General features: G+C 51.8%; 1 protein-coding gene across 5 annotated transcripts; it reads left to right on the top strand.

Annotated features, from left to right (window-relative positions):
• Nucleotides 1-65,019: 65,019 nt before the first annotated feature.
• RASGEF1A (RasGEF domain family member 1A) lies at nucleotides 65,020-135,334 on the top strand. 5 transcript variants are annotated; one of them, XM_030798462.1, is made up of 13 exons: nucleotides 65,020-65,236; nucleotides 123,761-123,964; nucleotides 126,459-126,581; nucleotides 127,931-128,068; nucleotides 128,976-129,197; nucleotides 129,612-129,686; nucleotides 130,098-130,190; nucleotides 130,672-130,774; nucleotides 130,853-130,932; nucleotides 131,678-131,869; nucleotides 132,773-132,896; nucleotides 133,324-133,396; nucleotides 133,605-135,334. In XM_030798462.1, exons 2-13 carry the CDS (start codon nucleotides 123,767-123,769, stop codon nucleotides 133,627-133,629), a joined length of 1,446 nt encoding a protein of 481 aa, XP_030654322.1. In that variant the 5' UTR covers nucleotides 65,020-65,236; nucleotides 123,761-123,766; the 3' UTR covers nucleotides 133,630-135,334. The 5 variants fall into 5 exon arrangements, with proteins under 5 accessions (XP_030654322.1, XP_030654323.1, XP_030654326.1 ...); XM_030798463.1 differs by lacking the exon at nucleotides 65,020-65,236 and adding an exon at nucleotides 94,395-94,469; XM_030798466.1 differs by lacking the exon at nucleotides 65,020-65,236 and adding an exon at nucleotides 99,328-99,594.
• The last annotated feature ends 6,786 nt before the right edge of the window (nucleotides 135,335-142,120 follow it).

The raw sequence follows: 142,120 nt of genomic DNA, 5'->3' as shown, positions 1-142,120 counted from the left end.
AACCTCCACCTCCTGGGCTCAAGAAATGCTCCCATGTCAGCCTCCAGAGTAGCTGGGACTACAGGTGTGCACCACCACGCCTGGCTACTTTAAACAATTTTTTCCACAGATGGGGATCTTACTGTATTGCCCAGTCTTACTGTATTGCCCAGGCTGGTCTCGAATTCCTGGGTCCTCTTGCCTCAGGCTACCAAAATGCTGGATTATAGGTGACAGCCACCGCACTCGGCCAAAATTGGAAGAACACATATATATATATATATACACACACACACACATATATATACACACACACATATATATACACACACATATATATATACACACATATATATACACACACATATATATACATATATATACACACATATATATACATATATATATATACACCCGTGAAATAATCACCACAATAAAAAAAATGACTACATCCATCACTAAAAACTTTCCTTATGCCCTTCTGTGATCCATTTCTCCCTCCCCCAAGGCCCCCTTGGAGAGGCAAGGCAATGCCACAGGCAAGCACCGATCTGCTTTCATTTGCAATTTCTAGAATTTTATATAGATGGAATCATACAATGCGTATTCTTTTGTCTGGCTTCTTCCATTAGCATAATTATTTTGAGATTTATCTGTAGTGATGTGACTATCAATAGTTTATTATTATTATTATTATTTCTTTTTTTAGACAGGGTCTTGCTCTGTCACTCAGGTTGGAGTGCAGTTCATTCTTTTAAAATTGCTAAACAGTATTCCATAGTATGGATGTGCCATCATTTGTGCATTCTTCTATTTTTTCGGTTTTTTTTTTTTGCCCCCGAGACGGAGTCTTGCTTTGTTGCCCAGGCTGGAGTGCATTGTCACGATCTCAGCTCACTGCAACCTCTGCCTCCCGGGTTCAAGCAATTCTCCTGCCTCAGCTTCCCAAGTAGCTGGGATCACAGGTGTGTGCCACCACACCCGGCTAATTTTTGTATTTTTAGTAGAGATGGGGTTTCACCATGTTGGTCAGGCTGGTCTCGAACTCCTGACCTTGTGATAGGCCTGCCTTGGCCTCCCAAAGTGCTGGGATTACAGGCATGAGCCACTGTGCCCGGCCTACACATTTAAAAAAAAAAAAAAGAAACAAAAATACTACAGCGCAAGTGGCTGTTCACAGCCTTCCCTTTCCTTTGTGTCCTGAGGAGGTACGAGTGTTTGGCTGCTCCTTATGGGGCCTTTGCTGTGGGAGTGGGCAGAAACGGGAAGAGCCCAGGCTGATCCACGTTAGAACAGACCTGGGAGTTTTTGCGGGAAATCCAGCAGTCCTGTTGGAGGGAATGGGAGGGGAGAGGAAGAGAAGGCTCGGAAGCTTTGGGGAGAGAAGCAGATGGGGAGAGGGGAGGAGATACTGGAGGATCTGCTTCAAGGCGCAGCTTTGGTCGGGGGTGGGGAGGACGACATCAGGAAGTTTTGCTTTGCATCATGAGATGGGAGCCTCCTCTCCACAGTCCTCCCAAGAAAACCTGAAGCAAAGCTCTCCATGACTGCTCAGAGTTTTGGACCTGCGTTACTTTTGGCTATGTCACTACACTGAGATGACATGGAGAAGGGTGGGGGTGGTTTTTTCTGGGTGTTACATAAACACTGAGCAGTTGTAGCTTTATTCATGGTGCTGGCCTTCATGGACCACTGCCTGAGATAGCAACAGAAGTGCAGCGGTGGATAGGAGTGGGTGGAGAAGCACTTTAAAAATAATATATGTTAAGAATTTTAAAATTTGGGCCAGGTGTAGTGGCTCATGCCTGTAATCCCAGCACTTTGGTAGGCCAAGGCTGGCGGATCACTTGAGGTCAGGAGTTCAAGACCAGCCTGGCCAACACGGTGAAACCCCATCTCTACTAAAAATACAAAAATTAGCCGGGTGTGGTGGTGTGTGCCTGTAATCCCAGCTACGTGGGAGGCTGAGACAGAAGAATTGCTTGAACCTGGGAGGGAGAGGTTGCAGTAAGCCGAGATCAGGCTATCGCACTCCAACCTGGGCAACAGAGTGAGACTCTGTCTCAAAAAAAAAAAAAAAAAAAGTTAAATTTTGAAATGATTATAGACCCACAGGAAGTTGCAAACAAAAAAAAAGTTCAAGGAAGTTTCGTGTACCTTTCACCCAGTTTCCCTCAATGATAACCTCTTCTCTAACTATGGTTTAACATCAAAGCCAGGACGTTGATGTTGATACAGTCCTCAGAGCTTGTTTGTACTTCATCAGTGTCACATGCACTCACTTGTGTGTGTTGTATGTATGCGTGTGAATAGTTCAATGCAATTTTATCACATGTGTAGTTTCGTGTAACCAGCACCACAATCAAGATACAGAACAATTATCACCATAGAAGTCCCTCATGCTAACCCTTTACGTATGTCCGCTCCCTCCTCCTCTGCCCCGAAACCCTGGCAACTGCTAATCTGATTTTCATCTGTCTATTTTGTCATTTCAAAAATGTTATATAAATGGAATCACACAGTATATGGCCTTTTGAACTGGCTCTTTTTCACTAAGCATAATTTGCTTGAGATCCATCCAAGTTGTTGAATGTATCAATTGTCGGTTCCTTTTTATTGCTGAGTAGTATTCCATGGTATGGGGGTATCAAAGTTTCTTTGACCATTCACCCACTGAAGAGCATTTGTGTTTTTTCCAGTTTTTGGCAATTATGAATAATGCTGCCATGGACATTTGTGGCCAGGTGTTGGTGTGAACAGTTTTCATTTCTCTGTGATAAATGTGAGTGTGGTTTCTGGGTTTTATGGCCAGTATATATTTAGTTTTATAAGAGACTACCGGCCAGGCGTGATGGCTCACACCTGTAATCCCAGCACTTTGGGAGGCCAAAGCGGGAGGATTACCTGAGTTCAGGAGTTCAAGACCAGCCTGGCTAACATGGTAAAACCCCATTTCTACTAAAAATATGAAAAATTAGCCAGGCATGATGGCGCGCACCTGTAATCCCAGCTACTCAGGAGGCTGAGGCAGGAGAATTGCTTGAACCCAGGAAGGGGAGGTTGCAGTGAGCCGAGATCTCGCCATTGCACTCCAGCCTGGGCAACAAGAGCAAAACTCCATCTTAAAAAAAAAAAGAAAGAAGAAAAGAAAGAAACTACTAAGCTATTTTCCAGGGTGGCTGTACCATTTTACATTACTTTTTTTGTGAGATGGAGTCTTGCTCTGTTGCTCAGGATGGAGTGCAGTGGCCTGATCTCGGCTCACTGCAACCGCCACCTCCCAGGTTCAAGCCATTCTCCTGCCTCAGACTCCTGAGTAGCTGGGATCACAGGTGCCCGTCACCACTCCTGGCCAATTTTTAAATATTTTTAGTAGAGATAGGGTTTCATCATGTTGGCCAGGCGGGTCTCAAACTCCTGACCTCAAGTAATCCACCTGCCTCTGTCTCCCAAAATGCTAGGATTACAGGCGTGAGCCACCGTGCCTGGCCACATTCCTAACAGTAATGTGTGGTCTAGTTTTTCTGCATCCTCACTATCATTTGGTGTTATCATTATTTTTTTTCTTTTTCTTTTTTTTTTTTGAGGCAGGGTTTTGCTGTGTCACCCAAGCCGGAGTGCAGTGGCACAATCTCGGCTCAATGTAGCCTCGATCTCCTGGGCTCCAGCGATCCTCCCACCTCAGTCTCGCAGATAGCTGGGACTACAGGTGTGAGCCATCATGCCCAGCTAATTATTATTTTTCGTAGAGATTGAGTCTCACTATGTTGCCCAGGCTGGTCTTGAACTCCTGGGCTCAGGCAGTCTTTCCCCCTCAGCCTTCCAAAGTGCTGAAACTGCAGGTGTGGGACACTACACCAAGCAACTGTTCTTTATTTTAGTCACTGTGATAGGTGTATAGTGATTGTGGGTTTATTTGAGTTTCTCTAATAGCTAATCATGTTGAGCATCATTTAATGAGCTTACTTGCCAATGTTTACCCTTTTTGGTGAAATATATATGTAAGTCTTTTGCTCACATACGAATTGGATTTTTAAAAATTGGGTTGTTTGTCTTCTTATTATTGAGTTATAGGAGTTCTTTATGTATTCCAGATTCATGTTTTTTGTTGGATATATATTTTGCAAATATTTTTCACAGTATATAGCTCCCCTTTTCTTTCTAACAGAGTCTTTTGTAGAGCCAAAGTTTTAATTTTGAGAAAGTTCAATTTATTGATTTGTTGCCTTCATGGATTATGCTGTTTGTGTCTTATCTAAGTAATCTTTGCCAACCAAAGGTTGTTAAGATGTTCTCCTATGCCTTCTTTAAGGAATTTGTGTTAATTACACATTAATCACCCTAAGTGTTCAGCTGCTGAAAGGACCTGCAGGACTCAGTTTATACTTGTGCTTTTTTATAGGCACAGTAGCAAAAGCAGAAGGCTATGCACTAAAGGTACCTTGAGATCTAGGTATTTTTAACACTGGGACACATAGGATGCACTTTGATTTCAGATCTTGCCCTTGAACACTGTGTGTGGAAGCACCTCGGTCCCAAGAAGCCTGAAGTCTGCTCTTGGTGGGAGTGGAGGGTCTTAGAGTGAGCTGATCACATAAGTACGTTCCGACTTTGTGACCAGCTTTAGCTTTCAAAATTTTCCAGACCCCTCTAAAACCAGGTACAAATAATGAGTTCAATTATTATTGAACAATGCTGACAGGCTGGTAGTCCTGCCCTGAAACAACTCACAGACTCATAGCTATAGAACATCTTTATCTTTAGTTAATCCATTGCACAGCATTGGCCAAGGGTCAATACCTTGTAATAAGCATGTGTGTATTGGTCAGGGTTCTACAGAGAGACAGATCAATAGGAGCTATCGATATATATAGACATATGAGAGGGGATTTATTAGGGGAATTAGCTCACTTGATTACAGAGGTTGAGAAGTCCCACGACAGGCTGTCTACAAGCTGGAGACTCTGAGATGCTGGTAGCATGGCCCAGTCCAAGTCCAAAGGCCTTAGAACCAGGGAAGCCAATTATGTAAGTCTGTCTGAGGCTGAAGTCCTGAGAACCGGGGGGGCAGGAAAAGGAGAGTGTCCCAGCTCCAGGAGAGAGAGGGGAAATCCTTTTCCTTCTTTTTTTGTTCTCTCTGGACCCCCAGCCAATTGAATGGTGGCTGCCCACATTGAGGAACATCTTCCTGACTCAGTGCAGCAACTCACACATCAGTCTCCTTGAAACACCCTCACAGACACATCCAGAAGTACTGTTTTGCCAGTTTTGTAGGTATTTCTTAATCCAGTCACGTCAACACCTAAAATTAACCATCACAATGTGGTTAATCCAGATCAGCTGAGATTAACCCATGCTATGTAAGTCTTATAGTTTTAGCTAACACTAAAACTATGTTTAGGTGTATGATCCATTTTGAGTTAATTTTTTTTTTTAAGAGATAGGGTCTTTCTCTGTCACCCAGGTTGGAGTGCAGTGGCATGATCATAGCTCACTGTAACCTTCAACTCCTGGGCTCAAGGGATTTTCCTGCCTCAACCTCTCAAGTAGCTAAAACTACAGGTTTCTCAGGAGGTTGAGCTGGGAGGAGCCACCACACATGGCTAATTTTAAAACTTTTTGTAGAGATGGGATCTCACTATGTTGCCCAAGCTGGTCTTGAACCCTTGGTCTCAAGAAATTCTCCTTGCTTGGCCTCTGAATGCAATTTGAGTTTATTTTTGTATACCTAATTAATTGATATATATATTGACCTTGTATCTTCCAACCTGCTAAACACATTTGTAGAGACTTCAGGGATCCAGTGGTTTGGGACATGCTTGGACATTCCTTCCAAAGTAAAAGACAAATGATTGCATCTCATACCTCCCACCAACAAGAATAAAGCACAAGGCTTAGTAGGCTCCCTTGGGTTTAAAGGTAGCAAACCCCATGGGTGGGCATGCTGCTCTGGCCCCCTTATTGAGCTGTATGAAGGCTTTGGGCCCAGAGCTGGAAAGGGCTCTGTAGCAAGTGCCGGATGTGGGTCAGCAGCCCTGCTCCTTGCATCATAAGATCCAGCAGACCTTATTGTATATGAGGTATCTACGGTAGAAAAAGAGGGCATTTGGAGTTTACCACAGGTTCCCATGGGAGAATCACAATACAGACACTTAGGGTTCTGGATCAAGACCACACCATCTGTAACTGATAATTATACATCTACCACCCAAAAAAACAAACCCAACCAGAATAGCTCCCAGCATGCCACCGGGCCCTGATGGAGACAGAGCACCCAGCAAGAGACATCAAGCGACTCTGCAGCCAGAACTGCCCATCCTGAGCTGGGTTCGGCTAGAACCCAAGTTATAAAGTCAGTGATGGGCCCAACAGCCCCATACACAGTACGATGGTGATGGTGCATTCCATTCTGGGCCAGAGCAGGGCCACGTGGCAGCCAGGAGCTGCACAAGCAGGTGGCCCAAGCCCCATATTGTCTGCAAAGGTTGCATTGGGCCCCTGTCTCACTCAGCTCAGAACTGGGGTAGAGGTGGGAGTAAAGGGGCCAGACTTGGGTCATGGCTTGATAGGTGGATGTAAGCCCCAAATGCTGCTGTGCCATAGCCTGCCATGGGAAAGCCCTGAAAAACAGTGGTGGGGGAAAGTCCTCCCAATGGGCAGAAATTCTGACAGAGCAACCGTCATTCACTATGTGGAAAGAAGCGGACTGAGGTTAGAGTAAACATGAAACTGATGGGCAGTGGCTGATGGCTGGGCTGGTGGGCAGTGGCTGATGGCTGGGCAGTGATCAGGGGCCTAGAAGGAGAAAGACTGGGAGGTGTGGTGGGCTGAAAAATGTCCCCCCAGCAAAGTGTGTCCATGTTCTCTTCCTGAAATCTGTGAATGTGACCTTATTTGGAAAAAGGGTCTTTGCACGTGTGATTCATTTAAGCATCCTCAGGTGAGGGTCATCCTGGATTATCTGGGTGGGCCCTGAATGCCATCATAAGTGTCCTTGTGAGAGAGAGGTAGTGCGAGATTAGACACACACAGTTGGAAGGCCATGTGATGGTGGGAGCAGACATTGGGGTGTACAGCCACAAGCCCAGGAACACCAGCAGCCACCATAGGCAAGGCATGGGTTCTACCCTAGAGGCTCTGGAGAAAGTGCAGCTTTGCTGACACCTTAATTTCAGAGTTCTGGACTCCAAGACCTGTGAGAAAAAACTAGGCTATTCTTTTAAGTCACTAAGTTCATGGTAATTTGTTACAGCAGCCCGGGAAACTAATAAGAGAAGGTGGGGCAAGAGGAGGTCTTTGCAGAGGCCTGTGATGGAGCTGTGGAGTGGGCATGTGAGGGTCCATGCAGCCCATGCAGACACCACACGTCCATGTGCAGTCTGCCTCTGTTGTAGTGCCCCGGCCTGTGGCTGATGGGGTCACGGAGGCTCCCGGCAAGGACTTGCATTCATTCTCACATCTCGCCTCTGCCTTGTGCAGTGTGCTGTGATCTTGCCCACCACCCATGGCTCACACTGCATGGGAACTAACCGCCTCCTTTTTCAACCCTTGTTAAGAAAGAATTTGTCTGGGTGACATCTGTCCTCTCTCTCTTCTGATGTTTTATCTTCTCTCTCTGGTGTTGGGCCAAGTTTCTGCTGCCTACAGCTGAAACTGCTCACAATTTCACATCATCCACTCTGTAAGGCAGGGCTTCTAGAACAGACGCTCCAGGGAGTTCTCACTCAGGGGGCTGCTCCCACTGGCATGGAGCTTCCTGTTGTAACTGCTCTGGCATCTTCTGCCGGGCACTGTTTTCTCTGAGCTGATAGAGTTCAGCTTTGTACCTGTCTGCACTTTGTTTAGCTTCCTTAGGAGGGTCTTTTAACCTCCACGTTTTTGACCTATAAAAATTTTAATAAAATCTTGCAACTGGGGCCAGGCATGGTGGCTTATACCTGTAATCCCAGCACTTTGGGAGGCCAAGATGGGAGGATCGCTTGAACCCAGGAGCTCCAGACCAGCCTGGGCAACGTAGTGAGACCCCCATTTCTACAAAAATAAAAATAAAAAATAAAATTAGCCAGGTGTAGTGGTGTGCGCCTGTGGTCCCAGCTACTCAGGAGGCTAAGGTGGAAGGATTGCTTAAGTCTGGGAGGTTGAGACTTCAGTGAGCTATGATTGTACCACTGCACTCCATCCTGGGCGACAGAGTGACACTCTGCCTTTAAAAAAAAAAATCTTGCCATCAGCTCATAGATAACCAGCTTTCAAGTATATTTTAAAAATTCGGCTGGGCGCAGTGGCTCACGCCTGTAATCCCATCACTTTGGGAGGCTGAGGCAGATGGATCACTTGAGGCCAGGAGTTCAAGACCAACTTGGTCAACATGGAGAAACCTCGTCTCTACTAAAAATACAAAAATTAGCTGGGCACAGTGGCACATGCCTGTAATCCCATCTACTTGGGAGGCTGAGGCACTAGAATTACTTGAACCTGGGAGCTGGAGATTGCAGTGAGCCAGAATCGAGCCACTACACTCCAGCCTGGGCGATAGAGCAAGACTCTATTAAGAAAAAAAAGGCTGGGTGCAGTGGCTCACACCTGTAATCCCAGGGAGGCCGAGGCGGGTGGATCACGAGGTCAGGAGATCAAGACCGTCCTGGCTAACATGGTGAAACCCCACCTCTACTAAAAATACAAAAAATTAGCTGGGCGTGGTGGCGAGCACCTGTAGTTCCAGCTACTGGGGAGGCTGAGGCAGGACAATGGCTTGAACTCGGGAGGCGGAGCTTGCAGTGAGCCGAGATTGCGCCACTGCACTCCAGCCTGGGAGACAGAGCGAGACTCCGTCTCAAAAAAAAAAAAAAAATCTGTTCTCTTTTGGTCCCCAAAAAGCAAGCCGATTTTCCACTCATCTTTAAGCCCTGATGCTTCTTCCAAGAGATTTTTTATTGTGTACCTTACTTCCTTGAAAAGGTTTTATTGTTTTGGGTTTCTCTTCATTGTCTGATTAAACACTTAAACAATTTTCTTTTACAATTTATCTTCATCTGTCGTTCAGTTATGTGTTGTCTTCCTCCCCCGCCCCGCACAGGAAAGTGAACTCCCTAGAAGAAAATTGCTTCCCAAAATTATAACCTCCGAACAGACAGGTTTTCAGGCAGAGGGACCACTAGACCTCCGTGAAGGCTCAGGAAGCGCGGGGCCCTGCCGCTCTGCCCGGAGGGAACCTGGTGGGCGGCCTGCACCACGCCCCCATCCCACTCCAGCCCCTTGGGGGCTTCCCATTCTAGACACCCTAGTGCCAGAGCGTTATAGTCGTCAGGTCCTGCTGGGCCTTGATCCTCTCTGTCGTCTGTTATCCTGGCTGTCTTTTGGGCTCCATTTCTAGCTGTTTCGTGGGTTTCACAGAGAAAGTTTCTTGGTAGGAAGGATGGGAGCCCAGGAGTGTCCAGTGGGAGGCATGACTTTGGCATTAGTGACATTGCCCGGAAACAGTGCGTTTGAGGCCTCTGTCCCTGTTCTCTGCAGGCTCCCCGCTCTCTGTGGTGCCCCCGGGGAGTGGCAAGAAGCGGCATCCAACATCTCCCTCGGCCCAGCCCAGGCCTAGGGCCTTCACCGGAGCTTCAGCCCCGCCCCCTCCGACTGACTCAGCCCGCCCCGCGCCCAGATGGCCAATCACTGGCTTAGCTCCGAATGCACCACGAAGGCGCTGGCAGTCCGGCCCCGCCCCAGCCCAGGACGCGCTGTTGCCATGGTGACGGTAAACTGGCTCGGTCTGAGTAGCAGAGCTCGCGTGTGAGACCCCTGCACAGGCACTCAAGGGGCAAGTGAGGGGCGGAGGGGCCACGGTTGCGACAAAAGAGGCCCTCCAAAGCCCCCGCAGCCCTCCTTGTTGGTTAGTGAAGATTTTGGCCCCACCTCGCGTCTCTTCACCGCTTCTGTCATCTTCCCGGGTCTCTTGGGGCCTTCACTCCTTGACCGCGAAAACAAAGTCACTTCTTCCCTAAAAGTCTTCCTTTCTTCCTCAAAGTAATCACTCTTCAGGCATCTTGAGCAAAGTGCACAGAGAGCGGAGCCTCCCGAAGGCCGTTGCCTTTGTCAGGGATTGGAGTAGAGTTGGGCCAACTTGGCAGTTCCGCCCAATTCTGACTGGCAGGACCAGAAACCAAGGACTCTCTGTGTGTAGTATGGGAAAGTGGCCTTGGTAAATGACTTGTGGAGCTGCGGAGCCATCCGTGACTTTCTTCCTTTCTTTCCTTCCTTTCCTTTCCTTCCTTTCCTCCCTCTCTCCCTCCCTCCCTCCCTTCCTTCCTTCCTTCCTTCCTCCCTTCCTTCCTTCCTCTCTCTCTTTCTTTCTTTCTTTTCTTCATTTCTTTCTTTTTTCTTTTTTGATAATGGAGTTTTGCTCTGTCGCCCAGGCTGGAGTGCAATGGTGCGATCTCGGCTCACTGCAACCTTTGCCTCCCGGGTTCAAATTATTGCCCTTTCTCAGCCTCCTAAGTAGCTGGGATTATAGATGCATGCCACCATGCCCAGCTAATTTTTGTATTTTTTTAGTAGAGACGGGGTTTTGCCATGTTGGCCAGACTGGTCTTGAACTCCTGACCTCAGGTGATCTGCCCGCCTTGGCCTCCCAAAGTGCTGGAATTACAGGCATGAGCCACCATGCCTGGCCAACACCCTGTTGTTTAAGCCACTTTGGCCAGGATTTCCTGTACTTGAACCTGGAAGCATCCTTTATAATATGCCATCCTTATGATAACACCTCTGTCCCACTGTGAACACCCACGAGACTCGAGACCTCAGTATTACCAGTCACTGCACCGTCTCCAGGTCAGCCATCTCCCTCCCATACCCTGCCTAGCTTTCCAGTGGACCTCACTATCTCTTTGAAGCCCTTTCCTCACTTGGCTTGAGACAGCATTCCCTGGTCTTCAGCCTTTCTCAGGGGGCCTCCCTGGGTCTCACTTTCTCACCTTTGTGGTGGCAGTGGTGCAGGCTCCATCCAGCCCTGGACCCTTCTTTTGATCTCTTCACCCTCCTTAAATGAAGGTATCGAGCCGTGATTTTTAAGTTCCATCTGCATGCTGACTCCCCAAGCCACTGTCTCCAGCCTGTTTTTGTAGACACAGGCTCAAGCAGCCAACTGCCTCACACACATCATGCTTGGATGCTGTATTAGTCTGTTCTTACACTGCTGAAGAAAGGCCTGAGACTGGGTAATTTATAAACAAAAGAGGTTTTAATTGGCTCACAGTTCTGCAGGCTGTACAGGAAGCCTGGCAGCATCTGCTTCTGGGGAGGCCTCAGGGAGCTTTCACTCATGGCAGAAGGCAGAGCGGGAGCAGGCATCTCACATGGCAGGACCAGGAGCAAGACAGGGAATGGGGAGGTGCCGCACACTTTCAGTCAGATCCCTCCAGAATTCACTCACTAACAGGAAAACAGCGCCAAGGGGATGCTAACCCATTCATGAGAACTCCACCCCCATGATCAAATCACCTCCCGCCAGGCCCCTCCTCCAACACTGGGGATTACAATTGAACAGGAGATTTGGGTGAGGACACAGATCCAAACCATATCAGATGTCTAATGCCCATTTCAAACTGAGCATGTTTGAAATAGAATTACTGATGTCTCATGCGTCCATGTGAAGAGACCACCAAACAGGCTTTGTGTGAGCAACAAGTCTATTTATTTCACCTGGGTGCAGGTGGGCTGAGTCCGAAAAGTGTCAGCAAAGGGTGGTGGGATTATCATTAGTTCTTATAGGTTTGGGGATAGGCAGTGGAGCTAGAAGCAATGTTTTGTGGGCAGGGGGTGGATCTCACAAAGTACATTCTCAAGGGTGGGGAGAATTACAAAGAACCTTCTTAAGGGTGGGGGAGATTATAAAGAACCTTCTTAAGGGTGGGGGAGATTACAAAGTACATTGATCAGTTAGGGTGGGGCAGAAACAAATCACAATGGTGGAATGTCATCAGTTAAGGCTATTTTCACTTCTTTTGTGGATCTTCAGTTGCTTCAGGCCGTCTGGATGTATACGTGCAGGTCACAGGGGATATGATGGCTTAGCTTGGGCTCAGAGGCCTGACAACTGATACGCACCCAACCCCCCGCCAAAAAAAAAAAAAAAAAAAAAAACCACCCTGCTCCTGGGAGCAGAGATTCTATGTTGAAGAACTGGAGGCAAAAACGGAGGCAGGAATGTTAGGTTCTCCAGTGGGGGTGGCGGGGAGGTGTCCAGACAGGCACCGGCTCCAGCAGGAGCTTGGAACTGCACTGCGGCAGTAAAAGGATGTTGTTCCAGAGACACATTGTAGCGAGTGGTCTTGGCAAAGCACTTACCCATGATCTTGGCTGACCTCCAGGACAGAGCTGAGATGGATGGATGTTGGTCACCAAATTTCAAAGGGACCCTCTTCCTCAAGGTCTCTAGTGGCACTAAATGAAAATGAGGGGCCAGAGCATGAGCTCACTCATGACGCTGCACTGTTTGATGCTCTTTGCAATTTTTTTTTTTGAGACGGAGTCTCGCTCTGTCGCCCAGGCTGGAGTGCAGTGGCGTGATCTCGGCTTACTGCAACCTCCGTCTCCCAGGTTCAAGTGATTCTCCTGCCTCAGCCTCCTGAGTAGCTGGGACTACAAGCGCGTGCCACCACACCAAGCTAATTTTTGTATTTTCAGTAGAGACGGGTTTTCACCATGTTGGTCAGGCTGGTCTTGAAGTCCTGACCTCCGCGCCTGTCCCTTTGCACATATTAACTCATTGAAAATACACGACCCACCAGTGGGGAGGCTCTCTTATTCTATAGAAAGGCAAACTGGAAATGCAGAGAAGCCACAGCCAGCTTGCGACTCTGTGTCCACCCCCTTGGCCAAGATCCCAGCTGGCTCCTGCATCCACCTCACTGTTTTCAGCCTGGCTCTCAAACTCCTCCTCAGCATCCTGCCTTGCGGTGGGCAAAGAAGCAGCCTTGTCTTGGCTGACCACCGCAGGGACTTCTTAAAAACATGAAGTTTCTCCTTGGCGATGATGATCAGGCCTGAAGCAGAGGATGAGCACGCAGGGGTGTCCCTAGAGAAGCTGGACTGCGGTGTGTCCCGAGCCAGACCCCAGGCATCTCCCCTGTGGGGTAGGAGGCTAGGGCAGCAGGCACGCTCAGACATTACCCACTCAGTGCATTCTCTTCACCATGCACATACCATGAGCGGGGGAAGCCCCACCACTGTTTATCTGTGGAGTTTGTCAGTCAGTGTAAGGGCCTATTGCTAGAAAAGGTGTGATTTTGCTCACCCCACACTGAGGGCACCACAGTGCTAAGGCACAAAGTGACAAGACGCTCCCCTCTGTAGCTTCCCAAATGTGAGCTTGTGCCCCAGCCAGCCATGGAGTCATGGGGAGTTGCTTCCTTCTGCTCCCTCCTAAGGGTCCTAGAAACCCTCACTCAGCTCCTGGGCGCAGTCTCACAGGTAATCTTGTCTGGTGCGAAGATGCCTGCACCACCAGCCATGTCCTCATGGTGTCATTTGCTGAGTGTCCAATCCGGCTCTTTCCACCCTGGCTTTGAGACAGTCCTCTGTTGGAGATACAGTTTCTAGCTTTTAGCTTAAACTGAGTCTCCAGGCAAGCATGGCAGAAAAGCAGAAACCATCTATCCCGAGGTGACCTGACAGCCTGGTTAAATGGTGACAGTAGCTGGCAACGGAAGAGTCGAGAGGAGAAGTAACCCCTCATGAGGTATGACCCAGAGTGATTTGGTAGGGATTTCCCCAGGGGCACGCAGCACAGCACAGCCAGGACATGGACGCGGCCCCAGGCCTTCCCATTCCCTCTGGAAAGAGTACCAATTCTAGGGCATTTTATTAATATAACACTTTATTCATATCTTGTACATTTTGCATATACAAAATTAGCCTCTGAGCTTCACTTTTAGATTTTAGAACTTTTTCCACCCTGTGGGCTGCATAAACAGGCCAGCAGGTCAGCTCTTCAGTGAGTAGCAAATAGAAAATGTGGAGCTAATTCAAGGTCAAGGACACCACGGTACCTGTTATTTCCAGGGCCTGTCTCATGTGGCTGCCATCTCGGGCAGTGAGGTGAGGGATCTGGCTGTCCATGAAGCACCAAGATGGTTTGGGTGTAAAGCCATGCCACCAGTCTTGGTGTCTTCCTGAGTTTAGTGTCTGATCATAGGGAAGATGACATCACAAAGGTAGGTCTGCAGAGGCTGGCCCCTTGGCCGAGGGTGAGGCAGGGACAAGACCAGGCACAGAGGAAGGGGAGGGCACATGAAACCCTCTGGTGTGTTCTTTCAGGGCACAACACAAAATAAAACCACAATAAGCAGCAAGGAAACAATTCACACCAAGGACAAGAGTGGAGCCTAGGGGTGGGTCAGGGGATGCACTCACCTCCAAGGCCAGCGGTTGTACCCTTGAGAGGCTGACTCAGGCTCAGGCACACAGAGGCCACCTGAGGACATGGCATGTCCTGCTTTCTATGCGGAGTCTTTCTATTTATTATTTATACCTTACCTTTATAACCTCTCTCACACACGATATCTTGTTTATTCTTTTTTTGTTTTTTCCTTTTTGAGACAGGGTCTCACTCTGTTGTCCAGGCTGGAGTGCAGTGGTACCATCCCAACTCTCTGCAGCCTTGACTTCTTGAGCCCAAGTGATCCTCCCACCTCAGCCTCCAAAAGTGCTGGGATTATAGGCTTGAGCCACTATACCCAGCCTCATTTATTCCTTTAAAATGAGGAAAATGACCACACACCAAACTGGAATTGTAACAAACCCTGCACAAGCCTAGAACACAGCCCTTGATCCCCCCAGCACAAACGTCCTGCAAAAACCAAAAACCTGGTTTGGGAAAAACTCACCTTTGGAGATAACTTAGGGACAAGGAACCAGCAAAGGATCATCCTGAAGACCCGGCCCACAGAAGAATGACTGACAGGCAGGTGAGTCAGAGCACTGACCAGAAGGTGCAGCCACGTGCTGCATGAACAGCAGGTGATATTGGCGGAGGGAGCAGCCACCACTGCAAACGAGAGGCATGCATGAGAGTGTAGGGAGGTGTCAGGGCCTCTGGGGAGAGGGGATGCGGCCTGGCCAAGCTCGAGGTTGGAAAAGCCCAGCTTGGAAATGATTTCCTTGGGAGTAGGCTGCAGGGAACCTAGTGCCAGATACCTACTGAAAGATATCTTCCAAGCTCCTTACATGCAGAACCAGAACTGGAAGTCCTCACTTATTACCATTTTATTCTTGGAGCTCCGTGCTCCTTAAGACATCAAACGAATCAGCAACGAACTGAACCAAAGTTTAAAACTATCTGCACAGAAATGCCACATTGCTGAATACTGCCACATTACGGCCTTCTGGCCAAAGCCGCAAAGTTACCTTCTGAAAACCTGCAAGGCTAGGAATGGGCCTCACCCAGGCAATCACCCAAGGCCTCTGGAAGCCAGGCCAGGTGCACAGCTACAATCTGGCAGGAAGTTCCAGCCACAGGGAAGGAAGGCAGTTCAGGTGTACAGCCACAAGGCGCACTCACTGGGGCTCTGGCCTGCAGAGGCTCCCAGGGCAGGGAAGGCAGGAAGCACAGTGCTGCGGTGAGTGGCAGAGAAGGCCTTCGATCCACAGAAAGGAAGAAAGAAAAGAAAAGGATTAGCCAGGCCAGGCACAGTGGCTCACGCCTGTAATCCCAGCACTTTGGGAGGCTGAGGCTGGAGGATCGCTTGAGCCCAGCAGTTCCAGACCAACCTGGGCAACACGGTGAGACCCCGTCGCTACCAAAAAAACTCAAACAAACAAAAATTAGACAGGTGTGGTGGTGTGCACCTGTGGTCCCAGCTACGCAGGAGGCTGAGGTGGGAGGATCGCTTGAGCCAGGGAGGTGGGGGCTGCAGTGAGCTGATTGCTTCACTGCACTCCAGCCTGGGTGACAGAGCAAAACCCTACCTCAGAAAAAAAAAAAAAAAAAAAAGAAAAGAGAAAATGAGAACATGCAGAAATAGAAAGGAATAAGCAAAAAATCATCTAAACAAGAAGAGGAGACAAGAAGTGCAGGGAAAAATGACAGAAAACTGTCCACTCGTCTGAAACCCAGGTGGTGTCCCTGTACCAAGACAGACTGTGACCTCCATGCCTCAGGGCCGGCTGTAGGCAGGCTCTGAATGAGGAGGAGTTTTCAGAGAACATCTCAAAATGGAAATATTTCGAAGACCAAGCAGTGTAAAAGCATCTCCAGGAAGACCTGGGCTTCAGACCCCTACTGAAGGGGTCCCAGGCCCAGGCTTCCTTCCCCTGGCTGGGGGTGGGTCTCTGAGGCAGCACTTCGTCTCCTTTTCATGGAAATATCATGGTCCTAGAATAGAATCTGGGCCTGAAAAGGGGCCTCCCCTGGCCTCCAGTGGATGGAGCACTTTAGTGTAAATGTAATTTTTTCAAGAATAGTTTTGTTTTATGTTATTTTAGCACTCCCCAGGGCAATCTGCTGCACACTCCAGTGTGGGCAGCACTCATCCTAGCAGTTCTACCAAAGGGATCCGGGTCTGAGGACTCTAGTTCATTATGGCGCTCCGGCTGGGGCCTGACAAAGGTGCAGCACTGGCATCCCAGGCGGCCTCAGGATGGAGCTGTGAGGACGTGGGATCCCCAAAGGTTAATGAAGTTCTCTCACAACCTCTGCAGTGAGGACATTATCAGGAGAACCAGCCCTGAATAACTCCTTGTGCTTGTCCTATTTCTGAGCATTTGGTACTTTAACTCATTCAATGCCTACAACCACCAGTTTTGAAAAAGTGAGAGAAAGCCCAGGGACGTGCAGTCACTTGTCCAAGATTGCACAGCTAGCGTGTGACCAACCCAGCGTCTGAAATCAGGTGCTGTGAGTCAAAGTCCAGCTCCATCCTCTGGCTCCCAGGACTTCTGTCACTTGTGCTCTCTGGGGTCCACTTCCTCATGCTGCCACCTCCGCTGGTCTCCCCAGGTGACGGGCAGGGTCAGCGTAGCCCGTGCTCCGCCTGAACCCAGGCTCTTCTCTACCAAAGCAGATTGAGGGCGGGTGGGGGCAGCGAGCGAGTTGATGCCAGATGTTTGTTCATGGTGGCGCAGGGGGTTCAGCTCAGGCGCTGCTGGGTGGGCAGCAGACGCAGGCTCATCCCTATCTGCCTCGCAGAAGGCAGCCCTGCCCCCGAGGTCACAGAGGTGGTCCTGCCTTCTGACACTGTGCGGTTCTTGCTGTTTCCATGAACTCTCGGCTTTCTCCGGCTGGCTCTGCTTTCACTCTGTTCTTTCCAGAACACTTGGCTGACGATCGGCAGGGCAGGAGGTGGGGAGTGCTCAGGGCCAGTGCAGCTGCCAGTGAAGCCCAGCTTCTTCTGTCCTGAGATACCTCCAGCCCCAGGTCATCCCCTGCCTCCCTGGCCCAGAGCCCCCAGCCCCTCCTAGGCTCCCTCCTGCCTGCTCCCGGAGGTGCGCACGCCTGTCCTCGTGTTGTCTCAATGCCCTGGGATGCCCTGGCTAAGGCAGGTTTTCTGTCCTCCTTCCAGAGCACTTCCAGGCTAGCAAAATGGCAGGGACATCCTTTCCCCAGGCTGAGCCTGTCCTGTGCACCATCGGCTTAACCCCTGCTGAACGCTGAGCTGTCCAGCACGTGGCCCAGCTGCCCTGAGTGTTGTCATCATGATGAGGAGACATCTTCATCGCCGGGACCTGGGCTGTCTGGCAGTGAATTGATTCCGTGTCCAAGCCCCTGACTGTCTCCCCATTGGACCTGGCCAGCAGCTCGTGGCTGAGTAAAAACCTCCTTCCCACCAGTTGCCAGGCCGCCGGCCACTGGTCTGATCGTGGGAGGCACCAGGTCTGATCTGTGCTGCCTCCTCTAGGGTCTGAGGGGCCCATTAACAGTCCTCAGAAGCAAGTCTACCTCGAGGACCAGTCTGTACTTGAGGCCCATGGAGCCTGGTTTGTGAAATCGCGTTCTTGCTGGTGTGCAGCGTAGGTGTATTCAGAATTGTGTGTGTAGGTGACAAAGTGCATTTTCTGAGACAGCCAATTTGTTCAGCTCTCCAAGGGTCCATGACCCCTGGGGGGTTAAGAGGCACCTATCGGAGGAGACCCATCCTGCTCTGGAAGGCCTGAGACAGACTCTTTCTGGGTCCCATTTTGTTCCCATTCCCAAAGGGGCAGCGTCTGTGGGGAGCCTCAGGCCTGGGCTGGGGATGAGGGTGTGGGAGGCAGGCCAGGGCCCCATGGTCTTCTGGGGCTCATTTAGGGACCTGCATGAATCACTGAATGCCCCCTACCATAGCTTCAGGGCTCCGTGAGGGGCATTGCTGTGGGTCGGGGTGGGGGCGCTGTCAGTGAAGGGCCAGGTCTGTGCCCACTGTGGTCCTGGGATAGCTAAGACAGCGTGGTCTGGGGCTGGACCTGCGTGTGATTTACCCTCAAAGTGGCTGAAGCAGGGAAGCATGCTGGCCAGAGCGCCTGTCCCTTGCTCAGTTTTCTTTGGAACTCACCCAGGTTCGCTTGGTTGCAATCTGGGTTGCAATCTCTTGGTTTGTGTGTCTGGGCAAATGGACTCAACTGGACTCGACCATTAGGTGATTTTTTTAAAGCAGAAACCGCAACAGGCCAGGCATCTGAAATGGAAGCCTCTCTGTCTTGATGTTCCTAAGCAGTGCCGGGGCTCTGGCAGGAGCTGCTCTTTGCACTGGGCCGTCACTGAGCTAGAGCCTGGAAGGTGGCAGGGAGCCGGTGGAGCCCAGGTGGAGGCAGCCTCACTCTCACAGGCCTTACAGGACCCTACCGCTTTCTTTTGCTTTAGACCTACCAGATGACTGGGATGCTGCAGATGAGCTGGGGTGGTGGCACCCCTGTAGTCCGACCTACTCAGGAGGCTGAGGTGGGAGAGTCACTTGAATCCAGGAATTTGAGGTTGCAGTGAGCTAGAGTTGTGCATAAGTTTTTTGTAGAGACAGGTTCTTGCTGTGTTGCCCAGGCTGATCTGGAACTTCTGGCCTCAAGCTCAGCCTCCCAAAGCACTGGGATTATAGGCGTGAGCCACCATGCCCAGCCCAGTGTTTGATTTTTTTTTTTTTTGAGACAGAGTCTCGCTGTGTCATCCAGGCTGGAGTGCCGTGACTCAATGTCGGCTCACTGCAACCTCCACCTCCCAGGTTCAAGTGATTTTCGTCTCGTGCCTCAGCCTCCCAACTAGCTGGGAGTATAGGTGCGCGTCACCACGTGTGGCTAATGTTTGTATTTTAGTAGAGGTGGACTTTCACCATGTTGGCCAGGCTGGTCTCGAACTCCTGACCTCAAGTGATCTGCCTGCCTCGGCCTCCCAAAGTTCTGGCATTACAGGCGTGAGCCACCGCGCCTGGCCCAGTGTTTGATTTAAAATGCTGTTGTGCAGGTGCTGCCCTGCAAATGATCCCAAAATGATCATCCAGCAAGGGAAGCAGGGGAACTGCATGGGGGCTGAGACGCCCACCCTGGATGGCACTCAGCTGTGGGTAACTGCATGAATCATCCCCTCACTGGCGCTGTCCTCTGACCACGGGGGGCGCCAAGGCGGAGCCCACGGATCAGCGTCTGCACCAGTGGCCATAGCTTTAGGGCCGCCTTCCCAGCACAGCCCTGCTTTCTAGGAGACAACTTCATTGTTCATTCCAGCAACTTCCAGAAAGGCCCATCAACTCTTCGGTAGAAAGCAGAAACAAGTTTACCCCTAGGGCTCTCTGAACCCTTGCCTTGCTGTGTTTGCCACTTCTAAATTGCTGTGTTGTGACCCTTACCCTAATGCTAACCAGCCCCACATTGAAAGACCCTAAACCAGACTTCATAGTCTCCCAGACATCTCGGCCCTGCCCTTCTGCCACCATGCAGTGGAGCAGCGTCTGCCTTCTCAGGTCTGTCCTACAGAGAAAGAAGGAGAGCAGGGGAGAGAGGGAGGGAGAGCTCAGCTCAGAGCTAGAAATGTGCATTTAGGCCTGGCAAGGGCTCAGCCTGTGATTCCAGCACCTTGGGAGGCTGAGGCGAGAGGATTGCTTGAGTCCAGGAGTTCAAGATCAGCCTGGGCAATACAGTGAGACTCCATCTCTACAAAAAAGGAGAAAGAAAGAAGAAAAAGGGAATAAAAGGAAGAGAAAGAAGGAAACAAAAATGAACAGCAATAGATATTTCTTTCTTTCTTTTTGAGACAGAATCTCGCTCTATCATCCAGGCTGGAGTGCAGTGGCGCAATCTTGGCTCCCTGCAACCTCCGCCTCTCAGGTTCAAGCAATTCTTCTGCCTCAGCCTCCCCAGTAGCTAGGATTACAGGTGCCCACCACCATGCCCAGCTAATTTTTTTTTTTTTTTTGAGACGGAGTCTTGCTTTGTCTCCCAGGCTGGAGTGCAGTGGCGCGATCTCGGCTCACTGCAAGCTCCGCCTCCCAGGTTCACGCCATTCTCCTGAGTAGCTGGGACTACAGGCGCCTACCACCACGCCCGGCTAATTTTTTTTTTTTTTTTTTTTTTTTTTTTGTATTTTTAGTAGAGACAGGGTTTCACTGTGTTAGCCAGGATGGTCTCAATCTCCTGACCTCATGATCCGCCCACCTCGGCCTCCCAGAGTACTGGGATTACAGGTGTAAGCCACTGCTCCGGGCCCATGCCCAGCTAATTTTTGTATTTTTATTAGAAACTTGGTTTCACCATGTTGGCCAGGCTGGTCTTGAATTCCTGAACTCAGGTGATTCACCCACCTCGGCCTCCCAAAGTACTGGGATTACAGGCTTGAGCCACCGCGCCCAGCCAATAGCGATAGTTCCTTTTCCCTTTTAGAGACAGAGTCTTGCTCTTCACTCAGGCAGAAGTGCAGTGGCGGGATCATAGCTCACTGCAGCCTCAAACTCAAATGATTCTCCCACCTCAGCTCCCAAGCAGGAGTAGCTAGGACCACAGGTGCAAGCCACCACACCTAGCAAATTTTTGTATTATTTGTAGAGACCAGGTCTCACTATGTTGCCCAGGCTGGTCTCAAACTCCTAGCTTCAAGTGATCCTCCCATCTCTGCCTCTCAAAGTGCTGGGATTACAGGTATGAGCCACCATGCCCCGTCGACAGTAGGTATTTCAGATGAGTTCTATGATTGTTTTTCTATGTATGATGTAAGCAAATTAAAGAAGTAAAAAATAATCGCCTAATATAAAACCATTTGGAGGAATTAAAATTTATTTTTTCTTATCCTTTCCAGTGTCTGTTAACACAACAAATAATTTTAAATAATCTAAGAGCTCATAAGCAAATCTTTATGTTTCTCAAACTTTAAAAAGAAATAAAGATGGGAAAATCCTGAAGCTACATCCAGCAGAGGAGAATGGACTGTAGTCGTGTCTGTGCTGGTTTGGAAGGGATCATGTCATCCCTAAGGTTAATTTGAGAACAAAATCAATATTTCAATGAAAGTTGTTCCTCTACTCTGAATGTCTCCTTTCCATGTCAACATTGGAGCATTGGGGTTTATGTAAGGAGCATTTCCTAAAGTTAATACCTGAAGGAAATTTACGAGGTCATCTCAATGTCTGAACATGTAGCATCACCATTTACAGTGTGGCAATTTTCACATCAGGTCTATGTGGTGAACATCTGAGAGAAACCTGAAAGGCCACAGAGTGAAACATGTAATGTGGCTCTATGTTGGGAATTTAGGCGACTGCCACTTTTTTCTACCTTCTAGTTTCTTTGTTTTTTCTAATTTCTACAATCAACAAGTATTACGTAGCAGACACTAAAAAGGAAAATGAGAAGGAAATGGCAAAGGCCATCAACAGACAGCTCAGAGCTAGAAATGTGCATTTAGGCCTGGCAAGGGCTCAGCCTGTGATTCCAGCACCTTGGGAGGCTGAGGCGAGAGGATTGCTTGAGTCCAGGAGTTCAAGATCAGCCTGGGCAATACAGTGAGACTCCATCTCTACAAAAATATTGAAAAATTAGCCAAGCATGGTGGTGCATGCCTCTGGTCCCAGTTACAGTGAGTTGAGATCGCACCACTGGACTCCAGCCTGGGCATCAGAGCAAGACCCATTCTCAAAAAAAAAAAAGGGCCAGGCGCGGTGGCAGGTGCCTATAATTCCAGCTACTCAGGAGGCTGAGGCAGGAGAATTGCTTGAACTTGGGAGATGGAGGTTGCGGTGAGCCAAGATCACGCCACTGCACTCCAGCGTGGGTGACAGAGCAAGACTCTGTCTCAAAAAAAAAAAAAAAGAAAACCAAAATACTGAAATTCTCTTTTTTCATTCTCAGAGGAATGGGTGTCTCTTTACATAATACCCAGGCTAAGAGACAGTGCTGTGAGCCTGCTCATCATAAGTATACATGAAACCTTCCCAGTGAGGCAGAGCACATACATGGGTGAGAGACAAAGGGAGGGGCTTGAGAATTTGTAAAATTCTTTTTGTGGCAGAAAAGAAATAGACAACTGTTAAATTTATGAAACAAATACAAGTAAATAAATGTAAGTGTGGATCTTAAGGACAACCACCATAAAAATAAACAGAGTGTGTTGCTGCTGGGTGCAGTGGCTCATGCCTGTAATCCCAGCACTTTGGGAGGCTGACGCAGGCAGATCACTTGAGGTCAAGAGTTCGAGACCAGCCCGGCCAACATGGCAAAACTCTGTCTCTACTGAAAATATAAAAATTAGTGGGGTATGATGGCGCATGCCTGTAATCCCAGCTACTCAGGAGGCCGAGGCACGAGAATCGCTTGAACCCAGGAGGTGGAGGTGGCAGTGAGACAAGATCGTGCCACTGCACTCCAGCCTGGGTGACAGAGCAAGGCTCTGTCTCGAAAAAACCTAAAAAAACCAAAATACCAGAGTACAGTGCTTTTAAAGCACCACAAAAAAAGCCCTCAAAGCATGATCTATCTGGCGGATGCATGAAAGAAAAACAAAGAGACAAAACCTCTTTGCAAACTACATTTATAAGGGAACTTCCTTTTCTTGTTAAAGGTTATCTACCAAGACCTGCAACTGCCACATTTAAGACTTTAGGAGCATCCCCTTTAAAATCAAGCACGGGATCAGATGTGCACATCACTGTGCCATAGTTAGCTGCAGTTTGCAGGGGTTGTAATCCTGTATGGAGAACACCTACCAAATGAAACAGCTGTCTCCTGCGTTTTGCTCTGGCATACCATGAGGCTCCCCCTTCATCGGGGCCCCCTGCCCCTGTGGGCATGCCCAAGCTGGCTTTAGGAAAGGAGGTGGGACACACTCAACACCGTGGTTGTTCCCAGAGCAGGAAAGTGTTTGTTTCCACCTCCGCACCCTAGGGGAATCCTAGAGGCAGCATGAGAGGCAGAAAGAAGAGCTCCAAACATCAGCTTTTCTATAGTTAATATGTGTTTAATACCCTTGGGGTCAGTACATAAATAGCATATGTGTGTGTATCACATATTCTCCCACTCTCTATGCATGTGCAAACACACTCCTTGACCAAAAAAGTGCAAAACGGAATTGGAAAAGTGTCCACTCAGGACACTGCATGTTGTGGGCCTTTCCTTCTCTCAGGTTTTGCGTCACAGAGATTACTGGGAAACCACATGCTCTGCTTGGGTCGGGAGGACAGGACCTTTGGATTCCACCCCATCCATGCAGTGAGCACACAGCCATGTGAAAGAGGCCTATTGTCAGTGAGCATATTGCTAAGAAAGAAGTGTTAACAGGCTAATTTATCATCCAAACACAATTATTTGAGTAAACAAAATGTTAATCCATCAGGCCAATTGTGAGACTGAGATGTACAATTGCTAAAGAATTATTAAATAAGCCACATGTGACACATAAACACGAAAAAAGGATTGGAGTAGAACTTGGGAATGTCATAATTTCTAACTCAAAGATTAGTTCTCAATTGAAAAAATAAGAGGGAATGTAAGAGTTAAGCAGAAAGCAGAGTTTCCATTGTCAACTCTGTCCACCATGAGCAAACAAGCAGATGCCCAGGGCCACACCTGGAGACGTCAGTGCAGGACAACGGACTGGGCTGGGGAGCAGATGTCTCACAGTCTTTCCATTGAAAATAGTGACACAAAGCTGACATTTCCTTTCCTCTCCAGAATCAGATCTGACGAGTGTGACGATCTCCACGTGCACAAGGGGAGGTGTGCTGACCAGAGCAGGGGAGGGCAGGTTCAGAATGGGCTGCAGGAAGAGGGGCATCCTGCCCCCCAAATTAAAACACCTCTTTTGTAAGTTCAGGAATGGGTGCAGCTGCCTTCTCTGAGAGGAAGAAATCAGTTGCAATTAAAAAAATATGTCACAGCATGGACACCCCTTTAAAAGATCATGCTAAGTGAGAGAAGCCAAACGCAAAAGGCCACATATGATCTGATTCCATTTGCCTCAAGTGCTGAGAGAAGGACATCCACAGTGACGGAAAGTGGTGTCGCGATGGGGTCGGGGGCTGATGGAAGTGCCTGAAAACTGGACTGTGGTGAGCGTTGCTCAACTGCATACATTAGCTAAAAATTATTGATTTACACCTAAAATGGATGAATTTTTTTTTTTTGAGACAGAGTTTCACTCTTGTTGCCCAGGCTGGAGTGCAATGGCGCTATCTCAGCTCACTGCAACCTCCGCCTCCCGGGTTCAAGCAATTCTCCTGCCTCAGCCTCCCAAGTAGCTGGGATTACAGGCACGTGCCACCACGCCCGGCTAATTTTGTATTTTTAGTAGAGATGAGGTTTCTCCATGTTGGTCAGGCTGGTCTCAAACTCCCAACCTCAGGTGATCCACCTGCCTTGGCTTCCCAAAGTGGTGGGATTACAGGCATGAGCCACTGTGCCCGGCCCAGTTTCTTTTCTTTTCTTTTTTTTTTTTTTTTTGAGAAGGAGTTTCACTCTCATTGCCCAGGCTGGAGTGCAATGGCACGATTATTTGCTCACTGCAACCTCCACCTCCCAGGTTCAAGCGATCCTCCTGCCTCAGCCTCCCAAGTGGCTGGGATTACAGGCATGCGCCACCACACCCAGCTAATTTTTAGTAGAGATGGGGTAAATTTTAGTATTTTTAGTAGAGATGGGGTTTCACCATGTTGGTCACGCTAGTCTCGAACTCTTAACCTCAGGTAGTCCACCCGCCTCGGTCTCCCAAAGTACTGGGATTACAGGCGTGAGCCACCATGCCTGGCCAAAAATGGAGGAATTTTATGCGGGAGAGAGGTGAAGAAGCCCCCTCCCAGGAGCAGGTCAGGTGCAGGTGAGAGGTCCCAGCATGGCTGGCAGGGCTAGTGGGGAGGCTCCGTGGCCCAGCAGCTGGGTCTGCACAGGGTTCTGCTGCCCCTTGACAGACCTTTCAGGAGCCTCAGCCTCGTCATCACCATAAGCTAGGGTGATGGCACTGCAGGCTGGCAGGCTACACTAGAGATGCAGCTCTCCAGGTGGGAAATGGGGTGACACCCCGCCCTCAACCAGGAGCAGAGGGCCCTGTCTGGGGGCTCCTAGTGTGGCCCCAGAGTGCCCAGGGGCCACAGAGTCCAGCAGCGTGTGGAGCCCATATGCACACTCAGCTTTCCTAGTGACAGGTGAAGCCAGCTGGACTTTCTGGGTCCAGCAGGTACTTGGATAACTTTTCTGTCTAGCTAGAGGATTGCAAATGCACCAATCAGCGCTCTGTAAAAACGCACCAATCAGTGCTCTGTGTCTAGCTAAAGGATTGTAAATGCACCAATCAGCACTCTGTAAAATGGACCATCAGCAGGATGTGGGCAGGGACAAATAAGGGAATAAAAGCTGGCCACCCCTCCCCACCCTCTGCCTCAGCCTCCAGAGTAGCTGGGATCACAGGCATGTGCCACCACACCTGGCTAATATTTTTGTTGCTGTTGTAGAAATGGACTCTCCCTTTGTTGCCCAGACTGGTCTCAAACCCCTGGTCTCAAGTGATCCTCCCACCTCAGCCTCCCAAAGTGCTGAGATTACAGGTGTAAGCCACTGCACCCAGCCATATAACAGTTATTAACCAGACATTTCACATCCTTTTTTTTCTTACAAAGCATTCAAAATGCAGTGTGTATTTTACCCTCACAGCACATTTCCATTTGGGCCAGCCACGTTTCAAATGTCCATCAGCTGCCTGTGGCTCCTGGTCATGGTAGTGGACAGTTGTGGTGGTTCAGTCAGGCTGGTGGGAAAAATTTTAGTTATAATAGCTACAAACCCTCTTGCAAGGCCTGAGAGTTTGCATAACTTCAGTAATAAATCTGACTGAAGGCAGCCTCGTCCCCTTACCTTTAAATAGCGTAGAAACAAAGGAGTGTAGGGAGTTTATCTAACTAACTTGTTTAATCAGGTGGTCTTAAGACTAACGTTTGTTATGCTGAGGGTGCTTAATTGCTTTCTACTTGGGAGGTCCGCAATGTCAATTACCCTCTGGTAGTATTGACTCAAGCCTTTGTCAATTAATCTTTACTGAATAAATGCGAGTCTCACTAGCTGTTCTGGCTGCAGCGGCAACTGTTTACAGCACTCTGCATGGAGTCTGTAAGCTGCCCAGACGCTCAGCTAGACTGGCAAAGCAGAATATCTGTGTATCAGTGTACTTTATTCATCCTCCTTGGGTCAGGGCCTGTGGGACAGACCCCAGCAGCCTGTGCCCCCATGTGAACACCGGGAAGGAAGCGGAACGGACCCGGAGAAAGGAAGGTGAAAAAGGAACCACGTGGTCAGTAAGTAATCAGTAAGTCATTGGTGCCCACTTGGGATTTCCAAGTTCGGAGGAGATTGTTCATGCTGAGATTTCATCACGGGACAACAGTTATCAGCTCAACAGAAACAGTATATAAAACTGTTGCAACAGTTGCTAAAGGCTAGCAGACCATCAGTTTCACAGGCTCAATTAAGGGACTTAATGCAAACTGTTGAATCTCAAAGCCCATGGTTCCCTGAAAAAGGCACACTAAACATGACGCTCTGGGAACAAGTGGGGAGAAATATTTATTTATTTATTTATTTGAGATGGAGTTTCACTCTTGTTGCCCAGGCTGGAGTGCAGTGGCACAATCTTGGCTCACCACAACCTCCGCCTCCCAGGTTCAAGTGATTCTCCTGCCTCAGCCTCCAGAGTAGCTGAGATTACAGGCATGTGCCACCACGCCCGGCTAATTTTGTATTTTTAGTAGAGACAGGGTTTCTCCATATTGGTCAGGCTGGTCTCGAACTCCCAACCTCAGATGATCCGCCCACCTCAGCCTCCAAAGGTGCTGGGATTATACGCGTGAGCCACCGCTCCTGGCCTGTGGGGAGAAATCTTAAACAACATTATGCACAAGGGCAACAGGTCCCAGTAACAGCTTTAACGCTATGGGCTTTAATTAGAGCAGCCCTGGTTCCATTATACATGCAAGAGCCTAAAAAGAGGAAGGAGGAGGAACCGTCACCGGCCTTATCGCCTCGTGTTCCCTCAGCCCCAGTATCACCGGGGTAAAATAACAAAGAGGAAAGGGAGGTTTTCACCTGAGCCCCCTCCTCCAATAAGTAGGAAAAAAGACAAGAAACGTGCTCCAGCAATGGGACCTTGTCTTAGGCAAGCGGCATTAGAAGGGGAGCCCTTAGCCTGACCGTAATGCAAGATCGGCAAGGCAATCAGGTACATAAGGGGTTAAGAAAAGGCATTAGAGGCCCGAGCGGGTGGGGGGTCGGCCAAGCAAGCAAGCATTAAGTAGAAGGGAAAGCTCTGCGGCCAGGAAGTTCGCGAAACCGAAGCCAGCAAGTCCTCCGGGGAACTCTGCACCGACAACTGCAACTGCAACAAAGAGCCAGGCCCAACGCGCAAGAGTTAGCCTGTTAGGGCGGGGCAGGAGGCACGCGGGAAAGTCCGCCTAGCCAGCTGCGGCCGGGGGAGGAAGTCTCACAGGCGAAAATCAGCACAGAGAAAAAGGGGCGTCTTTGCAAGCGCAACGCTGCCGCTGCCCCAGGACCCGCCTGCTCAACTCTCCAGCTCCGCAGGCGGCCCAGGGCAAAATTTCGAGCGCTCCTTGTAGAGGAGCGACATACCAAAGTATAATTCTATGCTAAGATTTAAGTAAAATTTAAGAATTTGAAAAACCTCTTTCTGATAATGGCCAATGTTCTCTTTCTCTTACCCCTAGCGTGACTCTCCAAATCCAATTTAAGCAAAACAGTAACCTCTAAAGGGAGAGAAATTACAAAAGTCCCATGAGTTAGTTAAGGAGCAATTAAAATCAAGCTCTGCTCCCTAGTGAAAAAAAATTTTCCTGATTGCAAGATTATCCATTTTATGGATAATCTTTTTTTTTTTTTTTTTTTTGAGACAGAGTCTCTGTCGCCAGGTTGGAGTGCAGTGGCACGATCTCCGCTCACTGCAAGCTTCGCCTCCCGGATTCACGCCGTTCACCTGCCTCAGCCTCCCAAGTAGCTGGGACTACAGGCGCCCGCCATCACGCCCGGCTAATTTTTTTGTATTTTTAGTAGAGACGGGGTTTCGCCGGGGTTTCGCCGTGTTAGCCAGGATGGTCTCGATCTCCTGACCTTGTGATCCGCCCGCCTCAGCCTCCCAAAGTGCTGGGATTACAGGCGTCAGCCACCGCGCCCGGCTTTATGGATAATATTCTAACAGCCCTTAAAATTCACCCATTTTCGTCATTCCCAAAAAGTCTAGTAAATATTTTACCTACAAAAATAGTTCATTGCCCCCTACCTGATGCTTTAACACTGTTTACTGATGGGTCTAGTAAACAGAGAAAAGTGGCAGTCTAGTAGAGACCAAATTCAATGACTCAATCTGTTTACTAGCAGAGAGCTGAGATTAGGGTTCTGATACCGGCCTTAGAAACTTTTTCAACTTAGCGCATCAATATAGTTAGTAATTCTGCTTACTCTGTGTATTTACTACAGAACCTTGAGACAGCACTAATTAAGTCTACTCTGGAGCCAGCCCTCTGTGCTCTTTTTCTTTGACTTCAGCAATTGCTAGATCAATGTATACATACTATTTTTATTACACACATTCAAGCTCACAGCTCACTGCCTGGCCCGTTGGGTTATGGCAATGAACAAGCAGACCTTCAGGTTATGACATCACTGCTTGACCAAGTCACCCAATCACATCAATTTTTCCACCAAAATTGGACAAACTTATCTAAACAATTTCAACTTACACAGAGACTGGCTAAACAAATTATCCTACAATGCCCAGATGGCCAGCTCACAGGAACGTCCCCTCCTTCAACAGGTGTTAACCCTAGAGAACTACAACCTAATCAGTTATAGAAAACAGATGTTACATACATCCCTAAATTAAAAAAACTAAGATATGTGCATGTATCCATTGATACCAACACTCATTTAATTAGCGCACATGCTCTGCTTAGAGACTCCACTCAATATGTCATTAAACATCTTTTAACTGTTACATTTATAAGTCAACCCGCAAAAATTAAGACTGATAATGGTCCGGCTTATGCCAACTCACAATTTCAACAATTTTGTCACACGTGGAACATCCAACATTCCACAGGCATCCCATATAACCCCCAAAGAAAAGCAATAGTAGAATGTGCCCACTCCACTGTTAAAAATATGCTCAAAAAACAAAAAAGGGGGAGTATGGGTAAAGACCCTGGAACACTATTGGCACAAGCCTTATTTACCCTTAATTTTAAAAGTTTAGATGACAAATTTCAATCAGCTATATGAAAGCACTTTGATAAAACCTCTCAAGGCATAAAACCTGCGGTTTTATGGAAAGATGTGAACAGTAATGAATGGTGTGGTCCAAATGAATTATTAACGTGGGGAAGAGGGTATGCTTGTGTCCACACCTCCTCAGGTCCTCTTTGGATTCCAGCATGACGCATCAAACCATACCATGGTGTAACTAGGACCGAATCTGGTACCAGAAATAAAGAAGTTAACCTTGCAAGACCCACAGCCCTGGACAATGTGGCTTCCGTGGATGACGTGAGTCCTGGATGTTACCTGGGGGATGCTGAAGAGGACAACTCAGGAGGCTGAATGAATCCTGCTCCAGACACAAACACCATTTACTCCAGATAATTTGTTTCTTGCTATGCTTTCTGTTGTACATTGCATCTCATATAGGGTATTAATCCTTTTTATGCTCTCGCTTTGTCTGCAACCTGTACCTGCTACTACACTGTATTGGGCTCATATCTTAGACCCACCTTTCTTTTGCCCTGTCACCTGGGCAGACACTCCCTTCCCAGCCTATAATAACGTGACTGCTTGGTTAGGAGGAATAGATTTACCCCCAGTGAGGTCCCGCAATAATGGCACACATTGGACTAAGATGCCAGATAAAACTACATATCACTCCACTATCCTCCCACTGTGTGTAAGTTATAAAGGCTCTAACTCTTACTGTGTACCTGCCCCAAAACAAGTATGGCTACATCACGGTAAAGGAAATGCCTTAGCATTCTTAGCTGCAGGAAGCCTCAAACTAGGCAATGCAATCAACACCGCTTTCCCAAACATTCCTTCCTGTGCTAAAGAACAAAGTCAGGAAAGTAATGGATTCCACTTTAGCTGGGAGGTCTGTCACAGGAGACAAGCCCATAGCCTCCAGTTAGGCAATTATAATATCTTAGACTGGTGCCCCCATGGCCGATTGTAGGGCAGCCTTACTAATGTCTTCATCCATCACAGCATCAATCACAGTTTCATAGCCACACCTCGTTCCCCTATAATTTGGGCCGATGGGGGGATGGGATATCCCAGACCGTAAGTAAAGTCCATGCCAACCCAGTGAAACTTATGGCACCTGGGCCATCTTAGCACCTCCCTTAACACCTGGCATGGGACATGTCATAAATCCAGTCGCAACTATACCATAACCTTTATTCATAATCACACTGATCAGTGCCTGATTTGCTCTACCCATCCATATGTTTTCCTTATGGGAACTAACATTTCCATTACACCTCAAAACTCCACGTTTGTCACCCAGGTTCAGGGACAGGCTTGGTTTGCCTCATGTATCACCACAATATATCTAATTTAAAAATTACTAGTGTCATGATATTAAGGAGACAATCTGAGGCATTCCTTTCAGTCAATCTGACGCACGATTGGCAAGTTTCCTCTGTCCTTGCCACCTTAGAACGTAGAACATACCGTATCCCAAGTCAGACACAAAAGATTCATAGTTACACTTATGGCTTTTTTAGTCTCACCCGTAGTCATCCTGGCAACTGCTCGCGTTACTCTTGCATCTATTACTGAGTCAGTACAAACAGCTGCCTTTGTAGATAATCTGGCCAAAAATGTGTCTAATGAACTTCTCTTACAGCAAGGTATAGATCAAAAAATTCTTGCACGTCTGCAAGCCCACGAGGCTGCTTTAGAATATGTGGGGGAGCAACAAGATGCACTGGCATTCCGTTAAACTAAACTTTGACTGGGAGCATAAACATATCCGTGTCACTTCTCTACCATGGAATCAATCTATACATAGTTGAGATGAGGTGAAACAACATCTCTGGGGAACCTTTCATGACAATTTAACAGCAGACGGAAAGCAACTTAAAACAGAAATTTTAGAATCCCTTCACACCATAGATCTACACACTCAACAAACAGCCATATGGAAAGGTGTGCAAAATCATCTCTCCTGGTTAGACCCCCACTCCTGGAGGTCACTCTGACTGGAAATGAATGTTGCAAATTGTACTCATGATTGTTTTATGTTATTTGTTAATTCTAGGATGTAAAGCTGGAATAACAGCAATGACTGCCATGCCTGACAAACCTGTTGCTGCACACATCTGCGTTCTCCAGTGCAAAAGACCTGATGCAGAAAACATAAAAGGGGGAGATGTGGGGGTTCAGTCAGGCTGGTGGGAAAAATTTTAGTTATAATAGCCACAAACCCTCTTGGAAGACCTGAGAGTTTGCATAACTTCGGCAATAAATCTGGCTGAAGGCAGCCTAGTCCCCTTACCTTTAGTTAAATAAATTAGAGTAGAAACAAAGGAGTGTAGGGAGTTTATCTAACTAACTTGTTTAATCACGTGGTCTTAAGACTAACCTTTGTTCTACTGCTGATGCTTAATTGCTTTCTACTTGGGAGGTCCGCAATGTCAATTACACAATGTCAAGTGTAGAAAAATTGGATGTTTCAAAAAAGAACACCATCAGACCTCTGGGCGGAAGGGATCTTATAACACGGTTCCCCTCTCAACAGAAAAAACACCAGGACTTTGCCCTCGTTGCAATAAAGGAAATCACTGGGCTAATCAATGCCACTCAAAATTTCATCAAAATGGCACGGGAAGCGAAAAGGGGACTTGGACCCAGGCACTTCAAACTATGAGGGCATTCCCCGTCCAGCCCACAACTCTGTTTCAGGGGTGGGTTTCCAGAGGCACATTGATTCCCTCTCCTCAGGAACACCTGGAAATGCAGGATTAGCTCTCCTAGAGAAAAAAATTATGTTAATTGAAAGAAACAAACTCGCTAAGATTCCTGTTGGTATTTGGGGACCTTTGACAACAATATACATGGGACTGATTTTGGTAAAAGCTGTCTTAACTTACAGGTCCAGGAGTTGTTGATTTTGATTGTGAAGGAGAAATTCAGGTAGTGGTAATGTCACAAGATCTTTGGGTTTTTGAACCAGGAGAGTGTATTGCTCAGTTGTTGCTTATTTCCTGTAAATTGTACCCTTCTCTAAGAAGTGAGGAGGTCAGGGATTGGGGAGGTATAATTAGGAGATAAATTTATCTATCACAACCCATAGCATCTCATAGACCCAATTGTGCAGTGTACATTGAAGAAAATAAGTTTTGTGGGCTTATGGATACAGGAGCAAGAGACTGGTCTCTTGTGGTAATAGATCTTGAGGATTGTTTATCAGAAGGATAAGCCTCGATTTGCTTTTTCTGTGTCTTCTGTTAATCAGAAAGAGCCTGTCTTTCATTATCAGTAGAAAGTTTTACCCCATGGCAATTGACTAAAGAGGCAGAAGTTGAGTTACAGTTGTTTCAGCAATGGCATGCCTCCTGGCTACAGCCACAAAAACCTTTGCTTTTATAGATTTACTAATGGGGGGTTGAGGGTATGCTTGTGTTTTTGCAGGAGATGAACAAACCATGTGGGTGCCCTCAAGATGTGTGTGACCATGGAAAGGGAGACGGGAGGGGCCCATGGATTCCAACTACAGGCCTGGTTCCCCCAGTATGAGCAATGAGCCAGTTGAATCTGAATGCGAAAACAGAACGAGGACCGACCAGAGTCATGCTGACACCAACCCCCGTGACATGGGGACAGATCAAGAAAACCACACAGGAAGCTGAGAAACTGCTGGAGTGCCAGGGTTTTACCTTGTGCTGGAACTCAGAGGTACAATCGATGCTTAATGGACCAATGCTTTCTGACTGAGCTCCTCTCTACCCTGAATACAAGAGAACCTAATAGGCAAGAATATCTTCGCCCCTGTTCAGCATGAAGAAGTTGCAGAAGACAGACCTTCATCTTTCTGCAACCCTTAGGATTAAGGGTCCTCTTGTAAAAGGGAAGGGGGAGATATGTAAGAAGCATTCAAACCAGAGCAACTCCATTTTGAATAAGGGCTAAGAAAAATGAAGCTGGATCACCAACTTGCAATTAAGGGCTGTACAGCCTGCAATTGCCTTGCTCAATTAATTTAAAAACAAAAAGGAGGAGATGTTGGAGGCCACACAAATGTTTCTGATGATTAGACATAATTGAAGCCTGTTAGTAACAATATGAACCTGTGATCAATTAAGCATCTGACCAGTCGTTACCTCCTCCTCCTTGCTGTTGTTACCCAATAAATACAAAGGGCTGTAGAAGCTCAGGCGGCTGCCTTTGCCTACTACAAGCAGAGAGCCCTTTTCTTCTCTTCTCTCTTCTTCTTCCCCATGCTAGCCTTTCCTTAAAATAGTTACTTTTGTCTTTTATCATTTCTATGTTCGTCTTGTAATGACAGTCTCAGGCAGTAATAGTAGTAACTGTTGTAGTGACAGTCTCAGGCAGTAATAGTAGTAACTGTTGTAGTGACAGTCTGAAGTAGTAGCAGTGGCAGTCGGCCACAGATCATCACCCAAAGGTGGCTGGTTCCAGCCAGCGAGGCCCAGGTTGGACGTGTGAGTCTGGACCTGATAGCACCCACACTGTGTCTGCAGTGCAGAGAGGGACAGATCGAAGAGCAGGTGGATGCAGAGGGAGGCACGGAGCCGAGGACTGAGCCTCGGGCATGCCAGTGTGAGGTGGGAGGTGGGGGAACCAGGAAAGGGGGTTGAGGGAGGGAACAGGGCAGGGGTGTCCTGGGACAGGTTAGGAGGCCGAGGAGGAGGGGCTGTGGAGGAGGAGGACATAGGGGAAGGAGGGGCTTAGGAAGGCAGGGGTGAGCCCATACAGATAGGTCATGATAGGCTATGTCATCACAGGGAATTAAGGATTAGTTTCTAGAATTGGCTGCTGTGGGCCGGGTGTGGTGGCTCACGCCTGTAATCCCAGCACTTTGGGAGGCCAAGGTGGGTGGATCACCTGAGGTCAGAAGTTCGAGACCAGCCCGGCCAACATGGCGAAACCCTGTCTCTACTAAAAATACAAAAATTAGCTGGGTGTAGTGGCGCATGCCTGTAGCCCCAGCTACTCGGGAGGCTGAGGCAAGAGAATCACTCGAATATGGGAGGCAGAGGTTTCAGTGAGGCAAGATTGCAACACTGCACTCCAGCCTAGGTGAAAACAGCAGAACTCCATCTCAAAAAAAAAAAAAAAAAAAATGAATTGGCTGTTGTGGGGGCCACTGAAGCCTTACAAGACCAGTTTTGGTTGAGGAAACGATTTGAAATCGATTCAAGAGTGATGGGATGGGAGTGAGTATAGACCATGAAAGTAGATGAATTTTTGAGCATATTTTGCTGGAAATGGGAGCAAAAAGAGGCACAAGAAAAAGAGTCGAGAGAGTATTTAAAGGATATTTCTTTTTTTGTTTGTTTTTAGAGACAGGGTCTTGATCATGGCACACTGCAGCCTCCATCTCTCGGGCTCAAGCGATCCTCCCACCTCAGCCTCCCCAGTAGCTGGGACTACAGGTGCACACCACCATGCCCAACTAATTTATTATTAGCAGAGATGAGGTTTCTCTATGTTACCCAGGCTGGTCTTGAACTTCTGGGCTTAAGTGATCCTCCTGCCTCAAAGGGTGTGTGCATCACTATCTCTGGCAGAGTCTCCATGTGGCCTCCCCAGCATGGTGGCCTCAAGGCAGCCAGGCTTCACACCTGCAGTTGATCCCAAGGCGCCTGCCCCAAGAGAGGCCCAGGACAAAGCTGTGTGGCCTTGTGTCTCAGAAGCCACACGCTATGAGTTAAGGCAGTTATTGAGGGCCACCCAGGTCAAGGGGTGGGGACTTGGACTGCACCTCTCGATGGAGGTGTGTCCAGGTCATACCATGGAAAGAGCATGTGTGACCACCTTTAGAAATGCAATCAAGAGCTCCTAGATCAATGTGCAGCCTAAATCACAGTCTATTCAAAACCATGTAGCCCATCCTGCTGACAAGTTCTTACTTATGTCCTCCCCAAATTCCTCTTTCCCTAACTCCCATCTTCAGTCCAATGTGGCTGTTGAGGAGGGGTGGAATTATTCCCACCCGCAAAGGCAGATTTCAACCTTTGGGGTCTGAGGGATCTGAATTCCCGCTCCTGTTCTGCCACCTATGCGCTGAATGGCCTTGGGCAAATGTCCTACTCTCCCAAGCCTCAATTTCATCATTCTCAAAGTGTGGATGATCATGATACTCCTTTTTAAAACATAAACATTTATTGAGCACCTACTATTATAGGTTTTTTGTTTGTTTGTTTGTTTGTTTTTGTTTGTTTGTTTTTGAGACAGGATTGCATTCTGTCGCCCAGGCTGGAGTGCGGTGGCGTGATCACAGCTCACTGTATGTAGCCTCAACCTCCTTGGCTTAAGTAATCCTCCTGCCTCAGCCTCCCAGGTGGCTGGGATTACAGGTGCATGCCACCCCACTCGACTAATTTTTTATATTTTTTGTAGAAATAGGGTTTCACCATGTTGCCCAGGCTGGTCTTCTCCTGGGCTCAAGCCATCTACCCACCTCAGCCTCCCAAATGCTGGAATTACAGGTGTGAGCCACTGCACCCAGCCAGGAGAGGCAAAATAAACATGTTCCCACAACGATGCCCATGAATCCCTAAGACAGGGAACTTGAGTTAAAAGCAAGAGTTCAAATCTTTGGGACAAAGAAAGAGAAGGTTTGGCTGGGGAAGAAGAGTAAGGAGTGTTTCCAGTGCACTGTCACCAGTGCCACAATCACGTAAGGACGGTTAAGTCAAGCATGAAATTAACGGGGGCAGAAATCTGTGTTCCTTCCACTCAAATCTCTGTGGCTGGGCTTCACGTTTGCTGAGATAAATGTCCCCCATGAGATTACCCTGTGCCTCCAAGGAGACACTATTCTCATTAACGCTAGATGGAGTGCAGGCTTCCCCAGCAGTCCCAGCCCGACAGTCTCTCACCAGGTGGTGGTCTCCCTCCTCCAGGGTAAGACCACAAAGATGTCTCTACCTCTCCTCGTACAAAGCCCAGCCTGCCTCTTACCAACCTGCCCATTGCTGGGACACATGTGGAGGAGCCTGGGGCAGGAGTGGGGACACAGGACTTCTCTATGTGGCTGCGCCCTCCCCCCAGTAGGCTCCACCTACTTCACCCACTCCTGACCAGTGCACCCAGCCTATGATCCCTCGGCCATGCCATCCACCTCTGCATGCCTTAGGCCTGTACTAGCTGGCATGGCCTCTGCCTGCACATCTAAGATGGGATCCTTGACCTCATCAAATGAGGCACCTGCAAAATTTCATCATTCTCAAGAGATTTGAAAGATATGTAATGATATTATTTTGCATTGAAACACAGGCCTGGCATGGTGGCTCACACCTATAATCTTAGCACTTCGGGAGGCTGAGGTGGGAGGATTGTTTGATGCCAGGAGTTCTAGACCAGCCTGGGCAACACAGTGAGACCCGGCTCTACACAAAATACAAGTTAGCTGGGTGTATTGATGTGCTCCTGTAGTCCTAGCTATTTGAGAGGCTGAGGGCAAGAGCATTGCTTGAGGCCAGGGTTCAAGATTGCAGTGAGCCATGTCCATGTCACTGCACTCCAGCCTGGGTAACAGAGCGAGATCCTGTCTCAAAAAAACTCAAAAAACAAAACCCCCAAAATAGAAAATAGGAACACAGCCAGGAATGCAACGTCACTTGGTCTCTCTGGGTCTCCAGATGTATGCATTAACACCCTCCTGTGAGGGGTGAGAGGAGGCGGAGGGGTGCGGCCTGCTGGATGCTGGCACAGCTCCCAGCCTCGTGACCGCCCCTACCACTGCCCGCCCTGTCCATTCGGTGGCTCCCAGCCACTGCCCTCGGCCCGGCCATCCCTTGCCCTTCCCTGCTCTCCTCTTGAGGGACTGCTCTTTCTTATTCACTTTGCTGGCACAAGGCCCTCTTCATCCCTGAAGGGGAAATGGTGAGGGGCCCACACTTACCGCCACTCACTGTGTCTGACACCAGCCCACTCAGGCTAAGACATGTTGCTGTGACGTAGGGGCCCAGATCTCAGAGACTGGTGACCCAGAGGACTATTTCTTACCCACATGGACTATCTACTGCAAGTCCCCTCAGCCGGGGCCTTAGGATACAGAGGCCACAAATGGGACCTGCAGGCTTGTGGGAGGCGAGGAGCGAAGGGAGCCCAAAATCTGGCCCCTCAGCTCTACCTGGGGGTGCCCAGGCCATGGCCGCTCAGACCTCCTTGCCGAAGCCCATCCTATCCCCCAGCCTGCTGTCAACAGGAGAGGCAGGCCCCCAACAGCTGGGAGGGATGGCAGGGACTCCCAGCAAGTGGCACCCTCCACGCCTGGCTGTCCACTTGCCTTTTAGGCCCCTCCTCAGAGCCCTGTGAGGAGGAGAGGAGCGGCTGCACAGAGCTCTGGGGCCAGGTGAGCAGCGACTCAGTGGTGCTGCAGTCCTCTGGGGGGATCTCAGTCCAGCAGGGGATGAAGCCAGAGTGCCCTGGAGTCCAGCTCTAGCTATAGGTACAGGGACTCGGGGTGCTCAGGGGACCACACAGAGGCTGCGGGCTAAGAGAAGTCAGTGAAAGTGGCAAGGAGGGCCAAAGGAGGGGGTGAGGTGTTCAGAGGTGTCCCCAGGAGGGGTTGGGTGACCACAATGGGGTGAGATGTTTCCAGGAGGGGGTGAGATGACCCTAGGAGGGGGTGGGGAGACCGTGACCCCAGGAGGGTGTGGGTGACCACAGGTGGGTGGATGTCCCCAGGAGGGGGTGAGATGACCCCAGGAGGGGGTGAGAGGATCCCAGGAGGGGGTGAGATGTCCCCAGGAGCGGATGAGATGTCCCCAGGAGGATGTGGGGTGTCCACAGGAGGAGCTGGGCGGATGCAGGAAGGGGTGGAGTCACCACAGGAGGTAGGGGGACCACAGGTGGGGTGGGTGGGGTAAGCACAGGACCTCAGGTGATCTATCCATTCTCGCCCCACCGGAAGCAGTTTCTTGACCCTGGGAAGTCCCCTCTGTGCTCGCCCCCTGAGCCTGTCTCCAGGATCAAGAAGGAGGTGCCTATCCTGGTTGCCGGACAGACCCAGACCTCCCCATTTCTGTCTCTCCCTCTAGGATCGGGGACTTTGTGGGAGTGGGCCAGCTGTCAACACGAGGGGCAGGATCAGTTGTCCAAGCCCAGAGGCTGTTGCTCACAGGTGTTCCCTGGATCCAGAGGACTGTAGGGCATGTCCCTGAATCGGGCAGTGTTATTTCAGGAAACTTCAGTGGCACAGCCTTTTGCCAGGCATGAAGTCCAGGGTCCTCAGGCTGGACGAGGCCCATCCTGAGTCCAGATGCAGAGAAGTGAAGCCGCACTTCACAATTTTCTTTCTGGAGTTTCTTAGTCATGCAGCTGTGGTGCTCAGGGGCTCTCAGAGACCCTAGAGTACAGCATGATCTTTTCATAGATGGGGCTGCTCTGGTCCAGGGAGGGGAAGGCCCAGAGCAAAACCCTGGGGGGTCTCAGCTGTGGCAGGCCTTTTGCTCCTGGTCACCCTGCGATTCACAGGGGTTGACACACGCAGCCTCAAGCCCTCCAGAAATGCCCTCTTGGTCATGTAGTGTAGACAGGGCACTATTCAGAACCACAGTCTCGAGTTCAAGTCCTGTCTTTGCCGTTTATGGCTATGTGCCCTGGGGAATTGATTTAACCTCTCGGAGCATCTAAAATTGGGTTGCAGCTGCCCCATCACATCGAAGGGTGACTGGAAGACTGCACTGCCCTTTTCTGTCATCACTGGGTGTGTGGAGTTGATGGGAGAGAAGCAGTGCCTTTCATCTGTTCTGAAGCTGTGTTCACTCTCAGCATTTCAGAGTCAGGAGCTGGGCGGGCGGCAGGTGATTCTGCACACTTTCACCTGGGAGCTGACTGGACGACCCCAGCCCTCAGTGTTTCCAACAAACCACTGAAGGACCATGAGGAAGAAGCCAGTGTCTGGGATGGTGTCCAGAACATTCTGCTGACACCTGCTGGTATGATCAAGGAAGCACCAGCCTCGACCTCACAGAAGGGCACAGAATGGAATCTGGAGAAAGACAGCAGATGTTCTGTCAGAATTGCCACGCCACCCAGTCCTGCTGGCAAAGTGGACGGCATGGTGTGCAAAACCTGGGCATTACTGTCTCAGAATCAGAAAGGGACTCCGGCGCCTCCCTCTTGCTCAGTCTCTCTCTCCCTGCTCCCCTCCACTCCATGATATTAGTAAGGAGGAGAAACATGTTTTTAGGGACAGAAGAGGCAGCTCTTTCTTCTGCCCTAGGGACAAGTTACCCCCAATGATTGGCAGAGCATTTGAGTTCTCGCCTCTTCCTTATGTCTCCCTGGGATTCTGTGACCTGAGAAGACAGCCCAGGAATCCATTGTATGCACAATACACAAACCTGTTCTGTCAATTAAAGCAGGGAGATCATTCAAATGCAGTAGCAGTCCTCGTGAGGCCACCTGCTCTCTAATACCAAGCCTGGGGCCCTCCCTGGAGATGACAGGGCAACCCTCCAGTGTACATCCCTCCTGAGGACTTCTGCTTAATTCACTTTTGTGTAATTTGAGCTTCATCTGTGAGTTAACACAAATGGATAACATGAAAAGTGTCCCGTGGATTCAAGCTTCTGTGACATGCTTTTTCCGCTTAGCAATGTAATCCATATTAATGCATATAGGACAACCTCATTTCTAAATTGCTGAATAGGGATCATTTATTTACACTTTTCCATGTTACTAGACACTGGGGACATTAGTAGCTATGGATGAATTGCCCTCCAGAAATGCTGCACCTATTTACACCCCACCAATCCTAAACATTTTCATAATTCACAGTTTTTGCCAAACTGACGAGTGAAAAATGTGTCTTGTGTCTTGAGATTACGCGTGTTTTCGTGGATCCCAGTTGCCTGTGCTTCCTCTTCTTTGATTTGCTTGTTTATGTCCTCTCCCTAGTTAGTTGTTGAATTTTCCTTAATCGTGTATCAGGGATTGTTTTTCCTGGTATAGCTGTGGCCAATGTTTCCTCTACACTGTAACTTGCCTTTTAGGTTTGCAATTAGTGTCTTTGATTGTCTGTTTGTTTTTGAGACAGGGACTGTCTCTGTCATCCAGGCTGGAGTGCAGTGGTGCCATCATAGTTCACTGCTGCCTCAACCTCCTGGGCTCAATCTATCTTCTCACCTTAGCCTCCTGAGTAGCTGGGAATATAGTCACATGCCACTATGCCCAGCTATTTTTTGCTAGTTTTTGTAGAGATGGTATATTGCCCAGGCTGATCTTGAACTCCTGGACTCAAACAATCTGCCTGCCTCAACCTTCCTAAATGCTGGGATTACAGGTGTGAGCTACCCTGCTTTGACTTTTTCTTTTATTCTATAGAACATTTTTGTTTTAAATTTGATGTGGTCAAATGTATTAATCTTTCATTTTTAGCTTTTGTAATTCATATCCTAAGAATGACTTTTCTACCGGCTGGGTGTGGTGGTTCACACCTGTAATTCCAGCAGTTTGGGAGACAAAGGTGGGCGGATCACTTGAGGTCAGGAGTTCGAGACCAGCCTGGCCAACGTAGTGAAACCCCGTCTCTACTAAAAATGCAAAAATTAGCCGAGTGTGGTGGCATACACCTGTAGTCCCAGCTACTCGAAAGGCTGAGGCAGGAGAATCGCTTGCACCTGGGAGGGGGAGGTTTCAGTGAGCCGAGATTGCGCCACTGGACTCCAGCTTGGGCGACAGAGCAAGACTCCATCTCAAAAATGGAATGACTTTTCTACCTCAATATACATCCTTTTATATTTTCTTCACTTATATTTTTGCATATTTTCTTTAAGTTTTATAATTTTCTTTTTTTAACTTTCATTCATTATCAAATGAGTTGAAGGTTTTATAATTTTCTTACAATGGTTTAGATTAATACATCATCTGGATTGTTTGAGTGTTGTGAGATAGCTCTCTATCTTATGTTACAAATATAGTGAGTCAAACCAGAACCATTTTTTGAATAGCCTATATTTTCACATTCTTTTAGTTTATAGGAAGTTACTAAATGCCTGGGCTTATTTCAGGACACTGTTCTTTTTTAAAGTGAGTATTTTATATATTTATTCTTTTTAAAAATTTTATTTATTATTATTTTTTATTTTTTTAGAGGTGGTCTCACTCTGTTGCCCAGGCTGGAGTGTGGTGGCGTGATCATAGCTTACTGTAGCCTCAAACTCCTGGGCTCAAACAATCCACCTGTCTCAGCCTCCTGAGTAGCTGGGACTACAGGTGTGCACATCGCCACACCTAGATGATTTCTATTATTATTATTATTTTAGGCCGAGACAGGGTCTTCCAATGTTGTCCAGGCTGGCTATATGTTTACTTTTATATATTGTTTCAATTGAAATCATTTATTGCATATTTTGTGTATCACAGAGAATCTCTACTGCATTCTCTTTTTCACACTTGTCTTTTTTTTGTACATTTTCTGTTTCTAATTGGCTTGTCAGTTTTATAGGAGAAATCCTGTTAGATTGTAATTGATGCCAAATTTAAATTCTACACTAATTTAGGGGAAAACTGACATTCGTACCATGTTCAGTCTTCCATTGAGGAACACAGTATATCTCTATTTGTGCAATACCATGCTACACTTTATAGTCTTCTCCATGTTGGTACTACTCATTTTTTGTTGGGTTTCCCCTCTATGTGCTGTAACAGTGTTGCTATCATGAATGACATTTTTCTTTTCTATGTTATAATTCATCACTGCTGATAGCTAGGAGGGCTTTGTGTAGATAGATCTTGCCACATAGTTGAATTTGTCCTAATTTTCTTATAGTTTGTTAGTTCAATTTTCTAGACAGTGTAGAAAGTCACATTGTCTGAAAAAATGACACTGCATTTTACAATAAACCTTGTATTCTCTTGTCCATTTCCTTCCCTGTAGTTCTTAAGTCTACTGGGGTTTTCTCACTCATTTTGATAATTTGTATTTTTCCATACACTTCTCCATGATGCCTATGATTTCAAAGCTTTCCTCATACATATTGGGCCATGATGACTAATTTCCTTCACCCACTTCATCTTTCCCCACATCATCTGTCTGTGTTTTCTCTCTTCTCCTGACCGTCTGCCCAGGTTGCACTACCCAGGTTGGGAACGCTCATGCAAAGCCCTGAGCCTCACCTGCTTCCATCCCAACTCACAGCATCACTCCATTCTGAGGGTGAGTTTTTTTCCTATTGAATTTCTATTTTCCCATTTATTTCTATTTCATGACTTTCTACTTTTTTCTGTTTTTTGTTTTTGTTTTTGTTTTTTTTGTTTGTTTGTTTTTTGAGGTAGGGTCTTGGTCTGTTGCCCAAGCTGGAGTGCGGTGGCACGATCTTGGCTCACTGCAGCTTCTGCTTCCTAGGTTCAAGCCATTCTCCCACCACAGCATCCCAAGTAGCGGGTATTAGAGGTGCCCGCCACCATGCCTGGCTAATTTTTGTATTTTAGTAGAGACAGGGCTTCACCATGTTGTCCAGGTTGGTCTCAAACTCCTGGGCTCAAGTGATCCATCCACCTCTGCCTCTCACAGGTGAGGGGTAGGGAGATTCCAGGCATGAGCCACAGCACCCAGCCTTGCTTTTTTCTCTATCAATCACTTTATTCAACTTTATTTGGCTTATTTTGATGTTGGTGTTCCTGTTTTTGAACTAAGATACTAGTTCTTTTATTTTTAATCTTCCTTTTCTCTAATAAATGTATTAAGACTTCTACATTTTCTGTGGATATTGCTTTGAAACATTTCACAAGTTTAAAAAGTGGAATATTCTGTTCTGTCACCCATTTCTAAGTGGTTGGTAATTTCTGTTTGGGTTTTGTTTGTTTGTTTGTTTTAGACAAGGTCTCTCTGTGTTGCCTAGGCTGGAGTGCAGTGGCTATTGTCACACGTATGATCATTGCATACAACTCCTCCAACTCCTGGGCTCAAGTGATCTTCCTGCCTCAGCCTGCTGTGTAGCTGGGACTATGGTCATGTACTACCAAGCCTGGCTTGTTTTGGTGTTCTTTTAAAAGTTCTTTAATTTAATTTAATTTATTTTTTTGAGACAGGGTCTTGCTCTGTCACTCAGGCTGGAGTGCAGTGGCACTGGATTACAGCTCACTGCAGCTTCAACCTCCCTGGCTGAGGTGATCCTCCTTCTTCAGCCTACCAAGTAGTGGGACCACAGGTGCACACCACCACACTTGGCTACTTTTTAAATTAGTTTTAGTGACAGGGTCTCCCTATGTTGACCAGGCTGGTCTTGAACTCCTGGACTCAAGTGATCCTCCTGCCTCGGCCTCCCAAAATGCTGGGATTATAGCTGTGAGCCACCGCACCTGGTGATTATTGTAGCTTTGTAGTAAGTTTTCAAATCAGGAATTGTGAGTCGTCCAACTTTGTTCTTCTTTTTGAAGATTGTTTTAACTATCCTGGGTTCCTTGAATTTTCATTTGAATTTTCAGAACAACTTGTCACTTTCTGCAGAGAATTCACCTGGGATTCTGATATGGATTCTGTGAACCCAGAGATCTTTAAGAAGTATTGCCATCTTAACAACATTAAGTCTCCCAGTCCATGAATGTGGTTGTCTTTCCATTTATTTGTTCTTTAATTTCTTCCAACTGTGTTTATAGTTTTCAGTGTACAAGTTTTGCACTTCTTTTGTTAAATTTATTCATAAATGTTTCATTCTTTTAATTTTTTTGAGACAGGGTCTTTCTGTGTTGCCCAGACTGGAGTGCAGTGGTGCCAACACGGATCACTGCAGCCTTAACCTCGTGGGCTTAAGCGATCCTCCTGCTTCAGCCTCCTGAGAAGCTAATTATGTATATATTTTTTGTACAGATGGAGTCTTGCTATATTGCCCAGGCTGGTCTCAAACTCCTGGCCTCCAGCCATCCTCCTGCCTTGGCCTCCCAAAGTGCTGGGAGTCACAGTGCCCGGTCAATATTTTATTCTTTTTGATGCCCTTGTAAACAGAATTTGTTATGGGTTGAACTATATCTCCCCAAAATTCATATGTTGAAGTCTTACCTCCTAGTACTTTAGAATGTGACCTTATTTGGAAATAGGGTAACTACAGATACAAATAATTGACTTAGAATGAGGTCACACTGTAACAAGGTGGGCCCTAATCCAATGCAACTGGTGTCCTTATTAAAAGGGAAATTTGGACACAGACACAGGCGCAGGCACACAGGGAGAACTGCATGTGGAGACTGGGGTTTTGCTGTCGCAAGCCAAGGAACTATCAGAAATAAGGATAGAGGCCTGAGACAGAGCTTTCCCCCACGGCCTTCTGTGAGGGAGCAAACTTACATCACCTTGGTTTTGGACCTCTGGCCTCCAGAGCTATGAGACAATATATTTGTAAGCTACCCGTAAGCTACCCAATTGGTAGCACTTTGTTATGGTGTCCCTCCAAATTAATAGTTTTCTTAATTTGATTTTCAGTTTGTTCATTGCTAGTGTATAGAATATGACTGATTTTTGCATATTCACCTTGCACCTTACAGCCTTGCTGAACTTGCTATTAGCTGTGTGTGTGTGTGTGTGTGTGTGTGTGTGTGTGTGTGTGTGTGTGTGTTCCTTAGTACTTTTTGTATTCAAGACTTCATCATCTGCAAACAGAGTTTTACCTCTTCCTTTCCAATCCGGACGCTGTCAAGATTTGCAGTGGGATATGTTCTGGCTTCCTATTTACGCACATCTCTCTGTGGATATTAATTATACTTATTCTAAAGTCTTATTCTGTTTGTTGCATTAGCTCTGGGTCCCCGAATGTGTTTTCCATGAGATGTGTTGGTTTCCTCTTTTGTGCTACTTGTCTGCCTCGGGTGTTTAAATCGCAGTGACTCACGACTGGGCTCCTCCTCGCCCTTCCACTTCCTGTTTACCAGTGTGACTGTTCTGTTTCTTCTGCCCAAGGCACATGGGGGCAGGGCAAGCCTTGTGGCCAGTTGTGGGCTCACCTGGAGGAGTTTCCTGGAGTGGGGCCACTCTGCTGCCTGGGGTTGCTCCAGACTCTGCCTGGCCTCTGAAGCCCAAATACCTACACTTCCACCCTGTCCTGGAGCAAGTGAAGGAGGAGGACAGGGGTTGACTCCCAGCTCCTGTCCAGGGTCTCAAAGCCCTCAGAGCCTAGGACCCTCTGCTGCTTCCTCCCAGAGCCTGCAGCACAGCCCAGGTGTCTCTTTTCGTTGTTGTTGTTTTTGTTTGGAGACAGGATCTCGCTCTGTCACCCAGGCTGAAGTGCAGTGGTGTGAACACAGCTCACTACAGCCTCGACTCCCTGAGCTCAAGTGATCCTCCTGTCTCAATTTCCTGTGTAGCTGGGACTACAGGTATGCACCACCACGCCAGGCTACTTTTTAATTTTTTGTAGAGACGGAGCCTCCCTATGTTGCCCAGGCTGGTTTCGAACCTCTGGGCTCAAGGGATCCTCCTGGCTCAGCCTCCCATTTGTGGCAATATGGGACTAGAAAACTGACCTCACTGGCTTCCCCCTGTCCTCTGTAAAATGGGTAGAACATTCCTCTCTGAAAGGCCAACATGGGAATGAACACAGGGCATGCTTCGGAGGCATCTGTGCACTGAGGTGCATTCAGGTGTCATGGGGTCTCACCAACTCCCTGTGGGCTAGTTGGGCAGTGCCTGCGCCACAGGCCTGTAGGGTCTGTGGGGACTCACCGGAGCAGAGAAGGCCAAGTGCCTCCCCACTCTGGGTTCCAGAGATTCCAACAAGCTCTGCTGTCTCGCGGGGGGTGCCCAAGTGTGCCTGAATATGCCACCTTTGCACTCTGGGTACACACACCAGACACCAACAGGTGCCCTCGCAAACATGTGCACACACATGCACCCTGTGGAGCAGCCCACAGCACCCCACAGTCCTCGGTGGGGCGGGATTATTCTTTCTCCACATCCGCTTCTGTTTCTTCTTTCCCTGTCCCGCTCCCATTCCCTCTCAAAGAATCCTTTTCTGTCTCCTGTGCCCTCTCCCCAGCTTGACCGGGCCTGTTTGTGCTCTTGGCTTCATCACGTGGTGTCAGCTGTGCTGCAAGTAGAGTTGGGAGGTCACTTCAGCATCCACGGCCCCTTGGTGTGGTTCCCTCCACCAAGTCAGCCCCAGAGCATGGGGGAGAGGCTCAGCTGCCCCACTGCCCTCAAGGAGGGCTGGCGAGGGTGGGGTCACACAAGGCGTGAAAATTAGGAGCAGTGGCCCAGTTGCAGGGAGCTCCCTGAGCAAAGCCACCCTCTGCCCTGGGATGCGGCAGAAGCTTACTTTCCCATCCCTTAGCCCAGGCAGTGGTTTAGGGGCCACCCCCAGGGCCAGCTGTGGTTCCTTTCCTGGGGTCACCATAGGAAGCCTCCCCCAACCCCAGTTCTCTTGGCAGAATGGCTGGGGGCCTGACAATGACCCGTCCAAGCCCAGGCAGAAGGCTGGGCTCTGGCCTGTCCCTGCCATTGGCTGCAGCCAGCCTCCCAACCCCTCAGGCTGTCTTCTCTGTGAAATGGCTGCCTGTCCTCCCCAGCGAGGAGGGTGTTCCGGGACCTGAGGGTTATCTTGCCAGGCTAAACTAATGTGAGTCTTCTCTGCATTTCCCATGTCCGCTCCTGCTTCCTCCCTCCATTCATTAATTCACCCCCCTCATTTGTTCAGCAAGTGTGCGCTGAGAGCCTGCCCTGTACTGCACACTGCATGTGCATGGGGTATGGTAGCACGGTCTGACCCGGCCCTGGAAACCCTCTTGCCGCTTCTCTAGGGGCCTTTGCTTTAAGCCTCCCCTGCAACCCAGTATCCACTGGCTGCTTCTGGGAGTCATTGGAAGTGTGGAGAACCCTTCCTGATCAGTTATGATCCGTTTAGTTGAAAAACAATGCCATTCACAGTGGCACCCACGCAGGAGCTTTCCATCCCAATTAGAAATGAGTGATTTAATCTGCTAGCAGGGACAGAAGTTGGATTCTGACAAACGCATCAAACTCTAGAAAGAAGAGAGTGCCCAAGCCTCCCCCTCCATTAGCAGGAAGGCAGTGCATCCTCTTCCCTCTGTCTTCTTTCTAGAAGAGAGAGGAGGAGGCAAAGAGGGGAGATGGGAAGGGAGTCCCCATAGACTCTCCTGACCAAGGCCAGCTTGGGCCCAGGAGATGAGGGAAGCAGATGGCAGGGTCCACAGGGCCCCATGTTCCTCTTCAAGGAACCACCATTCCCACTGTCTTAAGGAGGCTCAATGTGCCCCATACAAGAGGGACACAGACTGTACCTCCTGAGGAATGCTGTTAGCCTCCGGGGGCTCACCACTCTCAGACCACTATTTTTACCATTCAAAACCCAGTCTGTGAGGGCTCGCTCTGCTGGGCTAATTAAGAGTATTTTTTTGGGGGGGGGTGTGTGTGCATGCACGTGTGTGCATGTGTTCGTGTGCTCTGTTGGCATTGCCAGGCACTTTCCTGGTGTTCCCTCCTCCTTTATCCAAAGAGGTGCCCTCAGTTTACTCCCCTGTTACTGACGTGGAAACTGCTTCTCAGGCGCACAAGGGACTTGGCCCAGTTCACACAGACAGTTAAGTGGCAGTGCTGGGACTGGAGTTAGCTCACAGCACCCCCATCTCTTTCTGCCTTTGGTTCATGTGCCCCTGGACCCCCTCACCTTTTAGTTTGGGATGCCAGCCCCATGTGGCCAGGGAGGCCCCCATGCTCAACCTTCAGAGCCCCTGGCTGGAGACCTGCTGGTGACCCAGTCTCCAAAAAACCAGGCTGAGTTCTCGGGTCTCCAACATGTAGCTAGAAAGGAGGTCATGTTTCTGAAGTATGTACCTTGGACCAGATACTTCTCAGTGGGATCCTTGCTCAGTACCCTGGACAGGGCTATGGGAGAGGCACGACTGTCATGCCCTTCACAGACCAGGTGAGACACTGGAGGCTGGGAGGGGCTGGCCTTGTGCGAGTATGTGTGCATTAATATGGGCCTTCCTCCAGGGACTCTCAGCTTCAGGGCACAGGAACTTTGTAAGCCTGGCACCGAGCATGGCCATTTGGGTATGACCTCCAAATCCACTTTTTGTTTTGTTTTGCTTTTGAGATGGAGTCTCACTCTGTCACCCAGGCTGGAGTGCAGTGGTGTGATCTCGGCTCACTGCAACCTCCACCTCCTGGGTTCAAGTGATTGTCCTGCCTCAGCCTCCCAAGTAGCTGGGACTACAGTCGCGCGCCACCACGCCTAATTTTTGTATTTTCTGTAGAGACGGGGTTTCACCATATTGGCCAGGCTGGTCTCAAACTCCTGACCTCAGGTAACCCACCCGCCTCGGCCTCCCAAAGTGCTGGGATTACAGGCGTGAGCCACTGTGCCCAGCCCCAAATCTAAATGGTCTCTGGCTACTTAGAAAGGAAGGCCCTGGAGCTCAGCTGCAGTGTGAACTTTACCACAGAACCCTTGGGGCCATGAAGCACAACACAAGGATGCTGGCAGCAAACAGAGCTGGGTTAGAGTCCCAGCTCCACCAGTCACCGGCTGTCGCTTATCCTCTCTGTCTTTCCTGCCTGCAAAATGGGAACAACAGTAGCACCCACCCAACAGGGTGCTGTGAGGATCAGAGAGGATGCAGGGAAACGATTAGTGGGTGGGGGACAGGAAGTGGTCGGTAGAGGGCAGCCCCTCGAGGGGCAAAGAGGGAACAGTGTCCCACCACTCGATAACGCTGGGAACAGAGAGCTTCGCTTTGAATGGAGCTCTGCCTCAGCACAGCAGCCGTGCTGGCACCTGCGGCAGGACTGGGCAGCCTCATCCCAGTGGGGCCTTCTCTCTCTTGCATTGGCCCCTGCTGCTCTCATGATTTCTCCACATAAAGGTGGATGAGTAAAGGCATTTCCATTCCACACCAAGGGCCCTTGGAAAGCACAGCACCCCAAGGTCAAGAGTGTGAGCAGGCAGGCCAGAGAGAGAGGGTGTGTCCTGGGCTGGGAGGTACAGCCACAGAGCTGGTCTGTGCTGGTTGGGCAGGGCTTGCCATTCTGGGGAACACATCGCATCTCTCTGTCCAGGGAGGTCATCTGGCCCCCAACCCTCCCTTGGCTTCCACTCACGTCTTTGGCCTCTTAGCCCCTAGGGTGCAGTTAGATAATCCTAATCCTGGCTGATGACGAAAAGGGGCTCGTCAGCTGCCTGAGGCATTTGCAGGGTACCTGGGCACACTACTACCCTCAGCCTGATCCTTCCTGCTGCTGGGAAGGAGGTCCTTCTGTCCTGGTATTCATCATCCAGGAATTCCCCGGAGCACCGCCCCCAAGCGCTGTCTTCGGTGCTGATCAACAGCGCACGTCTTTGTGGCCGGCAGCCAAGGACCCTCAGACAGAGTGAGGTTCCAACTTTCGTAGAAAGCTGGATTAGGCTGCAGAGTTGCAGGATCCTGAGCCTTCACAACAGCAGATGTCTGACACTGCCTGGCTGTCCTCAGCCTCAGAAGCGGGTGCTGAGAGCCCTATGTGGACTCGTCCCTTGCAGAGCTGCTGCTGGGGCGCATTCCGCACTTCAGAGGTGGAAGCTCTCCAGGGTGGAGGGACATCAGTCTTGCCCATAGCCCTAAATAAGTGTTGCTTTGATGTTGCTGTCTTTCACTTTCCATGTAATAGAAACATCCCCAGTTATTCTGTGAAATGAGAGACATTGGATCTCCTTAAGGAGACAAAGTGTACTTTACCCTCAGGTACAGAGGGGACAGGACTCCCCACCACCTCTTGTGACAGGGTCCTTCCAGGTCTGACAGGACTTCCTGGCTCCTGGCTCAGGAATTCCTGACTTAGGGCGAGGACTGAAACCCAGGAGCCCCTGCACCCTTCCCACTCTGGAATGGTGCCCCTGGCTCAGTCCTGCTTACATCATCTGTAAATGTCCAACCAGGATTTGGACCATGTTCCTAGCAAAGATCTTCTCACGAAGCTGCTTGGGTGAAGTGGAAAAAATGGGGGACGCTGGAGTCTCATACTCAGTCTCTTCCCACTCCTCAGGGGCTCACGGAGCTCACACTGAAAACCTTAACCCTAGAAAGAGCCTTGTAAACAGCAGCCTTTGAATAGGGGGTGAACTGTGGGGTGAACTGAAAAGTGCATCCTGGGAACATTTTGAAGATCCTACCTTCCTCTACCTTCCAGCTCCTCCTGCCTCCACTAATTTGACAGAAATACCCTCTAGACAATAGTTTCAGGTACAAGCCATTAGCCCAGATGAGACAAATAATGCCTCAGTTCAGAAAATTTGCCCATGATCACATTCTAGAGGCAAGAAGAACATTTAGCTTTTGTACTTGATGCAAGAGACTTCCAGATAAAATGGCTACATTTGCATGCACCTCTAAGTTATTTCCAAATTTCCATTGAAATGGCCAAGAACAGAACACAGAAATAGAAAAAGCATGCATCGATGCCAGAAATTGGAGAGGTGTGACATTGACAAATCAGAAACTTGGATATTCAAGATATTCTTCCAGAAAAGGATGGGACAACAGCAAATAGAAAGAAATCCTGACCCAACCACTGGCAGAGCCCCATGATCATCACTTATTGTGAAGATCCAAGAACTAGAGGCAAGATGGCTGGGGCATCTCTGGATTCTATCCTCCCTCTGAGAAGGGACTGGAGCCTTGGGTCACTGAGAAGGTGGGGCATAAGGTCGCACTTGATTTGTGTCCAATAAGAAGAGTGACTGCACTAAGCAAAGAACAGGGATGCTACCCCAGCTATGGCTGCCATGATATATATGTCTCTATATATCTATATCTAGATATCTATCTCTCTCTATATATTTTTTGAGATGGAGTCTTGCTTTGTTACCTAGGCTGGAGTGCAGTGGTGCAATCTCTGCTCACTGCAACCTCCACCTCCTTGGTTCAAGTGATTTCTTGCCTCAGCCTCCCGAGTAGCTGTGATTACAGGCTCCTGCTACCATGCCTGTCTTGTAGTTTTAGTAGAGAGAGGGTTTCACCATGTTGGCCATGTTGGTCTTGAACTCCTGACCTTAGTGATCCGCTGGCCTCGGCCTCCCAAAGTGCTGGGATTACAGGTGTGAGCCACCGCATCCAGCCACCAGTTTCATTCATAAATGAGTGATATCTTAGAATCCACTTCATACAGTTGTGATAATTAAATAGAGTAATTCATGTTACAGACTCAGCACTGGGCTGGTATTTGGTGACTATTTGTTCCTAAATATAGCAGCGGTTTCCAATGCTGGGTAAGCAGGATGATCCATTTATATCTATTAATTAAAATACAGAAATTCAGCTTTACTAATAACTAATTTGCAGACTGACCCTGGCACCTGCCTTGATCCAATGTCAGGTGGATTCTGTTTTTTTCTGGTAAAGGCCGCCCACCGGGTCAGAGCAGGAGACCCCACTGCAGAGAGAGAACAGTGGTCCCCCACATATTTCTTGCTTTCAGAATTTTGCACTTATTGTAGTTTCCATGAACCCAGCTAAGGGTATGTATAGATTATATTTTCTGAAATAGTTGAATCTTTTTTTTGTAATGTCTTTGTCTGATTTTGGTATTAGGGTAACTCTGGCCTCATAGAATGAGCTAGGAAATGTTCCTTCTGCTTCTATCTTGTGAAAGAGACTATATAATTTCTTGCTGAAATGTTTGGTAGACTTCACCAGGAAACCCATCTAAACCTGGTACTTTCTGATTTGAAGGTCTTTAATTACAGATTCAATTTCTATAATAAATATAGGCCTATTCAGATTGTTTATTTCTTCTTGTGTGGTTTTTGTTAAATTGCGTCTTTCAAGAAATTGGTCCATTTTGGCCAGGCAAGGTGGCTTGCACCTGTAATCCCAGCACTTTGGGAGGCTGAGGCAGGTGGGTCACAAGGTCAAGAGATCGAGACCATCATGGCCAACTAGTGAAACCCCATCTCTACTAAAAAGACAAAAATTAACGGGATGTGGTGGCATGCACCTGTAGTCCCAGCTACTTGGGAGGCTGATGGAAGAGAATTGCTTGAACCTGGGAGGTGGAGCTTGCAGTGAGCCGAGATCGCGCCACTGCACTCCAGCCTGGGCGACAGAGCGAGACTCTGTCTCAAAATAAATAAAATAAAATAAAATAAAATAGTCCTAATTTCCACCCCCCATCCCTTGTATCATTGCTGTCGTTCGTTTCACTGTTTATTTTACCTTCATTTACCTTCAGTTTTTATTTTACCTTCATTTATTCATTTTCTGATGCTCTTCTTTTCTTTTTTTTCTTTTCTTTTTTTTTTTTTTTTTCGAGACAAGGTCTCACTCTGTTGCCCAGGCTGGAGTGCAGTGGTATGATCTCAGCTCACTGCAGCCTCCACCTCTTGGGTTCAAGTGACTCTCATGCCTCAGCCTTCCAAGTAGCTGGGATTACAGTCACATGTCACCACAGCTGGCTAATTTTTGTATTTTTAGTAGAGACGGGGGTTTCACCATGTTGGCAGCCTGGTCTCGAACTCCTGACCTCAGGTGATCCACCTGCTTCAGCCTCCCAAAGTGCTGGGATTACAGGCATGAGCCACTGTGCCTGACTCTAAAGGGATACTTTATATTCTGCTTTTAGAGCTTCTCTTGAGCTTGCTGTTTCTCAAGGTAATGAGCTCAAAGATATCCTCATGCCAAAGAAGCATATTTTGGGGTGTGTGAAGTAAAATAATTCAAACTTAAAGCTGTTGCAACTTTAAATTATTTTGAGCCTTGAGAGGAATGTGGCTATGCAGCCTGAGTCACATAGCCTGCAGCTGCAACTTCTGCTTCTTCTCATAAGTGGTTAGGAAAGGCTTTGCTGCGCCAGAGATGAGACCCCCGCAGATCATCACCCCTCCTCACAGAATATTCTTTTTTTTTTTTTTTGAGACGGAGTCTCGCTCTGTCGCCCAGGCTGGAGTGCAGTGGCGCAATCTCGGCTCACTCCAAGCTCTGCCTCCCAGGTTCACGCCATGCTCCTGCCTCAGCCTCTCGAGTAGCTGGGACTACAGGTGCCTGCCACCACGCCCGGCTAATTTTTTTTTTTGTATTTTTAGTAGAGACGGGGTTTCACCGTGGTCTCGATCTCCTGACCTCGTGATCCGCCTGCCTCGGCCTCCCAAAGTGCTGGCATTATAAGCGTGAGCCACCACGCCCGTCCGAATATTCAAGCAATCTTCCTTGGCATGCAGCAAGCTGTAACCAGTCAAATTGCTGTACGTATATATTGGCCTTTATGGAAAACGTCACAATCCTGGCCAGGTGTGGTGGATTACTCCTGTAATCTGAGCTACTCGGGAGGCTGAGATGGGAGAATCGCTTGAACAGGGGAGGCGGAGGTTGCAGTGAGCTGAGATCATGCCACTGAACTCCAGCCTGGGCAATAGAGCAAGACCATATCTCAATAAATAAATAAATAATAAAATAATTACCCCTTTATAAGGGAAATTTATTTTTAAAAAGTGTCAATTTGTAAGGGTGTCTCTCTCTATACCAGTAAGAAAAGGATGGCTCTAAATCATAAGAGACTCTTATCAATGGAGGAGGCACTGAATTAAATCTGCATACCAAACCTTACTCTTGTTACTGTGCTTTTACTGGTCACATCCCTACAACTAGCGTCCCTGACACTCTTCTTCTTTTGTTTTAGCTGAAGATGGTATTTAAGCCCAAGTTCTAGCCACCTCTGTGAGTTTACTCATTCCTGAGTTTCTCCAATGTATGTAAGTGTGTGTATATATATATATACACACAAAATAAGTGTATATATCTATACAATGCATATATGTATATATATATCTCCAATGTATATATGAGATGTACATGTTAATCAGCCTCTGTCTGTTTTTCTCTTGTCAGTCTGCCTTTGTAATAGGGGCCCCAGCTGAGAACCTAAAAGGGTAGAGGAAAAATATTTTTCCCTCTCCTAGAAAGGTATATTTAATGGCACAATATTAAAGAGGATGGGGTAGTGGGTATGGTATCCAGGGCAGAGGGAGAGAGGGTGACCTATGAGAAAAAAGAGACCATGTGCTCCTTTATGATGGGAAGGAAGAAGGGAGGTATGCAGGTAAGTGTATAAACTTGGGGGTAAGAGTTGAGACAGTTCCTAACAGTGCTTTCAAATTTCCTTAGGATGTAAAAGAGGGAGAGTCATTCTTTGACAGGGAGGGGAATAGAGAGAAGGCTGGGGGAAGGCTGGAGGATTTGAAATTGCTGGGAATGTTTGGAGAATTTAGAGAAGAGGAGGCTGAAAAGCTCATGCCGTAAAGGAAGAGATTTGCACGGGGAACTTTATTATACAAGTTAAGACATTCTTGCATCGAAAGACAGCACAAAGAGAGTAAAATATAAGCCACAAAGGGGGAGAAGATATTTTTAACACATTTAACTCTCATTGTACTAGCACCTAGAATATGTAGAAATCTTTCAAATCAATGAGAAGAATAAACAATAGAAAACTGAGCAAAGATCCAGCAATCCCACTACCTTGTATATATCCAAAGGGAATGAAATCCGTGTGCTGAGGAGGTGTCTGCACCCATGTTATTTTCAGGACTATTCACAAAGCCAAGACGTGGAAGCAAACTAAGTGTCCATTAACAGATGAATGGATAAAGAAAATGTGGCACCTATACACAACAGAATACTATTCAGCCTTAGAAAAGAAGGAAATCCTTCATTTGGACAACATGGATGAAACTGGAAGACTTATAGTAAGTAAACTAAGCCAGTGACAGGCAGATGAAGCTGCATGATCTTACTCATATGTGGAATCTAAAAAGGTTGATCTCATAGGAGCAGGGAGTAGAACAGTGGTCGCCAGGGGCTGGGGGCGGGTGGGGCTGGGGAGATATTGGTCAAAGGATGCAAAATTTCAGTCCGACAGGAGGAATAAGTTCAGGAGATCTATTGTATAACTTGGTGACTATAGTTGATAGCCATGTATTGATTCTTGAAAGTTGCTAAGAGACTACTGAGGAGGCTGAGGGAGGAGGATCGCTTGAACTCAGTCATTAGATACCAGCCTGGGGCAACATAATAAGAAGGTGTCTTTAAAAATAAATAAATAGGCCAGGCGCAGTGGCTTATGCCTGTAATCCCAGCACTTTGGGAGGCCAAGGTGGGCGGATCATAAGGTCAGGAGATTGAGACCATCCTGGCTAACACAGCGAAACCCCGTCTCTACTAAAAATACAAAAAATTAGCCAGGCTTGGTGACAGGCACCTGTAATCCCAGCTACTTGGGAGGCTGAGGCAGGAGAATGGCATGAACCCAGGAGGCCGTGTGTGCAGTGAGCCGAGATCGCGCCACTGCACTCCAGCCGGGGTGACAGAGCGAGACTCCATCTCAAAAATAAAAAATAAAAATAAAAAATAAAAATAAAAAATAAATATTAAAGAAACAAAAAAAGAAAATTGCTAAGACAGTAGATTTTAAGTGTTCTCATTACACATAAATGACATGTATGTGAGGTAGTGCCTATGTCAATTAGCTTGATTTAGCCATTCCACAATATACATATACTGCAAAACAATATGTTGTACACGATACATGTATACAGTTTAAATTTGTCAGTTTAAAAAAAGTGAAAATCATCATTATGCAAGATGAAAGAAGCCAGACACAAAAGGCCACATGTTATATGGTTCTCGTTTACATGAGCTGTCTAGAATAGGCAAATCTATAAAGACAAAGTAGATCAATGGTTGCAAAGGACTGGGAGGGGGTGGAAGGGTGGGAAAAGCAGCTGGATGGTTTGGGGTTTCCTCTTGGGGTGATAGAATTGTTCTAAAATTGATGGTTGTAATGGCTACACAACTCTGTATACATGCTAAAAACCATGGGGGAAAAAACCTGAAGAAAAATCTTGAGCAGGCACTTTGCTAATGGATAAACCCAAATGACTAATAGATACCTGCGAAGATGCTTAACATCATTCATCATCAGGAAAGTAAAAATGAAATCCACAATGAGACAACACAATTCAACCAAAGACTGGCCAAAGTAGGGAAGTCATCACTTAGAGGGGTGGGCAAAGATTGTGTATTCGTTTCCTACCGCTGTAACAAATTACCACGATCTTGTGGCTTAAACAACAAAAACCCACAATCTTATGGTTCTAGAGGTCAGAAGTCCAAAATCAGTCTCACTGGGACAAAACCAAGGTGTCAGCAGGGCTGGTTGCTTCTGGAGCTGGAGGGGAAGCTGTCTCCGTGCCTCTTCCACCTTCCACAGGCTGCAGGCATTCCTTGGCTTTAGTCCTTTCCTCCATCCTCAAAGCCAGCAGTGGAGCATCTTCAAACTTTTTCTCTCTTTCTTCTTTTTTTTTTTTTTGAGACAGGGTCTTGCTCTGTCACCCCAGGCTGGAGTACAGTGATGCAGTCATGGCTCACTCAACCTCCCGAGCTCTAGTGATCCTCCCACCTCAGCCTCTGAAGTAGCTGGGACCACTGGTACACACCAGCATGCCCAGCTAAGTTTTGTATTTTTTTGTAGAGACAGGGTCTCACTATGTTGCCCAGGCTGGTCTTGAACTCCAGGCCACAAACGATATACCCACCTTGGCCTCCCAAAGTGCTGGGATTACAGGTGTGAGCCACTGTGCCCGGTCTCACTCTTTCTGGCCTCTGCTTCTGTCATCACGTCTCCTTCCATGACTCAAACCCCTTTGTATCCCTCTTGTAAGGACCCTTGAGATGAGATGACCTATCTGAATAATCTCAAGATCCTCCACTAATCACATCTGTAATGTCCCTGCTATCATATAAGGAAACATACTCACAGATTCCAGGGATTCGGACACAGACATTTGGGGGGTGGTTATTCTATAGAAAACAATGGGACATTTCCCAAGAGTTGAACATGTGTATTGCCTACAACCCAGGAGTTGCAAATTCCAGCCTACGTTTGGAGAACTCTTGCATCTGGGCACCAGGAGACAGGTACCCAGCACTCCCTGGGTCTAGTCCTCATAACCCTCTGATCTTGCCTCCTTTTATTCTTGGCCACACTTACTCTTCTCCAGCCACACAGGCTGCTGTGGAATGAGGGATTGGGCCAGCTTTTGTCCTGGTTTCTGGAAGGGAGCCTCTAAATCCTTGGAATTTCCCCAGTGACAGGAATGTCTTTGTTATTCCTGGTGGGCACCACGGACCACATCTAAATTTATGCCAAGATGGCTCAGAGTGGGGCTGGTCAGGCCCGAAAGACCAACCCCGTGATTAGAGGGTGGGCCTTGGAGCCACATGCTATCATCCCAACTTCTGGGAAGAGGAGCTGCAGCACAAAGCAGGTGGTGCTGATGGCTCACTCATGCCTGTGCAACGAAGTCCTGGATGCAGAAACCCAACTCTAGACACACAAGCTCAGGTGAACCTCTCTCATGGGCAATGCCTTTTGCATGTTGTTACCCATGGATGTGTCAGGACGGTGATGTTCTTGACTCCCTGGGAGAGGCCATGGAAGCTTTGCGTCTGGAACCCTCCCAGACCTCGTCCTTCGAGACCTCTTCATTTTTTTTTGAGACTCTTCTTGTGGCTGGTCCTGACTTGGCCCTTTCTGCTATGGTGAAGCTGTCGTCACGAGCAGAGTGCTGCCTGAGTTCCAAGCGTGTTCCAGTGAATTCCACTCAAGGGGGAACTGCTAAATTTGTACCCAGTTGGTCAGAAGCGCAGGTGGCCTGGGGCCTCCAAATTTGTGGTGTGTATCTCAGTGAGGGCACTCTTAACCTGTGAGGTCTGGCCTCGGCCTGGGGAGTCAGGCTGCCCTGTGTTGCCCAGGCCCTTCTCCACTGGTTTCAGTGTGGACCCACCCACCGCCCCCTTGCACAGGCCCCTCCCTCTGCTGGAGCTATCACTGGACAGCTGCACAGCACTGTCCTCACCGCAAGTCGCCGCCTACATATCAACTCAGGGCTGTGTAGCCTCTACCCTGGTACTTTTCACCTTCTCTGCTTTTCATTCCCAGTGAGCGCTTACCGCCCTCTAACATAAAACACAATTTCCCTGTTTTTTCCTGCTCATTATAGTCAGCCACCTCTAGAATACCCCTGTGGGAAGGAATTTTCATCTGTCTTGATCACTGCTGTATCCCCATGCCAAAAATAGTGGCCAGTTCACAGTAGGTACTCAAGAAACATTTGTTCAGTGGATGGATGAATATTCATAGCAGCTTTGTTCATAATAGCAAAGATATGTCAATGCCCCAAATGTCTATTAGCAGTAGATTGGATAAATCTATTACAGTGTGCCTTTAGAAGTTAATTAGTTGCTTAAATGGACAAATAAGCATTGTATGTATTTAGTGTACAATGTGTTGTATTAAAATATGTATACATTGTGAAATGGTGAAATCAAGCTGGTTAACATATGCATTACCTCATATACAACTTTTTTGTTGGTGGGATACTACAGAATACAGTAGTCTCCCCTTAGCTGTCCCCTCTAAGACCCCCAGCAGATGCATGAAACTGCAAATAGTACCAAAGCATATATATACTATTTTTCCTATACATACATATCTATGATAAATTTTAATTTATAAATGAGACATAGTAAGAGATTAAAAACAATCACCAATAATAAACAGAACAATTATAACAATATACCATAACAGAAATTAAGTGAATGTGGTCTCCCTCTCTCAAAATGTCTTAACTGTATTATACTTACCTATCTTTAGGCTCCAGTTGACTGCCAGTGACTAAAATAAGAAAAGTGAAACCCTGGATGTGGGGGCGGGGGGAGGTGCTGTATTTCCATCGAGTACCAAACAATAGTTGGCATGAATGAACAAGAGCTACACCCACGAAAATGGGTGGATTTCACAAACATAATATTGATGACACAAACAAGTGACAGTAGAAAGAGTTTGATACCATTCCCAAAAGTTCAAAACCCGGCATACTTATCTAGGGGTGGAAGTTTAAGAGGTTAGGGAAATAAACATCGGGATAGTGGTTACCTCTGGGAGGAGGTGGTGGGGAGGGCTTGTGCCCCACTACTTCACCCCTGTTGTGGGTTTGTTCCTGAGACTGCACATCTACATTTTACAGTTCTTCAGTATGTAGGACATATTTCACAATTAAAAAAAAAAAGAGAGAGAGAGACAGGAACACAGCAGGATGACAGAGTAGTGTTGAGTTCTCTGTTCCACTGAAGAATTTATCGTGAATTTGGCATAATAGCAGGACCCTATGATATCCTCTACAGCAGGAGTCCCCACCCACCCCAAGGCCACAGACTGGTACTGGTCTGTGGCCTATTAGGAATGGGGCCGCACAGTGGGAGGTGAGCGGGCAGGCAAGGGAACGTTCCCGCCTGAGCTCTGCCCCCTGGCAGATCAGTGGGGACATAGATTCTCATAGGAGTGTGAGCCCTATTGTGACTTTCGCATGTAAGTGATCAAGGTTGTGCGCTCCTTATGAGAATCTCACGCCTGATGATCTGAGTTGGAAAGGTTTCATCCTGAAACTACCCCCCAAACCAACTCCCCTGCCACACACTACCCTGTCTGGAAAAATTGCCTTCCATGAAACTGGTCCTTGGTGCCAAAAAGGTTGGGGACCACTGCTCTACAGTGCTGGAAACCTAATGGGAGACCTGCAGAAGGCAGAGTTGGATTCCTCTGTCACAGGAATTCTGCCAGGTGGGAGACATGAAGGTAAAAGGAACAGAGAAATGTAGTGTATTGGTATGGAATAACTGAAAATCCATTCTGTGGAAACAAAGCTGAATGAACTGGCATGTGAAATCAGGAGGGGGAAAGCTGAAATCCCGGGAAGAGCTGGTTTGTGGGGGCTCATCGATCTAGAGGACCTGGTACAGTCAATGATCCATGCTGCCAACCAGTGCCATGGTGGTGATGGGTCTACCTTGGAGAGATCTTGAAGGGGGAGCACATTTTGGGCAGGACAATGTCTGTGTCACAGTAAACAGTGGGTGTCTGAAGTATCATTGATGTACAGGTTTTAGCTTCCACAGCCTGCAGAAGTTCCTCTACCTCAAAGCCCCAAAGGAAGCAACACTCCACGTACTGCTGCGTCCTGCTGTGCAGACATCCTTGGAGATGCGCCTCCCAGCCCCCCTTTCCCTGGATCTGGTGGCCAGAACACTCTCCTGCAGAAGAGTGCCTGCCCGGTAAAAACAGAGGCAGTAAAAGGAGGTTGAAAACCAAAAACTCATAGGCAACACCTGAATGAAAAGTGATGAGAAAGTATTCACAAAAGCCCCCTAATTATATTGGAGGTTAAAAATTATTTTTTGGCTGGGCATGGTGGCTCACGCCTGTAATCCCAGCACTTTGGGAGGCCAAGGTGGGTGGATCACTTGAGGTCAGGAGTTTGAGACCAGCTGGGCAACACGGTGAAACCCCATCTCTACTAAAAATACAAAAAATTAGCTGGGTGTGGTGGCTCACACCTGTAATCCCAGCTACTAGGGAGGTTGAGGCATGAGAATCGCTTGAACCCAGGAGGCGGAGGTTGCAGTGAGCCAAGATTGCGCCACTGCACTCCAGCCTGGGCAATAGAGCAAGACTCCACCTCAAAAAAAAAATTAGTTGTCAATTTACATACAGTAAAATTCACTCTTCTTGCTGTGCAGCTACTTTAAGTCTTGACAAATGCATAGTCATGTGACCGCCACTACAAATCAAGATACAAGGACACTCTTCATGGTGCCTAAACATTTCCCAATGCTCTAGCCAACACTTTCCCCTACTACTTGTTCCTCGCAGCCACTGAGCTGTTCTCTAATCTCCACAGTTTTGCCTTTTCTAGAATGTCATATAAAAGTTCAATGGGCCAGGGGCGGTGGCTCATGCTTGTAATCCCAGCACTTTGGGAGGCTGAGGCGGGTGGATCACGAGGTCAGGAGTTCAAGACCAGCCTGGTCAAGATAGTGAAACCCTGTCTCTACTAGATATACAAAAAATTAGCCGGATGTGGTGGCGGGAGCCTGTAATCCCAGCTACTCGGGAGGCTGAGGCAGGAGAATCGCTTAAACCAGGGAGGCAGAGGTTGCAGTGAGCCAAGATTGTGCCACTGCCCTCCAGCCTGGGAGATAGTGCAAGACTGTCTCGAAAAAAAAAGTCCAACGGATCATTTGAAGTCTGACTTATTTCACTTAACACATCGCATCTGAGAGTCATTGAAGTTGCTGCATTGAATAATGGCTTGCTCCTTTTTACTGCTGAGTAGTCATCCATTGTATGGATATACCACAGTTAGTTTATGCATTCAGCCACTTTTGGGTTGTTTCCAGTTTGGGACCATACTGGAGATTTCCAGACACCTCTCTCAGGAACTCATAGAATATGAGATCCAATTCATTAACAATATAGAAGATTTGGCTTTGATTAACCAACCTGACTTAACTGAAATATACAGAATATTCACTCTTTTTCAAGGGCATATGGGGCATTTATCAAAACAGAACACATTTTGGGCCATAAAGAATGTATCAACAGATTTCAGAAAATCTCTGCCTGATGTGTGATTAAATTGGAATCCAGTAGCAGGAGGGTAGCTAGAAAATCCCCTAATATTTGGAACTAAGCAATGTCCTCCCAAATAAGTCATGGGCCAAAAGAGAAGTCAAAATGGAAATTTAAAAGTCTCTTGAGCAAAATGATAGTGAGAAAAAAACACCAATTGTGAGACAGAGTAAAGAAGTGCTTAACAAGCAGATATATAGCTTTAAGTCCATAGAGTAGGAAAGAAAGCTGAAAACCAATGAACCTACCCCCCAACTTCAGAAACTAAAAAGGAAGAAGGAAGGAAGGATAGAAAGACAGTTAACACTCCCCCAAAGGAGAGCTATAAACACAATGAAACTAAGAGCAGAGATTCATGAAATAGAAAGTACAACAGAGAAAGCTGAACAAAGTCAAAAGTTGTTTCTTTAAAAAAAATTATAAAATTGACAAAACCCTAACAAGACTGATCCAAAAAAGAGAGTGAAAAACGCAGAGGTCCCCAATATCAGAATGCAAGTGGGACATAGCTACAGATTCTACAAACATCTGCAGGATAATATAAAAGATGTTATAAACAACAATATGAGGATGTCAGAAAATCTGAAAATTTAGAGAAAATGGGCAAAATCCATAAAAAACCCAATTTGCAAAAGTTACATAGGAAGAAGCAAATAATCTACATGGTCCTATATATATTAAAGAAAATTAATCTGTCATTAAAAACCTTTCTACAGTGAAAATCCAGGTGCAGAGAGCTATTAATATTCTCACTGAATGGGTGTATTCTTATTGAAAATTCATGGAGCACAACTTTATGACTTTTGTCTATGTATGTTATACTTACAAAAAATTATTCTTGGGAGGCTGAGGCAGGAGGATTGCTTGAGCCCAGGAGTTCGAGGCTACAATGAGCTATGATTGTGACACTGCACTCTAGGCTGGGGGACAGAGTGAGACCCTGTCTCAAAAAAATAAAAAAGCTGTAAAAGTTTACTTAAAATGAGTAAACAAATAAATAATATGGGGAGTGGTAGGTGGGCATACAGATGAAACAGAATTGGCCATGTATTGACAATTGTTGAAGTTGGGCCATTGAGTTTATTGTATATACCTTTTTAGTCGTTACTATTATAAGTGTTTAAAATCTTCCATAATAAAATATTTTTTGTAAAAAATAGTAAGATCATATTACTTTGTGCAAAATCCTCCACCCCCCTCTGAGTCAAAGCCACAGAGGGCTGATGGCTGGCCAGGCTCTTCGAGATATGGTCCACCTGGCGGCTCCTGCAGGTTCCTCTCTACCACACTCACTCATCTCCACTTGGCCTCCTTCTAAGGCATCCTCCACCTCAGGGCCTTTGCATGTACTGTTCTCTTTGCTGAAAATGTTCATTCCTCGGATTCAGCATAGCCTGCCTCAGTTAGGTCTTAGCTCAAATATGATCCTTTCAGCCAAGATTTCCCTGATCACCCAAAATAAAATCCCCAACCCAGCAGGGAAGGGTGGTGGTGAGAAACTACAGTTCTAGCTACTTGGGAGGCTGACGCAGGAGGCTCACTAGAGTCAGGAAGTTCCAGGCTGTAGAGCATAGTGATTGCACCTGTGAATAGCCACTGCACTCCAGCCTGGGCCACACAGTGACACCTCCCCTTAAAAAAAAAAAAAAGAATCCCCCACCCTACAAGCTCCCCTCCCCCTCTCTTCGCTGGCTCCCTCTCCCCGCTGGGCCTCTCTCTGGGATCTGCAGCATCTGAAACATGAACTATTTATGTGTGTTTTTATTCACTGCCTACTTCCCACAAGAATGCAAACTCCAACCAGACAGGGACATTCACAGCCAAATCCCAGTGCCCCATCTTACACCTGGCATACAGGTGTTCAAGACACAAGGACTAAGTGAGTAAGCAAGGTCCTCGCCTCTTCAAGGGGTGCTGTAGGGCTCCTCCCCATTTTTTCACACAGACCCACCTGGGGGCTTCGTGGCCCCAGACCTGTTTCTCACTGGCCCTCGTCTAACTGCCTGCAAGAGTCACTCCAGGCCACCCTGGGGTCAGGCCACAGGGTGTCCGTTCAAGAGAAGGTGACCCTTCAGAGCGACAGGAAGTTCCAGTGGACGCCAGAAGACCTGTGTCCTGCTTTAGTGGTTCTGAAATCTCTCAAGGTGGCTTTGGAGCCTTGCTCTGCCACTTACCGGCTCTGAGACCCTGCAGGGTAACCACACTCCCTGTGCATCAGTTTACTAACCTGTCCAACGGGAACAAATCCACCACCGACCTTACAGAGAGATTGCAATGGTTAAGGGGAATAACCCAAGGGGCCAGGACTTGCCCACAGAAGGGCTTTCACCGTCTGATTCCACTGACAAAAATTTTGCCAGCTCTGCGGGAGTCCCCAGAGGGCCTTTTAAATGCGGTGGCCTTATCGCCTCCTAGCTTGTCTGTTGCCTTATCCTTTTTTTCTTTTTTTTTTTTGCGACGGAGTCTCACTCTGTCGCTCAGGCTGGAGTGCAGTGGCGCGATCTCGGCTTACTGCAAGCTCCGCCTCCCGAGTTCACGCCATTCTCCTCCCTCAGCCTCTCGAGTAGCTGGGACTACAGGCGCCCGCCACCACGCCCGGCTAATTTTTTTTTTTTTTGTATTTTTAGTAGAGACGGGGTTTCACCGTGTTAGCCAGGATGGTCTCGATCTCCTGACCTCGTGATCCGCCCGCCTCGGCCTCCCAACGTGCTGGGATTACAGGCGTGATGCCTTATCCTTTTTAAATGAAAGCCTGGCCGCCCTCTCCCGGCGCCCGCCCTGTCCCAGTGCCCTCTGCCCGAGCCCCGTCCCGCGCCCTACCTCCCCCTGCACCTTTGCCCCGCACCCTCCTCCCTCCGCGTCCCGCGCCCGCCCGCCCGCTCCTCGCGCTCTCGCGCCCGCTCCGTGCCCGCTCGGCGCTCGCTCCGCGCTCGCTCGCTCGCTCGCTCGCGCTCCCCGGCGCCGGCTGCGGAGGGAGCTGCTCTGCCCTCAGCTGGCGCAGCGCGGGGGCGGCCGCGGGTGGGCGGGTGCCGCGGGCCCGGGCGCCGAGCATGAGCCGCCGCCGGCGCCGGCCGCGCGCTGCTCGGGGCCCGACTGCGGCGCGAGGGCGGCGCGGGAGCGACGCTGGCCCGGACCGAGGTAGGCAGCGGCCGCAGACCCTCAGTCCCTCGGGGCCCCCGCCCGCGCCTGGGGCCGTGCCCTCCGGTCGCCGGAGCGGGCAGGGCGGGGCGTGCGCGGGCCCGGGGTCCCGCCTGGCGCGGCCGTCGTGGGGCCGGGGCGCGGGCTCCAGGCGCGGGGCGGGGGACGCGCGCGGGGAGGGCGGCCGGGATCCCGGCTTGCGGAGTTGCTGAGAACTCCGCCCCGGGCTGGACGGCGCCAGGACCCCCTGCACCCTCCGCCCCTGCAGGGCACCGGGCGGGCCGGGCCGGGCGTGGCAGGAGCGCACGCGGCGGGCGGGCGTGGGCACTGCGGGCAGGTTCGCTGCCCGGGGCCTGGCGTGGGTGTGGGGGCTGGGGAATCGGAGGAGCTCAGGGCTGCGCAGTTGGAAGTTTCCATTTGCTCTTCTGCATTCTGGGCCCCGCCGTGGTATCTCACGCCCTTGCTGTTTGGCGAGGAATTGGGGCTTGAGCTCTGCATTTGGGGGAGAAGGCCAGGGACATGCCAGGTGTCTCCCTCTCCCTGCTGGGCAAGGGTCATTTGAAGGACCACGCTCTCTTTGCCCCAGGCCTTGCCGGCCCCAGGGACGGGGCAGGTGCAGCTGGTTCTGGTCTGAGGGTCGGTGAGTGAGAGGTGGGGGCGGGAGTCCCCTGCTGTGTGTGGAGGGACGCGCTGGCAGGTTCCTGTGCCCTGCATTTCTGGCTGCCTCTGGGTGCTGGACCTGGTGGATATTTACAGAGAGGCGGCTGCCTGCCTCTTGGGAGCCACCTGGGGGCAGAGACCTGGTGGTGGCCGGGGCTCCCTCCCTCCCTGCTCAGAGCAGTGAGCTTCTCCCTGGTTCACCCTCCTCACTATTACCACTCTTCTCCCACTGTCCTGCACAGGAAGGGCCCCGATGGCCGTCGGCCGCAGGATCCTGAAACACAGGAGTCAGGCTGGGTGCAGGGGAGCCTCCCAGAGGCCTTGGTTCCCTCTGCCCCCCCAGGGTTCTCCTGCCCCCTCCGGATGCAGTCTTGCCAGCGCAGCCTGTCCACCTCGGTGCCCTGGACTCTAAGGGGCTCTAGGGGGCCTCCAGCCGAGAGGCTACAGGTCTTGATTCGTGAACCACGGGCAGGCTGCAGGCCTCTGAGACTCAGTTTCCCCATCCGTAGACTGACACGGTTTTGATGACCTCTAAGGTCATTTCCACCCTGATGTCCAGTGACACTTTGCTTTGGAACCTCAGGACCCCAGCCCAGGAAGGGGAGATCCGGAGCAGGGGGACATGGAGGACCTTGGCTGGGTGGCCAGGGACACGTGAGTGGGTTCTCTGCCCCTCCAGCCAGTGTGTGTCCTTAGGGCTGTGGGTGGTAGTGACCCAGCAAGGCGAGTGCAGCAGGCCCACAGGCCCTGCTCCTGAGAAGGGCATGAGCTGTGTGGATCCCCCAGGCTCTCTGGTGAAGTGGAGAAGCTATATCCTCCTGCACATGCCCCTGGGTTTGCGAACCAAGCAGGTATCCCAGGTGTGCCTTGGCCCAAAGGCCAGCCAGCGAGTTTGTTTTTCTCTGGGAGGCATCTTCGAGCTGCCAGCCGGATGGCTCCCTTCCACCTGGCGAATCGTGGAAATGGAACAGTTCACACAGAGCAGAGGGGTTTTTTGGTGTAACTTAGCAACTGCAGGCAGGGGAGGAGGAGGAAGAGGGATAAATGGCATTTGTGCTGGACAGTGGCTGTGGTGGGGAGAGCCACGCACACAGTGGCCCCCGGCGGTGGGAGGGGCCAGCCAGGGAGGAGAGCGAGTGGACACTGGGACATAGTGTGGCCAGGAGCCCCTGAGCACGCCAGTCCCCACCTGTAGAATGATGCCAGGGGCAGGATGGGACAGCTTTGGTTGGCCTTTGGTTTTTGGCAACAGAACCGTGGGTTTCACAGAAGCCATATTTGTCAAATAGGTCAAGTGAAGGGAGGTGCTGTGCCAAGGCAGGGATGGGGGCAGGGGGTTTGGCCCCCCACTGTCCTCAGGAGAGGCGCTGGTGGAGGGATGCTCTTCTCTGCATGGCCCACCCCAGAGGAGGGGTGCTGGGCTGCTGGGGGTAGGTCCCGGGGGCACAGCAGATAGCAGATGGGGAGGAGACTCAAGGCATCTCCCCCACCCCTCCCTGCTGCCCCTTGACGGACCCTCCCTCCCCTCCCCACTTTTTCTCCTGAGGCCATCTGTTTGGGCCCGGCGCTCTGGCTGTTTTTCTCTTGGAGCTTGCAATCTGCCTCCTGTAACTCCCACCCACTCCAGCCTGCCTCCCGGCTCCTCTGCCCTCCCCTGCCCACTCCCTGCTGGGGAGGATGAATGTTTACCTAGCAAGGGTGTGATGTGCGGAGGGAGGGAACTGAAGTGGCACTGGTGGGCTGACAGCCATAGAGGAGGGCCTCTGATACCCACTGGTGGACTGCTGGGGGTGTCAGAGGGCCTCCCCTATGGCTCTCAGCCTGACCTGCAGGGGTCCAGAGAGGGCTCATTGCCCACTTTTTGGGTGTGTCCCTGTCGCCACTTTCTGGGCACAGAGCCTGGGGCTGTGGGTGTGTGAGTGGGCTCTGGGCTGGCCCAGAGTGGCGAGCTGCCAGGAACCCATGCAGAATGTCCCTGCGCGCTGGGACACCAGGAATTCCCCAGCTAGCAGCCTGGGAGCAGGATTTGGGAAGGTCAGCTGGTATGGCCAGCAGTGGCTTGGCGGGCACTGTGTGAAGGGAAGCCCAAAAGCCCCTTGGGGTCCTGGCCTGCTCAGAGTGGGAGAGGGGCTCTGGCCTCAGGGCTCACCAACTGGGACAGGCTGGTAGAGGCTGCTCCAGGCACCATGACAGAGAGCTGTGAGGGGTGACCGGCCAGGAGTGGGCAGGTGTGAGGACTCAAGTGGGGCCTGTGCTGTGATGGACAGGGTGGGGGTGTGACTGCTGCTGTGCCCGCCCCTGCCCGGTGGACCATGGAGAGGGAAGCCAGGCAGGGAGAGTAGTCAGGTTGTCCTGGCTGTGCTGCAGCACCTCCCAGGAAGCACATGGGTGCTTTTGGGCACGGCTCAGGACGACACCCAGTGATCCTGTTCTGGGAAGCTTCTCCCCACCTGTGGTTGCCCGCCCTGCCCTGGGCACTGCCCGGGCTGGGGTAGGGGCTGAGCTGCGGGCCTGTGCTGCCCAGGGCAGCCAGCAGGGGCTCCGAGACCTGCTTGTCTCTTGTGAGCTGGCTGTGGGGTTCTTTGCGAATTCAGGGAGCAGAGGCCAGCACCAGCTCGAAGAAGAGAGGCCTGGGCTGGGACTCTGGACAGAACAGCTCAGGGCGGGCACTTCATATGTGGGATGCAAAGATGTGGCTGTCCGGTTGACAGGTGCTTTTCCTTTTTTAAAAACAATGAAACTTGCTCAGCCGTCCCCACCCTGGTCGCCTGTGCGGGCTGACTTTGAAGACATGTTCTCTGCTCACTCTGAATCCTCACTTCCCACTCACTCCCACCCACGCCAATCTGCACACACCTCCTTCAGTCCAGGGATGTCTTCTTGAGAGGCCGTGGACGTCTACTGCCTTGTTCCCAGACACCCATTTCCTGGGCTCGGCCGGCCCCTGGTTCTCCTCCTTCTGTCCTGGGACACTCAAATTCCCTGTTCCTCAGGACCTGGGCTCAAACCCTCTACCCAGCCACAGCATCTGTTCCCTCCTCTGTGCTGATCCGGTTCCAGCTCCCATCAGCCCCCACCTGTCCTCTGGGTTCTGTCAGCGTATGAGCCTGCTGGACACCTTCCAGGTGATGATGCACATCATCATGCCCCTGAACCTTGCCTGCCCCAGGTTCCCTATCTGAGCAGGTAGGCAGCTGGCTCTCCCTCACCCCCTCTGCCAGCTTCCCTTTGCCTGGAGTTGTCAGCCAGTCTGGCACACCCCACTCCAGACCTCTCTTCTGCCCCTTCTGCCTCTCCCTGCTCACTGCCACCTCTGTGGGCCGGGCCGCCATCCCCTGGCCAGGACATTTGCAGTGGCCTCCTTACCCAGCAGTCTCTTCCCCTACTCAGGGCATGGCCTTTGCTGGGACTCCCTCCTCCCAGAAGGCTCCCAGCCTTCCTCGGGTGCCTTCCTGAACTTTCCTGCTGTGCAGGGGGCCCGGGGCTGCTCTGCAGCAGCCGCCCTGGGGGTACTTGTCTATGATCCCCTGGGGTTCAGTCTGCACCACGCCTGTTGGAGCCCAGCCACAAGACAGTGGCTATGCTGGCAGATTCAGCGAACATCCATGGGAGGTGCATGGAAGTGCCTGAGCCACCGTGCATGGTGGGGCAGAGGTGCCTGGCCTGGGCCACGTTGCTGCACCCACGCCAGGGAGAGGAGAGGAGAGGAGAGGGAAGCAGACCTGAGAGCTCTGGGACAGTCTGAGGGGATGGTGTCTGGGGTCCTGGACCACGAAGGAATCCTGGGGGGTGGGGCTGGGAGGCCAGCACCCTGTTTGTTGTCATCACCACTTCTATTTCTCCAAGTGTCACCCTCAGACTCTACCTTGAAGAGAGAGTTCTCCCTGGATCTGGTTGCCATGGCAACGCTGTTAACAAAGAGTAGCTTCAGTGGAGGAGGCTGGCGGGAGCTGGGAGAGGAGAGGGGGCGCGTTCTGATGGTTTATCAGCAGAGCTTGTTTCCCCACCCCCACCAAGGCTGCCCAAATCTGGTGGACCCTCCCCCACTCTCTCTGCCCATGGTGCTCTCCAGGTATCTGGTACCCAGACCCACCGAATGTGAATGTCAGGCAGCCTTGAGTGCATCCGGGTGTGTCCTGGACCCCAGCCACAGCTGGGGCATTGGGGCAGGCCTCCTCCTTGGGGCCTGGGGAGACATGCCGAGCCACAGCACCAGGTACTTCCCACGGTGAGGATTTGCATTTTGTCCCTGTACAGACGCAAACTCCAAGGTCCAGATTTCTCCTGCCTGGACTTCTCTGCAGGCTAGTTCTGTGCCCAGCTTTTTCTGGCCGGTGGTCTGAGCATGCCCTCTGCGCCCTGCTTCTCCCAGGGCTGTGGTCTGGATGAAGGTAATGTGCAGCCCCGAGCCAGGTTCTGGGTGAGAGCTGGGCAGCCCCGGCTTTGCTGGCTGAGGAGAGGAGGGTTGGCTCCAGTTACTAGGACCCAAGCCTCTGCCCTCAGAGCTGGGGGAGGAAGGGTGGGCCGGAGGCAGGGTGAGTGGACCAGCAGGGAGGATGGGGCTTGGATGAGGTTGGGAGTTCTGGGGATGCCCTGATGCTTTCATGAGTTAATCACTCAAAGCAGGCAGGGGGCTGCATCAATTATTCATTTTATTATTGCTGTTAGCAGTGGGTGGCTGGATGAGGAGTGGGGTCCCCCACAGGCCAGGCCAGGCCAGGTGAGCATTGGTGGCACCTGGGAGAGCCCAAGTCCTGCCCACACTGTCCATTGCAGGCAGAGCCCTTCCTGCTCGGCCCTGCTACGGAGACAGGGCCTTCTATGCCCCTTGCCCCTCCCTCCTCTGGCCTGGGTGTCTCTGGGAGCCGGGCTCACCTTGACCAGGCTGGAGTGAGTTGGACCTGCTGTGAGGTGGCCTGCAGGTAGCTGGGCCAGATCAACTGCCCTATGGGGAGTGGTGGTGGTGGAGAGGGCTGATAGTAAACTGTGCTGGCAGGTGTGGCCAGGGGTCCCAGCTGTTCTTCATGGAAAGGCCATGGCAGCCAGAACCACTTCCAAGAGGGGGTGGGGCCGAGGGGGAGGGTGCTCCCACATGGGTGGGGCCTGGAGGGGAGACCCACAGCTGCGGTCACCAGGCACCCACCAAGCCTGGTGGGTGCACACAGGCTGCGCAGTCAGTGCTGGCTCGCAGATGCCCGCACAAATGTCAAAGAAGCTGCCGTTTGGGCCAAGTGTTCCAACTACAGCGCAATTAAGAGAGAAAGTGATAACAAAATAGATAACTCTACAAGAGTCGTATATTTAGAAAACAGAAAATTGAAACGCATGTTTGAATGATGGGTCAAAGAAACAATGGAATAGAAAGTTTGGGGTTAAATGATAAAAATAGAATGCTGCGTGCTGTGGAGGGCTACATGCCCTGCTGCCTGCTGACGTCTGGAGAGCCCAGTTGTATGGGAGAAGTCCATGCCCAGGTGCCTTCCTTGACTCCTGCAGTGGGAAAGGTGGGAGGGGGCGGGACAGTGGCCAGGCCTCCTATGGGCACAGGAGACTGCCTGCTGGGGTCCTGAGAAGGGGGCGGACCCTAGCTTCTCCGTGGGGTCTGGGTCTGGGGAGCCACCTGGCCCTGCCTGTGGGGACCGGGGTTCCACAGTGGCTCTCTGGCCTGCCATAGCACCGAGGGTTGGACTCCAGGGCAGCACGGTGTTCTCAGCCCTGGGCAGGACGCCAGATGCATCTGGAGGTGCACCAAGTGCAGAGCTGTCTTATGTGAGGTGACTGGGGACACTGTCAGGGGAAGACACAGGAGGGGATCTCCAGGACAGCACCAGTGCCAGGCAGGCCCCAGGCTGCAGAGTGGAGAGGAAGGAGCAGCAGGTGTGGGGAGGCCGGTGCCCTTGGCCCACCCTGCTGGTGCCCAGGCCTGGGTGTGGTGTACAGTCATGTGCCTGGGGGCTCTGGGTGTACACATTCATTCTGGGTGTGTGCATTCACACCCAGGTCCTGGGAGGGCCCCTGACCAGCCTACTGTCCAAGGGCTCTGCTGGGCGTTTCACTGACATGTGACTTAATGTGCCTCTTTTCGATGCCAGCATCATTATACCGATTTTACTAATGAGCCTCTGGGGTCTGCAGAGAGGGGCGGAGGCAGAGGTTGAGGCCAGGTCACTCCCGTGCTCTAGGGAGCATGTTAGAAAGCAGGTGGTGTGTTTCTCTGGTGCCTCCCTTCATCTCCCCGAGCCTTCCTGCTGTCCCCGCCCTGCCCCTCCATCCAGCTCCTGAGCTGGCCATCCCCCTTCCTGCCTTTGTGAGTGGTTTCCCCTGCCTGTGTGCCTCCTGAATGCACACTCCCACCTTGGGGCTAAGCTGGACGGCCCCAGTGGGGAGCACCTCCACCTCCTGGAGGTGAGGATGCCCCCTTCCTCTGGCCTATTGAGCCCCTGAACGTGCAGCGGTGGCACCTGGCTTCTGAGTGCTTGTTCTGTGTCCTCTCATCTCGTTCCTGCCTGTGAGGGCTATGACTTAGTGCCTGGGCTGGGGATTCTGATAGAAGGGGTTTAGAGAGGGTATGCTCTCAGGAGACAGCTGTGTGGGAATGACAAGCACCATGCAGGGAGGGGAGGAGGCTGGACAGAGGTGCAGTTGCAGCGGAAGTCTAGCCTGATTCCATGGGGACTCCAGAGTGTCAATTGACCCCACAGCTAGCCTCCCTCTGAGGCAGGGGAGTTGGAGTCAGGCCCCTGCACTGCTCAGCCCTTGGATGCTGGCACTCCAGTCTTCTGCAGAAGGCTGCAAGTGTGGATGGCTGCTGCACAGCCCTGGGGGAGTCTGGGCAGGGCCCAGCTGCAAGTCCCAGGGGGTGCTGCTACTACCCCCAGGCAAGAGGCTACCCACTGTGCCTGCAGGCCCTCAGCCGGTCCCTGGGGGGCTCAGAATGCAACCTCAGGTCCAGCCTGCTCCTGCATCCCACAGCATCATCACCCTGCATGGATGTCTGTCTTCCTGGGGTCACTGTGAGTGTCTGCAGGTTCTTCTCTGTGCTCCTGGCTGCCAGCCTTGGGACCAAGTGTTATGCTGGCATGTCACACAGAGGAGCTTTGTCTGTTTGTCCAGGGAAGGACTGACTGATGGTCATGTTGTCAACCCTGGGCTCAGGCTGGATGGGCCAGAGATGGGGGAACCAGAGACCAGGGCCAGCCCCAAGCCAGTGAAGGCAGTGCAGGGTGGGGAGCACTGGCCGGGGAGTCTGGGGCCTGCACATCAGCCCCTGCTGCAGCCTTCTCTCCACTCTGGCCCCCAGCTGTCCTTCCCGGGCTTGGTGGTCAGGAGGCCCATGTGCCCAGTTAGCTCTTCCAGCTTGCCAGGAGGGCCAGCCCAGGTGGCAGCACATCAGCTGCCAGGAGAGCCCACCAGGCATGGAGAGGCTGTGCTGAGTGGGTGGATGGTGGGTGTGGGTGGCACAAAGAGGAGACAGAGGCAGTCCCGCTCCTGGGGGCTGGCCTGTGGGGCATCCATCCAGCAAGCCTGCAGCTCAGCAGCTCGCCTAAGCCTGCTAGGGTCTCTGAGTCTCCCTGCTGGTGGTGCCCCTCAGCCCACCAGAACTGAGCTGCTCTCCTTCTCCCAAGGGGCCAGCCTCCTGGTGTGGCCTGCAGCTTTGCCCCAAGGAAATGCACTTGTCCTCTGGCATCAAGCGCAGAGTGGCAGATGGCCCTGAGGGAGGCGGGGCACTGGGTTGGCCATGAAAGAGGAGGGCAGGTGGCATGGGGCAGGGGAAGTGGTGACCGAGGCTGGACTTCACCCTCTTGCTGCCATGTTAGGAGGGGCGACTTCACCCTCCACAGCCCCCTCACCTCAGCCTCCTGATGGGCCAGGCCAGCCATGGGGTCCTCCTGCTCACAGAATCCCTCACCTCAAGATGAGACATTCCATACCCACCCACTCAGATGATGCAGGCTGCAAAATTGACTTAAACGAAACTGTGCCTCCCTATCTTTCAATGAAGAGTTGACTGGCGCGGGGTTCTGGGGGCTCCAGCAGGCAGACCTCCATGAGGGTACCCCTCCCCATAGCTATGAGCCACCTAGTATAGAGGCAGCTTTTGCCTGAGATCCTGAGTGGGGAAGGAGTTCACCCCAGATGCCCACTGGAAACCTGCCCAACCTAGTTGTTTTCTGTGCCTCCATAACTGTAATACTGGAGGCCCTCATGTCCTGGCCCAGGCAGCTGCCCTCCCCTGCCTCGCCCTGTCTGCCCTCTCCAGGCTACAGCTGTGTGCCTCGGCCAGAGCACTGGCTGCCTGGATGGTGGGAGGAGTGTCTGTCAGTCCTAGGGGGCACACCTTTCCCCGGCTAGTGGGGACAGCCATGCACCCCTGTGGGAGCCCAGGGGAGACCCCTGGCCTCAACCAGACATTATACAGCACATGTGAAAATGGTCAGCGCAGTGTAATGCAGGGCCAGGGCTGGCTCTGGAGAATGTGAGTCCCAGGCCTGCTTCGAATGGGGAGGGCACTGCTGACGGGACCCTGGACCCTGTCGTTGCCCATCGCTGTGTGCAGTCACTACCCCCTGGGGAGGCCCGGGGGAATTGCAGGGGACTACGGGGTCCGAGAACATCCCCACCCTCCTAGGAGGGAGAATGTCGCTTGGTGGAACCCGCCTGCAGGCCAGATGGGACCCAGGTGTGGAGGAGAGGCCCCCGGGCGGCAGAGGCAGGCTCAGTCCCAGAATCCTGCCTCCTGGGCGGGACCTGTGCTCCTCCTTCCCCACCAAACACTGCATGGGTGGGACTCCAGGGCAAGGCCCCATGTGGGTGATGAGCTGCCCACCTGGTGAGGGGTGTCTAGACACAAGTGGGCCCAGGGCGGGCATGCAAATCATCACCAGTGTGTCAGCGAGGCTTGGAGGGGTCAAGAGTCCTGCTGGTACTGATAACCAAGAGGTGGCCAGTCCAGGGTGTGGACCCAGGCCTCATGGCTCCTCCCCCTTGCTGTGACCTCTGGAGCCATGCGAGGGACTCTGCAAGGTGCTGCTCACCCTCACCCCCACCTGAGAGATAGACTCAGGCAGAACCATTGGAAAGTGGAAAGTGGACCTGGGGAGAGATGTCAGATCAGAATCTCACCCACTGCCATGCACGCCAGGCATGGCCCAGACTCTGGGAGTGCAGACACAACCTGAAAATAGACAGAAATGAGCCTAATGACTCTGGAAGGAGGGAGAGGTGCCAGGAGGGAGCGATGAAGGCAGCCACCCTGGGAAGGCCAGGTTCGAGCAAAACTCTGAAGGGAGGAAGGGGATTTCTGGTCATAGAGGAAACAGCTGGGCCCCAAGATGGACTCATGCCGGCAACCAGGGAATGGCAAGAAAGCCGGGGGACACAGGCGTGGGGTTTCATGCCACCTTCATGGCTCATCTGTGTCTGTGTGCAGATGGCGTGAGTGGGGGCACTGCTGTGTGGCTGTGGTGTGCGCTGGTCCACACAAGACACATCCTTAGCCCCAACGTGGAGAGAACCAGGGACGGGAGACTATGTGGGGGAAGGGGCTGAGGTCCAGAGTTGCACTGAGTGTGCAGTGCCCTGGAAACCGAGAGAGGTAGCCCATGCATTACGATGTGGGCAGGGACCCCGGAGAGGCCACTCTGGTCTGTGTCTTTGACCTGCTGCACCTCACTTTCTTCACCCACCTCCCTTGGCTGTTGATTCACCCCCCCCTCCACCCCCCACCAGCCCTTTCTTTCCTTGAGGTTCCTGTTCCCGTTCTTCTTTCTGCCTGTGACAAGCCCTTCAGCCCTTGTCCCATCTCTGAGCACATGGTCCAGGGAGGACACAGCCAGTCACAGCTGGATCAAGAACCAAGCTCCCCACTGGCTGCCTGGATGCAGGCTGCTGTGTGTTCTGGGTAGGGGTGGGGGGACTCCAGCAGCACCTGCCGCACCTGCCCCTGCCTGGCCTGCCTTGTCTTGGCTCCAGGCCCCCTCAGCATCCTCACTCCACCTGTGGCTTGTGGGGCACAGTGTGGCGAGGACAGTCATTAGCATGGGCTCCCTGAAGTCAGTTCACTCCGGGTCCCCTGGGGGCCTCCTCCTGCACAGTGCTCCCCCTAGGCTGGGGACAGCCTCTGTGTAAACACTGTGGTAGCTCTAGGGGGCAGGAGAGAGCAGTCAAGCTGAGAGGGCCTCCCTGATCACAGGTGTGCAGCTTTAGCATTGCTGGCAACCAGGGGAGCAAGGAGGGCATCGGAGAAGCCCAGACCACACTGCACCCCCACTCTAGACTGGTCCTCCTCTGGGGGAGTGGGGTGCCAGTGGGCAGACAGGGCCAGGAGCCAGCCCAGAGAAGCCAAGGGTGACGGGTGCCCAGGAACGGCCACACACCCACCACCTGGTGGTCCTGAGCCAACACTCGTGCCTACTCCCACCCCAGCACCCCTAGCCCTGGCTCCAGGGTTCCCCTGACATGGGAGTCTGGGTTTTGGTTTTAACTCTGGCCCTGACCAGTGTCCTGTGTCCTTGGACAGACACTTCCGGTCTCTGGCCTCAGTCTGTGCCGCTATGAAATGCCAGTGACACTCCTCACCTCCTCAGAGCGGTGGCTGCAGAGGGTACATGGCAGAGCTGTGATGTTCCTGTCCTGCTCCAGGTGCAGGCTCTGGGCAGGGCTGTGAGACAAGGAGTGAGGAGTGTGCCTGCCCCCAGAGCTTGCAGCCTAAGAGGAGGTGGGGGCAGCTGTTCCCAGCCTTTGCATGAGGGTGCAGCTCTGGGGCTGGGTCAGGACGGTGGTCAGCTCTCTCACCTCAGCCTGCCCCACTGTCCAGGATATCCTGGAGCCGTCCAGGCCCAGATGGCAGTGGGCGGGGCAGGAAGGAGCGATGCTGAGTGGGCAGCCTAGGCGGGCAGGGCTGGGCAGCTTGGCCTAGGTGGTGTGAGGGGCCTGGAGGGCGCTGGGGCCTGGGTGGGGCCGTGCAGCATAGTGACTTTGGGAGATTTCCTGGATCCTGCTGTCCTTCCTGCTGGGCATTCCCACTGCAGCCAAGCCCGACACCGGCTGGAGGGGCTGGGCTGGTGGGGCTGGACTCTGCCAGGCAGTGACCAGGCGGTGACTGGGGCTTCCCGGAGGTGCTGGAAACCCAACACTTCCCGGTTTCCTCTCCAGATGCCTGGGAATGGGGAGCCTCTGTCCGGGAGGAAAGTCCCCAGCATTCCCAGCCGAGTGTGTCAGGAGCCCTGGGGCCACCAGCTACACAAGGAGGTCCTAATGTCAGACCCAATGGAGTCACTGGTGTCATTGCTTATGTGCCATAAAGGGACTGTCTCCTTTCATCCCTCCCTTTAGTCAGGGATTATTCTGGGGACCCTAAAGGAGCCTCTGCTTGGACCCCTGCTTGGAGCTCATCCACAGAGACCCGTTTTACCTCTGAGCTACAGCAGCGGTTTCCATCCTTGCCTGTGACCACAGCCACTTGCTCAGGGAACACAGCCTTATAGGACTCCCAGCCCCCACCTAGCCCCCACCCAGCCTTCTGCCTGCAGCTGAGGCCCAGAGGCTGGGTGTCACTGCACTGGGACCTGGGTGTGAAGGTGTCAGTTCCAGGCCCTGCAATAGTATACCAGGCCCTAGGGCAGGGGTTAGCGGTGCTGCCGTGAGGCCCGAGGTGGAGAGGGCAGGCAGGACCAGCAGGAAGAGCACAGCCCACAGGGCGGAAAGGTCTGGGCCAGGCCCAAGGAGCTTGAAGGATAGGTGCCTGTTAGGAAACCCGTGCCCTCAGCAGGAGGGCCAGTGCCCCACCACACAGATCTAAGGTGGCAACAAGTGGAGGCCGCCAGCACTGGGGGGTCTACCTACATGGCCTCTTGCAGCCCTCCATGGCCCCACAGCTGTCCTGGTGCCACTGGCACACTGCAGTTCCCAAGAGGCCCCTGAAGGCCCTCTCCGTTTGTCTCCCGCCCTCCCTGAAGTGTCCTGGCTCCAGGGTCTCTTGCAGGGGGTATTTTCCTGCAGCCCACTTCTTCCTTGCACAGCTGGGGTCACAGGGCACAGCCCTGGTGGGAGGCCATCCACCGAGCACTGGGCCTGGCATGTGGGTCTCTGTCTGCCCTCTATGGGCCTGAGGGTGGGGAGGATGGTGCCAGACCCCATGGCGAGGCAGGCCTGCCCCAGGCCCAGCTTAGGGGCACTGCCGGGTGAGCCCTAGAGGGGTCCTGCCCTTGTGGTCTGTGCCTGTGGCCAGCTGGCTGGTGCTCAGAGCAGGGTGGGCTGCCCCTGCCTCTTATTGCTGCTGCAAAAAAGTCCCACAGATGGAGCTGCTTCAGTACCACATGCTGCTTATCTCGGCCAGTAGGTCAGAGGCTGGGTCGGATCTTAGGGGCTGAGGTCAAGGCGCTGGCCGGCCTGCCTCTTCGGAGGCTCCAGGCAGAATGGTGGTCACGCAGGTGTCTGTTGGTAGAATCTTGTTCCGTGAGGTCCCCCTCCCCTGTGGGATGTTGGCCCCTGAGGGCCCCTAGAGCCTCCCTCTGGGCCTTGTGTGAGGCTCCCCACATCTCCGAGCCAGCCACAGGTGTTGGGTCCCCTCACGCCACCATCTGCCTGACCCTGCCTTGTCCTCACACTTTCTCTGACTGCAGCCAGGAAAGATTCTTCAACTTTAAGGACTTGTGAATACAATGGGCCCACCCAGGAGAATCTCCCAGCAGCCTCAAGAGCCTCTGCCTAATTACACCTACAGAGTCCCTTTTGCTGAATAAGGGAACATTCCCAGGTTCCGGAGATCAGGCTGTGGGCATATTTGGGGGCCATACCCACTCTTGAGAGCCTAATCCCTCACATGAGGTGAGCAAGACAGCCCTCCCCGGGGATTTGGGAGTTTACAGTCTGGGGAGCTACAAGGACCCCAGATCCACACACAGGGCAGTTTGGAGGTTGTGGCACCCGCTGAACACATCAGAATGAGGTGGTGGGCGGTGTGGGGGTGGGTGTCAGGAAGGCTGGACTTGGCCTGGCCCCTCCTGCAGGTGGCTTTGCTACGGTGGGCGTGGAAGTATGTGGGGGCACCCCCGCTTGTGGGCCTTCCCCAGGCTGGGTGTGCACAGCCCCTCTGTCTGGGGCATGGACAGAGGAGACCATGGGGGTCTGCCCATGATGGGCTCCTTTGAACTCGCTGGTCCTGAAGGCATGGGGTGCGGTGCTCTGTGAGGAGAGCTGGGGTTGTTGGCAGCAGGTTGTGGGTTCCAGTGGGGTGCAGACGATGAGTGCCAGGGTGCAGGGGAGCAGTTAGTCCCAGTGGGTCTGTGTTGAGGGTGAGCAGGAGGCACAGGGGCCTCTCTCGGGTGCTGCCTCCCCTTGCCAGCCAATCACTGGGTGTGCAGCAGGGGGAGCCTGTAAGCCTCTGTGGAGGGGCTCTGTTGCCAGTGAGAGTCAGTTGAGTTTGGCAGCCGAGCCCTGAAACAGGGTCCTCTGCCTCTGCTAAAAGCCCCTGAGCTTGGGACACGTGAGGGGAAATCAGACCTTCAGAAAAGAAAGTGCACCGTATCTGCCTCACAGTCAGGTCCCCTCCCTTCCTGGGAGTCCGCGGCTGAGCAGGAGTCAAGGGCCTGGTCAGGCACTTGGGTTTGGAAGACAGAGTCACTGACTACCCAGGACTCACAGCAGGTAGCAGATGTGGGATCTGAGCCCTGCCTGGTGGCAGACCGAGGCCTCCCATCCACGCTGTCTGCCTCTGGCTGTGTGCCTGGGCAGCTGTGCCCCACTGGAGGGTCAGCCTGCCCAGTGGCCTGCCTGGTAGCCTTCTGACCGTGGCTTAATGCCCTGCCCTCCCTTCCCAGGCAGGCCTGCCTACTAGAAAGAGCTGCTGGACGCCGAGCCCCGGCCTGTCCCGCAGCCCTGTAGCCCACCCCTTCCTCCCTGCCTTCCAACTCCAAGTGCCTGGCCAGGCCCTTGACTCCTGGCCTGGTTCCCCTGCCCACCTAGGCCTGGCTGTGGAGAGGTGGGTCTGCTGGTCTGTCTGCTCCTTCTGGGGTGTACTGCTCTGTGTCCCACCTGCTGACACCCTTGAAACTAAAGATGTGTCCACCATGTGGAGTGTGCCTGTGTATGCACACCTGTGTGGGTGGGTGGCAGTACCGTGCACACACAGGAGTGCCTGGGTCAGCCCTCTATTTCCCCAAGCCACCTCTGCTTCTGGGGGCCTGACCCAGGCACTGTCCTTGGTCATCCCAGCATCAATGGCGACAGGTGCCCTCTGCGTCCTCACCCTCTGATAACACTCCTCATGGCCAGGGCCAGGTGGGAGCTCGACACCACCCTGTGTGTCCTCAGGGTTCCGCTACCATCCAGCAGGGCCTCCCTGTCTGCCTGCTCCTGCATCTCCAGGGGTCTGTCTTGTTGGGGAGACTCCCTGTGGCACAGCACCTTCACCTGTCCCCTCCGAACCTGACAACAGCAAGGAGAGAACTGGTACTTGTGAGGATCAGGGGTCTGGTCCACACCAGTGCTGGGCCAGACAAAGGCCTGGTCCCCCTCACAGTCCTGGAGGAGTGGCTGTGCACAGGGAGGCAGAAGCAGAGGTGTCCCATGAGCCAGAGAGTGCGGATTCCCGACCGTCCGGACAGGGTGAGCTCCCCAGGTAGCGCTCAACAAGCACGTTTCGTAGTCTGCTCAGGGCTCGCAATTAACAGGACTGTGCCGCCCCTGACTGCGTCTGGAGGTGAGGTGGTGTGGGCTGTGGGCTCTGGGCTGACATCTCAATTTTCACAGCGGCCCGCGTCCATCACACACACTGACACCTTGTGCTCAGTGGCAAAGCAGAAGCAGTAAATCAATCTGTGTGGCTTTTTCTTTCCTGGGCATGCGTGGGTGTGTTCTGGAAGCCACGCTGTTCCTGGTCCAGCCTTTGTGCCTCCTAGGGGACTCCAGCTGAGGTGCAAATCCTAGGACGGTGAGGGGCCCCACAAGATGCTTCAGGCAGCAGCGGTGTGCAGATGGGAAGCACACAGTCCTCATATTGGGGGGATATTAGGGACCTGGTCCCGAACCCACAGGGTGCTTCTCATGAGGGCCCCAGGCGGCTGCCACTGGCTGATCAGTGCTGCATGCTGGGACTGTGGCAGGAAGGAAAACTGAGTCTCAGAAGTTGGGTTGCAGAAGAGTGCCATCAGGGCCCAGCCAGCAGAGCAGGCCTCTTTCTGCAGCCCTTCCTGTTGGATTTCTGGGTTTCTGGCACCTTCCCGGCCTCCATCAGGAGATAGGCACTTCCTTCCATGCTCTGCAGCCTCAGAGGCACTCCCTAGAGCAAGGCCCAGGCCCCTCCTCACACATTTCCTTCAGTTGTGAGGCTCGTTGCTGGAGCCTCTGCCTGGCCCTGGGCAGCTCCTGCCTGCACGTCCCCACCTCCACCCAGGTGTCTCTGGCTTCAGCAGGGCTGCCTGTCAGTGCCTGGGTCCATTGAGCCTTGTTCCCCAGGACCACCACTCCCAAACCTCCAGCCCTCTCTGCCCCTTCCAGCTGGGAAGCCGCCATTGACCAGGTCACAGGTGGGAAAACAGCGGAGCAACAATGCCCCTCATGTGCTTTTGACATTTGACCTGACCTTGGGGCTAGGTGAGGGGCAGATGTAAGCAAGGAGCCTCTGTGGAATGGATCATGGAAGGGACCCCCTAGGGTGCCTGACCCCCCCGCCCTTCCCCTTCGGCACACCCCACACTTGGGGCTTCTCAAGTCTGGCTGTGTGCTGGGGTCTCCCACTGAGCTGGCAGAAGATTCCAACCTCAGAGCCACACCCCCAGACTCTGATTTACTCGGCCTGGGGGTGGAGCCCAGGAATCTGTTTCTAGCAGTCTTCTCGAGTGGGGTAGGGCACTTTCTGAGAGTGACTTATGTCAAGCAGCAGGCAGAATTGGCACTGTCATGGGTCAGCTGGGACGACTGTGTCCTATGGCTGGTGATGGCACGTGGACCTGGGAGGTGGTCTCTGCATCCTCCAACAGGGAAACCATCATAGCTGCTCAGGTGTGTCCACGACAGGGGCTGTCCCCATTCCCCCATTCCAGGTGGCCCCCCTCTCCCCAGCTGTAGTGAAACCAGTGTCCAGGCAGCTGGCTCCCAGGCAGCACTCCTCCATAGCTCTGAGACTGCGCATTGGCCAAGGGTACACAGTGCCAGAGAAGGTGCCTCGCAGGGAGCTGCACCGGTCCCTCAGGCACATGTCATTCACCACATTTTCTAGAAGAGGAAACCGAAGTTCAGAAAGGTGAAGGGCTTTTGCCAGCTCCGTCGGTGGGAGACACAGAGGTGCTGTGCTTGCCCTGGCCGCTGGACCCTGCTGTGAGCACTGTGCCTTCTCCCCAGGGGACTTTCCCTGAGGGAGGGCACTGAATAATCTTGCTTTTAAATATACATTAAACACACATGAAAGTCCCTGCAGGAGCACCTTCCCTGATTAGGCAGCATCAGACCCTGGTGGCTGCAGCAGCTTCCTGGCGTGGGGGCCAGTGGTGGGGGCAGGAACATCCTCTGTTTTGGACTGTGAGGATTGGGGGACACTCTGGGGCCCATCCCCTCCTGACCACGGGCCTTCCCAGCTGGCTCCTTCTGAGGGACACAGAGCTGGCCCTGCTTGGCAGGCAAGGGGAACAGGAAGCCCCAGGGCCAGCCAGGGACCAGGATGCCCTGCTGGCCCAAGCTGTGTGCAGACACTGATATTTCAGTCCCATCTTGGCAGTGATGTCAGCTGGCCTGGGCAGGACCCTGCACCGCTGTGTGCCTGGAGGAGCAGAGCCAGCCGACAGCAATGGGGAGAGAGGGTGAGGCTGGGCCTTGCTGGCCAAATCACCAGCTCTGTCTTCCTTCTTGGAGCCACGGAAGTGCTTTCAGAAGCTGAGGCCAACAGAACCCCCTTCCCCCAGGACCCTGACTCAGAAGAGCATGGTTAGCTGGGGTGGAGTGGGGGTCCTGCAACCCCACATTGGAGAGTGGATGGCCGCTTGGATGAGGGCTTACCAGGGAGGATGGACAGACAGATGGTCAGACGGGGGAAGTGGGTAGCACAACAGCAGGTGGGAGCTGGCAATGGTGTGGGTGTGGGGCAGTGAGGGGATGGCTGCAGGTCTTGGCTACTGTTCTTAGAGTCTGGTTGATTCTCAGCCGTGGTGTCCTGCTCCTCAGATGGACACAGGTGACCAGGTCTCTCTCCCTCACAATTGCTTTTTATGCTTTCCTCTGTTGCCTGGAGTGTCTGTTTCCTCTGAGGTCAGTTCTTCCCTATGTGGATTGCTTCATGCGGGTGAGAAGTCACCTCATCTGAGGAGCCTTCTCCAGCTGGCCCATATTATCACCAATGGAGCCCTGCCCCCATCCACTCCTGGCTCTCCCCACCTGCTCTAGTTTTTTCCACAGCGCTTATTGCCGGCTGGTATGTGTTTCCCTGTTTAGTATTTGTGTCTCCCCTTGACCGTTTATGCCTCATGAGGCCCAGGACTCTGTGGGTCATGTTTATGACCATATCCCACTGCCTAGAACAGGGCAAGGCAACCCTAAGCCCTCAAGATACAGTTATTGGATGAATGAATACCATTACCTAGCCTTAAACTCAGGCCAAAGAAAAATGAATCAGAAAAAAATCTACAGACTAGTTGAATAAAGGGGAAACCCCAAACACACCATTCAAGAAAAAAAATGCCTTATTGCTCACTCGCACTCATAATTAACAACATACAAATTAAGCCTGCAGTGAGATCATTCTCACCTGTTAGATTGTGGTGCCTGTGAAGGTCATCGAGTGCTGTCCTGGTAGTGGGATGTTGGCCATTGTCATCTTTTCTTCTAAGAAATTGAAATATGTAATTCACATAACTTAAATTTTACCCTTTTAAAGTGCACAATTTAGTGGGTTTTAGTGTATTCACAAATGGAACCATCATCTTTGATTCCAGAACCTCTTTTTTTTTTTTTTTTTTAAGACCGAGTCTCTGTTGCCCAGGCTGGAGTGCAGTAGTGCCATCTCGGCTCACTGCAACCTCTGTCACCCAGGTTCAACTGAGTCTCTGGGCTCAGCCTACCAAGTAGCTGGGATTACAGGCATGCGCCACCATGCCCAGCTAATTTTTGTATTTTTAGTAGAGACGGGGTTTCATCATGTTGGTCAGGCTGGTCTCGAACTCCTCACCTCAAGTGATCCATGCACCTCAGCCTCCCAAAGTGCTAGGATTACAGGCATGAGCTACCATAATCGGCCACGTTTTTGTTTTTTTTTTCAATTATCTTATTTTTTATAAATAGAAATGGGGGTCTTACTATATTGCTCAGGCTAGTCTCAAACTCTTGAGCTCAAGTGATCCTCCCACCTCAGCCTCCCAAAGTGCTGGGATTACAGGCGTGTGCCACCATGGCTGGCTAATTTTTTTGTAGTTTTAGTAGAGATGGAGTTTCACCATGTTGGCCAGACTGATCTTGAACTCCTGACCTCAGGTGATCTGCCTGCCCAGGCCTCCCAAAGTTCTGGGATTACAGGCATGAGCCAGCACGCCCAGCCCAGAACTTCTTAATTATCCCCCAAACTGCCCCTTCCCCAACCCACCAGCCTCTGGTAACCACTAATCTATTTTATGACTCTACGAATTTGCCTATTCTGGATATCTGAATAAGTGGAATCATGCAACATGGCCTTTTTTGTCACATTTCCTTCTCTTAGCATAGTGTTCTCAAGTTCTTCAGTGTTGTAGCATGTTGGTATTTCATTCCTTCTTACTGCTGTGTAATATTCCATCGTATGGATAAACCACACTCATTAGTTAATGGATATTTGGGTTGTTTCCACTTTGTGGCTAATATGAAGAATGCTGCTGTGAACATTTGTGCACAAGTTTTTGTGTGGACAGAGGTTTTTAAATATTTTGTGGAATACAAGGAGCGGAATTGCTGGGTCCTATCATAACTCTGTTTAACAATTTAAGGAACTATACCAGATCATTTTTTGAATAGATTGCACAATTTTACATCCTTACCAGCAAAGTATGAGAGTTTCAGTTTTTCAGCATCCTCAGTAACACTTGTTATTACTGTCTTTTCTATTATATCCACCCCAGTAGCTGTTAGGTAGTGTCTCACTGTGGTTTTGATTTGCATTTCCCTAATAACTAATAATTTTGAGCAATTTTAATGTGCCTATTGGCCATTTGTACATCTTCTTCAGAGAAATGTCTGTGAGGGCCTTTGCCCATTTTTAATTGGGCTATCTTTTTATCATTGAATTGTAAGAGTTCTTCATATATTCTGGATACTAGACCCTATAACATATATGGTATGCAAATATCTTCTCCCATTCTGAGGGTAGTGTTTTCCATTTCTTCTTGATAGTGTCCTTTGAAGCACAAGTTTTTTATGGGATCAAGTCCAATTTATCTGTTTTAAATTTGACTGCACGTGCTTTTGGTGTCATATTTAAGAAGCTATTACCTAATGCAAGGTCACAAAGATTTACACCTGTTTTCTTCTAAGAGTTTTATAGTTTTAGGTCTTGCATTTATGTCTTTGATCCATTGGAATTCATTTTTGTATATGGTACGAGGTACAAGTCCAAATGAGTTCCTTTGTTTGAGGCTAACTGCTTGTCCCAGCACTATTTGTTGAAGAGAGTATTCTTTCCCTATTAGATTATTATGACCCTCTGGACAAAAACTGAGTGACCATGGAGGTGTAGGTTTATTTCTGGACTCTCACCTTTATTCTGTTGATTTATAGGTCTATTTTTATGCCATTACCACACAGTCTTAGTTACTGTAGCTTTGTAGTAAGTTTTGAAGTCAGGAAATGTGAGTCCTCCAACTTTGTACTTCTTTTTCAAGACTGTTTTGGTTGTTCCAGGTCCCTTTCATTTTCATAGGAATTTTAGGAACAGCTTGTCAATTTGTGCAACAACAACAAAAAAAGCCAGCTAGAATTTTGATAGGGATTGCGTTGAATCTGTAGGTCAATTTGGAGAGTATTGCCATCTGAAGAATATTGTCTTACAATCCATGAACATGGGATGTCCTTCCACTTATTTAAGTCTACATTAATTTCTCCCAACTATGTTTTGTAGTTTTTAGTGTACAAGTCTTATACTTTTGTTAAATTTATAATTATTTTATTCTCTTTGATGCTATTACAAATTGAATTGTTTTCTTAATTTTATTTTCAGATTGTTCATTACTACCATATAGAATTACAATTGATTTTCATATATTGATCTTGTATCCTGTAGCCTTGCTGAATTTATTTATTAGTTCTAATAGTGTGTGTGTCTGTGTGTGTATGTGTATTCCTTAGGACTTCCTATATACGAGATCATCTGCAAATAGAGATAGTTTTACTTCTTCTTTTCAATATGGGTGTCTTTTATATCTTTTTCTTATCCAATTGCCTAGGCCAGAACCTCCAGAGCAATGTTAAATAGAAGAGGCAAGAGTAGACATATTTGTTTTGTTTTTGATCTTAGGAGGAAAGCTTTTGGTCTTCTACAATTAACTATGATGTTTTGGATTTTTCACAGATATCCTTTATTGGATTGATGAAGTTCCCCTCAGTTGCTAGTTTGTTGAGCATTTTTTTAAATCTTCAAAGGATGTTGGATTTTATTAAATGATTTTTCTGCATTTATTGTGATGATTATGTGGTCTATTGATATGGTATATTACATCGATCTTTGTATGTTGATCTAACCTTACATTCCTTGAATACTTACAGCGTAGTCGTGATGAATACTTACAAAATATGCTGTTGGATCCGATTTGCTAATATTTTGTTGAGGAGTTTTGCATCTACATTTATGGATGGTTTATATTGGTTTATAGTTTTTTTTCCTTGTGATTTTGTTACCTGGTTTGAGTATTAAGGCAATAGTGACCTCATGGAATGAATTGGTTAGTGCTTTGTATTCTATTTTTTGAAGGAAATTGTAAGAGATTGGTGTTAATTCTTCAAATGTTTGGCAGAATTCACCAGTGACTTTGGCCCTGGGCTTTTCTCTGTGGGCGAGAAGTTTTTTGATTACTAATTCAACATCTTGTTATAGGTTTATTCTGACCTAAGTTTCAGTCTGAGAGTTTGTGTTTCTCTAGGAATTTTCCCATTTCATCTAGTTTATCTAATTTCTTGGCAAACAGCTGTTCATAGTATTCCCTTATAGTGCTTTTTTTTCTGTAAAGGTGGTGGTAATATCCTCTCTGATTTTACTAATTTGAGTCTTCTCTATTTTTTTCTTGTTCAGTGTAGTTAGAAGTTTGTCAGTTTTATTTTTCAAAGAACCAATTTTTGGTTTTTCATTAACTTTCTCAAATTTTTTTTTTACTATTTCATTTACTTTCACTCTATAGTATTTTCTTCTTCTGTTATTTGTTAATTTAATTTGCTTCTCTTTTCCTAGTTTCTCAAGGTGGAATCTTAGGTTATTGATTTGAGAACTTTCTGTTTTTTAATATGGACATTTATAGTTATTTATATATTTAATCTCAGCACTGCTTTTGCTGCATTCTATAAGTTTTGGCATGTTATGTTTTCATGTCCATTTATTTCATAGTATTTTTACTTAAGTAAATTTGAGAATTCCCTTGTGGTTTCTTCTTTTTCCATTGGTTATTTAAGAATATGTTGTGTAATTTCCACATATTTGTAAATTTCCCAGATTCTTTTTGCTATTGACTTCTGTTATTTTATTGTGGTCACAGAACATACTTTGTATAATTTCAGTCCTTTTAAATTTATTGAGATTTGCTTTATGGCCTAACATAAGATCTATTCTGGAGAATATTTCCTGTGCACTTGAGAAGAGTATGTGTTCTGTTGTTGTTAAGTGGAGTGTTCTATCGATGTCTGTTAGGTCTAGTTGGCTTATATTGTTGTTCAAGTCTTCTGATTTTTTTTTTAAACTGATCTACTGTCTAGTGTTTTTGTTCATTATTGAAGGTGGGGCTATTGAATTCCCCAAATATTTTTGTTGAATTGTCTTATTTCTTCCTTCAATTCTATCAGTTTTTGCTTCTTGAATTTTGGGGCTCTGTTGTTAGGTATATATTTGTTTGTAATTGTTATATCTTGTTGATTAGCCCTTTAATCATTATAAATATCCTTCTTTGTCTCTAGTAACAACTTTTGTCCTAAAGTCTATTTTCTCTTATATTAATATATTCATTCTGGCTCTCTTTTGATTACTTTTTGCATGGAATGTCTTTTTTCATATTTTCACTTTCTTATTTATTTATTTATTTATTTTTTTTGAGATGGAGTCTCGCTCTGTCACCCAGGCTGGAGTGCAGTGGCACAGTCTCGGCTCACTGCAAGCTCCGCCTCCCGAGTTCACACCATTCTCCTCCCTCAGCCTCTCGAGTAGCTGGGACTACAGGCGCCCGCCAGCATGCCTGGCTAATTTTTTTGTATTTTTAGTAGAGACGGGGTTTCACTGTGTTAGCCAGGATGGTCTCAATCTCCTGACCTCGTGATCCACCCGCCTTGGCCTCCCAAAGTGCTGGGATTACAGGCGTGAGCCACCGTGCCCGGCCATATTTTCATTTTCAACTTATTTGTGTTTTTCTCTCTAAAGTGGGTCTATTTTAGAAAGCCATGTAGTTGGATCATATTTTTTTTAACTCTGATAATCTCTGACTCTTAACTGGAGTGTTTAATTCATTTACATTTAATGTAAATACTGATAAGGTAGGATTTGCTATTTGTTTTTTATGTCTTATGCCATTTTTGTTCCTCTAGTCCTTCATTATTTTCTTCTTTTGTGTTAGATATTTAGATATTATCTAGTGTACCATTTTAATTTCTGTCTTTTCCTTTATTGTATATTTTTGAGTTATTTTCTTACCTGTTGCCCGTAGGGTTATAATTAACATCTTAACATATAACTATGTATATGTAATATGTACATGTCAATGTTCAGATTAATACAAACTCAATTGCAACAATATTGAAAAACTTTGCTCCTCTGTAGCTCTGTTGCCTCTCCTCTCCTTTGTGCTGTTATTGTCATAAAATTTACATTTTTATACCTGGTGTGCTCATCAATCTATACTTATAATTATTGTTTCATGCAGTTGTCTTTTAATTCAGGCACATTCAGGGTAGTATGGTCATAGACCAGTTGTCTTTTAATTCAAATAGGAGAAAAATAGAGTTAAGTGCATAAAATGTGTTTATATTATCTTTTTTATTTACTAATATAGAGCAATAAATATAAAACCCATAAAGTTACCTTTAATGGCCCTCTTTATTTTTTCACATGATTTCAAGTTGCTGTTTATTGTCCTATTATTTCAGCCTGAAGGACTCGCTTTAATAGTTCTTATAAGGCAGGTATTCTACTAATGAGTTCTCTATTTTATTTGTCAGATAATTTCCCCTTTCATATTTGAATGACAGTTTTGCTGCATAAAGAATTCATGGTTGACACCTCTTTTCTTTCAGTATTTTGAACATGTCAGCTCAACTGCTTTCTGCCCTTCATGGTTTCTGATAAGAAATCTACCTGGAGTTTGTTGAACTTTTAGGATATGGAGATGAATATTTTCATCTAATTTAGAAAGTTTTAGCCATTATTGCTTCTGATATTTTTTTCTGCCTTATTTCTCACTCTCCACTTTTTCTGAGACTCTTCTTATACATATGATAGTGTCCATTACGGTGTCTGTGGCTCTATTTATTTGTTCCTTTCTTTTTTCTTTCTGTGCCTCAGACTGGATAATCTCAATGGACGTTTTTTCAAGTCACTGATTCTTTCTTCTCTCTGTTCAAACCTGTTGTTGAGCCCCTCTTGCTATGTTTCATTTCATTTACTTAGTTTTCAACACCAGAATTTCTGCTTGGTTCTTTTTTATAATTTGTATTCCTTTATTGATATTCTCTGTTTGATATATTGTTTCCATACTTTCCTTTAGTTCTTTAAACATCATTTCCTTCAGTCTTTAAAAAATATACTTAAAGTAGCTAATTGAAAATTTTTGTTTAGTAAGTCAATTCTGGAAATCAGATTCTCCCCACTCTTTGGGGTTTGTTGCTGCTGCTGTTTATTGTGGTAACGGTTGTTTGTTTTGTGACATTTCTGGATTACCTCTGCAAAGTCTGCATTCTTTTGTGTGTGGCACTGAAATCTCTGCTCAGTTATCTTAGTGGTCAAATAATGATTGGAAAGAAATTTTCATAAGTGCCTGGAGCCAACAAAGTTCTCAGTCTTCGCTAAGGGGTGATGTGCCTTTGGGTATGCTTTCAGCTCTCAGCTAAGCAGTTGATAACTCTGCCTTAGTCTTCTCTTCCTGCTTGCACAGAGACTCAAAGTCAGCCAGAAGTGAGTGCTTAGGGTTTCCCAAGTACTTTTCTGAGCATATGCACAGCCCTGAGCATACACTTGACCTTCTAGATTCTCAGGAATGCACTGCAGTTTTTCAAAACCCCTATGATCATGTCATTACTGAAACTTTCCTTTTAAGCTTTCTGGTTAGTCTATTGCTTGCTTCACTGTTATCTACTGCTTCAGGCATTTGTGAAATTAAATACCAGTAATTGTTTTTGACAATGAACCTTGGGGAATATGATTTTTGTACTTGAGACCTCTGAGTCAGGTCAAATACAGACATCCTTGTAAGTGGGGTCTCCATGGGAACTACTGGACAGGTCAAATAATGACAGTTTCCTGAGAATGAAGCTTTGAAAGAGTTCCGTTGCTGTTTTCCCTCTAGGGGCTGCTACGCTAGTGGTTTTCATGATGAATGTGGGGTCTTTTCAAGGCACTTGGGATAGAGAGTCAGGGATGGGACTAAGGCAAATTCAAGTGCTATAAAATTTGCAGTTCTTACTGAGATTCAGTTATGTTTTTTGAATAAATCCTCCTAAGATTTCTGCAAGCTTTTGGTTAATTTTGGAAGTTCTAAAAAAGTGGATTCTGACCTTTTTGTTTTTTGCTGGTTTTCTTGTTGCTTTTATGGAAGAGAGGGTTTTTGGAGGTCCTTACTCCACCATTTTCACTACCTGGCTATACTCTATTGAAAGCACTTCTGTGATGTCTCTTTAAACTTACAATGATCATAACCTTTGACCCAGCACATCAAGTATTAGGAGTTCACCTTTTATATATGGTCACACATTTGAATAAAAACTTTTCATCAAGAATGCCCATTGCAGGAGTGTTTTTAGTTGCCAAAGACTGTAAAGCACCTCAGTGTCTTTTGCTAGAGGACCTCTTACATGTGTGGCAGCCCACCTACCCAGCGGAATACCCTGCAGCTGCTACAGAACATGTGGAGTTGCCAGGAGCTGAGGGGCTCTCTCCAGGGAGCTGCAGGTGTCTGGGGCAAGGGAAGAAACTACAGGGGCATCATTCCAAGCACCGCTGATTAGAATGAATAATACCCCTTCTTCGAGAGCCTGTGATTCTGTGAATGACTAAGAAAGAAACTTCTGGAACATTTATGTCTGCTCTAGGAACAGACACATGCACAGAAGCACTTGCAGACTTGTGTATTCGTGGGTTGCCTCATTTCCATTTGATATCAGGTCCCTTTCCACCAGCCTAGAGTGTCATCCTCTCTGGCTCATGGGGATGGCAGCTGTGGGCCCTCCCCATGGAGGAGGGGGTAGGACTCCCTGAGATGCATTGCTGTCCACATGTCTTACCATCCTGACCCTGATATCTTTCAGGGTCCCCCAGTATCCCCACTTGCCCGAATGGCAGTCAGGGGCCCTGCCCATCACAGACAGCCTCTCCCCTGCCCTGCAGCATGTTATAGGGACCTGCCAAAAGAGGAGCTGGGGAAACCCACGGGACCCTCACAGCACCCTGGTGTCTTTGCAGAGTTGCAGGAGTGTATGTGGACATGGGGCTGGGGCAGTGAACGAGGAGGTTGGGGAACCCAGGCTTTCCCCACTAAACTTAAATAAAATATAAGTAAACTGTCAAAAACGCTAATAGTAGAGCTATCCAAAGTACCGCAGTTCAGTGAAGTACACTGAGCAGCTCAAGGGTAGGAAACCACACAATCTGCGATGGCTAACCCTGCTGAAGGCAGGTCTGACTCTGCGATGGCTAACCCTCCTGTAGACAGGTCTCAATCTGCGATACAACACCCCTGAAGGCAGGTCTCAATCTGCGGCGGCTAACCCTTCTGTAGGCACACACAAACCAGCTGCGGCTAACCACCTGAAGATACTTTCAATCGGAATGGCTAACCCTCCTGAGGGCGGGTGTCAGTCCGTGATGGCTAACCCTCCTGAAGGCAGGTCTCAATCTGCAGCGCCCGCTTCCTCACCCCCCGAAGGCGGGTCTCAGGCACACCTGCGTCAGGCCCGTCCGTCTTGGCCTGTGTGGCCCACTCCTCTGATGGGCAGGTGGGCTGTGCTGAGCCCAGATCCCTGCCCACAGGTACAGTGGCTGGGTCTCTGTGTGCCTGTGCCTGAGTGTCTGCAGGACAGGGCTCTATCCCCGTGGGAGAGGAGGCATCCCATGGCGGTCCTGGGACATTCAGGCAGAGAAGCTCTGTGGTCTATGTGCTGGGGCCATGCTGAGATGGTCCCTGGGACTTCTATGGGGCTGGGTGTCGTGGGATCCCTGAGGAGTAGCAGCTGAGTTTGGGGAGAGCGGAGCCAGCTAGGCATCCTGGCATGAGTGCGTTCAGGCCTGGGCTTGGTTGGAACCCATGCCCTGCATTAGCCTGGTGCCTCTGATGAGCACAGCAGGGACTGGAGGGAGGAGGCAGAATTGGCTGCAAAATAGCAGTTGCAGCTGTTCTTTCTAGAAATGTAGGTGAGAAGAAAAGAGAGGTTGGGAAGCAGCTCAGGAGGAGCCGGGGTCAGGAAGACTGTATTTGTGGTCTGGAGAGGGCAGAGGCTGAGGGGAAATGGAGGCGGGGGGGAGGGGAGGGGAGGAGGGGGAGAGTGGGAGTTAGGGGCACAACAGTGGGGTCAGGGATCAGCTCTGGAGCCTGGGCCCATGATGGCCTGGGGCTCCATTGGAGGGCAGGTGAAGCAGGAGAACAGACTAGGAGCCTCCGGGGTCGGGGAGGAGTGAGGGTGCTGGCCTAGGATGGGTGGAAACCAAGGGCCCAGGGAGACAGAAGCCTCTCTCCTTGACTGGTGCCTCCAAATTCTCATAGAGCAGGCTGGCCCTGAGACCCCCTCTCAAGGCCACACTCGCCCTGAGATCCTCTATAAGGCTAGGCTGGTCATGAGACCCCCAACAAGTCCAGGCTGGTCACAAGATTCCCTGCAAGGTTAGCCTGGTCCCAAGACCCTCTATAAGGCCAGGCTGGTCCTGAGATACCCTACAATGTTAGACTGGTCCTGAGACTCCCCACAAGACCAGGCTGGTCCTAAGACCCCCTACAAGGCCAGCCTGGTCTTAAGACCTTCACAAGGTTAGGCTGGCCCTGAGACCCTCCCACAAGGCCCAGCTGGCCCCGAGACCCCCCTATGGTCCTAAGCATCCCCCCCTTGTCCCCCACACACCAGGGGATCTCAGCTGTGAGCTCTCAGGCAGGGTCTCTTCTGAGTCTCCCTTCTTCAGGAGGCTGTGAAGGGCTCCGAGGGAGGGGCGAGCCCTGAGTGGGCCACTGCTGTCTTTGCTCCAGGGAGGTGCTTGGGGATACCTGCTGTCCACTTCTCTCCTTTTCCTGCCAGTGACCCCGGCTTCTCCCTGACGCTTAAGCTCACACTCTTTATTACCTTTAACATTATTTTTGCAGATTTCACAGGTGCCAAGTGATGACTCAAGGCTTTAACTTGCAAGCTTTTTGTCACCATGAAGTAGTTTGCTCCTGGCTGGGCCTGCCCTATTTCCATGTGCTGTCCCTCTTCTCTCTTTCTCATTGGGGTGTCAGGGGTATTATCTGTGTCTCACTTTGTGCAGGTCTCTGCTCAGGTGGTGGGGTGGGTATCCAGAGCCTTGTGACGGGAGGGGTCCCTGTTGGTCATCACCTGCTTCATCTCGGGGAAGTGACTTTCCGGGCCCTGTCTTCACCCTCACCCATCCTGCCTGTGTGGCTGCAGCCTCCTTGTTGGGTCCCATTGTGCTGGGCATGATGCTGTGTCCCTACCCCATGCCTTGTGTCCCCCCGATCCCTGGATGCATTCTCCACTGTCTCCTGTGCATGTGGCAGGCTGGCACTCAGTGTGGTGGGCTCCCTTCCCCTGGACCAGAGGCCCTGCATCCCAAGCCGAGCTCTAACTGGTGCCGCCTCCCTGAGCACTGAGTCCCACACACCCATGGGGGCAGGAAGGATCTCTGAGGATGGCACCTGGGCACTGCCTTTTTAGCAAGCTCCTGGGCAGTGTGGTCAGGTTTGAAAGCCCCATTTGGAGGAAGCCTCCCAGCCTGGCATTCCTGCCTTTCCCACCCTGCTGCGTTGCTGAAACCCTGGATGCTGTGAGTGTGGCTGAGGAGAGGTGGCAAAGGCGCATGGACACAGGACCCCAGGAAGAGCCTCAGGAAAGACTCGTGGATCCCAGGAGGCAGAAGAGGATGTGGAAGGGCTAAATCCACCATGGTACCTTGATATGCTTCTCAAAGGTGCCCATTTGTGAGGGTGGAGGCTCTGACTCAGACGACTGGGGAGAGGTATGCCTGACGCTGTGGCCGGTGGGCTCCTGCCCAGGTATGCCGGTGCCTGGAAGCATGCCGCCTTGCGCATCAGAAAGCTTAGCTGACTCCCATTCACCCCCTCCTTCACGCCTTCTGCCTAAAGCCATGAGTGATTCAGTGCATGGAACATTATTCTCCAAAAGGAAGCACTAATGGTATGGCCTGAGGGAAATTCTGGAAGGCTTAGGGGTTCCCCACTGACCCAAGGGACAGGGTTGGCTGCCAGACAACCTTCCCTGGAGCCTGTGGGTGTGCTTGGGTGTGGGTTTGATTGGGGCCATCAGTGGCCTCTGCCCAGGGGTGCTGACCAGCCTCGGAGGAGCCTGGAGGGGCCTCTCTGCAGACCGTGGCTGTGTGTGCAGGAGGCTTGAGTCTGGCAGACAGCGCGAGCCCTCAGACCCTGTGGAGGCAGGGGCTGTCTGAAGAGCCTCTGGAGCTCACTGAGGGCTTGGTTCATTTTGCTTCGTGTTTTGCCAGCACCCTTGTGAATTGGCACCTCAGGCCCCACTTCATGCCCTGGAGGAGATAGAGAGGTGTGCGCCATCACCTTCAGGGTTTGGACCCGAAACTCTTGGACCGTGTGGTGTGGCCCGGTAATGAGGTGGCACCGGCAGGGCAGGGTGGGGGGCCAGGGCCTTTCTGTCCCTTGACCCTCCTCCTGGAACCCAAGGCCCTGTGGGCTGAGCCTCATGAGGGCCTCTGTAGCACCGGCGTGGTCCTCATCAGCCTCCTGTGGGGCACTGGGCTCCTGCCTCTCTGTTCTGCAAGGTCTGTCACCTGCCTCAGGCCACCTTCCATCCTCCAAAACCAGTGGATGCCTCTCACTCGCCATTGCTTGATCCTGTAGGCTGTGCCTTTTAGAAGAGGGAGCAGGGTTTGCCCCAACTCTGCCTTTGTTCTTGGGGGAATGAGTGGAGGGAGGCTCAGGCCCTTTCCTCCACGTCCCTTCTTCCCTCAGGTGTGGCCACAGCAGACCTAGATAGGCCCTGAGGTGCCGACAGCTTCTGCCTGTCCTGCCCAGATGTTCTCTCTTATTTTTCTCTCCTTCAGTTTTCTTCATGTGATTGAAGTGTAACACACACAGAAACATGCCTGAGCCAGAGCCACAGTGTACACTTGATTTTTCATGGGGTGACTCCGCGGGGACGCCCAGATCCAGCCCATTCCAGCCCCTGCCCCAGGGCAGCACCCTGGACCTCTGGGGGTGAGGGTGCCCTCCCCGGCCCTGAGCTGGCTCTGCATGGGGCCAGCCGTAGATGCTCTTTGTGCCTGGTATCCTTGACTCCCTGCCCTTGCCTGTGGTTGTCTGGGTGGGTTATCCTTGGCCTGGAGCATTCCATTGAGTGACACATGCCGCAGCTCGGTGGAAACCCAGTCCCCTGTGGGGGATGCTTGGGTCATTTTCAGTTTGAAGCCCTTGTGAGTAGGGCTGCCGCAGACACTCCTGTGTGTGTCCTTTGGTGTGAGTCTCTAGTGTTTCTGTCCGGCCTCCATCCAGGATGGAATTTCTGGGCCTGGTGTGGTCGGTGTTCATAGGCATAATCGGGCTGTTTTCCTGCCTGGCTGCACCAGCTGACCCTGCCTCGCCACCAGCAGCTGAGAATTTGGGTTGTGCCATCTTGTCAGCACGTGGCATTTTCTGCCTTTTGATGGTAGCCTTGCTGCCAGATGTGCAGGGTGCCACACCACAGTTTAGTGCCTTCCCCAGATGAGTCATGGAGCTGGGTGCTCTCTTAGGCCTATCACCCCTTGGATAGCCTTCTTTCAGTGAAATATGTCTTCAAGTCTTTTGCCCATTTGTAAAAAATTGAGTCTTCTGACTTTTTTGATTTACATGAGTTCTTTATATATTTTGGATATGAGTCCTGCGCTGGATATATACAACCATATCCTTATCCACACTTGTGTCTCTGTATCTGCCTACACAGACACACACACACACACGTGCACACACACAGGTTCTGAGTGCCTCTGTGCACAGACCTGTTACAGTCACTGGGATGTAGCAGTCAGCAAAACAAAGATCCTGCCCTCATGGAGCTCACATTCTCAGGAGAGCAGACGAATGAACCAGGAGGTGGAAAGGCTCTGCTGGACCCAGTAACATTGAGGAAAACCGTTCCATGGCAGGAAAATGCTGGGGCAGAGGGTGGCATTGCAGCTGTGTTAGTGAGAAGGTGGCCTGTTGTGGTGGGGGGCCACAGACACTGCAGAGCACATTCCACGCAGGGGGAGGGTGGGCAGGGCCTGTCGAGGCTGAGCAGGGAGCACTGAGGTCCCTGATGGGGCTATTCGTTAGGACTCTGCCTTCATTGAGATTGAGGTGGGAGTCACGGAGCTTCTGACTCAGGTTCTAAGAGATCCCCTCTGGCTGCTGTGTGGCGACAGCAAGGGTGGACCCTGAAAGGGAGCCTTTGCGAGTGTAGTAGTCTGTTCTCACACTGCTATAAAGAAAGGCCTTGGCCAGGCATGGTGGCTCATGCCTGTAATCCCAGCACTTTGGGAAGCCGAGGTGGGCAGATCACTTGGGTCAGGAGTTTGAGACCAGCCTGGCCAACATGGTGAAATGCCGTCTCTACTAAAAATACAAAAATTAGCCGGGCATGGTGGCGTATGCCTGTAATCCCAGCTGCTTGGGAGGCCGAGGCAAGAGAATCGCTTAAACCCAGAAGGTGGAGGTTGCAGTGAGCTGAGATCATGTCACTGCACTCCAGCCTGGGTGATAGAGGGAGACTCCATCTCCAAAAAAAAAAAAAAAAAAAAAAAAGCCGGAGACTGGGTAATTTATAAAGAAAAGAGGTTTAATTGGATCAGGGCTCTGCAAGCTGTACAGGAATCGTGGCAGCATTTGCTTCTGGGAAGGCCTCAGGGAGCTTTCACTCATAGTGGAAGGCAGAGTTGGAGCAGGTGTCTCACATGGCAGGAGCAAGAGAGAGAAGGGGGAGGTGGCCCACACTTTGAAACAGGCAGATCCCTCCAGAACTCACTCACTCACTAACAGAACAGCACCGAGGGGATGGTGCTAACCCATTCATGAGAACTCCACCCCCATGATCCAGTCGCCTCCCATCAGGCCCCACCTCCAACACTGGGGATTACAATTGAACATGAGATTTGGGTGGGGACACAAACCCAAATCATATCAGTGGGAGTCCAGCCTCTTTTCCTGTGACCCTCAACCCAGAATCTTGACAGCTTGCCTGCTCTAGGCTCCACCATCCTCAGAGCAGCCTCTGTTGCTCTGGTCAGAGGCAGCCTTGTTCCAGGCCTTGTGCCCTGCCCCTAGAGGAGGCGTCTGGAGAAAGTGCCTCTTCCTGTGTGTCTGGTCTCCCCGAAGTCCCGGCAGATGGCCACTGGCCCCACCACACCTGGCTTCTTCTCTACTTTCTGAAGTGGCAGTGGGATTCTGCCTTGGAGCCTGCCGGCCCTCCCTGCAGGACAGCCTCAGCCCCAGCTGCAGGGATGCAAGCAAGACGCCTGGCAGGGCTCAGCCCCAGCATAGCAACCTCCTCACGTCCTCAGGCACCAGGAAGGATGTGGGTCAGGTCACACATGAATGCTGAGGCCACACTGGTGGGTAAAGGAGACAGCACCATCTGTGTCAGCAAGGGCCCCATTCCTCCTGGGGAAGCATCTGCCTTATCAAGGTCCTTGGGTAACACTGGTGCAATCTGGGATGAGCGTGATAGGAAGTGACCCTGTGACTGCATAAGAAGGTTTGTAGGGCTGCCCACCCATCCACCACCTCTTCTAGAGTGTCACATTCAGGGAGGCAGAGGGGATGCTGGCTCTGGGTTCAGGAGGCAGCAGGGCCAACTGCTCACATGGACTTCCTGAGACAACACTGGGGCCACCCCGGGGCCCAGATGTTCTGCAGGGCCACGGTACAGGGCTGAGGAAGGCAGGGGCAGGTGCCTGGAAGGCTTCCCCAGAGGCAAGACACCAGGTTTCACCTTCTTGGTGCTCTCCATGAAGCCACCTGAAGGGACAGGGTGGCCCTGCAGGCCCAGACCATCCTGATGCCACCTGTCCGCCTGCCAAGGTTACCATGAGCTTCGCATCTTCTGGCTGGCCTGAAACAAGATGCAGAAGCAAAAGTTGGGGAGGACACTGTGAAAGCTGGAGGGCCACTGTGCCATTTCTGCCTGTTTGCCTCATACTCCCTGCACTGCCCACCCACAGGCGGTGCGTACCACGCAGTAATGTATAGTGCATGCTCTGAGCAGTGGGAAGCGGTTCCAGACCAGGCCAACACTCACTGGTAGAGAAGAGCGGGTGAGAGGGCAGCACTCCAGGAGAAGGACTCCTGTCTCCAGGCCCTTGAGCTGGCTTGAGGGAAGCCAGTGAATGAACCCAGCACAGCCCCTACTTTCCCAAGACAGAGACAACTGCCCATCGAGCCAGCCTAGTAGGTACTCTTGCTTCTAGTAAGTGAGCAGGCAAATAAGCTGGGAGGCAGAGGGCCTCTGGCAAGGCCTGGGCGAGAGCCATGGGGGTGGAGGTGGGGTGAGGGTATGGGCGTCCTGGGGCGGCCAGATGTTGTCAGGGTCACGATTGTCCATCAGCCCGTGGCTTGTGAGCTCTCCGGGGTTGTCAGAGCCTCTCTGTGAGGTTCAAGCTGAGCATACCCTGCTCCTCCCTAGCGGCTGCCCTGCCGTCCAGCTGGGACTCCCCAGAGCCAAGGGGTCTCTCACCCAGCTCAGGTGCTGGGTGCTCCAATCCAGACCTCCGGAGAGGGTGCTCTTCGGCTCAGCGCATCTTTCCCGTCCACATCCTCTGAGGGAGTGGGGTCCACCACAGGAATGCGCGGAGGGGTAGACCCATCACCTGACAGATTCCTTCTGAGGCTGGGGCTCTAGGGGCGGGAGGAGCGTCACTATGCCATGTGCCCGGCCCACCCCTTGTTGCGGCTCAGATCAGTCCTCCCACAAAAGCAGCTGCCGTGTCCCCCGCGTTCCAAGGAAATGGAAGGACAGGGAGTTCTGTGCGACTCCCGTCTCAGGCCAGAGCTGTGTGGAGTGAGCACCCCGTCAGCGGAGGCATTCAAGCCGAACGCTGGCGGAGCACCTGCTGTAGTTCCGTAGTCGACGTCTACGATCAGGTGAGGCCGGGGCGGGGTAAGAGGCGTCCCCTCCCCGTGCCGAGCCCCAACCCACGCTGCGCCCCCTCGCCGGCCCCGCGCGCCATCACCGACCCCCCGGCACGGCCGATCCCGGACGCCCCGTCCAGCCTCACACCACGGCACCTACGGCGTCCCCACACCTAGCGCCAGGCGCGCGCCCGGCCCAGGCAGCGCCTCCTGACAGCGCTCCAGGCCGCTCCGGGTCCCTGCCCCACCTCCGCGCCATGCTCCTAGCCTCGGCCCCGCCCCGCGTTCCTGGCCGGCCTAGCGGTCCCTCGGCCCCGCCCGGACCCCACGGTCCCCAGCCCAGCCCCTCGGTTCCCTGCTTCCTGGGTCTCACCCCTCCAGCGGAGGCGTCCAGCGGCAGGGACCGGCGCTGGAGTGGGCGCTTGCTCGGCTCGCGGGCAGAGGAGCCGCCGCTCGCTGGACGCCGGACCGGGCAGGACGGCGCGGGGAGCCAGTGGCCAGAATGTTCCTGGAGCTCCAGGTAGGGCTGCGGCGGGCACAGGCGCGGAGCCGCGGGGCAGGGTTTCTTGCGCTGTCAGGCTCGGGAGGGGTGCGACGATCCCCTGCATCCCGACCCGCGCGGGAGGGTGCCCGCCCTGAGGACCCGCGCGCCGCCCTCTGTGCGTCCCCGCTGGAGCACCTACTGCCCCGTGGGCGGCGACCAGCCTGCCTCTGCTCCTGCCCTGCCCTTCGCGGTGCGGCCCGCGGACGCCGAGAGCACAGCGACTCCTGCGAGCCTGGAAGGGGTGGGGACGGGCGTGTAGGAGCCCGGACGACTTGAGGGGCGCAGAACCACCTGTTGCTCTGAGGAGGATGTGCCGGGCGAGGGGTGGTCCGCGTTGTATGGTCTGTGTGAGGTGCCGGCGGGGGAGGGCTGCGGAAGCGCGGGCATGCTTATTCACGGTACATGGGAGGGAGCGCGGCCGTGCCTGTGCCTTGTGAGCCCCACGCGCGCCTGTGCGTTTAGGGAGAATGGAGCCCAGCGTGGGGCTTCGAGGAGTGTGCGCTCCAGGGCGAGGGCGCTGTAGGGTGCAGGCGGAGAACTGGTCCTGGAGAGGACCTGAGCGTGGAGCACTGGCATTTCCCGCACTGTTTATGGAGACCCACACCCAGAGGCGCAAGGCGGTGTGATTCGGCTGCAGCAGACCCCCGGGTTCTGAGCGCCCACAGCGTAGAGCTGAGCCTCGGCCAGCCCTGGCCACGTGAAAGATGCAGGACTCATCTGTCCCTTCCTTCCTTCACTTACTCAGCATGCGTTTATTGGGCCCCTGCTGTGTGCAGGCACTGCCGTTCGGTAGGGAACCAAACACCACAGCAAGGAGGGTGTTGTCCTCACGGTGCCCACACAGCAGAGAAACAAGCACAATGGGTAGGTAAAATGGGTGGAGTGCCACCTGGTGCTGAGGGCTAGAGAAAAAGCAATGTAGGAGAGCTAGCAGGGCCTGTGAGTTCATCGGTGAAGGTAGTTCAGGTCATTCTGCAGTGACAGAGCAGCCCCGAAGTCCCTCTGCTCACAACAACACGGTGCAGTTTCCACTCACTGGTGTCAGCCCTGGTCCAGGCCAGCCTCATTCGGGGACCCAGGCTGACAGGGTCACATGGTAGGGGAGTGGGGAGGGCCCTGCACTGGCATTTAAATGCCCCAGCCCAGTACTCCAGTCACTGCTGTGAGACAGGTGGACCCCACGGCCCCACCCAGTTTCATTCGGACCTCCAATGACAGTCCTGCACCCCCAGCAACCAGGGGTCTGACACACTTGGTGCCCAGCGTGCTGACCACCAGTGAAGAGGGGGGCTGTCTGTGCCTTAGGTACGGTGGCCAGAGGAGACGTGTGCACAGGACCTGCTGAAGGAGGGGAGGGAGGGAGCTATGTGGGGGGCATACCAGGAAAAGGCCAGGGCAGAGCTTTGAAGTGGAAGCTGCCTGCATGTTGGGGCCAGATTGGAGACTGGGGCATCAGGAGCAGAGCCCATGAGGAGGTGGGACAGTGAGGCCAGCGAGGTGGTGTGGCTAGGGGAGCCAGCGGGGGTGACTGGGCTGCAGTGGGAGGTGGTGGAGCAGGGTGTGCTCCCCGTGGGGCTGTCATGGCACCGCTGGCTGCTGCTGGGAGGGGTGAAGCTAGCAGAGTGCCACTTCAGTGGTCTGGGGACAGATGAGAATCCCAGCCTTGGGAGATGGCAGAGGAGGAAGAGGAGGGAAGGACTGATTCTCGGGGTATTCTGAAAGCAACACCTGGAGGCCCTGCTGGTGGGTAGGCTGTTTTCATTGAGATGGGAAAGGGTCAGGCTGGCGCAGGAAGGAGGGTGTTGCCCTTAGAGGGGGGCAAGATGGCAGGTGCAGCAGGTGGGAGCAGGGACAATTCAACACCTCCCACCCCAGAGGTGTTGCCTGGCAGGGGCGTGGGCAGTCTAGAGTCCAGGGAGAGGTCTAGGCTGCATGTGCTCATGCAGAGCCTGGCTTGCTCCACCCTGCAGGCTCCTTGCTGCCCTGCCTCCTGGCCACACAGCCCACACCTGCACCTGCTGGCTCAGGAGAGTACAGCCCTGGGCCCCAGCCTTCCCAGGCCCAAAGCCCATCTTGCTGGGCCTGCTAGCTTGAGCCACCTTCTTTCAGCTTCCCCAGGAGAGGTGGGATGAGGACTCTAGCCCTCAGCGGGGCACAGGCCAGGGGAAGGACAGCAGAGCCATGGCCTCTCATGTTAGCCCACCACCTCTGTGCGTTGGGGGTCCAGGCCTGGCCAGGATGCAGAGGGCACTGGGGACAGCACAACCCAGGGTCACATACTCACAGACACATGGGCCGCAGCAGTGCCGTCTGTGGGGGGCAGGCAGTCAGGAAGGGCTGCCTGGGGGAGAGAGTCTCACACTGGCTTTGGTGGGATGCATGAGGATTGACTTAGTGCAGGGGAAGCTGCCTGCATCCCCCACACCTTTGGGCTCTTGGGCCTTGCCCTCCGGGGAACTGCTGGTGAGTGACCAGAGGAAGGAGACCAAACTGTCATGTCAACCTCCCTTTTCCCCCTTAACCCACTGGAAAACCCCTGGTTATCCTTGGAAGCTGATCTCAGAATCACCTCCTCCACGAAGCCCTCCCTGACTACTCCCTACAGAGTTAGTTCCCCACCTCTGTGCCTCCACGACACCCAGCACAGGCCCGGAATCCCGAAGAGATCATGCCATGCCATGGAGTTGCGTCTGTCTTCCCACAGACACTAAGGTCCACGGGCTGTTCTGTTCTGACTGTGTGGCATAGGCCACAAGGGCCTCAAGGGATGCTGACTTGACTGAACAAGTTCTGGAAGGAAGGAGGAAGGAAGAAAGGGAGGAACAAAGATGAGGGCGGGAAGTGGCCTGTACAGCCTCTCTACTTCTTGTTTTACACCTGAGGAAACTGAGGTCCAGAGGGGCTGTCTTGCCTGAGGTCAGCCAGGAGGTCAGGGGTCAGAGCTGGCTCCTGGGTCATGAGGGCTCCACTATGTGGGTTCTGGGCTGCCTGGGTCCCTGTGGGTCCCAGGACAGGGGGAGTTCAGAGGCAGCTGGGACACGAGGAGATGAGGAGTGGGGGCTCCTGAGGGAACCCGGGGACAGTCAGGTGGGAGCCTATGAATGGCGTGGATCTCGGAGGAGGATGGCAGCCAAGACCCCCCCAACTTCTCTGTTTCTTTTTTTCTTTTCTTTTCTTTTTTTGAGACAGAGTTTCGCTCCTGTTGCCCAGGCTGGAGTGCAATGGCACGATCTCACCGCAACCTCCACCTCTCAGGTTCAAGCAATTCTCCTGCCTCAGCCTCCTGAGTAGCTGGGATTACAGGCATGTGCCACCACACCTGGCTAATTTTGTATTTTTAGTAGAGATGGGGTTTCTCTATGTTGGTCAGGCTGGTCTCGAACTCCTGACCTCAGATGATCTGCCCGCTTCGGCCTCCCAAAGGGCTGGGATTACAGGCATGAGACACTGAACCTGGCCCCCTGTTCCTTCTTCTGGCCCCTGCTGCTGGCTGGGCCCTGGCCCTGCGGCCCCTGGCACCACTGGCCAAGTGGAGTTTTGTTGGCAAAGCTGGTGTCTTGTGGTCTCAGCCTCGGGGAATAACCCCGCCCCCGCCCCATCACCGCCCACACCCGCCTTCCGGGCCGGGACCCAGCCCCTGGCATTTCCCAAATGTCACTGTGCCTGCCACTAGCCGCCCTTGCTCGGCCTTGGGCGGGTAAGTGTGCGTCAGAGCGCCGCCCTCCTCTCCCTCTCGCTCCCCGTGGGTGAGGAGGCTCAGCCTTCAACTCTGGCCCCAACCTGAGTATGACTTCCCTGGGGGCCTCCCTGGGGCAACATAAGATGACATTTTAAGATGTCCTTAAAACAGGGACTGGCATGTTCCTAGAGTGCCCAGCCTGAGGGGGCAGTGGTGTGGTGTTTTGGGTGGGTGACCAGGAAAAGTGGCTTCAGGGTAGCTGAGCTGGTTGGCAGAGCAGGCCCACTGTGGACATCATGTTCCTGGGGGTTGGTGGTGGAGCTTCGAGAGCTGAGAGATCCGTGGACACACACACCCACACACAGATACCCACACACAGAGACACACGTAGGTCCACACACACAGACACAGACACACAGACACACAGAGACATGCAGAGACACAGACACAGAGACACACGCAGGCACACAGACACAGACACACAAACACACAGACACATACAGAGAGACACAGAGACACATGCAGGCACACACACAGACACACACACAGACACATGCAGAGACAGACACACAGACACATGCAGAGACACAGAGACACATGCAGGCACACACACAGACACACACACAGACACATGCAGAGACAGACACACAGACACATGCAGAGACACAGACACATGCAGAGACACAGACGTAGAGAGAGACACACAGACACATGCAGAGACACAGACACACAGACACACACAAAAACACAGACACACAGAAACACACAGACACAGAGACCCCCCCACACAGACATGCACACACACAGAGACACATGCAGGCACACGCACACACACAGACACAGAGACACACAGACACAGAGACACAAAGACACACACACACACACACACATACAGAGACACAGACACACATAGACACACGCAGGCACACACACAGAAACAGAGACACACTAACACAGAGAAACACACACAGACACATGCAGAGACACACAGACACACCTCCCCCTACTGCCACTGGTGTGAGCATCTCCATACCAGCTCCACACAGACTTATGTGCAGACACATATGCCCAGGGGAGGTAGATAGGTAAGCTATTGATTTTTTAAAAGTTTATGTTAGGTAATTGATTATTGATACCTTACTAGTTTGAACAGATTTTTTAGTTTGGCTTCCTGGAAAATCCAAGAAATTAATTATATTACTTACACATAAGGAACAGGCAACTTCTTTATTTCTAATGTATCTTTAGTTTTCTTATCTTATTATGTTTTGTAAAAGGTGCAAGGTAACATTAAATAATAGCAGTTGTCCTTGGCTTGATCTTCATTTTAATGAGGAGGCTTCTCATGTTTTACTAAGTCTGAAATCGGCCCTATATTTCCAATAGTTATTCGTCATCAAGGACAGTATGCTGGAATCCTACATTAATTGCCAAGAGTGCACACCAGGAATGGACATTCAGTTTCATCAAAGGCTTTCCTATATCTAGCAAAATCATCAAATGCCTTTCCTCCTTGGACCTATTAATGTGTTGACTTATTAACTCTTCTGAGCTAAATCATCCTCTTGTTCCTGGAATAAAGCCCACCGGGTCAGGCTCTATTGTGCTTACAAATGCTGCTGAGTTCATTTTACTGATGTGTTGCTATGTTGCTGAGGGTATTTTTCACTATTTTCAGAGGTAAGAATTTATGCATACTTTTCTACTAGGAGACATATTTATCACATTTATAAATCATGTTATTTTAGCTTTATAAAATGAATAGGAAGGCTTTTCAATATGAATTGTGTAGTTGAAATAGTTTATATATCATGTAAAATTATCTTATCCGCAAAGGCTTGAAATAATTCATTTTAGAAACTATTTCAGCCAGGGCTTGCTTTTATTTTTTCCAGAGGCTTAGTTGGCTGTCAACGTAATTTGTACTATGGTTATTGGTCTTTTTGGGTTCTAAATATTTTTAGTCTATTTTTGGTTACTTATATTTTCTAGATAATATAAGTAACCATTCAAAGTTATTGCAGATCATTTACCACAGATTTAGGTAGTTGTTTGTTTTAAACTTTCTTCTACATATCTGGAGTTAGATTCCCTTTTTTCATGCCCAATGTATTTTTCATGTCCTTCCTTTCTTCCTTCTTCTCTCCCTCCCTTTCTTTTTTTAAATACATTTTTATAATTTTTTTAAAGAAATAGAGACAGGTTCTCACGAGAGCCCCTCAAAGTGCTGGGGTTACAGGCATGATCCAGGGCGCCGGGCCCTCCCTCCCTTTCTTCTTTCCTTTTGTTGATTAGAACTGCAAGAGGGTTATCCCTGAAATCTGTGTTTTCAAATAATCAGCTCTTGAAGTTTATAAGGAGTTCTACTCTATTCTTTGATTAAGTCATCTAATTTGCCTTTTAGCAATTTCTTCTTCCAGTTTGTTTTGCTGTTTTGTTGAGAAGCTCTTTTTTAAGCTTTTTGAATCAAGTGCTTAGTGTTTACTTCAATACGTTATTGAAGTCTATGAACTTTTCTGTGAGTACAGCTTTGGCCATATCAAATTCGATACAGAGTTTTCCTATAAAAGTTATTTTTCTGACATCTGTAATTGGAGTTTGAATCTTTAACACAGGCGTGATTTAGGGAACTTTTTAATGAAGTGGGTATTTTTTTTATCAGTTATATATTAATATCCAACTATAGTACATTGTGCTTATATCATTCTCTCACCTGCACACTTCTGTTTGGGGACTTTATTGGCTTTCATTGGTGGTATAACATATGACCATGTGGTGGAGACTCTGGACAGTAGAACGTGCCTTTCTGTTTCTAGACACAGTTTTTCACATATCTTGGTCCCCCGTCCAGAGAGCATGCACTGCAATATTTTCATCCCTTGGGCATCTACCACTTGCTGGGCAATTTCTGGTTGTGAATCCAGCATGAAGAGGTGCTCACTGTATTTCCTGGGCATAGCTTTGTGTTCTTGGGAGTTTACCTCTAATAGGGTTAGAAAAGAAAACCATAAAGTGTTTTTCTTACTCTCCACTCTCAGCCATTCAGCACAACATTCTGACACCAGATTCTCTAACATTAAGACAGCAGCTGGGTGCCCTGTAATTCAATTTGGACAATATTGGAGGCAGAGTCAGATCTCACAGGTTGAAAGCTTGGTCCCACAAGGCTGTCCCCCTCCCTCGACTTCAGATGCCATTTGCAAGTCTCAGGTTGTGGCCTGTGCTTCTGACCCACCCAGCAAATCAGCACTTCTGGGACTCCCTTCTCAGATTCAATTAATTTGCTAGAGCAGCTCCCATAATTCAGGGAAGCACTTGCTTCCATTTACCCACTTACTATACAGGTTTTTACAGTGGTCACAGATGAACAGTCAGAGGAAGGGATGCTCAGGGCAAGGCATGTGGGAAGGGGCGTGGAGCTTCCCTGTCCTCCCAGGCACTGCACTGCAGGGCCCTCCACCTGCTTGCCTACCCAGAAGCTCTGAAGCCGCTCCTTTTGGGATTTTGTGGAGGCCTCATTACATGGGCGTGACTGACTGAATCATTGGCCATTGGTGATGGACCCAACCTTCAGCCTCTCTCTCGTCCCTAGAGCTGGGGGTGGGAGTGAAAGTCCCCACCCTCTCATCACATGGTTGGTTACCCTGACAACCAGCCCCCAGCCAGGCTGTCCAGGAGTCCATCAGCACACAGAAGACACTTACCACTTTGGAGATTCCGAGAGTGTTAGGAGGGTGTCCTGGGAAAAAAGACAGTGTCATGCACCACATAGTGGTCCCCTGAGATTCATAATATGATATTGTCACTGTGCTTTTTCTATGTTTAGCTGTAGAAATCCTTACCGTTGTGTTACAGTTACCTCCAGTATATTCAGTGCGGTCACATACTGTGCAGGTTGGGAGCCCGGGAGCAATAGGCTGTACCACGGAGCCTGGGTGTGTAGTGGGCTCTGCCATCCTGGTCTGTGTAAGTCACTCTGTGGGGTTTGCACAACGACAAAATCACCTAAGATGCATTTCTCAGGAGGTATCCCCGTCGCAAATGGATGCATGACTGTATGTGCCTGGGCCACATGGACAGGAAGGGCCAACTTGCAGGCAGGAGGCCTGGGCTGCTTCCAGCTGTGCCCTGTCCTCAGCCCCACACCTGTATCTCATCTGGGAAGTGGAGAGCAGGGCCTCAGAGGCCCCCAGAAGGTGTCACAGGGCCCAGCAGGTGGGAGGCCCTCTGCCCTCGCCACTCATTGGTGGTGAGGCTTGTGGGCAGTTTTGCGGGGGCTGGAATCCAGCACGGGCCCCTTGGACCCCAGCCTGATTTCCCCCACCCCACCTCGCTGCCCTGTGCTTGTAGCCTAGCCTGCAAATGCAGCAGGGGCAGCTCCTCTTGGGTCAGGCCCTGTCCATCCCACAGGCCTGGCTGGCTTCGCCTGCTGTCACCTCACACCATTCTCCCTCCCCGGAGCCCTGTGCTGGTTGCCCTGGGTGGCACATCAGACAGGGTTCCAATCCCAGCTCCACCAGTTTCCCAGACTGGCGCTGGTGACTGAGGCCCTTTGGGCCTCTGTTCCTTCATCTGGAGAAGGGGGAGCAGCAGGAGAGCCACCCTGGGGAGGTGTGGAGGCGGCTGTGTCTGGCTTAGGTTCGAATCAGCGTAGTGGCGCTAACTGATGTGGCGAGGTTTCAGGATGACTCAGCAGCCAATTAAATGCTTACAAATTCACGGCTTATTGGGACATTTTCACACACCAACAATCATGCAAATATATTTCACACACCCAGGCAGTCATAAGGAGGCGGGAGCGAACCACAGTGTCGGGGGACGGGGAGACCAGCTGCTGACTGTGCAAGGTCAGAGTTCCTTCAGAGCAGAGGGAGCGCAGACCCCCGGGTGGAGGGATGGGCCCGTACTCCCAAGTGGAGGGATGGATCACTCCTCTTCTCCCAGCAGGGCGTCTGGTGGCCTCCAATGGAAAAGAGGCCTTGGAGTTCTCGAGGGCAGTGCTTCTGCAGGTGTCTGGGTCGTGAGCAGCTTCTTTGTATTTATGGCCCTCCGCAGGAGTGTCCCTGGCCATCATCTTCAGCTGCCTTTTGGCATCACTTTCTTGTTGGATCTCAGGGATGCCTGGCCACAGCAGATATCATCTGATCATTGCAGTCCACCACACCTATGCTTATCACTCTGAGGGCTCAGCAACTTCACTCTAAGCTGAGTTACTTGTCATAAGTACTCCCTTTTTTTTTTTTTTTTTTTTTAAGACAGAGTCTTGTTCTGTCGCCCAGGCTGGAGTGCAGTGGCATGATCTCAGCTCACTGCAACCTCCACCTCCCAGGTTCAAGCAATTCTCATGCCTCAGCCTCTGGAATAGCTGAGATTACAGGTGTGCACCACCATGCCTGGCTAATTTTTTGTACTTTTAATAGAAATGGGGTTTCACCATGTTGGTCAGGCTGGTCTTGAACTCCTGACCTCAAGTGATCTGCCTGCCTCGGCCTCCCATCGTGTTGAAATTACAGGAGTGAGCCACCACACCCGGTGAGATAGGGTCTTGCTCTGTTGCCCAGGCTCTGTCACCCAGGGGTGCAGTGGTATGATCTTGGCACACTGCATCCTTTACCTCCTGGTATCAAGCAATCCCCCTACCTCAGCCTCCTGAGTAGCTGGGACTACAGGTGCATGCCGCTGCCCCTGGCTAATTTTTTTGTAGAGACAGGGATCTCCCTATGTTGCCCAGGCTGGTTTTGAACTCCTGGGCTCAAGCGATCCTCCCACCTCGGCTTCCTAAAGTGCCAGGATTACAGGTGTAAGCCACTGTGCCTGGCCATTTATTTTGAGACCCTAAGGACCACAACACATTATTACACATTCCTGTGCACTGGTACTCTTGGGGCTGGCCAGTGTCTAACCACCCGTTACCAGCCCCCAGGGCCAGGGGACAGACGCACAGCATGTGGCAGAAGAGCTGCCTGTGTCCACGGCATGGGGGTGGCAGTCAGGACGTGTGTCTGGGTGCTGTTTCCCAGAGGCTGCCAGACTGAGCATGCCCATGGCTCTGTGACCCAGCAGGGAGCTGGGTGCCCCCTTCCCCTACCCCCATGACTGGCCCAGAGAGAGCTCCCTGCTCCCACAGCCATCTGCCAGGAGGATGACAATTCAAGTGAGGGAAATGGATTTTTATTTGTTTTGAAACACAAAGGAAAAATCTTTGCTCAGCCTAATTAGTTATTTAAACGTAAAAGAACCATGTGGCTTTTATTCCATATCCTAGCACCTTAGGTGGCTGTGGAGGCTGCGGGTCACCTGGGACAGGTCTGTGTGTGGCCTGCGCAACTGGCCATCCCTTCCCGCCTCTGGAGGCCCTCAGCCCTGACCCTGCCTGCTCGCTGTCCCTCTCTCTTGGTCATGGGCTGCTGCTTCAGGGCTGACTCCAGGGCTGGCTGGATGTGGGCAGTGTGCCCGGGTGGGCCCGGGCAGGACAGGTTGCTGGTGCTTTCCTACTGGAGCCAGCAGCGCCCTGGCCACTGCCCAGAACTGATGAGCAGCAGGACACCCTGCTCTGCCCTGCCATCATCAGTGGACAACCCATCTAGGACAGGGACACCAGAGGGGTGATTTCACTTGGGGTGGAATCTGCACACTGCTTCCCAGCCCCCTCCTCCGTGGCACCCTGAGGGTCTCCCTGGAAAAGACAGAACTGGCCACCAAGGTTGCCTGGGTTTGCACATGACCCCATCCAAGCCTGTGCCCAGCTCTGTCCCTGGGAGGCCCAGGGCTGCCCACCCATCTACAGGAGGCTCTTGTTACCCCTGCAGAATCTGATGGTGTTGGCCAAAGAGGGAGCGAGGCCAAGGGGAGTGGGGAGCAGGGCCCCCCAGGCGGCTGGAGTGGGAGGCCAGGCTGCCAGCGCCTGCCGGGAAAGGGCAGGGATTCTCTGAAGTCCCACCTGCTGCATCCGTGGGCCTCTTGAGTCTCAAGAATGGAATGGTTCTTGGTGGACAATGACGTTCTGTGCCCTGAGCAGGCCCAGAAGAAGCTGACTGGACAGAAAGGGAAAAGGGAGAGGCAGAAACCCAGACTAGGCAGAATCTGAGGAGTGTGAAGAGGAGACGACCAGATTCCTTCAGTCAATTCAAATTGTATTGGGTAATAGAAGGGAATTCAGAAGGAAAAAATGAATCATGTGTCTGTAACAAAGCTTTAATTATCCGCGTCGCGCCTGTGGCCAGGCCTCTGGAGCGGGCGCCCTGCGAGGCGCTGTTGCGCTGGTTCCCATGGCAGCCGCCTCCTTGTTGGAGTCCGGCCTGAGGCCCTTGGCCAGGCCCTGAGACTGCCCTGGCCAGCCTGGAAGGTTCACAAAGGTAAATCCGGCCCTTCTTCGCAGCACCTGAAGTTTGGCTTATGTGAAACAGTGTGGCCCCTGCCCTCTGATGCCTGCTTGGCCCGGAGGATGGAGAGGCAGGGGCTGCAGGGAGCTCCCTGCCCTGCTGCAGGAATGGGGCCAGCATGTGCTCCCAAGGACTATGCTGCTGCAGAGGCCACAAGGGTTGAGAGAGAGGAGGGTGAGGACTGGAGAGGCTGACCTGCAGGGGAGTGTCACCCCCAACGCCCCCCATCCCTAGACCAGAGCCATCTCTGAGTCCCCCATGCCTGGGACAGGACAGTGCAACCAGGTCAACGGGTCCACCTACCTAGAAGCAGGAGGCAGCTTCTCCTCACTTGTTGCTGTCTGCAGCAGGTGCACTGGCTGTCCCTTGCATGGGAGGTGAGAAGGACCCAGAAGTGGGATGAGGGAGGGGGCAGCACCAGCTCCCAAGAGCTGTGTGTCTAGGGAGGCAGCTGGGAAACCTATAGGACCGCTAGTGCTCTGCAGTGCCGATGCCATCAGAACCCACCAGGCATTGAGCCTGTCCTGAGCTTTGTGGCTTCACTTAGTGCTCACGGTCGCCTGGGAAGCAGGTGCTGGAGGTGGCATCTCACAGAGGAGGGTGCCGGCTCTCAGCTGAGGTGGGGCCCACTCCCTTCCCACTGGATGCCCAGCGCATGCCTAGATCCAGCCTGGGCCTGCAGTCGGCCCCTGCCCATCTGCTGTGCATGGCCTCAGCAGATGGGACAAGGGCTCCCTGGAGTTAAGGGAGACACGTTTCAGCTCAGTCAGGACAGTCTGAGAGCTGGGATTTGGGGATGCGGAGGACATCTGAGTGCTGGCTGGGTGGTTACGGGAGAACCCTTCCTGCCCTGGGTCAGGGAGTAGGAGGTGGATGCAGCCCGGTTGTGGGAAGGGGCTCTGATGTGGCCCACCTGCTGTTGAGGGCAGGCCTGGGGCCAACCTGGGCAGAGTCAGGGTTTGGCTTCTAGAGTCCTGGCTCTAGTCCCTCTAGCAGGCACTAGAATCTCAGAAATGGTGGAGACTAAGCCCCAGACTCTCCCAGGCAGGTGTCACTCGCCTGCGCATTGTAGATAGGTGATGTCCAGAGGGGCTGGGCAATGGCTGGTCACCCAGCCTCTTCCACAGAGCTGGGAGGGCCTAGGTGCATTGGGGATGGAGGCGCTGAGGTGGGTCGTCCAGCGCCTGGGACTGTAGCACCAGCTTGGAGAGAGCACTGTAGCCCTGGCTTGGGAAGAGGGAGCATGAGTGAGGGACACATGTCACCAGGACAGGGGTGTTAGAGAAGTGGGAGCCAAAGGGGGATGGAAGGACTGGGGACTGCCTGGGGCAGGCACCCCTCCTCTCAGCTCCATACCGGTCTCCCAGCCCCATGCTGGAGTGGTGCCCTCAGGGTCGGGTCCCAGCAGGCTCCGCCAGCTGAGGGTGCAGTGGCCCCATTGTCTCTGCGGGCCATTGGCTCCCCTCGCTTGTGCTCCCCTGCCAGTGAGTGACATCCAGGAGGTGAGGGTGGCCCCTACCTCATTTCTCCCCCTCCACGATGCCTCTCAGTGCAGGTGGGATCCCAGAGGCCTCTTTTTACTGGTCTGAGAACGCAGCTCTGGACTGGCAGGGTCAGAGGATGGGGAAGGGTGTGTAAGATGGGAAGGGTGAGCGGCAAAGGAGGCACAGCTGCCTCCACCATCTGACTGGTCCTGATGGAGCTCGGGAGGGAGATGGAGTGAAGTCTGTCCTTGCTGCATGCTGGGTGGAAGGGAGGAGGCCCCTAACCTCCTTCCCCCTCCTCTGCCACCCCATGCAGGTTCTTATCCCATCAGGAGCAGTGCCCCTCCTTCTTTCCTCCCCGAGGGTGACTGAGTCTTCAAGCTAAGTGGGCACACTCAGCCCTCTACCCTCCCTGAGGCAGGCAGTTTCTTCCCTGTGACGTGGCCCACTCCCACATCCCGACGGCCTTCTCTGGGTGGGGCAGCCCCTGGGCAGGCTACCCAGCACTGTCTACTATCAAGGAGGAGGTCAAAATCCTCACTAAGGCAAAGGGCCCACTGAAGGTTTAGCAAAAGATGTGCATTTGCATGGGGAATCTTGTAACCGTGGTGTCTGCCTCCCATACGCTCAAACAAGCACTTCACTTACAAATTGCACCGGACTCCCTGCTGGGTAAGGTGAGGACCCCCACAAGATGGTCCCCCATGGGAACCAGGAATCACCTGCTGCATCCTGGGGGAGCCTCCTGGGGAGGGGAGCCTCATTCCCGATGTCCTGGTGGGAGGAGCCCACACCCTCGAAGAGTGGGGCAGGCGGCCCACCCACCGTAGGCATAGACCCTGAGTACCGATGGCAATGGCGGTGGTGGTGGGATGTGCCCGGGGTGCTGGTGGCTCCAGCGCCCCCGCTCCTGGCAGGGTGGGGACTAGGCCAGGTTGGGGGGCAGCCTGGCACTGCTGGGGACCCTGACTCTGGCACATCACAGGTCCAGGTTTAGCAGGGCCGACACACACATCATCAGTCAGTGCATGTTTTGGAGTAAGTGAGGCAGCCAGGAGGTGCCCCAGGGAGGGTTTGCCAAGAACTAATGGGCCAAAAGCTTCCAGGCTTTGGCGCCAGCCCTTCTGTCCACTCCGCTTGTCCTTTCCCAGAAGCTCCTTCCAGTCGGCTGAGGCCTCACCTCCGCAGGGAGGCCAACCTCACCGCCCAGGCAGAGGTTACTGCTTTCCCACTCACATTCATGACCTTCTGTCTCCTCTGTCGGAGCACTGATTCTCTCCTAACCCATAATATCATGTTGCCATCTGTGGCCATTGTGCGTGGCACCACACAGGCTCTGTGGGGTGCTCTCTGGGGCCAGAGAGCCCTGTTTTTTTCCCCTGGTGTATCTCCAGTATCTAGGCAGGGATCATTACCACTTGTGAATGAATGAATGGGCAAAGAATAGGGCTCCGGGAACACCCACCTCCTTTCCCACCCCAGTGCCGGTAATTTCAGAGAACTGGCCGGTTATCCCTTGAAGGGCGAAGGGCCCATTCTGTCGGGTCCGTGGCATGCATCCAGCCCAGCCCAGGTAGGTGCGCAGGTCTCTCCCCTCCTGAGGCCCACCAGGGTCATGGCACAGGGCTGCCCCCAGCTCCCTCCAGGAGCACGCTCTCCCCGCCAGCCAAGAGAGGCGAGACAAGCGAGATGTGTAATTTTCAGCTGCTAATTGTGATGCCCTGCAGCTTGCTGAGCTAAAAATAGTCTCCGTTTTTGTTGAGTAGGTTAAAAAATAGAAGCCCACGTGCTGCCTCAGAAAGAAGCCCCCCTGCCAAGGCTGGCAGAGGTAGGGGGCTGGCTCGAGCCCCTCCTCCACCTCCTGGCAGATCCCTGGGACTCATGCATGATGGGCCCTGAGAGCTGTTTTTGTCCCAGTTTTCCAGGAAGCTGGGTTTCTTAATTTGAGGTCCACAGATGAGCTTCTGGGAGCTCGTCGGTCCCCAGAATCAGCTGCAGAAGGTTGTGGGAATTGTGTGCTTGTCCACATATCCAGGCCAGGGCTTCAGCCTGCACTTGATGCTCAGGGGGCCATGCCCCTGCCAGGTGCTCTCAGGGGCAATGCTGAGGTCCGAGGAACAGCAGGGCAGACCTGGCCAGACCTGCACATTACGGCCTCTTGTGTCCTGTGAGCTGAGCCTGAGAGTCCTCATCTGAGAAACAGGCCTCTCCGGGCTGTCTCCCTGGGTGAGGGAGAATTGCATTGAGATGAGTCATGGAATGGCCAGCACACAGCTCACTCTAACTCCTAATGATGCACACTTAAAGCAAAGCAAGGTTAGTCAAGTGAAGGCTAATCCCTGCTTTGGAAGTTTCCAGAACTGCAGACTGCAGGATCCAGAAGGGGTCCTAGAATTCCGACAGTGTGCTAGGAGCCTGCCGTATACTGCTTCTCCCTTTGGAGTTGAACGAGGCCTGACCCTGTTCCTGTCCGGCTGTGCAGGAGACTCTGTCCCCTCCTGGCCTGTTGTCCCCACTCTCTGCTGTGGTGGGGCTGGCGGTGTTGGAGGATGGCCAGTTACCCCATGGGGCCACCTTCTGATGCTCCTCCCATAGCCCCTTTTGGGGAGCTGGACAGATGTGCTCTGTGCACACACCTACGAAGGGGGGCGGGGTGGGTGAATGCTCATTGACCCCTGCGTCCCCCTTCCCTGGGGATCTTTTATGAGGCCACAGTGGTGTCAGGCCTCCCGTGGCTCTGTTGGGTCTCCTCATCGCTGGGCATCCTCAGTGCAGGACACAGGAAGAACACTCAGGAGTGGAAAGGGACCCAGCTGCTGCCCCGGCCTGGACACATGAGTGGGTGCACGGGAAGACGACACGCACAGCAGGCCCTGGCTGCAGTGAGGCCACAGGTTTGGGCTCGGAGCCGCTGGGCCTCCATTGTAGCTGCAGCTCTCAGGGACTCCTGGGCAGGGTGCAAGGTCTCAGAGTCCATGGCTGGAGTTTGAGTGGAGGGAAAGACTGTGCACCAGCTCAGGAAAGGTGTACACACTGTGTGGCTGCCCCTCCAGAGGAGCGCATACAGCTTTTGCACACGAGGCCAGAGGCAGATGGCCTCTCTCTGTGTGCTGCCTGGGGGACGGGCATGGGTCACATTAGAAAGCTGGGTAGCAGGCTGGGTGCAGTGGCTAAACCCTGTAATCTCAGCACTTTGAGAGGTTGAGGCGGGCAGATCACTTGAGGCTGGCCAAGAGTTGGAGACCAGCCTGGCCAACATCGTGAAACTCCGTCTCTACTAAAAATACAAACATTAGCTGGGCATGGTGGTGTACACCTGTAATCCCAGCTACTTGGGAGGCTGAGGCAGGAGAATCACTTAAACCTGTGAGGCAGGGGTTGCAGTGAGCCAAGATCGTGCCACTGCACTCCAGCCTGGGCCACAGAGCAAGACTCTGTCTCAAAACAAAAAACAACAAAAAACTCTCCAACGTCCTTGAAGAGGCTGCAAAAAGGAATGCCATTCATACTCTTTCGCAAAAACATCCCTCTTTTCCTCTGTCTCCCAGGATCTCTCACAGCACTGGGGCTGCATAGGGTCCCTCCTCTTACTTTCTTAAAAGGCTGGAAAGTTTCTCAGATCCTGGCTGCCCTCTCCCCTCTTCTCACTCTGGACCCTCAGTCTAGCTGCTTCCATTCTTGCTCTCTATGCTTTTTTCCTCTCCTCAAACTATTCTTTTCTTTTATTCATATGTAGTATTTTACATATTTATGGGGTACATGTATTTTTTACATGCATGGGGTATGTGATGATCAAGGCAGGGTATTTGGGGTATCCATCATCTTGAGCATTTATCATTTCTATGTGTTGGGAACATTTCAAGTCTTCTATCTCTTTTGAAGTATACAATACATTGCTGCAAACTATAGCCACCTGAGTCTGTTATGGAACATTAGAAGTTATTTCTTCTATCTAAATGTGAGTCTGTACTGGTTGCCCAAGCTATCTTTGTTTCCCGCTCCTGCCCTCTGGTAGCCATTATTCTACTGTCTACCTCCATGAAAGCAAGGTTTTCAGCTCCCACCTGAGTGGGAACATGCAGCGTTGGTCTTTCTGTGCCTGGCTTGCTCCACTTAACATAGTGACCTCCACTCTCAGTGCTGCGTGATTGGCACAGTGTATTCCTTGGTGCGAAGGGGTGTGTGCACCTGTGTGTGCATGTGTGCACCTGTGTGAACCTGTGTGTGTGAGTGTTGCGGGGGGAGCTGTGAATATTCAGAAGCTAAAGTTTTAGGCTGTGTCCCCTAAAAGTGCCTCTCCCCTGAGTTGTATTGAGGCCGAGCTCCAGAACGTACCCACTGGAAAAGATCCCGGAGATCCAGGGCTGTGTTCCCACAGGCCCTCACCCGGGCTGAGCAGAGCCCCAAGAGCAGCGTTCACTTGCACTGAAGCACGCCCTGCGTGTGAGCGCTCGTGCTGGGCTGGAAGCCACACTCCATGTGTCTCCCTGCCACCCCTGCACTCCCCACAGCCACCATGAGGTTCAGGTGCCAGTGCCACTAAGGCTCACACAGACGGAGGAACTGCCCCAGGCCAACCACTGATGGGAGGCCTGGCCCACATGTGGATGCAGGCTCCTGGCCTCTCCCCTCCTGGCACTTTGGCGCCATCAGCATGTGGCTGTTCTAGAGTCAGAGGGGGTTGAGAAACCAGATGACAGCCCCTCCTCTACCCTACTCACTCTATGGGGCGGGGTGAAGGTCTCAGAGCCCATCTTACACCTGAGATCAGAGCTCACAGAAATGTTGGCTGTGCTCGCTTTATTGGGAAGCACAGTCCTGGGCAGCGGGAGGCTGGGAGCGAGTGGAGAGATGCCGGGATGTGTTGCAACAACAGCTGGCGTCCCAGGCATCTCTGGGGAGGCTCTGTGAAACCTGTGCGTCTCAAAACAGTGCCTCTGGGGTGAGGATTCCTACAGGGTGTTAACCTGCCCCAGCCCCAACCTCTCCCAGGGCTGGCAGTGTGGTGTGTGCCCATGGCCCTAAGGGCCTAGGTCAGAGGCCACAGGTCTGAAGCAGTGGCACCCAGCACTGAGCCACTGGGCACCATTGAGGCAAGGCCTAGATGTGTGTGGCACAGAACCACATATCTGGTTCCGCTCCAGGCACACAACAGCACTAGCTTCCGTCTCTCCCTTTAACCTCACTGCAACCCTTCAGGGAGGTGGGACAAGACATTCCACACCCAGTATCCAGCCGAGGAAGCAGGCTCAGGGTCACCCAGAGGCTTCCCGTGGGTGTGGGGACAGAGCCTGTTCTCTGGCATGCGGTCCCAGGCGCAGGATCTGCAACTGCAGGAAAGGACTCAGGTGTGCGGGGGTGCGGACAAGGGCATGAAAGACTGGGGGTATAGCTGTGGGGGGCCTCTCAGGATGGTATCACCTGCGGCAGACCAAGGAGTGACAGCAGCAGGACCCCACGAGTCACTTCATCCTCTGGGGGACAGCAGCACATGTGCCACGTGGGGCACCTTGGGCCAAGCCTGAAAAGGCTGGGACAGCCACAATGAGGCAGAGTAGTGGAGGCCTGGGGAGAGCCCCGTGCCTTGTTGTCTGCCGCCTCCCCTCTGGCCTGCTGCAGCGCATCCTGGCAGGCAGGTGGCAAGGGGCCTCTAGGTTCAGCCTCTCCCAGGCAGCCTCCACTCCAGACCTCCTATAGTGCCGCTGAGGCTGTGCAGGGCAGGGGTGTGACCCTCAAGGCCCAGCCAGGAATACTTGGGCTCAGATACAGGGAGGACCCCCTTCTCGAATGGTGCCCCCAGAGGGCCAAGTAAAGCCAGGTATGGAAACCGGCTCTCTCCTGAGATGGAAGAGGGCACCCCTCTCACCAGCAGGCTGGGCCCCTGGGACTGCCCTTGTGTCCACCGGCCCTGTGTGGGAGGTGAGAAGGGAGTGAGGTGCGTCCCCCAGGAGACAGTGAGTCACTCTTCTCCGCCTCGGTGTAAGCACGTTTCTTCTGCATTGATTAGCTCTATAATTAGGAGGCGCTTTCCTTCTTGCCTGAACAGAGGAGGGGCTGCAAGGAGCCAGAGGAGCTGCTGGGTGCAAGCCTTTCCCCCACTCCCTGCGAGGGGCTGCTGCTCTTCCAGGCCAGTCCCAGCTGGACCTGGGGTGGAGGTGAGGGTTCCCACAGACACTGGTCTGGCACACTGGCTGGCCCCAGCCCTGTCTGTGTCTACATCCCAGGCGGGAGGAGGGTGCTTCCTGAGCCCTTCACAGCGTCTGCTGCCTTGAGATGGGTCTGGTGCAGCCAGGAGCAGCTGAGGCAGGAGAGAGGCTCCCCGTGCTTCCTGGAAGTCTGTGGAAGATGCCAGTGCCTCTCCTGCCCCTGATGCCCTCATGCCCTTGTCCGCACCCCCACACACCTGAGTCCTTTCCTGCAGTTGCAGATCCTGGGCCTGGGACTGCACGCCAGAGAACAGGCTGTGTCCCCACACCCATGGGAAGCCTCTGGGTGGCCCTGAGCCTGCTTCCTCTTCTGGACACTGGGTATGGAATGTCTTGTCCCGCCTCCCTGAAGGGTTGCAGTGAGGTTGAAGGGAGAGATGGAAGCTAGTGCGGTTGTGTGCCTGGAGCGGAACCAGATATGTGGTTCTGTGCCACACACATCTAAATCAGAGTTGTTGGGGCGGGGGTCAGGCACGGTGTCTTAGAAAAATCCCCACGTGGTGCTGGTGTGCATGTACTACAGCTGAGGGCCTGCCCTGGTTTGTTTATTGATTGATTGAGGCAGGGTCTGGCTCCATTGCCCAGGCTGGAGTGCAGTGGCGTGATCATGGCTCACTGCAGCCTCAACCTCCTGGGCTCAAGTGATCCTCCTGCCTCAGCTCCCCAAGTAGCTGGAACCACAGGCATGTGCCACCACACCTGGCTAATTTTTTTTGAATGTTAGTAGAGACAGAGGTCTCTATGTTACCCAGGCTTGTCTCCAACTCCTGAGTTCAAGCGATCCATCCACCTCGGCCTCCCAAAGTGCTGGGATTACAGGCATGAGCCTCCGTACCCTGCTCTGAGTTAGCCAGTGCAGCTTACCTGGAGGCTGAGGCTCTCACACAGGTGGACTTCCCAGGCCTTCCATTCACCTGCACATGATTTACCTGGTGTCTTGCTCAGCAGCAGATGTGACCCAGCAGGCCTGGCCTGGAACTTGAGATCTGCACTTTGACAATCGACAGGTCATGCTGTAGCTGCAGGTCCAGCGGCAACACTTGGAACTGAGAGGCTGTAGGGGAAGGGTCTAGAACTCCAGTGTGCAGCTGAGCTACCTGAAAGGGGAGCGCTGGGCCCACTCCCACCAGTTTCCGGCTCAGGAGAAGGTACTGCTCCTGCTCTGGGGACCACACCTGGCCTTAGAGCATCCATGCAGGGTCTGGCTCTCTGGGGTCAGGGTGGCCTGCTCTGTCCAGGCCAGCCCCAGCTGGACTTGGGGTGGAGGTGATGGTTCCCACAACTGCTGGTTGAACAAGCTGACCCGCCACAGCCCTATCTCTGTCTAGCCCTGGGGGGGCTTCCTGAACTCTCCACAGTGCCCAGACACAAAGGGCCAGTGTGTCTAGAATAAGCGGTGCCTCCTGTGTGGTCTGTAGGGGTGCTGAGCAATCATGCTGGTGGGAATCAGCTCCTGGGGGTGAGGAGGCACCTGGTGCCCAGCACCTTACACAGGGGCTCCTCTGATCTTCCCTGCAAACCTCTGAAGTAGTGCTCCCTGTGCCCATTTTACAGACAAAGAAATTAAGGTTCCAAGAGTTTGAAGATCTTGACATAGCCAAGACAGGTGGTGGAGCCAGGCTCGGACTTGGGCTCCCTGCCTGCCCCTGTTGCTTGCTCGGCGTGAATCCTGGCACTGCTGCCCTCTGGCTGTGACCTGGGGCAGTTACACAGCCCTCGTCTGCGTAAGGGAATAACGGGTTCTCTGGGATCATAGGGGGTGACTGGGAGGAGTAACTGCGATTCTTCAACTCTAGCATTGCGGTTTTCAGTATTTAGCACCCTGGCCATCGCTGTATCATGATCGCTATTGCTGTGACTGGAGCCAAGAGCCCAGTGTGCAATTCTTCCCTGGGAAGGGGCCACCTGGTGGTGGACACAGCCGTTTGGATACACAGGTTTGCAGCTGCACGCCGAAGTGCCTGCCCCTGCTGTTGGGGCGAGGAGGAAGCAGGTGCAAGAACAAGCGACCTTAAGGGCTGGGTGGAGGTGGCCGGCAGGGGACTCCGCAGGGGAAGTGCTGTCATCATCGCCATTTCACAGCTGGGAAGGTGGAGGGCTGGCCAGATGCTCCCAGGAACAAGGAGTGGGCCTGCTGCAGGGCCAGGATTCCTGCCCGGGAAAAGCCATGTAGGGAACCTGCCTCTCCACTTGGCACTGAGCCCTGGAGACCCTCCTCGAAGTGCTCCGTGGCTGGGCAGGGTGGGCCCTGCTAGGTTTGAGCTTTTGGGGGTAGGGGCTCATGGGGCATCCCCCAGGCCTGCAGGGTCTTGGTTTGTTTGATGCAGGAGACCTAGCCCTGGGCCGTGTCCCCAGGTGGGTCTCCAGGTAGGCAGGACAGAAGGAACCCAGAGCACTTCACATCTTAGGTCAGTGTGGCTCCACACGGCCCCCCTCAAGCTCTGCTGACTCCCCGAAGGGATTCTGAGCATGTGCAGAACCTCTGCTTGCCTGGGACACCCCTGCATGCTCCTCCTCCAGGCCCCCACCCTCGAAGGCGTGGCCTTCCCAGCCCCTCTCTGGCTGCTGACCAGTGGGCTGGGTCCCCAGGATGGCTCCTCAGCTCCTAGGCAGGCCTACCGGCACTGAGGCAGGTCTCTCTGCAGGCTGGACATGGAGTGGCCTTGCCCTGTGGGGGATCGGCTGGGGCTGAGTTTGTGGGGTGTCAGAGTGCATCCCCCACATACTACCTCCTGACCAGAGCAGCCTGCAGTGAGAGAGGCCAGTGGCTTGGCAAATGCCCTCTCTGATGACCCCAAGAACTTGGGGTGAGGAGGCCCAACTGACCAAGGTTACCACCTGCTGGTTGCCTTTTGAACCCAGAACTGTATGATCTTGGGGAAGTTGTCCCGCAGTGGCCTCAGGTAAGATGCCTGAGACAGTGCTGAGCAGCTGTGGGCAACAAGGGGTCTGTGAGCCCGCCTTCGTGACTTCATTGCACAAATGGTCACTGAGTGCCACCCTGGGCCAGCAATAGGATACACAGGTGAATGATACAGCCACTTCTGGCTTTGTGGGTCAACAGTCTAGGTTAAACCCAGGGAGACTTCCTGGAGGTGGTGACACCTAGGCTGGACTTGGAACTCTGGGGTTTCCTTAGTTGAGTTCCTTCCTACTGGGCCTCAGTTTCACCATCTGAAAAATGAAGGATTGGCTCACATCAGTGGTTCCTGAGCTGGAGGGGAGGGCATGTTGGAGTACAGAAGCAGCCCACCTCCGAGTTTCTGACCAGCAGGTCTGGGGCTAGGCCTGAGAATGTGCATTCTAACTTGTGTGAGCCACCGCTGCTGGCCTGAGTTTGAGGGGAGCATTGTGTGAGTCTGAGCCATGACCTCCCTGCCCTGGAGTGGGGGCAGCACTGACCCTGGGGGCTTGGACATTCCACCCAGCCTCATTGTGGGGCCTTTGGTTGTGTTGTTGCTCTCCTTGCCAAAGATTTTCTAAGAATTCCAAGGAAAAACCTTTAGGCGTTTGGTGGGAAAACCAGTGTCGTCTGGGCCAGATGCCCTTTTTTCCCTGGTGGGATGGACAGGGATGTGCTGTGTGTGTGTGTGTGTGTGTGTGTTGTGTGTGTGTGGGGGGGGTGTGCAGGCAGGTGGTCCGCTCTCTGCTTGTAAGGCCCCTACAGGGCAGGGGCCCATGGTCCTGTCATGGCACTGAAGTAATCATGGCAACAGTTTGCTCTGTGCAATGGGGAAACTAAGGCCAAAATGGCAGGAGGGTCTCGCTCCTCCACCTGACCTCAGCCGCTGGCACCTGTGCTGCCTTCCCTTGAGGGCCAGGAGGTTGAGGCTGGCTCTGTGTGCAGGCAAGGCCACAGGCAGGTCACCCCTGGCTCTCAGGCTGGCAAATGCTGCATCACCCAGTCCCCACTTGGCTCCTCCCAGGCATGGTTGGCTGTCTGGGCCACTGGGGAAACAGGCCCAGAAGGCTTCAGACTCCCCTAGGCTTCACAAGAACTCCCAGCTGCAGGGTGTGGTGAGACCCTGAGCCCCATCACAGTGGGCCATGCCATGAAGGACAGTCCCAGTGTGGGCACCGAGGCCGCCAGGAGGCCCAGCTGCTCAGACATCTGCATCTCAGGGGCACTCAGACTCACAGGCCCCAAAGCCAGTTCCAGATCTCTCTCCAGCCCTGCCCACAGCCCTGCCTCATACTGGTCAGCCACTCAGCCCAAGACCTTCACCATGTGGAGTGGCCCTGCTCGCCACTCCTGCTACCACCTGCTTGAGCAAGCTCTCCTTGGGCTGTGGCAAGACCCACCATCCACACGGCATCCACCATAAGTCAGACCACTGTGCTCAGAGCCCCAGGCTCCCACCTCAGAGAAGCAGCACATGCAGTCTGTGTGTCCGGCCCTGAGTCCTCAGACTGTCCTCCCAGCTCTCCGCCGCACACATCTCTGGGTCAGGACCTCGGCACTCACTGTCCCTCATGCCTAGGGTGTTCCTTTCTTATCCTGGGAGCTGCGCGGCCAGCCCCATCAGTTGTTCACAGCCCTCTCACCCCAGGCGGCCCTGACTGCCCACCGCGGGCTCCCTGTCCCTTCTCGGACATTTTTCCCAGAGTTTCTCTTCTCTGCTGGCTCTGAGTGTCCAGGGCCCTGGAATGAGGCCTGGCCCGCAGGGAGCTGAAGACACAGTGATCAGATGTGCAGCGACTGGGGGACCACCCAGGAGCCCGCCTGCCCCTGCCCTGGGATGGGGGTGCCCTCTGCCAGTGCTGCTGCGCCCCTGCCACGCACCCCTGCACACATGCATGCAGGCTGCAGGCTGCCTGGGAGGAGGGTCTGTGGAGCTGTGGAGGCGCCTTTGATGCCTCATGTCCTTGCTCTTTTCTCCCAGGAAACTATGCCCCAGACGTCCGTTGTCTTCTCCAGCATCCTTGGGCCCAGCTGTAGCGGACACGTGCAGCCTGGCATGGGGGAGCGTGGAGGTGGGGCCGGTGGCGGCTCTGGGGACCTCATCTTCCAAGATGGACGCCTCATCTCTGGGTCCCTGGAGGCCCTGATGGAGCACCTTGTTCCCACAGTGGACTATTACCCCGATGTGAGTACGTGGGGCCTTGTGCATTGAGACTTACTCACTAATGTGGAGTGAGACTACTCCAGGAGATGTCGGGTATGGGAGGGAGGCCCCCACAGAGTGGTAGAGCTGGACAGGGCTGCAGGAGGGGCAGGGCAGTGGGGGGCCCAGGCCCACCTCTAGGGCCTTCTCTGCTTTCTGCTCTGCATACACCCCCAGCTAGCAGCGGGCCTGGGGGAACCTGCTGTGACTTCCCTGCTGCTGCCCCAGGTAGGAGGAGATGATCCTGGGGACACGGGAAGCAGAAACACGCAAGGGCCGAGCAGGGCCTCCAAGGAGGAAGAGGAGTTTTAAAGGGCAAAGCCAGCACTTGGGGTCCTGGTGAGGGCACACCCAGCCCAGGTCCTGGAGCCCAGGGCTGAGCTGGGAAGCTGGTTTGTACATAAACCCTGGTGGTCCAGAATGAAGAGGAGATGGCCCGGCCTGCCCTGCTCTGTCAGCAGAGCGCTGTTCAGGCTGACTCCGGGACTGTTCTTAGGCAACAACCCTAATCCTCCCTTTTCACCTCAAGGTGGCATGATACAGTCTTGGAACAGAGAAAGCGTTCCCTTGTTAAGTGTGGCTTCCCTTCCCCTGGAGGGTGATGTCTCTTAGCAGCAGTGGCACTGGGCCTGCCAGCTCCCTCTTGTGAGCTGAGCATCTACCCTCTGGGAGGGCCAGTCCTGCCCGCGTCATGCTATCCCCTCTCCCTCCCTGCCCTGCTTGTCAGCCTGGGAGTCAGACAGCTTGCAGGGAGGTGGGCGGGAGGGATGCTGCCCTCTAGCTTCCACTGAATGGGGCTGCAGTCAGCCTGGCTTCACCACCTGCCAGGCCTCCTCCGCCTTCCTGGGCTTTGGGTGAGGGGGCCTTGCCTTTCTGTTGCCCACTCCTCCTCCTCCTCCATCTGTCCTTCTGTCTGTCCCGTAAGCCCTGTCAGGGTTTGGCTGGGGCTGGAGATGGCAGTGCAGACAGGCTGGTGAGTGCCCATAGGGCAGAGCCAGGGGAGGGGCCCAAGGCCCTGAAGTAGTCCAGGGCAGGGCCGTCTGTTGGGCAGAGGCCTCATGCCACAGCTGGAGAAGCCGCCCCTCTCAGAGGCCTACCCCAGAGGAGCCACCTTGGCGGTCACCCACTGTGGTCCCTGTGCCCTGGGATCTGACCAGCTTCCCACAAGAGTCCAGTTGGGCATTGGCTCCTCTGCCGAGCACCTACCCCTCCCCCGCCACCCCACCCTTCCCCATGTGCGCGGGTAGCTGAAGACACTCACACATGCACACAAACATTCACACAGGGTCTCCATGCTCCTCCTTGGAGATGCACAGGCTCTCCCCTTGGGTGCCCTGCCCTTGGCCAAGAGCTCCATGGTGGCCCTTTCCTCCACGTCTTAGTTATCTCCTTAGAAGGGGGACCCTGGGAGATGTGCTGGCTTTGACCCCCCAATTCCCCATGCTGCATAGCCTGGGGCAGGGTGTAGGAAGTTTGCAGGATGTTAGAGGAGTCCCTGATGCTCCAGGGAGGGCTGCAGTGGGCAGTGTCAGCCCAGGTCCCTGAGTCCTGCTCCAGGAGGCCTGTACTCCCAGCAAACACAACCTGGCTTGCTTCTGGCTGGGGCAAGAAAAACCGGGTTATTTGGGCTGGGAGTAGAGGCAGAGGCTTCTGGGTAGCCCAGCCTGCAGCAGCCACGTGGGGCGGAGTCCCTCTAGGGAGCCCCAGGCAGTCTCCTTAACCTGCAAGTCTACCCTGTCCACAAGCAGGAGCTAGAGTGAAGTTCCCACAGACATTGACCCTCATTAGACAAAAGGCCTAAGAACCCAGCCCACGAGGATCTCGATGGAGGGCACGTGGATGTGGTATGGAGGGGCCCTGCTCTGGCAGTCAGGGTCTAGGCCCAGAGCTGGTCAGAGAGTGCAGGGGCCCCCACCAGCATTGCCCCTCAGGCCCCGCCCCTGCTGATGGCCCCGCCCCCCCCGCCCTGCTGATGGAGCCCCGCGCCTGCTGATGAGGCCCCGCCCCATGGATCAGCCCTGCTCCCGACAGGCCCCGCTCCTGTGCTAACCTCCCTGCATCCCCCACCCTCCCCACCGCTGACCGCCAGCCCGGCCCACGAGGATCTGAAACAGCAGCTGGCTTGCAGCCTGGCGCAGCGAGCACCATGGAGCCCCACCAACGTCCCAGGCTGGGGTTAGCCCTATGGTGGCGTGGGGCAGAGAGGGGGAGAATCCCAGCGGAGGAAGACTGCTAGGAGGCCTGGGGGAGCTGCTGGGAGGCGGGGCTCAAGCTGTGCCTCCTAGGTAGGCAGGGCCGGGGTAGCAGTAAAAGGAGGAAGGGCCTGCAAGGCGAAGGGAACCGGGCAGGCGAAGGCATGGCCTCCGGACGGGCGGTGTTGGGCCTGGGAGGCAGCCGGGCCAGGTGAAGCAGCGCGGTGAGCTCCCGGGGGCCTGCCTCACCCTCCCTCCGCCCTCTCTCCGTCTCCTGCCTTCAGAGGACGTACATCTTCACCTTTCTCTTGAGCTCCCGGGTCTTTATGCCCCCTCATGACCTGCTGGCCCGCGTGGGGCAGATCTGCGTGGAGCAGAAGCAGCAGCTGGAGGCCGGGCCTGAAAAGGTGAGGCGGGGCCTGGCTTGGGCACGGGCGGGGGCAGGGGGCGGGAGGCGAGGTCAAGGCTGGGGGCTGGAGGCATGGGGCGGGGTTCAGGGTGGAGCCGGGGGGCGGGGTCAGGTCTAGAGTTGGGGCTTGGCCTGGCTGGGACTGTGGGATGGGGTCCAGGGTGGGGCCAGGGCTAGGGTTGCGGCGTGGCCTGGCTGGGGCAGGGTCGGGGTCGGGGCTAGGGCTGGGCGTGGCCTAACTGGGGCTGCAGAGTGGGGTCCAGGGTGGAACCAGGCGGCGGGGTCATGGCTAGGGCTGGGGCGTGGCCTGGCTGGGGCGGTGGGGTCTCCGGGTAGGGGCAGGGTCAGGGCTTGGGTTAGGCCTGGCCTGGCTGGGCTGGTGGGGCCTGGGGGTGGGGTCAGGGCTAGGGTTGGGGCGTGGCCTCGCTGGGGCTGTGGGGCTGGTCTGAGTTGGGGCGTGGCGCCATGCCAGGCTGGGGTGAGGTCTGGGACGGAGCAGTGGGTTGGGTCCGGGTTAGGGGCGTGGTGGGAGGGTGTGGGGGTAGGCCTGGGCTGGCAACGTGGGTGGAATCCGGTGGTTTGAAGGCTGTACGGCGTGGGCGAAGAAAGCTGCACGGCTGCGGGCTGGGTGGTGCGGGGGCCGGGGGCGGGGTCCAGCGGTCTGAGTGGGCTGGTGTGGGCTGGCGCGGAGTCTTGGCTGGCGCAGGAGGGGCTTGGCCTGTGGTGCGTTCTGGGGGATTGGAGGATGGGGGCGCGGCGCTTGAGCATCAGGCACAGTCCCCCCTCCCCGGGGGCAGAGGACGCGCGGGCATCTTCCGAGAGGGTCGGAGTCGTTTCAGCCAAGAGGGCCAGTCCCCATGCCCTAGGCCCTGTGCTGGGTGGGGTCGTGCATGCCTGTGGACTAGGGCGCGGGGGCGCGTCGCCTCCCCTCGGGATCACACCCCTGTCAGCGCTGTCGCCCTGCTTTCGACCGCAGGGGGGCAGACGGGAGCTCTCCTCTAACTGGATGGCTTGGCTTGGGTTATTTTACAGTATTGTTTTTATGGGTAACTTCTAATTATAGCAAATGGAATTAGTTTTTTGTCACCTTAGAGATGGGGTAGGTTTTTTTTAATGTAAGTTTATTTAAGTGAAAAAGAAAGCCAACTTAAGGGGAAGGAAGAAGGAACCAAACAGGAGTCGTGTGGCGGTTCAGGTTTGGCCAAACCGCAGGTGGCACGCAGTTGGGGGCCGTGCCCAGCACAGGCCCTGGGGTGTGGCTTGGGGATGTGGGAAGCTTGCACCGTTTGTCATCTAGTCCCCTACTCTGCCCTGTGGGGCCTCACTCTGTATCCCCTGCTGCCCCAGGCCAAGCTGAAGTCCTTCTCAGCCAAGATCGTGCAGCTCCTGAAGGAGTGGACGGAGGCCTTCCCCTATGACTTCCAGGACGAGAAGGCCATGGCCGAGCTGAAAGCCATCACACACCGTGTCACCCAGTGTGACGAGGTGAGTGCTCCCTGGGCTCTGGCCAGGGTCCTTGGGTGTGTGCCAGGGTCTGCCCTCGGGAGAGTGGGGGCTTTGGGGACAACTCTGTGGTCCCCTTCCATGTTACTCCCCCAGGGGGGTTGCTGGGTGGCCCCATTCAACCTCCGTTCCCCCAGATGACAGCTCAGCTGGCCAGCAGTGGGCCAGGGTCACCTATGATACTGCACGCAGGGACCTTGCAGCCCGGTTGTGGGCCTGGCGATCATTGTCTCGACCTTCTCCTGGCCCTTGCTGTCCTCGTCGCTGGAGTGGGAGCCTATTGAGAGTTTGTAAGGCTCTGCCTGTCTTGGATTAGTGAAAGGAGGTGGGGGTAAGGCTTTAAATAGGCCTCCCATTTTTCAAATGTCTTCACCCTTGCCTTTGGTGGAGAGAGAACTGGAGATGCCTGGGCCAATGCCACAGGAAGCATTCCCTGTGCTTAGCAGCTCCTGTTCACCCAGAGTACTCCAGGAGGAGCCATGGACCCCAGGCTGCCTCCACCTAGGGGGCAGAGACTCCTGGCTTTGGCAGAAGCCTTTCCCATGCCTTGAACTGTTCTATGGGCTGCTTCTGCTGCAGGAAGCAGCTCAGTGGGCCACCTCTGAAAAAGCCATGCTTTTCAGACCCAGAAGCTCAGCCTTGAGCCTGTCTCTGCCCTTAGCCTCGTCCTGCAGCAGGACAGCCCACTGAGACCCCTCCCCAGCAGTCCTCAGAGGAGCCCACACTGTGCCCCACTTTGTCCTTGAAGGCCTGAAGGCTGAGGTTTAGATAGGGGCTGTGGGCTCACGTTGGTCAGGCACATCCCTGGAGGTGATATGGATCCTACCCACAGTGGTGGTGGCCTTGCTGCCAGCCCATGCTGGCACCCTTATTGCCCTTGACCCCACAGGAGAATGGCACAGTGAAGAAGGCCATTGCCCAGATGACCCAGAGCCTGTTGCTGTCCCTGGCTGCCCGGAGCCAGCTCCAGGAACTGCGAGAGAAGCTCCGGCCACCGGCTGTAGACAAGGGGCCCATCCTCAAGACGAAGCCACCGGCCGCCCAGAAGGACATCCTGGGCGTGTGCTGCGACCCCCTGGTGCTGGCCCAGCAGCTGACTCACATTGAGCTGGTCAGTGCTGCCTCGTGCCCTGACTGGGGGGTGAGGGCTGTGGGACCACAGTGCCTCTTTCAGCACAGCACTTCAGGCCCCTGCTAGTCACACTGAGCCATCAGGGAAGCCCGCTTGCCAGCCCCGACTGCTGCACTTCGTGCCAGATGTGTGTCCGTCTGAGTGGCAGGCACCTCTGTGCCTGGCACTTATGTCCTCAGGAACACAGCAGTGCTCTGTCAGTGGGAGGAGCTGGAGCAGCGTCATCCTGCAGTGGGGACTGCAGTGGCCCTAGGATGGAGGACTGGCCTGGGAGGAGGTGAAGGTCCTGTGCCCTGGGCAGCTCCTCCTTTCCCTGTCCGCATGCCTATGCAGTGCTGTCCCTTCTCCTCCAGGAGAGGCTTGTCACCTTCCCTTTGCTATCTTCCACCCCAGGACAGGGTCAGCAGCATTTACCCGGAGGACTTGATGCAGATCGTCAGCCACATGGACTCCTTGGACAACCACAGGGTAAGTGGGCCAAGGCCCGCGGCACCCCTGCCAGCCTTGTCTGCCCGGCACTTGCACTCCATGCGGGGTGGGTGTGGGCCTCACTCAGCACGCCTTGAGCATCTCCGGAGTGCTGGGCCATGAGCCCCGATGGATGTGGCACTGGCCCTCCTAGCACCTGCTCCAAGAGGCAGCACCTGCTCCAAGATGGCTGTGCTGGTCATGGATGATGAATGCTGGGAGAGGTCACAGACTTGGGCCAGGGAGCCAGCCTGGCCTGCCAGCCCTGCACTGGGCAGCAAGGAGCAGGCAGGCATGATCGAGGCTGCTGCGGTGCAGGCTAAGCCATGGCTGGGGACCAGTGCCAGCTGTGGGGACTGAGTTGTCCAGCCACAGTCCTCCAGGCCCCGATGACCTGCTGTGTCCTTCCAGTGCCGAGGGGACCTGACCAAGACCTACAGCTTGGAGGCCTACGACAACTGGTTCAACTGCCTGAGCATGCTGGTGGCCACTGAGGTGTGCCGGGTAAGTGCCCACAGCAGACATGGTGGGGTGGCTGCCATGCCCACACCCAGCGAGACCCTGATCCTGCCCCAGAAGTTAGATGATGGAACTTTAAGAGTGAATGCATGAAGTCCCTGTTGCATTGTCAGGGCCTTGGTGGTCTCCCAACCCCAACATACAGCGATTGCTTCAATGACAACAGACACCCCATCCGTGGAGTGCTCCCCCTGTGCCCGGCACCATTTTTCTCACCTGTGTGAGGCTTTGCCGGGCGTCATACCCGTCTGGGGCACACGGTGCCTTCCCTTTGATGACTGAGGAGCCTGAGCATAGGCTGTGCGCATGTCTGGGCCTCCCAGACGCAGCCATGGACCTGGACCAGCCCGCTGTGGCCAGAAGCTAAAACCCGAGGTCCTCCCTGCCCCTCTGTTCCTCTGCCCGGCGGCCCCAGCTCCTGCTGTCCCCCGGCAGCACTGTGCTGAGGTCACCTGCCACCTTCCAGGTGGTGAAGAAGAAACACCGGACCCGCATGTTGGAGTTCTTCATTGATGTGGCCCGGGAGTGCTTCAACATCGGGAACTTCAACTCCATGATGGCCATCATCTGTGAGTGACTGGGCACCCAAGGTGGGGCTGCTGCGTGGCCCACCCCCCGGCCCTGACCCTACCTGCTGTCCTCTGCAGCTGGCATGAACCTCAGTCCTGTGGCAAGGCTGAAGAAAACTTGGTCCAAGGTCAAGACAGCCAAGTTTGATGTCTTGGAGGTAGGCACCTGAGCGCCTGTCACAGCTGCGAGCCGAGCCGCACCCAGTTCGTCCTGCAATGGCCCGAAGGGGGCCCTGACAGTGGGGGTGGGGGGCTGCCCTCCTCTCCCTGGGGTCAGCACCTACAGTGCTGGCTGAGCTGGCCTGGCGTGTTCGTCCTCCAGCAGTGGGGACTTAAGTTGTCCTTGGTTACTTCAGGCAGACCCGGCATCGCCTAAGGCGAGTTCCAGAGTGGAATGCGGTTAAGCAAGAGTTTGACAAGAGTGGGGTTGTGTTGGAAGACACTGCCTTTTCCTTGGTCAGTGTCTCCAGGTCCTGGCTGGTCTAGATGGCCCAGAGGCCAGCAGACAGGGTCACCTGCAGCCTTCCTTAGATGTGTGTGATCACAGAGTCCATTTTTGCAAAGCATATGTCTTGTGGAGCTGGTCAGGTCTGGGAGGTGTTGATCTAAGTAGAGGAGCAAAGGGAAGTCTTGAAGGAAGGAGGACGAGGGTCAGGCCTGGCAGGCAGGGCAGTGACACTTCTTTATGGCTTTCCAGAGGACGCCAGGACCTGAACTCAGAAGCCCTGGCCCCAGGGCTCAGCCAGGCACCCTTGGGGGTCCCCTCCCCTGTGCTAACTCCCAGGCTGCCCAGGGGCCAGGTGCCTTCTCTGTCTGCTGCCTCCTGCTCTGCAGAGGGGCGTCTGGAGCAGATCGGAGGGGCATGGGGCTGTGATGCTCACCAGGTCCTCCCTGTGCCCACAGCATCACATGGACCCATCCAGCAACTTCTGCAACTACCGCACAGCCCTGCAGGGGGCCACACAGAGGTCCCAGATGGCCAACAGCAGCCGTGAGAAGATCGTCATCCCTGTGTTCAACCTCTTCGTTAAGGACATCTACTTCCTGCACAAAATCCATACCAACCACCTGCCCAACGGGCACATTAACTTCAAGGTGAGCTCATCCCAGCACAGGTCAGGCCAGGCGGAAACTGAGCTACTGGAGCCGCCAGGCAGTAGCCCTGGGTCAGGGTCTGTGGGTTTCCTGAGCCCTGCCTGAGGTTCACAAGGGCCTTCAAGACTGAAAGCCTCATGGTGGGTCAGGGGTGCTGTTTGACTGCAAGGTGTGAGGTGCGCCTGCCTGTACTTCTGGGTGGATGGCCTAGTTGCAGAGCTTGGAGTCACAGGGAATTGTATTTATCCAGGACCGTGGTTCCAGCCTGGCCCCACCAGGGAGAGAGCCCTGTCCACCCCTGTGGGATTGGAGGTCAGGAGGGGTTTGGGTAGGAAGGGACTTGAGCAGGGAGGAGGCGGCAGGCAGAGAATTCCAGATGGAAGTGAAGAGCCTGCCTCGTGGGCCTGAGGGCACCTGGTGAGGATGGGAGGGTGGGACATAGGTGGCAGGGCAGGTGTAGATGGCTCTGGGCTGCTGGATGCCTACCTCACACAGGTGAGGGGTGGGCAGGAGCTGGGATCCCTCCGAAGGTCCCAGAGAAGGGACATCATGACACATTCTGGTTGGCGCCGCTGGGCTGGGTTTGGATGGGGTGCCTGCCTCAGGCTGGAATCATCAGTGGGGCCTTCTTTGGGTCCCTGCACAGAGAGGCAGAGACCCTGCTGCCGGCCTGATGGCCCAGGTGGAGGGCCAGACAGAGCGGCCTTCGGGGACACCTGCTGGCTCTGAGGCTGCATGGCGTGCCACCATGGCCACGGAGTCAGCGTGCAGGGCCACTGTCTCATCTTGCTGGGACCAGTGAAGTGAGCTGGAGACCGAGGCCAAAACCTGCATCCCCTGCCCTGACTGAGGGTTTGGTGCTTAAGGTGATGGATGAACATCAGTTGGTTTTGCTCCCTTCAGAAATTTTGGGAGATCTCCAGACAGATCCATGAGTTCATGACATGGACACAGGTAGAGTGTCCCTTCGAGAAGGACAAGAAGATTCAGAGTTACCTGCTCACAGCGCCCATCTACAGCGAGGAAGGTGAGGGCTACCTCCCAATGCAGCTTGCCTCCCTCCCCACCTGACTCCTTGTCCAGGCCTGGTGCCCTTTGGGGTTGCCCTGGGAGGTGGCCTGCTGGCTGCTCCATGCCACACAGGGCTGGCTCTGCTTGCAGGGGCGAGTGTGCATGAGGGTGGGTCATGGGATGGATGGAAGAGATGGACAAGAGACTCAGTTTCCAGCGGCCACTGGAGAGGGTCACATGGGGTTAGGGCAGGTGCTGCAACACGAGGAACCTTCCTAGAGTCCCCAACAGGCAGCCTGAGAGCCCCGCACAGCAAAGAACTGTGTTCAGCCCAGCCAGAGGTCACTGTCCACTTGTGCTGGGCTGCACCCCTGAAGGGACAGCTGGGTTCGGGCAGACACTGCATGGGGACACGGGCTCTGAGGGACTTTCCCGTCTCTCAGCTCTCTTCGTCGCCTCCTTTGAAAGTGAGGGTCCCGAGAACCACATGGAAAAAGACAGCTGGAAGACCCTCAGGTAGGGGGGCATCAGGGACACGGGAATCTGTGAGGAAGAGGGAGGACTCAGGGTGGGCACGAGGGTCACCCTCCTGGAAAGAGAGCCTGGGCACTGCCGCGTCCCTGGTGCAGGGCTGCCAGGCATATTTGGTGGGAGACTGAGGATGGCCTGGACCCAAGCTACCCTGCTCAGGCCTGAGCACTGCCTGTCCCCTGTCCCCCTCTAGGACCACCCTCCTGAACAGAGCCTGAGGCGGATGCAGCCCGCGACGCCAGAGGAAGCACGCGCACTAACTGGGTTTAAATTTTGACTGATGTGGGTTGAGATGAGGAGGCCTCACTGGTTGGGGTCCATTTTGTATATAACTTTTATGAGAAAAAAATGGTAATTATTTCACACATCAACCTTTGGCACTTACAAAGTTTTTTTTTGTTTATTTTAAATAACAGGGCAGGGCCCTGCTTTGGGGAGGGGGAGGGGAGAGTATCATGGGAGATGGTATCCATGATAACATCTTATTCTAATGAAATGTAGATTTTTATTTTCTACTTTTGATTATTAACATCTTATGAAAAAAATATTTTAAAAAACCCAACCAAAACCAACGTGAGCCCTGCCTGCTCGGACGCCTTTCCAGCCAGTGTCTCTGACGTCGGGGTTAGTGCCTTAGAGGGTACTGGGGTCTGGTCTTCCTGCTCTGTGGTTCGGGCTGCGGTGAGTCCCACTCCACCTAGGCGCCTGCCCTCAGGAGCCTGGGCTGCGAGGCTCCACAGGAGGGCTGGTGGCTGGGAGGTCGCGTCCGCACACTTCTGGAAGTGAGCCTTTGAGTACGGGCTGTCCAAAGTTTACATTTTCATTTTCCTTTCAGGGATTTGTGGGGTCAGGGAGGGGCAGGGGGCACCTGGCAGCATATTTTCTGTGACAATGTGTCCAGCAAATCATTCTTCAACTACATTTTAGAAAGGAGGAAATCTAAAATAAGGTAAGGGAAAGAAGCATGGAGTTGTCAGTTTTCTGGGCTGTGACTGAAAGACACACTGAGCTGTGATGAAGAAAAATACACAGCCGACTCCAGGGTGGTGACATTTAGAGCTAGTCTTGAAACCTACCTACAGAGCGGAGGGCAGCCAACAGCCGTCTTCCCACCTGGGTAGGCAGCGCCCTAATTGGAATTGGAAACAGAAAATCCGCCAGGCCATACTGCTGGAGCCCATTCAGATAAAACTGCCCAATACTGAGAGGTGTTTTCTACACCCAGCTAGAGGAGCACACTCCATTTTCCCACGTCTGACTTCCTGGTGTGAGCCCTGGGCCCTACTGACCATGGCGCAGGACAGCTGTCCTTCAGAAAGTGTGCGGTCCATCCACACGGACCGTCTCCCTCACAGGAACTCCGCATCCTCGTCCCTCTCTGCATTTCCAGTTTCTGCAGGAGCCTTGATCAATGGGGAAGCCTGGGTGAGGATGGGCCAGGTCCCAATTCCCAAAGCTCCTGGAAGAGCCTGAAGACATTGGGAGAGGCTGGGCCTGGGGAGGAGGCGGCCCTGGGCCCGCTGCCCATGCCTCTGGTCCTGGGTGGAGCAGGAATAGTTCCACTGTATTGTCACAGTGTGTTTGCACTTTCCGAGGTTCTAGCTAGTACAGATTGTATATTGATAGTACATATTGCTTTATGTCTTTGAGATGAGAAAGGCTTAACACTTGAGAATATATATTTGGAATACAGCCTTAGAACGGTTTCTGTACACATCCACGTGCACTTCACGGGTGATCAGTTCTAGTACCTACTTGAAACAGTGTCTGTCTGCTACTTTATTTTCCCAATTTGATACATACCGATTTGATGTTTTGGTATTTGAGATGAACTCTGAGTATGAAGCTGTACCATAATGCAGGACGTCAGTTTTGGTGTGACTGGACATACTTGCTTCAATAAAAGAACACATCACTCCCCTCTCTTGCCTGCTGTGTATGTACGGTGAGGAGGTGGCCCTGCTGCTGGCTGGAGACATGGGTCCCCTGGGGCAGGGAGGAGGGTGAGGCTGCCAGGCCTGCTGTGGCCTTCCCAGGAGGGACTGGGCAAGGGACTTTTGTCTCCAGCTGGCAACACTTTCTGTGACAAAGGGCTTTCCGCTGAATAAGGCGAGACTCAAAAGAAGCTATAGGAGGCACGTTCAGTCCTGCTCTCCTCATTGTGAGCTCCAAAAAGATGTCACTGGCTGCTGTATTGCACGGTCACGTAAGTTCAGGATACCTAGTTAAGCCAGGCTGTATGGACTGTTACTGCAGAAGAGTCAGATGGCCTCTCTGGGGCAGGGGAGGTTGGAGAGCCCCTGGACGTGATCCTGCAGGGCAGCCTGCAGAATGCATGTCTGGAGGGACCGCTTCTGGTGTCATGAGTTATACTCAAGCGCAACAGAGAAGAGGGGTTCACTGAGGGAGCACATGAGAGCTCGGGAATTGAAGGAAAAGAACTAAGGCTCCAGAACAGGACATGGTACTCCCCTCTGCTCCTCCAACCTGCCCATTCCCGTGGTTCTCAGGCCTGGACGGTGAGGACTGCACCCCAGGGATAACTCAGCTCGTCTTTCACTATGCGCTCAGTGTCATCATTCCCACGAGGTGAGCGCCACCCAACAGAAACCTTTCTGGGGTAAGGGAATGTCCTGTATCTGTGCTGTCCAGTACAGCAGCTGCCAACCACATGTGGGTCCTGTCCACTGGGATGTGGCTAGTGTGACCCAGGGGCTGAATTTGGGATGTGAATTTGGACAGCCAGGGGCCCGTGTTGGACAGAAGCTGGGCCTCGAAGCCTTGCCACCCCATGCAGTGGGCAGTGCAGGACAGGTGCTCGGGTGTCTGTGGAGCAAATGGGGACATGGAGATGATGCTTGAGCTTTTAGTGAATGGCATTTTTTAGGTCTTTAAATCCAATGGCATCCCTAATTTCCTGGTGAAGGTATTTTTGGAAGTGTTCATCTGCCTCAGCTGAAGAAGGGGGAGTGCATGATTTGCTCTGGCCTTGGATACAACCTCGAGCTGGGCGGGCCATCCTCTGCCATGGGCAGTTCCTTCAGGGCAGTGGCTTTCAAGTGTGGGTCCCTGGGAACCTGTTTGAATGTCCATTCTTAGGCCCCTCCACACACCTCCTGAATTGGCAACACGGTGGGGGCCTAGTCCAATCCCTGGGCTGCACAGTATGTGCGAGAAGCACTTGGTGGGTGATAGTCTGTGTGCCTTGTGACCAGCACATCCCTGTGTGATGGCTGAATGTCACCCTTCACACACGTTTCAGGAATAAATGGATGTCAGACTGTCAGATGTAGCAGAATGATAAGCTAAAGATCTGTAGTAAGCCACGGAGACTTCTGTGACACACACCGACCACGCCCATATGAGAACATAGGCCCTGCTCCTCAGGGAGGCACAAGGCAGCAGGGAGGGAGCAAGGAGCTGGGGAAACTGGAGTGAGAGCTGGTTTCAGCCCCCAGCTGGAGAAGCTTGGACAAGCTGTTTACCTTATAGCCTCCATGTTCTCATCTGATCACACCTCACTTGCAGGGCTGTGGTAGCAGACAGCAGGCACCTGGTTCATTGTCAGCACAGTCAGTGCTCGCTGTAGACTGGCCTTGGTGCTGAGGACGCCAAGCAGCACTTCTGCAAAAGGCCACAGCACCTTTTGGGAAAAGTGAAGCGAAGGCAGACAGAGCAGGCACCTGGTTCATTGTCAGCACAGTCGGTGCTTGCTGTGGACTGGCCCTGGTGCTGGGGACGCCAAGAAGCACTTCTGCAAAAGGCCACAGCACTTTTTGGGAAAAGTGAAGCAAAGGCCCCCTTCTCAAAGGAACACCTGGGGTCCTGGTCAATACAAAGCATGTTAGCATTCACCACAGTCACTGTTCAATCCAACCAGCATAAAAATATAAATGGGAAAGAATTCCCACAAATTTGCATTCAAAACTTCAAGAGGCAAAACTTACAATTCATCTGCAGGCCAGTTTAGATCATGTTAACACAATTTCAATCTTTGTTCCCAACAAGGAAGTCAGGATACTGTGAGGAAGGTGAGGGGCTGCTGAACACCCCACAAGTATCTACCCACAGCACCAGGAAGCTCAGGTGCAGACGCTCAGGTGTGCTCAGCAGGGCCGAGTGGTTCAGCAATAGTGCAGGGAAGAGTGTAAGAAAGTAAACTGCGCCACTTGTGCATTTCTGGCAGTGTGAGAGATGAAGTGCGTGCCCACTGAAAACAACAGATAAAGTTGTACAGAATTTAAAAATCCAAGTGAAGGCAGGGAGCCAGAGAAGTCAGGGAAGCTCTGGAGCCTGCTTTGCCCTGAGGGTAAGGACCATGAGCTGCTGTTTTCAAGTCCACAGGGGTAGAGAAAAAAGTCCAGGGCCCACCTCAAGATGAAGAATCAAATAGGAGGCTCCAGCCCATAAAGCTGGCATCCCAAAGAGCCACCCCTTGGTGCAGCAGTGAGCTTGAAATAAGGCGCTCCACCCAAACCCCACTGAGGGAGCTAGGAAAAGCTCCCTGATTTGAATCTCAGCACTGAATGGAGGCAGGGAAATTTTACCTTGATAATTGATAATGATGAGTCAATGAGCTTCACAAAATTTTGCAGCACAAATCAACACTGGTCCAAGGAACTTCAAGCTAAGAATTCTTTGAACTGGCCCTGAACTGGTACTGCCCCTAAACATCCAGTAGAAACAAACATTCTGACCTATATTCCAGTTTTAAAAAAAATACTTCCTTAGGGCTGGGCGCAGTGGCTCACGCCTGTAATCCCAGCACTTTGGGAGGCTGAGGTGGGCAGATCATGAGGTCAGGAGATCGAGACCATCTTGGCTAACATGGTGAAACCCCGTCTCTACTAAAAATACAAAAAATTAGCCGGACGTGGTGGCAGGCGCCTGTAGTCCCAGCTACTCGGGAGGCTGAGGCAGGAGAATGGCGTGAACCCGGGAGGCAGAGCTTGCAGTGAGCAGAGATGGCGCCACTGCACTCCAGCCTGGGTGACAGAGCGAGACTCCGCCTCAAAAAAAATAAAAACACCTCCTTAGCTGTGTCTAATTTTGTTCAACCCATCTGTTGGATTTAAAAAATTCTGTTATTGTAGTTTTCATTTCTAGATGCTCTATTTGGTTCTTTTCCAAATCTGATCATAATTCTGAAGAAATTACCAGAATCTAAAACAGAATAAAGCATTGGAAAACAAGAAACAAGTTGAGACATGGAGGACACAACGGTTTTAACATGTTATCAGAGTTAGAGAAGCAAAGAGAGAATGAGGCAGAAATCATTTTTGAAAATAAAACAGCTGAGAATTTTTCAGAGTAACAATCCAAGGAACCCAAAGAATCTCAAGCAGGACCAGGAAAAAACAAACCCACACACAGATGTATCACAGTGACACAGAACAGAAGAGAGTGGACTGCTTTCAATGGATGATGGCTGTTACACTGATGATTCAAGCAGAAATAACTGAAGCCAAGAGACAGTGGAATAGTAACTTCAATGTGCTAAAAAGAATAATAATGGCCAATTTAGAATTCTCTACTTTTTAAAACTATTTATTAAATGAGAGATAATAAAGATATTTATAGACAAACTAAATGGTGTTTGCTATCTACAGACCTTCCCTAAAAGAAAAACTAAAGGATGGATCTTGACTCTTACTGTAACCCATATACAAAATGATTTCCAGATGGATCACAGACCTAAATATGAAAGGCAATGCAATGAAGTGTCAAAAAAAAGAATTAAAAAAAATTCTGGGGTAGGAAAGGTTTCTTAAATTGGACACCAAAATGACTAGCCATAAAAGAAAATTGGTTTTTATTGAAATTAAGAACTTTTGTTTACTGACATATAACATTAACATAGTGAAAGAGAGGCTGTTGCTAGGAGAAGGTATGTGTAATATGTAAATCTGACAAAGGACTCAAATTCAGAATACAGAAGTAACCCCCACAAATCAACTAAAAAAAAAATCAAACTAATTTTTTTTTAAAAAGGCAGAAAAACTTCAACAGGCATTTCACAAAAGAAGATATCTAAATGGCCAATAAGCATATGATAAGGTACTTGACATCATTCCCTGATTATAAACTAAGATGAAAATAAGAACTGTACACACCCATTAGAAATTATAATTAAAGAGTTTAAATTAAAAACACTGGAAATACTGTGTTGGGGAGGATGTAAAGCAACTGATCTCTCATACATAGCTGGTAAGGGTTATTTAAAAGGATTGAAAAAAATCTGCCTGCTCCTGGCAAAGCTGATCAAGAAAAAATAGGAGGCATAAGTATATCAGGAATGAGGAAAAAAGGATATTACTATAAATCTTATACATATCACACAGATAATAGAAGGATATTGATTTCATCTGAATTTTCAAATTTATCAGTATAAATTCCTAGAAAATTATGATTTACCCAAAATAACTCAATGAAAGCTTATTCTACAAAAAATAGAAAGTCTGAATAGTTCTATAATTATTAAATAAATTGAACAACTGATCAAAAATCTTCCTAGATAGAAAAGTTCATGCCCAAGTGGCTTTCAGGCAGTTCTTCCAGGCAGTTACAAATATTCAAGGAAGAAATTAATTCTAATTTTACAGAACTTTTCTAGAAACAGAGTAAGAAGGAACACTTGTAACTTAGTTTATAAGCTAGTATAACCTCAACAGAAAAGCCTAATGAGGGCCAGGCATGGTGGCTCACACCTGTAATCTCTGCACTTTGGGAGGCCAAGGCGGGAAGATCACTTGAAACCAGGAGCTCGAGACCAGCCTGGACAACAAACCAAGACCCTGTCTCTACACACAAACAAACAAAAACAACAACAACAAAAATGAGTCAGGTGCAGGGGTGCGTGCCTGTGGTTCCAGCTACTTGGGAGGCTGAGGTAGGGGGATCACTTAAGCCCAGGAGGTTGAGGCTGCAGTGAGCCATGATTGCCCCCACTGCACTCCAGCCTTGGAGACAGAGCAAGATCCTGTCAATTAAAACAACAAATAAATAAACAAAAATGCCCAACAAGGAAGAGAACAGGAAGTCACAGGCAATCTCATTCATGAACATAGATTAAAAACACCTGAAGTATATACATACCCACACCCCCGACACGAATCCATGAGATGTGTAAATGTGAATACTTACATGTGTGTATATGTAAGCATACCAAATCAAACAATGTAAAATAAAAATAACACATCATGACTGACTGGCATTTGTCCCAAGAATACAAAGGTACTTGAGAAAATCTATTAATTCATCAATTTAATACTTTAAAAGAGGGGAAAAATTATATGAACATCTCAACAGATGTAGTAAAAGTATCTGATAATTGCTCTTAGGTAGGATAAAAACTCACTAAGTAATAACAGAAGGGAAGTTTCTTAAGTTGAGGGGGTTATCTACGAAAACACCTCCAGCAAACATCACACTTACTGATGAAACCCTGAAAGCATTGCCCTTGAAATCAGAAACAGGGCAGGGAGCCCACTATTACCACTTCCATCGGCATTGCACGACAAATCCTACCAAGCATAGGAGGACAAGAAAAAGTACTAAAGACCTAAAATGGAAAGGAAACAAAACTCACTATTCATATGTATGATATGATGTAAAACACGAAAAATGCAAAAGAATTCTAATTACTAGAATTAACAGTTTTTGGCAAAGTTTCTGAACACAAAAATTAACATGCAAAATCAATGATTTCTAAACACCAGTAACACAATAAAAGGTACAATGGTATCGAAAATGCAGAGTAACTAGGAAGAATCTGAAAAACAGCACGTGTAAGTCCACAGTGTGCAAAATTACAAAACGTAATTGAAAGACAATAAAGCCAAATAGAATAGATTGGGAGACTTCATATCATAAAGACTCCCCAAAGTGATCTTATAGATTCAATGATATTCTAATCAAATTCATACATTTTTATGAAACCTAGTAAGTGTATTCTAAAATTTATATGAAAGTACAAAGCCTTTGATAGCCATGACGATCTTTAAGAACAAGGTGAGTGGACAACGTGTCCCAGATATTCACTAGCACAAAATTTCAGTAACTTATACCATGCAATGCTAATGGTGCAGTGATAGAGTGGTAGCCTAACGGAACAGAAGAGAGCATAGAATCAGACTCATGCACACAGGGACATCTGATGGATATAAGAATGGTTTTGCATATCACTAGGTAAAGTATGGATGTAGTGCTGGAAATAAGTGAAATGCAATCCTTACCTACATCATACACAAAAATCTCTTCCACTTAGGTTAAAGACCTGATAAAAGTGAAATTACATGGGAGATATTGAGAATATACAACAGTATTTTTAAAGAAATCCTTCCCTATTATGAGGTCATAAATCAATAAAAAGTAGAAACCAATTCCTCACTAAAGAAAATACACATCACTTGAGAAGAAGATACACATCGCTTGAGCCTAGGAGTTTGAGTTCAGCCTAGGTAAATAGGGGGACCTCTGTTTCTATAAAAAAATAAAAATAAAAAACTAGCTAGGGGAGGTGGTGCATGCCTGTGGTCTCAGCTACTCAGGAGGTGAGGCAGGAGGATCACCTGAGCCCAGGAGGTCAAGGCTGCAGTGAGCCATGATAGTGCCACTGCATTCCAGCCTCTAGCCTCCTGGGCAACAGTGTGAGACCTTGTCTCAAAAAGAAAAAGAAGATATACAGATGGAAAATAAGCACATGAAGAG

The sequence above is a fragment of the Nomascus leucogenys genome, chromosome 18 (assembly GCF_006542625.1).
Source record: "Nomascus leucogenys isolate Asia chromosome 18, Asia_NLE_v1, whole genome shotgun sequence".
NCBI classification, from domain to species: Eukaryota; Metazoa; Chordata; class Mammalia; order Primates; family Hylobatidae; genus Nomascus; species Nomascus leucogenys.
This window is presented reverse-complemented; position numbering and strand designations above follow the sequence as displayed.

Coding starts and splice junctions, on each gene's coding strand:
- RASGEF1A (XM_030798461.1), top strand. Junction 128,069..128,975: donor GTGTCACCCAGTGTGACGAG/GTGAGTGCTCCC, acceptor TTGACCCCACAG/GAGAATGGCACAGTGAAGAA. Junction 130,933..131,677: donor CCAAGTTTGATGTCTTGGAG/GTAGGCACCTGA, acceptor CTGTGCCCACAG/CATCACATGGACCCATCCAG.